At 38.6% G+C, this 141,825-nt stretch overlaps 12 protein-coding genes across 17 annotated transcripts in view; 5 read left to right on the plus strand and 7 right to left on the minus strand.

The window, feature by feature from the left end:
* Positions 1 to 998: 998 nt before the first annotated feature.
* cmip (c-Maf inducing protein) lies at positions 999 to 29,064 on the plus strand. The gene is made up of 21 exons (XM_057347502.1): positions 999 to 1,933; positions 11,326 to 11,451; positions 11,552 to 11,602; positions 13,440 to 13,601; positions 14,256 to 14,297; positions 14,560 to 14,622; positions 15,338 to 15,418; positions 15,509 to 15,612; positions 16,757 to 16,861; positions 18,396 to 18,767; positions 20,018 to 20,083; positions 20,942 to 20,968; positions 22,246 to 22,294; positions 22,444 to 22,551; positions 22,641 to 22,757; positions 22,865 to 23,005; positions 23,287 to 23,334; positions 24,205 to 24,351; positions 24,436 to 24,541; positions 24,764 to 24,834; positions 25,376 to 29,064. Exons 1-21 carry the CDS (start codon positions 1,601 to 1,603, stop codon positions 25,427 to 25,429), a joined length of 2,373 nt encoding a protein of 790 aa, XP_057203485.1. The 5' UTR covers positions 999 to 1,600; the 3' UTR covers positions 25,430 to 29,064.
* A 2,677-nt stretch (positions 29,065 to 31,741) lies between these two features.
* Positions 31,742 to 48,585, minus strand: plcg2 (phospholipase C, gamma 2). 2 transcript variants are annotated; one of them, XM_057347500.1, is made up of 34 exons: positions 47,967 to 48,585; positions 47,436 to 47,493; positions 46,014 to 46,216; positions 45,388 to 45,531; positions 45,006 to 45,099; positions 44,271 to 44,318; positions 44,084 to 44,168; positions 43,465 to 43,548; positions 43,272 to 43,315; positions 42,733 to 42,793; positions 42,492 to 42,593; positions 42,252 to 42,370; positions 42,066 to 42,151; positions 41,794 to 41,911; positions 40,565 to 40,733; positions 40,380 to 40,475; positions 40,195 to 40,278; positions 39,939 to 40,120; positions 38,723 to 38,923; positions 38,440 to 38,559; positions 37,820 to 38,000; positions 37,120 to 37,188; positions 36,705 to 36,814; positions 36,250 to 36,340; positions 35,872 to 35,938; positions 35,617 to 35,783; positions 34,635 to 34,737; positions 34,313 to 34,516; positions 34,022 to 34,161; positions 33,705 to 33,816; positions 33,263 to 33,442; positions 33,095 to 33,183; positions 32,836 to 33,002; positions 31,742 to 32,749 (listed from the first exon to the last, which is right to left on the minus strand). In XM_057347500.1, exons 3-34 carry the CDS (start codon positions 46,195 to 46,197, stop codon positions 32,701 to 32,703), a joined length of 3,750 nt encoding a protein of 1,249 aa, XP_057203483.1. In that variant the 5' UTR covers positions 46,198 to 46,216; positions 47,436 to 47,493; positions 47,967 to 48,585; the 3' UTR covers positions 31,742 to 32,700. The 2 variants fall into 2 exon arrangements, with proteins under 2 accessions (XP_057203483.1, XP_057203484.1); XM_057347501.1 differs by lacking the exon at positions 47,436 to 47,493.
* Positions 48,586 to 48,587: 2 nt separating this feature from the next.
* Positions 48,588 to 51,308, minus strand: meak7 (MTOR associated protein, eak-7 homolog). The gene is made up of 7 exons (XM_057347649.1): positions 51,153 to 51,308; positions 49,987 to 50,217; positions 49,754 to 49,898; positions 49,282 to 49,674; positions 49,074 to 49,192; positions 48,797 to 48,979; positions 48,588 to 48,707 (listed from the first exon to the last, which is right to left on the minus strand). The coding sequence occupies exons 1-7, from the start codon at positions 51,306 to 51,308 to the stop codon at positions 48,588 to 48,590; spliced, it is 1,347 nt and encodes a 448-aa protein (XP_057203632.1).
* A 7,162-nt stretch (positions 51,309 to 58,470) lies between these two features.
* cotl1 (coactosin-like F-actin binding protein 1) lies at positions 58,471 to 62,782 on the minus strand. Its single transcript, XM_057348696.1, has 4 exons — positions 62,475 to 62,782; positions 62,028 to 62,110; positions 59,564 to 59,721; positions 58,471 to 59,387 (listed from the first exon to the last, which is right to left on the minus strand). Exons 1-4 carry the CDS (start codon positions 62,549 to 62,551, stop codon positions 59,277 to 59,279), a joined length of 429 nt encoding a protein of 142 aa, XP_057204679.1. The 5' UTR covers positions 62,552 to 62,782; the 3' UTR covers positions 58,471 to 59,276.
* A 676-nt stretch (positions 62,783 to 63,458) lies between these two features.
* Positions 63,459 to 67,138, plus strand: klhl36 (kelch-like family member 36). Its single transcript, XM_057348647.1, has 5 exons — positions 63,459 to 63,557; positions 63,897 to 63,964; positions 64,541 to 65,614; positions 65,695 to 65,852; positions 66,248 to 67,138. The coding sequence occupies exons 2-5, from the start codon at positions 63,905 to 63,907 to the stop codon at positions 66,828 to 66,830; spliced, it is 1,875 nt and encodes a 624-aa protein (XP_057204630.1). The 5' UTR covers positions 63,459 to 63,557; positions 63,897 to 63,904; the 3' UTR covers positions 66,831 to 67,138.
* Positions 67,139 to 67,262: 124 nt separating this feature from the next.
* On the minus strand, positions 67,263 to 71,535 carry zgc:56622 (uncharacterized protein LOC326033 homolog). Of its 2 annotated transcripts, none has more exons than XM_057348648.1 (10): positions 71,293 to 71,535; positions 70,786 to 70,956; positions 70,564 to 70,680; positions 70,256 to 70,333; positions 69,834 to 69,950; positions 69,588 to 69,700; positions 68,581 to 68,668; positions 68,416 to 68,499; positions 68,144 to 68,226; positions 67,263 to 67,391 (listed from the first exon to the last, which is right to left on the minus strand). In XM_057348648.1, exons 1-10 carry the CDS (start codon positions 71,380 to 71,382, stop codon positions 67,358 to 67,360), a joined length of 975 nt encoding a protein of 324 aa, XP_057204631.1. In that variant the 5' UTR covers positions 71,383 to 71,535; the 3' UTR covers positions 67,263 to 67,357. The 2 variants fall into 2 exon arrangements, with proteins under 2 accessions (XP_057204631.1, XP_057204632.1); XM_057348649.1 differs by having other exon boundaries at positions 70,786 to 70,965.
* Positions 71,536 to 72,464: 929 nt separating this feature from the next.
* Positions 72,465 to 78,425, minus strand: tat (tyrosine aminotransferase). Its single transcript, XM_057348650.1, has 11 exons — positions 78,218 to 78,425; positions 77,713 to 77,817; positions 77,535 to 77,602; positions 76,734 to 76,892; positions 76,186 to 76,324; positions 76,035 to 76,087; positions 73,746 to 73,898; positions 73,353 to 73,481; positions 72,979 to 73,062; positions 72,709 to 72,807; positions 72,465 to 72,605 (listed from the first exon to the last, which is right to left on the minus strand). Exons 1-11 carry the CDS (start codon positions 78,423 to 78,425, stop codon positions 72,465 to 72,467), a joined length of 1,338 nt encoding a protein of 445 aa, XP_057204633.1.
* A 1,855-nt stretch (positions 78,426 to 80,280) lies between these two features.
* Positions 80,281 to 83,636, minus strand: LOC130562982 (uncharacterized). Its single transcript, XM_057348351.1, has 7 exons — positions 83,135 to 83,636; positions 82,708 to 82,931; positions 82,480 to 82,578; positions 82,199 to 82,300; positions 81,954 to 82,067; positions 81,760 to 81,868; positions 80,281 to 81,675 (listed from the first exon to the last, which is right to left on the minus strand). The coding sequence occupies exons 1-7, from the start codon at positions 83,349 to 83,351 to the stop codon at positions 80,552 to 80,554; spliced, it is 1,989 nt and encodes a 662-aa protein (XP_057204334.1). The 5' UTR covers positions 83,352 to 83,636; the 3' UTR covers positions 80,281 to 80,551.
* Positions 83,637 to 83,989: 353 nt separating this feature from the next.
* zgc:112052 (protein C19orf12 homolog) lies at positions 83,990 to 85,396 on the plus strand. 3 transcript variants are annotated; one of them, XM_057348520.1, is made up of 4 exons: positions 83,990 to 84,140; positions 84,390 to 84,568; positions 84,651 to 84,850; positions 85,270 to 85,396. In XM_057348520.1, exons 1-4 carry the CDS (start codon positions 84,133 to 84,135, stop codon positions 85,285 to 85,287), a joined length of 405 nt encoding a protein of 134 aa, XP_057204503.1. In that variant the 5' UTR covers positions 83,990 to 84,132; the 3' UTR covers positions 85,288 to 85,396. The 3 variants fall into 3 exon arrangements, with proteins under 3 accessions (XP_057204503.1, XP_057204501.1, XP_057204502.1); XM_057348518.1 differs by having other exon boundaries at positions 84,651 to 85,313; XM_057348519.1 differs by having other exon boundaries at positions 84,409 to 84,568; positions 84,651 to 85,313.
* Positions 85,311 to 86,305, minus strand: LOC130562571 (cytochrome b-c1 complex subunit Rieske, mitochondrial-like). The gene is made up of 2 exons (XM_057347651.1): positions 86,272 to 86,305; positions 85,311 to 85,921 (listed from the first exon to the last, which is right to left on the minus strand). The coding sequence occupies exons 1-2, from the start codon at positions 86,303 to 86,305 to the stop codon at positions 85,311 to 85,313; spliced, it is 645 nt and encodes a 214-aa protein (XP_057203634.1).
* On the plus strand, positions 85,930 to 90,123 carry rxylt1 (ribitol xylosyltransferase 1). Of its 2 annotated transcripts, none has more exons than XM_057348517.1 (6): positions 85,930 to 86,494; positions 87,180 to 87,347; positions 87,498 to 87,600; positions 87,741 to 88,055; positions 88,195 to 88,365; positions 88,484 to 90,123. In XM_057348517.1, exons 1-6 carry the CDS (start codon positions 86,383 to 86,385, stop codon positions 88,884 to 88,886), a joined length of 1,272 nt encoding a protein of 423 aa, XP_057204500.1. In that variant the 5' UTR covers positions 85,930 to 86,382; the 3' UTR covers positions 88,887 to 90,123. The 2 variants fall into 2 exon arrangements, with proteins under 2 accessions (XP_057204500.1, XP_057204499.1); XM_057348516.1 differs by lacking the exon at positions 85,930 to 86,494 and adding an exon at positions 86,565 to 87,027.
* A 496-nt stretch (positions 90,124 to 90,619) lies between these two features.
* The window catches only part of srgap1a (SLIT-ROBO Rho GTPase activating protein 1a), a 76,981-nt gene continuing 25,775 nt past the window's right edge, over positions 90,620 to 141,825 (plus strand). The window contains exons 1-8 of the mRNA XM_057347589.1: positions 90,620 to 91,166; positions 116,650 to 116,845; positions 122,270 to 122,432; positions 125,694 to 125,756; positions 128,362 to 128,541; positions 129,441 to 129,569; positions 131,283 to 131,504; positions 133,691 to 133,792. Coding sequence (XP_057203572.1) covers positions 91,100 to 91,166; positions 116,650 to 116,845; positions 122,270 to 122,432; positions 125,694 to 125,756; positions 128,362 to 128,541; positions 129,441 to 129,569; positions 131,283 to 131,504; positions 133,691 to 133,792 — 1,122 coding nt within the window. The 5' untranslated portion in view covers positions 90,620 to 91,099. The remainder of the gene's footprint in view (positions 91,167 to 116,649; positions 116,846 to 122,269; positions 122,433 to 125,693; positions 125,757 to 128,361; positions 128,542 to 129,440; positions 129,570 to 131,282; positions 131,505 to 133,690; positions 133,793 to 141,825) is intronic.

Genomic DNA, 141,825 nt, shown 5'->3' on the forward strand with positions numbered 1-141,825 from the left:
GAGAAATATCCAGGCTGAATAAATATATCTACCTCAAATGACCAAATGTGGGCCTATTTATTTTCAGACATTGCTGTTTAAGATAAACAAAAGCTGGACCAGGGTGTTTTAACTATAACACAATGCGTGGAATTTCAAACTTCTAATTTTATGAATACTTTTCCGTTCATTCACAGAAGTTAAAACTTTCAGCAGCCGTTTTAGCATATATGCTTCTCATGTGAATTTCATCATATTGAGAGCTGGTGTTTACCAGAGTTTACTGGTGGTTTACACAGTAAACCACTGTGGCATACATTAAGGCCAGATTCGATAATATTTTGATGGTAGACTTTAACCAAAAAGTTTAAAACATGTTCCCTGACTTTGTGTATAAACGTAAGGTTGGGGAGAGTTGTTTGTGCTTTACGTAATGCAATTTTGCACAATTAATAAATTATCATGTTCATGTTGCCAAAACAATGGTTTGATATCTTCTCTTATCACAAACGATAAGCATGTGTTTAATAAATTATATCTTTTCCCTTGGAAACCTTGGAAACAGTGTAAATGCTCAATATAGTTTTTGGACTAAAGACATGTGGCCATACAGAAAAGAATAATACCCTGAGGAACATGTACACTGAAGTTTTTTTCTTCAATTTTATTTATTTCTATTATTATGTTTTGTAGCACAAACAGTTGCCTACATGCAAAAAAGCTCAAATAAAAACCAGTAGAGAAAACACCTTTACATTTTAAAATTATTATGCATCTATAAACATTTCACATGCATGGATTATTCACCTCAAACACGTTTTTTTTTTACATTAAACACAGGTTATATATCACAAAAGTTTTTACGAAAGCTCGTGAATGAGAGGACACATGGCTCATCTTCAGCAACAAATGAGCCCTACAGAGCAAGAATGTGTTCATATTAACATGACTTCTTCACCATTTTGCGCGAGCAAGGGGAAGTGCACGCTCCCTATCAAGCAGAGACAGTAGCGACCACAGACGCTCGGCACGCATCCGTTCGCCTCCCCATTGACGTCACTCCGGTATCACATGAACGAGCCGGGACCAATCCACGCAGCCCTACCGAAGCGCACGGTTCCTCCACCGAGATAGGGAGGAAAAAAGACAGAAAAGGGAACCGAGCATCTGAAGAAAAATTAAAATACGGACTTGAGCAGAATACCGCGTGGATTCCGTTTCTGTCTAACGTTACCGTTTTATATTCTGGATATATACACTGGATTAATATGCAGCGGAGACGGGCGCAATGGATACGGCAATGGCCCGAACATATTGAGTAGCTCGCTGGAATAGAGGGGGGGAGCTCGCAACGCGAAAAGGAAAGACATTATTTGGGGATATAATAAGGAAACACAGGACTCCTTTAAACCTTGACATACCACCACGACGGGCATATTTAATGGCGTCCATTTCCACCGATCGTTGTCTTCTTAACACCGCTGATATTAAACGCATCGAGGTCGAATCACGGTGGATCGCCTATATATGAAAACCACAGGGACGACCATTATCCGGCCTCGAAATCAAAAGACATCCACCCGATCCGACCCCACGCCTTCGACTTTCGCCTAGGCTAAACATGGATTTTAACGGGAGCGGTGGAGGAAACGAACTGCATAACAATCAGTTTTATCCGTCCGAAGAGAGCAAGCCGCTGCTGGGGGAAATGTCCGCGCTACAGCCGCTGGCGCCGGAGGGAAATAATAACCATAAAGCGGGGCCCTGTAGCAAGAGGACCCTGCTTCACAACAGCAGCGGCATGAGATACAAACTGCTCCAGGAAGGAGACATCCAGGTGTGTGTGGTTAAACACCCGCGGACCTTCCTCAGTAAAATCCTCACCTCCAAGTTTTTACGGAGGTGGGAGCCGCACCATCTCACCTTGACGGACGGGAGTCTGCTGTCTGCCACGGTAAGATCCGGATCTGCTCGGCGGGGGTCGTTTAAGTTCCGCTTTGAAACGGTGTGTAACAGTTAGAAGTATCTTCTCGGATTCAATTCGAAACAGAGCTGGGAAACGCACAATTGACGTCACTAATAAATGCAACGTTACCCGTTATGATGTTTATTGCTTTTGGGAGTTCGTGTTTTTTTCCGCTGAAAAATAATAGACATTTTATTGGATTTAATGGTCATAATGGGAGTCTTATTGGTTTTAATTGAAATCGTAGTAGTCTCTGTGGGTATTTACTGGTTATGTGTTGGGTTCTGTTATGGGAACCGATAGAAGACAATTAAACCCTAGGCTACTGTAAGTAATAAGGCCAACACATGAATAATTATTGTAATGTTTTAATGATAAACGGTTAAATGATATTTGTAATGTACAAACTGTATCGTTTCAGCTGTGTTGCCAGACAGTTGGTGATGAAACTGTTGCAGTTGCCTCTGGTTGTTCATCATGACTTAACCACATCATTTTCAAAGGCTTTATTTTATTGCTCATCATTTATATAGCACTTTGTATTTTTCTCTCTCAGGCATCTTCAAAGCCACATAGTGTCACATTATAATTTGTTCCAAATCCAAAGATCAGGATCCAAAAAACTCTACTGGACTTTGAATCATAAACAAAGAAAAACTGGGCCTGCCAGATTTTTTCCTGAGAACAAAGATGTTCACTGGCCTCAATTTGATGAGTTTTTTGCGTCCACCGTATTGAATGTTTTGGGCCTAGTCCATTCTGCATGCAATAATGAGGGGCTATTTTTAGGCTGGCCGAGATACTAAAATAATGTGTGATTATTTTTCAGGTGCATGATCCACATTGAGAACGCATAATCTGTTCAAAAGTAGTTGTATGAATAACCGGTTATAGTGAGATGTGTCAGTGAAGTGGATATGATCGAATGTTGGAGTATTTCACATGTCCTGTTTCTCTTGTTACTATTGTTCTCTCAAGATTTGAAGCCTCATCGGATATTCACAAACATTAAGACATATGTTTTAATTGTTGCTCAAGAGGCCTGTCTATGGTCTATGGAAAAGCAGTGTCACAGTCACAATGGGTTTTTCCACCTGGGAGGCTTCCAGAGGCCTCAAGCATCTTAATGGTTGTTATTTCAAAAAAGCAAACATGTATGAAATTGTACAGGCAGTCCATCAAGATTATTCATAACTGTTAGTAGGGCTGTCACAATTATTAAATAATCCTCTCATCGCAATTATTTGACGTCATCGCAATTATTTAAGATAACTGCAATTATTGTGAATCCTTTGAAAACGAGGGTGATCAGCAACATATGCTGCATTTTACATCCACCATCCTTGATCTGCACTCACTGTTAGATTCAAATGATATTTCTCCATCGTTTGAGTTATATTAGCTTTGTATTTTTTTTGTTGATTTGTTTTGTTTCCAGACTTGCTGCATCTACACAGCAAGACCCTCATATCTAGTTTTAGTGCTCAAGACTCAAGTCTTCTCTGTTAAAGGGGTCATATGGCGCGAATACGTGTTTTTCTGTGTCTTTGGTGTGTTATAAGTTGCCCATGCATGTATTAGACACGTGAAATTGCAAAAAGTGTCGGAACAAAAGATTCATTCTATCTAAAAGCGAATGCTCATCCAGACCTGTCTAAAATGCCTCGTGTAACCACACCCCCACAAATCTACGTCAGTTCGTGGTATGATTTGACTAAGACCGCCCAAGTAAGGTGGCCTGTCAGTACAATCGCTTTGGAACCTGATGTTCCAAATATGGTAAGAGGCGTTACATTTCCGTCACACACTTGCCGTATTCGACCAATCACTATGCACTGGTTAACTGGCCAATCATAGCACACCTCGCTTTGCTTTGTAAAAAATCTGTACATTTCAGAGAGGCGGAGCAAAGAGGAGATACAAACATGCACTGTATGTGGAAAATACAGCGGTTTTGAACCTTAAATCGTGTATACACTTTGCATTACATTTAAAACAAACCATAATATTTGTTTTAGCCGTGTCATATGACTCCTTTAAGGTCACTCTACAGGAAATAATATTAATTATTTACAACATTTTCACATTTCTAAAGTATATATTTTCTTCATTGAATAAATTAATTGTCATTAATAGTTATATTGTCAAAGGCTTAAAACAGTCAATTAATCGCGATAATAGCAATTATTTATTAGACGATTAATCGTCAGCCAAATTTCATAATCGAGACAGCCCTAACTGTTAGACTCGATGTGAATGGTGCTGTCAGATTTGTCTGAAATCTTTCCTGTGGCTCAGTGGTTAGAGCATGGCGCTAACAACGCCAAGCTCATGGGTTCGATCCCAGGGGATTGCACATACTTAGAAACCAAATGTATAGTATAATGCAATGTAAGTCGCTTTGGATAAAAGCGTCTGCCAAATGCATAAATGTAAATGTAAATAATTTCTGAAGTGAGCCACTGAGCTCTTACTGATGTTGAGTCTCCCAGTGTAGGACATCCTGACAGACTGATCATGGAGCCATTACTGGCATCATCAAATGTCTGATTATATTAAAGGTTTAATTTTTCCAGCTATATTTCATCGTTCTGATATGATCGAATTAGTCGTTAACTTCTTCCCGAAATTAATGTTTCAAAACAAATTAGATTGCTTGTTTAACAATGGTCTGAATGTCAGATGAAGTCCAGCCTCTGAGACTAAGGAGCCCACAGGATTTGTGTGAGGTTAGCTGAGATTAGTCCAAGCCAAACACTGACCATATGTTTATGTTTGCTACTATATGTTGTCATTTTGGAAAGGTTTAAGAAGGCATTTACAGATAAGGAAGTTAGCGTACAATTGTTTTTATGCTCTGGCTGTACTGCCACTCTGTATCGGTTGTTTTGTAGTCGAAAGGTCTCTAATAGATGTTTAGCTAGTGACCCGTGTTCAGTTGACCATAGCTAATGGAAGTAGTTGTCTGTGGCTAATGTTCTCTTTTGGCAAAGACTTGCCTGTTTGTGATTCTATTGAGTGTTTCTCAATTGTGCTTTAGGAAGAACTCTATGATTTGAAGTACTTATAGATATTAGGAATCTGAACTTAGAATTTGAAATGGTTGGGTTTGAAGGTGAACATTTTGCTTCCCTGCTAGAAGTACAGTAGTAATCCGTAGTCACCTTGATATTGATATAAAATCATATTGAAAGGATTTGATAAAAAATATCTAGGGCAATATTAAAAAGTTGATGTAATTTTTTTGTTTAGTGTATAGTTATTTACAACTGTTCTAAATTGAAAGTTGGTTTTCTGTCAAAGAAATTCCCAATGCACTTCCTCACTTTAAGTAATCCGTACAACGTCTAAAGTAAGACACATTGTGCACTAATTTTTTAAAACTTTTTACACATTTATAACACTTAGTACACTTCCAAAAGTTTTAACTTTCTAAAAAATAGTATTTATTACTTCTATTCATGGTGTCCAAAAATAGCGCGGTACACTTAGATTTTCTTAAGTTTATCTAAAAAAGTACTAAAGACTAATTTTTGTTTATTAAGTACAACATTTCAGCATTAAAATAGAGCATTTTAAATACATTTAAGTGTATTTTAGTGCACCTTTTTACCTGGGGCAACTAAGTTATATAAAAAGTTATATATTAAAATTAATATACAAAAAGTTATATATTATAGTTATAATTGGTAATATGTTTTCCCCACATCTGCTTCTTGGTTGTCATTTATCTCTCTCCAATGTTCTTAAGAGAATCACCCTTGTTCACTTTATAAACATTGTACATGATGGTGATTCCTGTCAGATGCTAAAAGTAAAAATGCATTATTTTCCCCAGGCTGCCGGCTATTTTCCAGGTTTTTTTCTTAGGAACGTTTGTGCCGATAAAGACAAAACAGTTGGCATTTTCATTGCGCATTTTTGATAAGTGTAGTCAGCTTTGTGGAAAGTGATCTCCGCAGAAGATATGAAAGATGTGACTCACTCCATTTCTGAGCTCTCAGAGATGAAGTCATATTTGCGTAACAGCAGTCCATTATAAATACTTTCTGTCACTCTTTCGTTTAAAAAGACATCAGAAGTCCGGCCTCTGAAGGCACATTCATGCGAATGCCCCGCAGGCGTTGCTGCCGCCTATTGTTGACGTTCATGTCAGGTCCTGAAAACAGAAAATGGTACATAAAGATCGGAACACGTCTCTTGTGTAAACTTTACACGATGTGGTGAGAGCTGCATGTTTTGATTATCGTGAAGGTAGCAGGGTTTGAGATACTGAACACCTGGGTACATTGTGTTTGAGATATTCTGATCCACAGAACAGGATATTTACCTGGCTGTCTTACTTAAGCTTGAAGGCACACAGTCCGGTTTAGTCTGATAGTGATCGAATTTGAGGCAGTGCAGTTGACTAAAAGCTAAAGGGTTGCCCAAGTCTGTTCATCATGAGTACGACGGGGTCAGATAACGCCCCTATCAAACGATTCTTTGGTACTGTTGGGCTTTTGTAAACAAACAGCTCTACAATGAAGACTGGCCACATAAACTACTGTGACTCCCTGAGATCCTCGGCTACCTTCCAAATATGCGTTGTAATTGAGATGTAGGAGCTGGCATGGTTTTTGTACCACAGAAAAGCCATTAGGAGAGCATTTTTTAAATACTGGCAGGCTTTCACAACTGTTCGCATATACGTGGTGGTTTGATATTGTTGGGCGGTCATTATTGTGGTAGTAAGGATATATGGACAGAGAGATGGCGTATGAAATGTTAAGGCCCAATCCCAATTCTATTTTCTACCCCTTCGCCTACCCCTCGCCCCTTCCCCTTGCCCCTTGAAACAAAGTGGCAAGGGGAAGGGTTACACATTTTCCGCTAAGAAATGGGACACCAATACTACACTGATATACGTCATCATACGTCGTTGCTAGCTCTTAACGTTACGTCAGAGGACATGTGCCGATGCACCGGGTATATGGCATAAAAATATATTTTCTAATATCGTGCAATCAGTGCTGTCCGCTAGCAAACTTTAGCGATTTTTTTGCAAACGTTAAAAGAACATCACCGTAAATACAAACACAAGATTGAATGTAACATACATAAAATGAAAAATTGTCATAAAAATCCTTATTAATGGCAAAAATTACTTACATTTATGGGTCTGCTTGCTCGAGTGAGCAGCCATGTTGGAAATTTCTCTTAGCCCTTCGTTTGAAGTGAGGTCCCGAAAAATCTTCATTTGAAGGGCTATCTGGCCCTTACCCCTACCCCTCCAACCAAAAGAGGATTGAGACACCCCTACCCCTTCACGCGAACGCGCCAAACGGAGGGGTAGGGGAAAGTGTAGGGGTAAGGGGTAGAATTGGGATTGGGCCTAAATGTGTAGTAGAATGCATATTCATTGTTTATACTGGAAACGCATATATAAGTGAATCGCACAATGGAGCTGTGTTGATGAAAGATTCTGGAGATGTTTTGATAATAGAGAGCCAGTTGAGATGTATAGGGCTTTGTTTGTGGACATGATCACCTTGGGAGTGGTTTGGGGGCATCCTGGAATGAGATTCTCAGCATTTTTAGTGGGAAATAGTCCTTGATGAAGACTTTGGTCAAGTTTACTCAAAACAATATTTGATTATAAAGCAAGTCTGGATGAATGTTTATCATGTGCTGCATCCACCCTAACACGTTTCTGACAGTAATAAAGAAACTTTAACAATGGCATGCAAACATTTTTTTTCAATTTGTTTGAATCAATTTGCACAAAAATACGTTTTAAATAAAGATTGCATGGTTTAACTGCATTGCATTCATAGGTGGAGGTTCAGTTCAGACACCCTTCAGGTACAGTCAACCAGGTTGGGGGTTGGCTGTAATTCGTGTAGCTGTATTATTAAAATGACAGCTGTATCATATGATATCACATGTGCTTATTGTGTTTGAGCTTTTTAACCCGCTAGGCTGTAGGCTGTTGAGGTTTAGAAACAGAATTGACGTAGCCACATCCGTAATGCAGACACCTGCCACCCGATTTCCTATTGCAGTGTAAGGACATTACATTTGTGGTAAAGTTGACACATGAATACAGGTCGGCAGGCTGAAATTTAACCTGTTCAGCTCAAGGGATAGACTTATGAGTGAATTACATTTAGAAAAAGCAGAACCACATTTTGAAGTTGGTGCATTGGGGCTTTAAAGCTGTTTTTTGAAAACCAGTTTTAAAATAGATTTCTCACTTCGTTTTGGCTGCATCAGACTTTGCATGTCACATTTATTTGTATTATACGGAGAATTTCTTTGAACTAGATTTCACAAGTGATGCATTTTTGGTTTAATCTACAAGTGAGCGTGCAGGCCAAGTATCTTCAAATGTGTGTGCGTTGGATTTGTTCGTATCTGTTATATTTTGATAGAAATAGTATGTTAATTAAAACCAGATGACTTTGGAATTTTTTGTTGTTGTGTAGACTATGTGGTTCTACCTGTTTGTACAGTAACTGAGCTCTGAGTTCTTCTGTAGCTTATCGTGTTCTACTTCTTTTGTTTGGTTGACTGGTTGGAGACTTCCTTCTTCTGGCTTGTCCTGGATCTCCTCCTCTGGTTTGCTGTTGATAAATTGTGCCTAAAGCATTTAGCTGGAAGAAGCCGTGTTTACCTTGGAAGAGAGCGTATTGTTGAAAATGTTGCATACCCGTGCGGTCAGTTTTTGCACTGTCTACACAAAATTTGCATGTGCTTGAACAATTATGCAAAATGGTGATGTGAAATGTGAAGCTTTAAAGAGAGTGGCTTTGTTTTTGCTGACTTGAACATTAACTGGGCAATGCGTTTTTTATGCATTTGCAGGCTCAATGCTTTGTCAGTGTAGAAAAGAACTTAAGTATAGCCTGACTGATTCATTGGTCCACTGTCCACAGTATATATATTTATAATTTTACAATCCATCTTTGTATGTATTAAGTGTGTTTAAAGCATCTCAGATTCAAACTGAAACTGCCTGTTTCAATAAAAATTATTTAAAAGTTATTAGTTTGCTTTATCACAAAAACCATCTCGATGTCGCATTTATTAAAATATCTTTGTGAAAAAATGTACGTGTAGTTACATACTCCCAACTGGATGTATTACTAATGTTAATGCATACGTAATTTAAAAAAAATGTTTAAATGCATTTATTTTTTATTTTTATTTTAGATGCTAAAACATCTTATTTTACTTCTTCCACTTAAACGTCCAATGTGTAATTTTTTTGAGACTATATTGCGGAATTGCAATATAATATATATAACTATGTCTTCAGAGGTGTATAAAGACCTTACACAATGAAGCGCCATGTTGTATCTACAGTAGCCCTAAACAGACAAACTGCTCTACAGAGCGCTTCGTAAATACGTTATCTCCTTTTGCAAAGAAGCGGAAACGTGACGACATCTTAGTCCTGTGTCGGCCACCGTTGTGCTTCAAAAGGGAGGGGTGGAATGAGCCATTGGTTGCAATTCGCAACCTCACTGCTAGATGCCGCTAAATTTTTTATACACTGGACCTTTAAACATTTTGGTCTAATTGGCCACAATATCAGTTTGGTTGAAATAATGGTACTTTTGAAACATTCAAATCATGTTTTAAAGCCAATTTCAGAAGAATATTTTTAGCTTTTGAAAAACTCATTGCTTTACACTTACTCTTGGTTCTTCACGGTTTGATAGGCAGACCACTGTTGAGATCCCTCTCTACATCAGCTTGTCAGTTATAGAGACGCACCTGAACACACTGATGTTTTTCTCCACATCCTTTTCCATCTGGATCTCCTTGGTAACAAAAAAAAACATATGTCTCTATTTCATCTCTTTGTTTCCATGGCAACATAGCAATGGTGAGAGGAGAGCTATTCAACTCCTCCTTAAGGAAGAATTGCACCATGAAAAACAGCCTCAATGAGATGAAGGAAGAAAGAAACGAGGGACTTCTTGGAACGGAGAAGTGGAAAGAAACGCAGATAGATAGAGAGAGGGGGTAAGGACAGGACAGCGAGTAACACAAAGATAAGCGCAGACAACGTCGAGCTCGGCACAGGTTCTCCTGATATTGTAGCTATGACAACCTTTAAAAAAAAGGTTTGCATCTTTTCTGTATATAAACCCAGTTGGTGACACATTTACTTTTGGTGCTCTGTCGCTCGACTGTAGTCAAGCACTCGTGTGATTGATGACTTTAAAAATGAGATCGTAGAATAGATACTTATCACCCCGACCCGTCATAAGGAAGACGCATCAAGCCTCTGCAAGCTGTGCATATTGAACCTTTGCAGGAGGGGGGAGGCCAGCCGACAGAAATCAGCCCAGTTGGTCTATCACCAATGACTGGGGGATGTAAATAAAAGACAGGCCTGTTGTATTCCGTCAGACGGGGACGAGTCGCATGCTTGTTCGAAAAAGCGAGAGACGCAGAGAATGAGTCAAAGAAAGGAACAGCTTGTTTGCTCTACTGAGCTGGGTGGCTGACACAAATACAGGAACTGTGGTTAGGTTTGAGTCTAGAGGGAGAGCAACGCAAAAAGCAATAGCCTGTTTGCGCAAAGGCGGAGGGAGGGGGACGCTAATAACGGAAGAGCCCGTTGCCGGGCTGCAGAAGAGGGAGGGAGGCTAATAAAGCAACAGCCGCTGTGTGCTATTGTAGAGGGAAGGAGACCGGGAACAGCCTGTTGACATTTGAGGTCACGTGACCACCAGCACTTCAGTCAGAAGTGGAACTGCGAAATGAGCCACAGCGGGCTGCATGACAAATAATGCAAATAATGAAGCTAACGTTGTCATTTGTAGCCTAGTTGGACGTAACAAGCAATCTTAAAGGGATAGTTCACTCAAAAATGAAAATTGTGTCATCATTTGCTCACCCTCTTGTCATTTCAAACCTGTGTGGTCATTTTAAAACGAACTACAGCGGTACCCATTCACTTGCATTGGTTTTGTGTCCGTACAATAGAAGTCAATGGGTACCACCGTCGTTCGGTTACCGACATTCTTCAAAATATCTTCTGTTGTGTTCTGTGGAATAAAGAAAGTCATACAGTTTTAACTAAATGATGACACAATTTTCATTTTGGGGTGAACTATCCCTTTAAATTCCTAGTAAATGTATGTCCCGTTTTATTCACCTGAAATCTTGTGAGGAACCTATTCAAGCACATAGGCCCAGATCTGAATCTGTTATCCTTTCAAGATTCTGTGCCATCCGCGAGTATTTTTTTCACGTTGAGGTCAAAGTTATTGACGTATGACTGAGAGGTGCATTGAGGCCACCAGTCATGTGAAAGGTCTTTAACAGCTGCGGTTTCAGAACGTTTACTGCAAATGTGAACGTACATCTTCCTGTTTCTGCAGCCCACCGGATATATGGAGGCGCCACTGTCTTACAGCACCATAGAAGACCTGCAGCTGTTGTCTTGGGACAATGCACCCAAATACTGTGTCCAGCTAAGCTTCCCTGGAGGGACAGTCCTCCTGCAGGTAACTTCAGGCCCTTCGATGTTTCATTACGCTTGGGTTGGGACAACTACTCTCGGTCTGACTCATTTTTTTGGTAATGTTTGTGTGCACTTGTTTGTAGGCTGCTAACAGCTATCTGCGGGACCAGTGGTTTCACTCTATACAGTGGAAGGTAAGGTCAGGAGTTTCTTGAAAACCTAGAATTGCAAAGGGCATCAAGTTAATGACACTTTGCATATTTTTTTTCTTCATGAGAGGGTGGCATTTTACAGGGCTCCAAAAAGCATAAATGATCGTCATTGCATTAGTTAAAGGGATAGTTCACCCCCCAAAAAATGATTTAATCAGTTTCATTCTCATGTCATTCCAAACTTGTCTCCAGGGTTTTTCCTGGCGCAAAATGAGGCGGAGGTGGTGCCATCCTGATCTTGTACACACACACACGTAGGCCTACCGTACCTTTAAGTGGCTTAACCAAAGTGACTTTCACATATTAAAAGTTCTAATAAAATTTGATGAAAATTACAATTATTAAGTTATATAAAACATTACTTTTATTCAACCAAACAGAAATATATATTTTAATCAAATAAAGCTTTTTTATCATTTTCAAACTAACTTTTCAGCCCACAATAGCCAACTGAATTAACCGTCTTTCTAATCTCTAACCGCATTCTCTGTGGTTCACTTTAAATGATTCAATGATCTCTTATATTCGCTAGTGACTGAAAAGTTCAATAGTTTAAATGAATCTGTTCAAATGAGTCATTCGTGTGCGAGTCGTTCTGAACGCAATGTGCGTTCATACTGGCGAACTCGCTGTGTACAGTATACGCTGATCCAACGATCCAGCTGCACAGCTAAAGACATTACAATGATGTACGTCATGTTAATTTAAGAAATTTCAAGAGATAGTACTTGGATGCAAAACAAACAGCCGTGAAACACAGCTAGCTCTTGTTCTGCAACTCTTTTTAGCGCCTCAGTGTGCTAATAACGAAACAGCGCTTCTGTGGCGTAATGCAGTCACAAATAACAGTCTGTTAAAGACACCCGACATAATTTTGCCGAGACTCGTGAGGCGGCACGACATTTGACGGAGGCAGCCGCCTCCAATTTCTCCATGCAGGAAAACCCCTGGTCTCTTCTGTATAACCCAAAAGAAGATATTTTAGGAAATGTTTTGTGTCCATACAATGGAAGTCAATGGCCAACGTTGTTTCGTTCTTCAAAATATCTTATTTTGTGTACGACTGAAGAAAGTCTTACAGGTTTGGAATGACATGACAGTGAGTAAATGATGACATCGTTTTAATTTTTGGGTGAACTATCCCTTTAAAGCAACAGTTCACCTAAAAACAAACATTTTGTCATCATTTAGATCATTTAGAGGGTGTCATGTTGTTGCAAGCTCATGGCTGACTATTCTTATGTTAAACTCAAAGGAGATGTGCAGAATTCACTTTTATTATCACTTATAATAACATTTAGCAGAATTTCTCCTTCGCACGGTCAAAAAAAAGTCATGCGGGGGTGGAATGACGTAACGGGGAGGAAATGATGACAAATGTAGTTTTTGTCTCTTTAACAAAATATGACGTGATCCAAGTGATTTTTTTCAGAATGATCATTTACATTTTTTATTAAAAAGTCAGTTTCCTGATGTTGAAAGGTGTGCGTAATAACCCCGGTTGCATCTTTAGAATCAGTCCCACTAGATTTGCCATAAAATGCAATGACATTCATACCTATTCAAGTGAAACTGAAATGTCCATATACCTCTGTATACATTAGGTAAACAAATCAACCTGAAATCACCGACCAACAACCACGAATCGTCTCTGTGTTCATTTACATACCATCTACCATAATGTACACAACAGCTGTTACTGCATTGATTTGGTGCATTATAGCATTGAAAGTGTGCGCATTTCATAACTGTGGGTCACATTGGTTAAAGAGCCAAGCGTGTAATCTGGGTTATCCATCTGCCGTTGACTCATTTGTAGAAAAAGATCTACAAGTACCGCAAAGTGCTGAACAACCCGAGCCGCTGGGACGTGGTGCTGAAGGAGATCAGAGCTCTGGTGGACATGGCCCTGACCTCACCTCTGCAGGATGACTCCATCCATCAGGCACCGCTGCACATCATCTCCACCCTGCTCGCTGAGGTACGTCACGCGCATTCACGCTTACCTCACTGTTGAAATGAAGAGGAACCGGAGGAATTAGCTATTTAGTTACTTAGTATCAGTATTGTTATCCGCTTATAAAGCAAAGCTAATTATTGATACTTGTTAAGGCAGTTATATTGTTATCAAATTGGTCTCCACCTGAATCTCTGTGTAACCTGTCCCGCTGCCTTTGTGCTGTCGATATAAATGATGCTTGAAATTAAGCAAAGAGGCAGATTATGAGAAGATGTGTGCTGTTTCTTTTCTGAATCAATGTGGTTTTTGCCTGATGGATGTAAAAGTAGTGGAAAAATCGTATAAATGGAGCAGAATACCATAGACCCATGAGAAAACATAGAGAAGGAACCACATAGCAAATTTCTAGAAATAACTCAAATCACTTTAGTAATGGCCTACAAAAAGTAGAAAAGTTGTTAGATATAAATTAAGTTCTTATTTTCAATCCCACATATACTATGTATACTAAGTATTTCAGCTCTTTAAAAGTTCTAAGAACAGATCACTCGAAGGCCTTTTGGTCAAGAAGCTTTAACATTTTAAAAGCGTGTCTTGCTAGTTGTTAAGTCACTCTGTTGTCAAACCGCTGGCCAATGAATTTTCAGCATTGCGTTTGTGTCATTTCCTTCCCAGAATACTAACCTCAGTGCACAGGACCATGAGAACATCATTGTGGTGAGTGAGTTTGCTTTTGTTGTTTTCACACAAGTGCTCATGAAACCCTATTGCTAACAAAGGCAGGGTTACATAATGTGTCTTAGGGCTCATTGAAAGATGCTCTGGAATAAAATTGATGTGAAAATGTACCACCGCAGAACTGGGATTTGTATGCACAGCTGTGGTGGATCTGCTTTTGATGCTTATGTATTCTCTAAAAATGTGCACGAAGACGTCATGTCTATTTGGAAGGTGACTAATGGTATGAATCTGTCTGTAGGCCATCGCACCCCTTCTGGAGAATAACCATCCTCCTCCTGACCTATGTGAATTCTTCTGCAAGGTAAACGTGGTTGTGTTTCTGGGAAGGAGACATAGATTTATTCGGTTTGGAAAAGATGAAAAAATATTTAAGGATGAAGCATGAAAATCACTTTCATCATTTACAAGCCTTAATGTTGTTCCACCATCCTTTGAGCTATCACTGTAATTCACAGCTTTAAAAATAAAATCTAAAAATAGGAAATTACCACATGGTTATTCATTCAACATAAAAGATTGTGATTTACTGTTTCCATGATACAAAATAGCTCATAATGTGACGTAAGAGCTTAGTCATAGCACACAATGTATATTTCCATTGTACTGTATAATAATCTGATATCATCACTATATTATCATTCTGTTGTTTAAAGTCGGTATGAAACGGTAGTTGCAATGGTGTTTTCTTCAGAACCGTGACGTATATCTTGAGGTATAATGTTGGGCGGGGCTTCGTCCTTCAGGAATGGATTGGGCTGTTTATAACCTGGCTTTTGGACAGTCAATAGGCAAAGAATAGATGTCGTTGTTTTTAATGAAAGATTACGAGGACAAATGAATTGAAAAAAAGGACCTCCACGGATAACTGACTAATACACTGTGCAATATTCCATAAAAAATTAATAATTGTAATTTTTGACTCCCCGGTGACTTTAAAGGGGTTAGCTTACTGTATATGGTTGTGATGAGTAATATATGCATTAATCAATATCTTTCTGTTGTGTTCCTGTATGCAGCACTGTAGGGAGCGTCCTCGCTCGATGGTGGTGATTGAAGTGTTCACTCCTGTGGTTCAGAGAATCCTCAAACACAACATGGTGAGTGTACACGCTACACCAGACACGACCTCTTCGCTTCACGTTGTTGCTTTCTAGTTCACCAACACTTGTTTGACCTTTTGGTTTTAGGACTTCGGGAAATGCCCCAGACTCCGTCTCTTTACTCAGGAGTATATTTTGGCTCTGAATGAACTGAACGCCGGCATGGAAGTAGTCAAAAAGTTCATTCACAGGTGAGGGACAGACGCGAGCGATAAAGCCTTTCTCTTCCAGGTTAATTTGGGTTGTTTTGACGTTTTCTATTCTATTTGCTTGGTTCAAATTTCTGCATGGTGTGCTGAGTAACCACACCAAAATTGGTGTTTATTAAGGAGAGATTGAAGGGATAGTTCACCCAAAAATGAGAATTCTGTCATGAATTACTTACTCTCTAGTTGTTCCAAAGCTGTATAAATTGTTTCTCTTTGTTTGGAGAGAAAGATATTTGGAGGAACGCTTGTAACCACGGTTCTTGGACCCTATTGACTACCATAGTAGGAAAAATGACAATGGTAGTCAAAAGTGCCCCAGAACTGTTTGCTTTCCTACATTCTTCAAAATATATATTTTTTGTGTTAATCAGAAGAACATTTGGAACAACTCGAAAGTGAGTCAATTATGACAGAATTTTTATTTTTGGGTGAACTATCCCTTTTAAAAAATTCTTAAAAGTTATAAAAAAACATATATTATTGCGGTGGGGTGGAAAATATCTCTATTTTTATTATTTTATTTATACAAACCATTACTAATAGATCATTCTTTATGTTTGTCTGATAGTATTGTTTGTATGATACATATGTCACCTATAAAACGTATTTATATTTAAAAAGTGTTTATACTGAGTTGAGTTTTAAAAATAGTGTTTTTCTCATTTCCTGAAAAGTAGCAGTTTTGGAGTGTCAGCGTCAAATCAAAGGAAAACCATCAAATGTTCGCTGCCTCAAGCATCAAGGAAAATATGAAGGATGCATGTTGCTGTTTAACTGTGCAGTGTGATGTGTGTGCAAAAGTGCACAAATCAGCATTTTCACTTTGAGTACAGATATTAAAATTGCACATCACTTGAAGGTTGTTGCTGTATTAACCGTGTCTGGTTAATACACGGTGTAAAGTTATCTAATCCTGGCTCCACCTAACTCGCGTACAAAAAACAGGCCTTCATACTGTATGCACTGTAATATCCCTTTCATCTGTCAGACTGTGTCATTTTAATGGTTTGTTTAGGACCGGACCCTGCAGTTACTTCCTGCAACAGCTTTGTTTTCCTTTAGCTGTCATTATGCGCATGTTTGGACAACAGAACCTGATTTTATTTCTGATGTGTTATGATTGCAGCATGCATGGTCCCACCGGACAATGCCCTCATCCTCGGGTGCTCCCCAATCTTGTGGCAGTGTGCCTGGCTGCCATCTATTCTTGCTATGAAGAGTTCATCAACAGGTACGTATGATTTACCGATGTCCCCGTCCCGTTAAGTTCACCCATGAGACTCCAGCACAAAACATTTCTCTGAATCAAATTTTCCCACAACGCCGTAGCCCATCCGCTGGCTCCTAAATAATCTTAAAATACACTCTGGTCTTTATTTCCAACTGCATTTGTTTTGTAACAAACAACGGTGACGTGGCCGCAATGACGTTTTTGGTCTCGCGTGTCCTGTTTGTGTCATCTCTCGAGCTTCCGGGCCGCGGTGATCTTACCTGAGAGAAATGAGGAACTTTTTTCAAAAGTTTCCATGATCCTCTCTGACCCAGGAGAGTCAACTCACTCCCCAGACTTTCGTTTGCTCTGTTGCATCGCTGTTTTTGTTTCAATCTGTTCCCTTGTTCACTCTCCCATGGCTGTTTGAATAATTTTCATAACTACAGCTACTTTTTGAGCAAATATGGTCTTAACCACTGTCAATCAGACATTAAAGTTAAATTAATGTTTTTTGCGTTAGTATATCTTTATTATAGATCGGACGCACGTATGTGGCCCAAAGTTAATTTCATAATACTGTATGTATATATATATATATATATATAACAATTTATTTTCTATTTAATTTATGTACAAATTGTATTGTATATTAATTGTATTAAATTAAATTAAAACTACTCAAACAGTTATTGATTCTTTGCAAAGGTCTACTAGACGTTTAGTTTGGGCCGCATAACTTTTGTTCAGGTTGTTGCTGCTGAAACTGTCTATAACTTAACTATATGGTTTTCCCTTAACTGTTGAAATAACTAATTTCACCAAAAAATATCTAAATTTCACAAAAATGTAAAAAAACGTTTTTTGCCTGTTTAACATTAGTGGCAACCCTTAGCAAAAAATCATTTAATATATATGTAAATATGTATGTATTAATAGTTGTTAATAAATTTACAATATATTGAACAATTTGTAAGGAATTGCAGCTTTTCAAATATTTAAAAATATAGGAACTTGGTTCCAATGTAATGGAAATGTATTATTTAATATATTGCATTATATTTCCATATGTCTTCGCTGTCCTCCGGAATCCTCGTATGTCCAAATTTACTGTTTTTAAGGGAATAGAATTACACACAGTGGTGTCAAAGTTGACAAGCAATTTTTAATACTTTTTATTGATTGGATATTTGCAAAACCTAATGACAAACATAAAAGAGTGACTAATAATAATGATTTATGGCAAAAAATTTAAATCACAAAATATGGAGATACAAGGTTTCAGATATGTTTGTTTTGTAAGGGAAATATTTGCCAAAGGTTCAACACATTGCTGTTTGTCAGTAGTGACAAACTTTCTATTGTTGCCAAAGTCTGCCATTGCTGCCAACCGCTGCAAACGTCTGAGACACATTTGAGCCATATTTGTTTTGTTTGTTGTTGTCTTTAACTGCAAGTTTGCCACAAAAATAAACTGTTGTTTTTGTGTAACAGCATGCAAATATCTTCTCTCTCTCTCTCTCTCTCTCTCTCTCTCTCTCTCTCTCTCTCTCAGTCGAGACAATTCTCCCAGTCTGAAGGAGATCCGGAACGGCTGCCAACAGCAGAGTGAGAGGAAACCTCCCATGCCCCTGCGCTTGCTGCGGCCCGAGCCTCCCACGCCACCCCCGACCACCGCTCTGTCTCCTCCTCCCGCCCTGCCGCTCTCACCTCCGCCTTCCATCGTCAACTCCAGCGAGATCCTCGTGGAGCTGGAGCGTAACAACAACAACACAAACATGTTGAAAAAAGCCCCGGCGGAGGGCGATAACGAACCCAACCTGATTGACTGTCTACTGGTCAGCCCCGCGCTCAACGCCCTGTCCATTCAGTTGCCTGCGCACGCCGACAGAGTGCTGGGCTGTTTCGCTCTTATTCTCAAGATGCTGTAAGTGGGTTTTGTTTGTTATGTTTGTCTTGTAGATGTTCCCCTTGAATTTCAGTGGTGGATACCTGTACATTTTCACGACTCTTGGTAACAAATCTGGTACCAGAGCAAAAACTTATATGCCATTAAAGGAACAGTTCACCCAAAACTGAAAATTCTGTCCTCATTTCCTCACCCTAAAGTTCTGTATACATTTCCCCAAATCTGTATACATTTCTTTGTTTTGTTGAACGCAAAGAAATATATTTGGAAGAATTTTTGCAAATGACAGTTCTGAGACATCATTGACTACCGAATTACAAAAAAATTATTGTATTTTCTTTTGTTCTGTTGAACACAAAAGAAGATATTTTGAAGAATGTATGAAAGCAAACAGTTCTGGGGCACCTTTGACTACCATTGTCATTTTTACTACTATGGTAGTCAATGATGTCCGAAAACTGTTGGTTGCTAACATTCTTCCAAATGTCTTTCTCTGTGTTCATCAGAACAAAGAAATGTATACAGATTTGGAACAACTTTAGGGTGAGAATTTTCATTTTTTGGGTGAACTGTTCCTTTAACACATACACCGTGTCTACAATGGGCGCGACGCACTGCATCCAGTGTGGACAAAATAAAAAATGAGTAACTAATGCGTTTCTAATGTCTTTTGTCGTGTCGCGTCCGGTGTAGACACGGTGATATTTTAAGCAATAGCCTAGTTTATGTTTAAAAATGCCTTTATAGCAAATATGTTAATATACATTTTTCTAGCTTGAAATGGAGTCAGTGACGATGTCTGTAACAATTTAGCAACATTGGCTAAACTTTAGTTTGAGACGGGACTATTTGTTCGACCGACCAATGTCATGTTATTGAAGCCAGTTTAAGACGTTGCATTTCATTTCCATTTGATAAAATGAATCGTAACTGAATATTATGTACATTGTTAGTACAGATTTGTGAAATCTGCCCACATGCCGGAGAGAAGTGCTGCCATCACAGAACAAAAATAAACATTGTTGAATGCTTATTTATGTTTTGGCAACATAGAAAGCTTCTGACTGGCCCAATATAAGAAAAAGGAAAAAAGAAAGATGCAGACATGTGGTAACTTCCAAGAGAGCTTAAATCAGCCCCCGTATTTATATCAGGCACTTGTCACATCATTAAATGCTATGTTGTTAACCATTTCGGTGGTTATTATTTTCCCTATTCTCACTCCTATCCGATTCTCTAATTTCTCCTCTGGGCCGTTCTCTCCACAGATCAGACTACGATGACTGGAGACCAGCACTGGCCAGCCTTCTTCAACCCATCCCCTTCCCAAAAGAGTAAGAGCATCTTCCGCCGAGGCTGATTTCCTAATTTGATTTAATTCTAGTTTGGATTCACATTCAGTTTGATTCAAGATTCCACTGATTATGGAATCGGATTTATTTGGATTTGAATCCGCATTGATTCATTTGGGAATGATGGAGTTACAATAGCAACAGGCTGTTGATATTGGCTGTTTTGTTTTTTCTGATGTCATTGCTTTCATTGAAATCTGTTGCTTTGCATCATCCTGATTTAGTAGAATATTGACTGTTTGTACCATCTGCATCACTGTACCATTGTGACTGTAGCTTTAGACCTACCTCATCTCTTTCTTGTTCTTCATCATTCCCTTGTGTAATGCACAGAAAGCCTGATATCATGGGCTCGGTGTACGTGGGGTGGTCTCTGGAGGGGTGGTGTGCGGGGGAGATTCTGACGTGGGCGAGCCGCGGCAGGGCACTGCAGTGGGATTGTGGGTATTGGGAGTGTTGTCTCGTGTCCTCTGTGGCTCCTGTAATTGGCCCTGCAGGACGGGCCGCATCCTTACAGGTCTCCTGCAGAGCCCTGCGGTTGCCACAGGCTGGGGGGCTCACCTGCGCTCGTACACCACACGGAGCTTCCAACCTTCATTAGGAAATGTTAATAACAGCCAGACGCATCCCAGAGCTCTTGTGACACACATGCAAAACACTTTTTGAAGTCCTCCCAGACATGCACACAACACTTCTGATTTGAAATTGTAACATCATGCGTGTCGAGGCAAGCACGTCTTCATACAGACTAATAAAGCAACACGCGTAATTATGTAAAAATGACGCCACTTTATTTTGTATGTGCCTGATTCAATGTTTTTCTCTCTGTCTCCTCTCTAGGGCCCTCGCGCATGCCAAATTTACAAAGTAAGTGACAACCGTAAGAGCTACTGTATACAGAACACTTCAAGGCCCGGTTTCACAGACAAGGCTTAAGGCTAGTCCCAGACTAAAATGAATGTGTGACCTGTCATAACTGACTTGCTCAGAAATGTCTTAAAATATTTCTGTGCCATTGTTTTGTTTCGAGATGCACACCAGTAATGTTTTCTTCTAAGGCATTTTTATAAAAGCGACATAAATATCTTAATTCAACTAAAGCATAGCCCTGTCTTAAGCCAAGCTGTGTCTGTGAAACCGGGCCCAAGAGTAGCAATTAAAGGATCGTCCACGGTTCCAAAATATTTCTGGGCATTTTTTGATATGTAATGAATGAGGATTAATTTCTAAATTAAATAAATACATAAATAAATATTATTATAAGAATACAGTACCATTATAAAGTTTGGAAATACGTGACTGAAATGTTTCTAATGATCTTAACAATCGTTTTAATCTCAAGGTGTGTGCTTAAATGTCTGAAATTACTTTTGTTGACAAAAACAAACATCAATTTCTTTCATTAGAAAACAAAAATGTTATTTAAAACTATTTTTGAAATGGATGACTTGGACCAAATAATGAAGAAAAAGTAGCCAATAAGAACCCTGCTTCTTTAAAATACGCTTGAAAAGCTTCCCAAAATGCCAAGAAAACAATTTTGCAAATTTTAGTCAAAGGATGGGTACTTTTAAGATGCTAAAATATAACATAGTTTTATTTTATTTTAGATGCTTTTTAGTCACAAAATAATTCCCTGTAGTAGTGTCCTACGCCATAGTTTTGTTAAGTTTCCAAACTTTTGACTGGTACTGTTGTTCTGACACTATATGTGCTATATTCATGCATAAGTCATGCAAAAACAGCCTACAATTCTTGTAAAGCCAGTATAACGTGGTCTTCTTTTAATCTGTATTATTTATTTCATTAAAATATTATATGTGGTTTTATTATTTATATATTTTTATTGAATATTTTTGTGGTGCTTTTGCATTTAAAGCCTCAGTCGCCATTTGTGATAAATGCATGGACAAAAATGACCAGTACAATTCTTCCAAACAACTTGGTCACATTTTTTTGTTTGTTTGTGAACTGTACCTTTAAATAAGGTATTCTAATATAAAGCATCAGTCAGTATCAGTCTTGCCGTACTGCAGTCAAATGATAAACATAAAAATGAAGTTATGCGAGTTGTATCCTTAGTGTTAGTTTAAGGTTACATGTTGTGTCATTTAACAAACCTCTTTTTGTTTTTGTTTTCACAGAGAGTTAAAATACGTCATTCAGAGGTTCGCCAAGGACCCCAGACAAGAGGTGAGACGAGGAAACTGCAGTTTGCAGAGAGGGTGTTGTTTGATTTACATTTCACATGGAATGCTTGCTTAATATTGTGACTGTAGACTTGGTAAACAATGGTTTGTTGAGCTTTTGTGACTGTGTATACATGTGTGTGTCTCTCACAGGTCCACTCCTGTTTGCTCAGTGTGCGCTCTGGAAAGGACGGGTGGTTCCAGCTGTACAGTCCAGGGGGCGTGGCTTGCGATGATGATGGAGAGTTGTTTGCCAGCATGGTATGACAGCGTTCGTATGAAATAATGTCTTGGGTTCATTTTAGTTTACTGTATTTGATTTTATGGCCCGATGTCTTTCATCTCCACAGGTCCACATCCTTATGGGCTCCTGCTACAAGACGAAGAAGTTTCTCTTGTCGCTGGCTGAAAACAAGCTGGGACCCTGCATGCTCTTGGCCCTGCGAGGGAACCAGACCATGGTGGAGGTGCATATGACTAACAGTGGCTTTGTTTTGAAATGCAGCGAGTTACCACACCTCGATGTAGGATGTCAATATATGGCAATCATAGCATGTGTTGTGTTTTCGCGCAGATCTTGTGTCTTATGCTGGAGTATAACATCATCGAGAACAAGGACACACAGCTACAGATCATCTCCACCCTGGAGAGCACCCAGGTCGGCCTGCGTATGTACGAGCAGCTGTGCGACAGGCAGAGGGAGCTTAAAGAACTGGTGAGCGCACAAACCGATTTCACACATCAACACGGATGTTTTCATTTCTGTGCACAGACCTCCATAATGGCTGGTCATTGCACAGTCATCACTGTGTTGTCATGGGGCAAGAGAAGCCTGTTGGTTTAACGCAGTGCTCCGGTTTTCACACAAAGACAGAACTGACCCATTTACAGACTTCCTGTGTATTGGGCATTAAATGTACCCACGCGTGCCACCTAGTGTGTGAAATAAAAACTGCAGAACAACTAGGAAATTATACAGTTTTTCTTTCTCTCTAGCAAAGAAAAGGAGGACCTACTCGACTCACTCTGCCATCTAAGTCTACAGTAAGTGTGGGTTTCTAAATGCATTCTCTCTTATATACAGCTGCGGAAATAATTAAGAGACCATTTCAAAATTATTTTCAGTTTTTCTGAATTCACAGGTATGTATCTGTGAATTGCTAATAATATTTCTCCAAATTTTCAAATAAAATTTTTGTTTCTATTTGCGTTTATTTGCAGAACATGCAAACTGGAGAAACGGGTCAAAAAAACAGAAAATGCTTTTTTCAGAGCTCAAATACTGCAAATAAAACAACTTCACATTCACTTTTTTTGGCAATACAACTGTAATATTTGTAAATGTATTTAGGAAACGTTCAAATAGTATTTTTTTTATGTGATAACCTCGTCATGCTGTCAGTCTTTCGCAGTGCTGGCTTGATTTTTTTGAAATTCAACAGACACTGGACTGAAATGACCACAATACATCTACAGAAAAGACACACGAAATTCACATGTGCAAAAAACACATGTGATCACATGTGAAATGTGTGTTTTTGGAACATTTTGGTGTGAATTCCCATGTGAAACCCATGGGATAACATGTAAAAACCCATGGGATAACGTGCGACATGTCTCCACATGTTCTTCACATGTTGCACATGTCATCCCATGGGTTTTTACATGTTATCCCGTGTGTTTCACATGGGAATTCACATGGAATTCACACCAAAATGTTACAAAAACACATTTCACATGTGTTTGTTTGCACGTGTTAAACGCATGTTGTATGCATGTGATCACATCATGTGACATTCATGTGTCTTTTCTGTAGAAATGTTGATTAAATGAAAATTTGGAATGGTCTCTTAATTTTTGGCGACTGTATGATTAAAACCTCTTTAACGTGTATTTTTGCCGGTTTCTCTTCAGGATGCAGACTTGGCTCGTCTCCTGAGCTCTGGTTCCTTTGGGAACCTGGAGAACCTTAGCCTGGCGTTCACCAACGTCACCAGTGCCTGCGCTGAACAGCTCATCAAGCTGCCGTCCCTCAAACAGCTCAACCTGTGGTCCACTCAGGTCTCGTCTTATTATTTCTTTAGGTTAGATACATTTATACTCTTTTATTTTTTATTAATTTTGTTTGCATTTTTTCTCTTTCAGTTTGGGGATGCCGGGCTTCGCTTACTGTCCGAGCATCTGGCCTGTCTGCAGGTTCTGAACTTATGTGAGACTCCGGTCACGGACGCTGGCCTGCTCTCTCTCAGCTGTAAGACTTGCATACATTTTATCTCCAGTCACCATATTTACCAGCTACATACAGTGTGAACTGTCAAATAAACTACTGCTAAAATGTATAGTCATTGGGGTTGTTGACTAGCTTCTTGGTCTATAATAAACGAATACGTTTGTTTATTATGTTTGCAAGTATCCAGCGCAAGTGACACACACTTTAGGTTACGTGTAGTATAAAATGTGTTTGTTCTTGCAGCTATGAAAAACCTGTGCAGTCTGAATATGAACAGTACCAAACTCACTGCGGACACGTATGAGGACCTGAAGGTAAGAGAGATGACTGTGTGTATGAATTGAAACTTAAAGGGATAGTTCACACAAAAATGCATATTCTGTCATCATTTACTCGCCCTCAAGCCTGTATACATTTTCTTGTTCAGCTGAATGCAAAAAAAAAAGATAGTTCTGGGGCACCATTGACTACCATAGTAGGAAAAACATCTACAATGGTAGTCAGTAGTGCCCCAGAACTCTTTTTCAAAATATCTTCTTTTGTGTTATACATAACAGAAAAATACAACTTGTGTGTAAGTACATGACAGAATTTTTATTTTGGAGTGAACTATTCCTTTAAATATAAAGCGGATGTGTGTAATGTTTAAAATCTCTTTCAGTCAATTGCACTGTCAATAGTTCAGCATAACAATATTCATTTAACCAACGGTGTGATTTTGAGACAGGGACTCACTGTCTGTTTGGCAAACTGTAGGCAGTAGAGCAGTTTTTCCGGGAACAACATGTTGATCCCGCTAGTGTAAATTACATTAAGCATCCTGGTATCTAAATGTCTGTTTCGCCCTACCCACAGGCCAAACTACCCAACCTAAAGGAAGTAGATGTTCGCTACACCGAGGCATGGTAAACACCTTCAGCATCAGCAAGACTCGAGGAGATGTGTAAACACAGGAAATCGCTGACACATCATCGGATCACAACATAATCACCAACACGGAAAACAATATTTATAGGAACATCATTCGAACACGAGGATCTTCTGATAATATCATAGAACTGACTAGTATCTCATCCAAACACAAGGACGCTCTTCACAGCGCCATCAAAGTGCAAGAATTGTCTCGTGATATCATCAGACAGCACAGGAACCTTTCTAATGACATCATAAAGGGGACTTTGGTTGTCTTGCCTTTATAATCACCCCTCAGAGGAACCGCGTCTTTTGTCCTCGCGTGTGTACGTCAGCTTAAACTATGGATTGAAATCCTAGTCCTTTTTCCCACAAGTTGATTTGTCCCGTTCTCCTTGAACCACCTGGAGCCATGTCCCCTGTGGTACCAGCATCTGATGAAGGCCTGAATATTCAGAGCCACATTCCAGGACAGTTTTGATATCACCTCCTGTGTGGAAAGCCAAGATTTCCACAAAACGGTTTGTTATGGTTTTGTGTGCTTTGTCGGTCATTTCACATCCGGAAATCTCGTCCACTGTAACAATGTCTACTTCTTCACACATTCATCTCTCCGTCGCTCTGAAACGTCCTTTTTTATCAACTTGAATAAGCATATTTCCCCATACACTGCTTTCACGTGTGTGTTTGTAAAGAAAAAACGACGTATCCCCATTTTTAAAGTAGACAATTAAGGTGCTTTGCTCTTCATCATTTCTTTTTCTCATTTTATAGTCACGTTGTACAGTGTAATTTTAAGTTTACACCCGTATGTAAGAGCACGTCGTCCAGGAAGTAGTCTGGGACTACTCTGTATTTATGAGCCCCATTTATTTGGTGTTTTTTCCTTCAATTCTTTTGTCAAGCATACTGAACCAAGATGGTGCCTAAAAACATTTCCTGTATAGACCTAGCAACTCTGAGGAAAGTTGTACATAGATGATGACTTTTAAACTGATTATTAGGCTTTATTATTCTCGGTAAACTTGCTCTAGTGGTCATTAGAAGTCCACCACGAGTGTCCTGCCATAACGGTTGACAAAAGATTCATCACATTTATATAAAAACGAAATTTCGAGCCAAGATTTGTGCTACGTCCAATATGACTCTGTTTTCTTGCTTTCGTGATTGTCTCTTTAAACGTGTAGTTCATCACCACTGTATGTTGACTAGTAGAGAGACGTGTTTTGAAGGAGACAGATCAAATTATTTGTCGAAAGAAATATCTCGTATAAAAAAAGCGGTCGGGACGGTCAGTTTAAGTTACAGTCACAACTTAAATCGGATGGTTTTCTTTAGAAACTCTTTTTCTGATCCGTGTTTACAAAGGAGTGTCTGTTTTTACTCCCACTTAAAAACTATAGATAGATAGATTGTGCTACGAGTTGCGGCACCGTCTGCGTGGCCGGTCTTGAACATAGCGGTTTTTGATAGGCGTGTGCTTTCACTTACACACCGATGTAGACGCCGTCCGGGGGAGTACAGCACCGGGTGCCATAACCGGCATCAACTTGTGTTCTGCCATGTTGCGTAGTTGCATACTGTATAATGTACATATGAGTGTATATAATTTCCCCTCTCTTATCAAATGTTTGTTTCTCCTCACGTTTGGAAGACTATTGTTGCCTTCATTTCTGCGATGAGTGCATACGGTCACCTGTTTTTCTTCACCCTCCTCCCACTGACCAAATGCACTGTCATTGTGTTCGATGAAAATTGCTTTTAATTATATTTTGGACTATGTGTTTCATCCATTTTTGTTGCTTGTCTTTTTGTCCGTTTAATCCCTGCATGTTGCATTTTTGTAATGTTATGACGATTTAAATATCAAGGGTAAAATCACTAGCTTTAAGACGTGCCCCTCGGCTACTTAGCATTTTATCAATGTGTTTCCAAAATTGAGAGATGGACCGAGTTTATCCGTCTGTGTGCACGGAACGATAAACCCGTGGGTTATTTACTTCACAAGGTGCATTTGGGAGTGTACTAACAGCATTGTTTGTGGGTGGAAGGAACTTGGGGGCTGGGTTCCTCCCTTCCATACCTTAAAATGAAAATGCCATCTCTCTTGTTCAGAAATCACAGTGGCTTGTCTAACCAGTGTGAATGGACCTTTTTTACGCAAGTAACTTGGCAAACTGTTTCCTCCACACCACTGTTTTGTTCATTACAACCTGTAGAGCTCTGCGCTGTATGTTTCCAATGTCTCTTTACCAACATATTATAAGGTCTCCATTTTCTTTCTTTTTATTCGTTTGCAATGTTAAATTGAGACTGAGTCTTAATGTGATGTTGGATGGGCTCCCTGTGGGCCCCGTGGCACAGCGGTGTACATACAAAAGTGAACTACATTTCCCATGACTCCTGGAATTTTTGCGGATAGAACTGCTGCCCTTATTTCTTATTTCTGTGTTTATCTGCTTCTATCTACAGCTGGGTTGACGCTGCTGCTCTGTGGCTTTTGTAACACACACCTTCGACAGGAAAATAAGCCTAATATGTGAACCAGTTTCAATCAAAATAAACTGTCTGTGAATATGTTTCAAATAGAAAGCTTTTAAAGCTTTTTTATTGATATGTTAATCTAGACGTTCATTCATTCAGACGTTTGCTGTAAAAGCCTTCTTATTCACGTTCTTCTGACAAGGAAGACAAAATATGACATAACCATGGCGAAACGTTTGTTTTTTTTGTCTCGGACAAAAAGTAAATTACCTTACTATATACCATTACATTTTTTCTGTCATGAGAATCACAAAAATCTAAATATAACTGTTATGTCCTAAGTTCTCGAGAAAAAATACAACAAAATGCTTTACCAGTAAAGTAAATGATCCAGAGGCAGGAGGCAAGAATAGTCGCAAATAAACAATTTCCAACGTTATGGATGTGACATTTTTAGTCAAAACATGAAATCTAAATTCTCAGAATATATTTATTACCAACATCTGTTTCTAATTTACTAAAACCCCTGATGATAGAGTCCAGACATCAGAAAAATATCAGTCTACGCACAAGTTATCTATTTTAAAAGAGGTATTTTAAAATGAATTCGTTATGGATGTTAAGAAAGGGCACACGTTTTTGAGAGACGGCATACTTTGTAGGATTTCTGTTCACTAAGATGTGTTCAAATGTGCAAACCATAACAAATTGAGAAGGGATGCCTCTTCATCTAACATAAAGTAGTTAATATAATAAATATTGACATCTGACGACCTATCAGTATGGTGGAAACCTTTGTTAAAAACTCGTTTTTGGTGAAAACTTTTTTCATCGTAAGGTTGACATTTGCATTGACTTGACCAAAGCACATGCTTCTTTTCACCACATGTGCATTGCCAGGACAATACTGCTGTTGTCAATTCTTGATGACTTTAATCCTTAAAAGAAAATAAATGGATCCATATTACTGTACATTTCCTTTTATTGCTAAATGGAATAGGAAAACCGGTATTAGTCAGTGTGTGTTTGTTTCGTACTTTCCCCTGTTTTACATCAACCTCCATCAGAAGTGAGGCAAGCTCCGGGTTTTCACAAAACCTGTTCTTCTAATAAAAACAGAAATTGAACAGATCTTTCTAAACTTGTCTGATTGGAGGAAGCTGTCATATTTTTCTGACACTTGTTAATATAATATTTTAATGATTTTATATTACATGTCTTTAGAGTAGTGCTGTAACAAAAATGACAAATTCAAGATTGTACTAACATAGCACTTCATTTAAAATAATAGTACTTACCTGAGTAATTGAGGGAACTATAAATCTTGAAAACCAGGAAAACTCCATTCAGATTTTACCATTGCTTGGTGTCAGTTATGATAGATTTGTTTAGTTTGCTTTTCCTTGGTTGGTTTAAGCACATAGCCTGTGCCGCCATTTAGAGTAAAGAGAGCGTTGTTCAGATGAATGTACTGATCTGAGGATCATTGCAAGGTCATTGAAAAAAGTGTTAAGCTTTATTAATCACATTAGAGTCCAGATCAAAGTCAAATTTCCATGATAAAAAGTAGTGCAAGGCAGTATAGTAGATATTCTGTTTAGTATAATCATTGCAGCTCACTGATAACATTACAACAGCTAGGCCTACACAAACAAGATATAACATATCTTTTATATTTATCAACTGTCACTGACGCACAATGGTGTGTGGATTACAAAACGGCAATCAAATAAATAAATAAATGTGAAGTTGAAATGAGAAAGCCACACTCTTTCCTCTGGATGTTTCTATCACTGAGCAAACGCTTCTAATCTGCTGTAGGACCCGCGTGGCACCCGCTGCTGATTTAAAAGAGCAGATTTTTAGCACAAATTATTAATAATTATACGTGTGTAGGTTTTCTATGTGCTAAGTTAAGAGCCACCATTTGGCAACCTAATTTCCATGAAAGACAAGGGTCGTGATTGGAGGAATCAACCCGCTGAGCAGCGGGTTACACATGGGTAAGAGCTGTGCGGTTATACTCCAGAAGCAGAGCGTTTCATTCCCCTCTTTTGGAATCATGTTATCCGGATGAGAGCGGACTTCTCTGTAGCTGTACTTTTCTGAGAGGTCTTCCAAAAAGAATGAAATAATGGTTAAATGTATGCTGAAGATATGTTTCTAGAACGTTTTGAATGTGGCGTAGAATTTAATTATTTTGCTTCATGATGTAAAAAAGAGAGCAGTTTGTTTCTTTTTTACCCTATTCATAGTAAAAAAGTCATTGTAAGGAAATTAAATTACCCACAGGCTTATTTTTGAAAGCCTGGCGGTATACCACCATGTCAGACATCTCAAGAGCTATTCTGGTTTTTAACTCCATTTCTGCTATTCTCTACATAAAGGAAGATATCACCATCCATACAGTCATTTCCAGTCACTTGACAGATGTGTTTGTCATATCCTATGACAGAAAGATAAACCGTGTTCTCCAGACTCTGCTCTCTTTGGATAATGCTCAGTGTCACCTGGTACCATTCGTCCACCTGCTCTGAGATCTCAAACTTTGAAGCTGATCGAGTTCACTTCTCTTTATGCAGTAGTGTCACTACTTTGGCATGTTTGGCTTTGAACGCTGAGGTGAATTCATTCAAATAATAAATTAAATTTAAATAATTTGCATTTTTATATGCCAACGAAACGCTATATTTTGCTTGGTGTGTGTGTGTGTGTAGGCTACTGTACAAAACCTTACCAACATTACACTTATCCATCACTCCTTTACACTGGTCTCCTAATGGATTATCTTTAGCAACCTGGAAGAACCATGAAACATATATCCGCTGACAATTATTTTGAGAAGAGTTGATTAAAAGTAATTGAAAAGAAGAGTATTTCGATATCTAATGCAATAAATGCCCAAATACGTTTTTCCCCCTTTACCTCCTCATATGGCTCACTATACCGTGTTGAGAGATCTTCCTGCTGAAAGGAAAATAAATCAATGGTTATTTTTTTCTTTATTTCATCCACATTCACTCTCCATTGCCCTCTCTCACCATACAGAATTCTCTTACCATGCAAAAGCGCGTCACTAATTCTGGTGTTGGGTAGCGAAGTTTGATGTTGAATTTGAAAGGCTTCTTGCGTAAAGTGCTGACTATCTCCTCGAGGCTAAAAAAATCATAATGTCCCAACACATTCTTGTTGTCATTCGTGTAAATCGGAAAATGCTCGATATGCCTCTCAACTCTGAGTTCCAAACACAAAAATAAACTGAAATGAAGGAAAACAGCTAAACACAAAGAATTTACAAAATAGGAATGCACTGTTAAAGACCTGATGTAGAGGGCAAAGGCTGAAAAAAATCAGTTTCCAAAATTTTCTTTTTTGTATGTGTGTGAGCGTATTAATAAAAGTATGCACACCTTTTACCCTACGTGGGGGTGTGGTAGAGAAGTAGGAACAAGGCACAAAAGCTGGGAAAACAGGTTGTCTTCCAAGAAGAAGGAACGGCAAGCATTTTCCAAGAAATAAAAGATTCTATAGTGGTAAATTCTCCACTTTGTCTTATATTCTACATATTTAAAGCAGTACAAACAGCTTATTTGTAAAATCTACAAAGACTTTACACTGCTGAATAGTCTAACAGCTTGAGAAAAATGACATCCTTTGACGTAAGCCCTTTTCACACAGTAATAGTGGTAAATGACACTACAATTACCAGAAAATGTGCTGTTCACACAAACACTGGCATTACGTCTTTTTACCGGTACTTTATCATTCCTACATATGTACCAAAATACCTTTAGAAGAATACAGTTTATTCAGAATAAAGTATTAACGATGCCACATATTTCAAAGACTTTATATGTGGAGTGAAAAATGACACTTAAATAGATTAATATAAAATACAGTTTCTTTATGGGTTGATTGTTTGTGACATCTGGCTTGAATGGGAGCTAGAATAAAGGCTTTTCTTGGAGAATGGACGGGATCCTACAAGGCCACAGAGAATAATGAAATCGCTTGTTGGCCAACATGTCTGCAAGCAGCAGAAGCAAATGTTTGCATGACAGATTAAGACATTTGATCATAAACAAAACAAAGACTGATATGTAAAGAATTCTTCTGTATTGGATAAGCAGACATCTGTAATAAACCCATTCTTTCACACTACAGAGAATCTATTGTAGGCAAGGACTATATTTTCTGATAAAAGTATGGCACATATTTAGCTTTGAAGCAATGCATGGTGACATATTACTAATTCAGAATTTGACACATTCATTTGTCATTATAGACTACTGAAAACAAACTTGAGAATGTTTATCCTATATCAATAAAACAAATAAAACAAATAAATAATGTCAATGTTAATGTTTAGGACAAGAAGTAAGAGTTCAGTACAGCTGCATAAACAGTATATGAAAAATTAAAAAACAACACAATCTGATTATTGTGACTGCTGATTATCAGTTTCACCTTGAACACAAAAATCCTTCATCCACTTTGCACTGAATTTAAAGTGATCGTTCACTCAAAAACGAAATTTCAGTATGCGAGTTTAATAAATGTACAGCGTCTTGGGGTCACAAAGATTCACAGAGAAATGACTAAAGAGCATTGCTTAACTTCTCTGTCCGTTTCGTTCCTATGTGAGCACACAAGTGAGATGGCTGCAACTTCCCGTCTCTGAGGCCTGTTAGAGAACCAGCAGTGATAGATCAGCAGAACCGAGTGAAACGGACCCTTTCAAAACAATAGAACCAGGAAGAAAGGGAACTAGACTTCTATTTTCCTCATGAGTAAAACTTGCTATTGTTTATCTTCTGCTGTTGTTTATTAAGCCTGTAGAAAGAGAGAAGGACAGATATGAATATCCTCACAGTAAGCGTCACGCATCTATAAATTCATGCAGGTTACTTCCAACACACCTCTTGTCAGAGTACATGACGAGCTCCGGCGAGGGTTCATCGCGGCGATGAGGTGCTGCTGTACGCTGAAGGCTTGTATGAGTGTCGTAGAGGCAGAATTCATTGCCTAAGTCTGTATGCTTCTTTTGCAATTGTTTTGAGGAGGAGTAGAGTTCCTCTTGTGCTTTCTGGAAAAAAACAGGAAAGTCAGATGTAGATATTCATTTCAGTTTCAATTTAAAACGATACACACAGTAAATAAGCAAATATATTGCTTTACCTCCACTTGTTGTATGTCAACATACACCAGGAGAGACGCAAGCTCCAGGCTCTCATTAAACCCATTCTTTAAAGGGACTGATCGATACCCTATGGAATTGAGAAGATTCGTTTTTTGTACCCGAATTTAAAAATCATTAATTGTGTTGTGTACATGCGATAGACATACCCGAGCGAACACCTTTCACAGGGAATGTAGCTTGGGCCAGAAAATTGGGGTCAGAGAACATGTCCTCCTCAAAGACCACAAAGCGTAGAAAGGTGAGGTCTGGTTCATACACGTTGAAAGTAACTGCCTCTGAAGGCTGATGGTGCGGCCCGAGCCATACAGGGTTTAGTCCATTATCATCTGTGGGACATATTAATTCACTAAGCATTTTGCTCAAGTTAAAAAAGTGAATCTATAAAAACATTACTATTCAATCATCTAATTCTAATATGACGGTATATAATAATAACATTTGTTAAAGTCAGTCATTTGCAATATTATAAATAGTCTTATTTCTAGAAATATATACAGTATTTCTAGATCTAGCTGATTTTTGTAGTCGAAATCTGATTCCTAACACTAAAACGTTTGAAAATAAAATCTGTCTTTTTCGTCGCCTTACGGCAAACAATCGTCTTGAATTTGCTGTCATCTGTTTGGCCACACAGTTCAATCTCCACAAAGGGGCTGGTGATGCTGCGACCAGGTTTGGGTAGATGCCGTGCTGCTATCACCTGAGCGACGGAAAATCATTCAAATCTGCTATAACATATACTGTATTTTCACTTATTTACAAATATAAATGCAAAAGCTAATTTTTAATTCAACCATGTTAAAATGCTACTAAAAGTTTAGCAAGCTATTAAGGTGTATTAAAATGTGATTTCCACTTCAGCCATTGTTCATTTCTCAAACTTAAATATAGGTCAGATGCTTTACCCTAATAGTGATGGTGTATTTGACATTCCTCTTCTCTTCATAAGGGTCGTAATGATCTGAACGCATCACTTCAGGCTGGAGCACATATCCTGTACCTCCATTCAGACTGAAGAGGGCGCTGTTCAACTGAGTGTACTTATCTAGAGAAATAAAACCATAGGTCATATTCTAGATTTCATTTCACAAGCACTATTTATTCATTCATTTATCCAGCATCAGTTTTTGTTCTTACACTAACCAAATTATGCCCATGTTAGGGTTTAAATGTATGGATTTTTGCATGTTTCTTACCAGCCGTTTGAAAGTTAAGTGCCACCATGTGGCAGCCGCACATCCATAGAGGATATGGGTCATAGTTGGAAGAATCCACTCTTTGACCCTTAGGATAGATGCGACTCAGTGCCTTGCGGTTGTATAACATAAATTGAGCTGACTTAATTCTGGCAGGTGTTTTATTCTCTACGAAGGATCTGACCTCTTTGTAGGTATAATTGTCTGGTAGGGAGAGAGAATCAGTCAAACACCACAGCGTTGCATGGAAAGATGCTGTTTACATTACATTTACATTATCTTATTTATACATATGTAAAAATTCATATTTGAGTGCCTGTACCAAAGCGGTCCTTATCTTTGCTGCGAGGCTGGCAATAAACAGCGAGCTCAGACATCTCATTTGCCACCTCCTCTCTGGTCTCAACCTCCTTCTGTTTCTTTTTCTGCAGTGGGAATTTTGTTTATTATAGTTTAGTAAATTTAAAACTATCAAAACATTAGTGTAATATGTAACAATATAATATAATAAAGTATAATATAATATAGTATAGTATAATATAATATAATATAGTATAGTATAGTATAGTATAATATAATGTAATATAATAAAGTATAATATAATATAATATAATATAATATAATAAACAAAATGAAAATGTGAAATGTTAGTTGAAACTGAAATAAGTACATTTTTGAGGCACTAAAAAAACGAAAACTGAAATAAAAAATAATATAGCAAGATAATAAAATAAAAAGTAAATAAATAAAAAAATTACAAAAGCACATAAAAATTGCTAAAAAATGTTACAATGTTTACTCGAAAATGTATAAAACTACAATAAACCGGAAAGCAAAACTATAACTCTGATGGGAATTTAGTGCAAACATTTATAAACTCCACATTTAGTAGACATTCATTTCACGAGAGAAATAAGTACAGAGTTCAGAATGGCAGTGGTCAAAACTTTTTCCTAGGCCCTGTCTACTCCCAGCATTTAAACACCCACTGAATTTCACCAGTTATAACCAAAAAATACTGTAGTTTTACAGAACATGTGAAGGACGCAGCAATGACCTAAAGTTATGGCGTCGGCACATGTAACTGTAGCTTTTAAAAACCTGATCATCAATGAGATGCTATTAAAAAGAGATTTCTTTCTTTTCAACAAAATAAAAACATTTCTTGCAGCAAAAAAATAATATTCTGGAGGGAAACGCAGATATCAATAAGGACTAGGTAGACAACACAGCGTACTGTAGTGTTTAGGAGAGAGCTACACTTCTCATTTAGATTAACGGAAGTAGATTCAGTGTAAGCGTACCTCAAACGCTCGGTTTTCCTCTCTCTGTGTGATGTCCCAGGCCACCTGATACCATTCGTACAGCTCCTCAGTGGTATCCGTGGCTAAATCAAACGGCAGCATATCCTCTCTGTTTTCTTTAAACTGTAAGGTCACCACCACAGGCTTGCAATGTTTGGCTGAGCGAACTGGAAACATGATCATGAAAACATCACTTTATCACATCATTATTGATCATTACTAAACAAAATCTGTAAAGATGATAAGTCAACTTACCTACACTACACTTTGAGATGTCCACTTCCCCTTTACATAAGTCACCTAATGGGTTTTCCTCATCAGCCTGAAGAAGATGAAGTAATAAAACACATTTGCATTCTGAATATACTGTATTGTTTGTTCCTAGCAATGCAAATGACAAGCGAGGCAAATTCAACCAAAAACAAAGGATACACTATATTCTAAAACATGTTGAGCTGCCTCGCTGCTATTAACATATAATCAACATCATCGCAAATTATGCTGGGATTGCTTTTTTTTGGCAAAAAACAACCTTTGTCCAAGGTTTTATGGCTGCTTTTTAGGTAAGACGCTAGGTTTTGGAACATAGTAATCATCTATCAAGTGTTTGTGAAACAAGTAAATGCGGTTTACCTGGTAGTTGGTCTCACATGAAGAGTTGGCCACTTCTACATAATTTGAAGGGAAATAGTGCTGCAGTTTTCCACCACAGTCTCCTTTCCACCTGCAGGGATCGGCCGACGGGCCGCAGAGAGAAATGCAATGTTGAAAAGATGATTACATTACATTTCTACATAAACAAATACATTAAAATTACCCTGCAGTTAAATTGGGGTGTCACTTTAATGTCAAGAAATATCAATATAAGGTTTATGTTCTGATATTCACCAAAAGTATTATAGAACTGCCATGGACCTTTGGACAGGGTAACTAACACCATGATTTTTTCGACATATACCACGGCAATACAATGCAAACCTTTGTAACTGTATCCTAGTAGCAAAACTTTAACCAGTGCATTTGACCCAAACCACCGCTATTAAGACCCTGGAATGTACATAATAAATGACTCTTGATAAAAAACTCACCATCCACTGGCTTCCTTGGTTACATTATGAATCAAAGCACCCTTAGAAAAGCTGAGTTCATCTGGTCGCATGGCCCTGTAGTCATAAAGGGCCTTCACTGTGCTTTGGGGCTAAAGAACAACAACACATCGACATGAGACATATGAAAACCACACAACCTTTCGACAGCTTCGACAGAGTCTGAAAGGCTTTAGTTTTCTGAAATAACGCGAATTTGTGAATTATGTTCGATTTAGAAACATGTGGCATAAACATGACATCGCTGTTTCAGTCAGTGTTCGTTTCCTCTTTAGAGAAGATTGGTTTCCTCTGTTAGAGAAAGAGATAGCCAGCACTTCCTCCTCAGCCCACAAAGATGACCTCCCATGCATGCTAACATACAGAAGCTGTCTGCTGTGAGAAATGCTTAACTTACCAGAGATGGCTCTATCTCATTGGCCTCCACATACTGTTTGGACTCATAAAGTGAAGCAGATATTTGTATCTGAAAGGACAAAAGCAGAACATTAGTTCTTGCTTATTAATAAACATGAGACTGTACGAAATCATAAGCTATAGTGTCAGTGAATCGACTGTGTTGGAATGCCGTGATAACAAAACTGTTCTTGCTCACAGTTTTTCAATATCGTCACGTTTCTGGGTGTCAAATTTTATTCTCTGGTGCTAAATCTATGATTTCTCAACTGCACATTTTTATATTCTTTTGTGCGATCTTATCCCAATTCTTTGTGCTAATTTTTCGTTTTTTTTACTCTGAATGTGATTTGTAAGAATAAATAGGAAAAAGTTTTATGTATATGAAACAAAACCTAAACTTTCAATTGGAAAGGAGATCAAGATTGCTACTTGTGATGACAACATGCGAGTGTAACATGCAAAGTGCGGCCCTAGCAAAGGAAGTGGTGTACAACTTTGTTCACAACTTTGAAGAATTTATTTTATGCTGTGTAAAAACAGAATGTTTTACAATCACTGCCTTTTGTTTCTTAGCTGTGCCCGCAGCTGTGTGAAAAGTAGTTCTGCTCAATTCCTCTGATGGTCAAAGCCTCAGTAGTGAAGATGTTTTGTGTGTTTTTGCCACATTTTTTTTTTTACAAAACAGCGCGTTTTCTTACCGAACTAAAGCGTTCCACTAGTTCAGGTGTCACAGGGTAGCGCAGCTTGATCTTCCGGTAAAGCGGCTTCTTGCGGAAATACTCGACCAATTCCACCAGGCTCTCAAACTCGCTGGAGGTGCCCAGCAAGTACATAGTGCCCTCTCTGAGTATCCGGCAGTGCTTCACCATCCCTTCACCTCTGCATTTTAGCATATAAAACCCACAAAAACACTTAGATCACTTTGCACCAGCCGTTTATAGAATAGTATGGAAGACGAAAATAACGCTGGTCCAACACTTGTCCAGAAGAACTTCCCGTTTCGGTTTAACACCACACAAATGTTTAAACAAAATCAAACCAACAGGGCATTTATAACCGAATCAAAATGTTAAAAGAATTTATGTAAGATTTTATTATAAATGTAAGTGAAAAAACTGAAACCAAAAGTGCTTCTGGACCAGTGTGTACATCTTGCAAAGTGGTCTATACCACATTAAGTTCAAGAGCATGGGTGTTTGCAGATAAAAACCACCAGCGTAAGCGGGATTTTCCAGCAGGGTGAACACCAGCGGACTTTATTTATGCTTATGGTGTTACCGTGGTTAGAGATGAGGAAGAAGAAGAAGAAGAGCAGAACCTGAAGGTGATGGCGTATGAGTCTGAATCTTCTCTCTGTCGGATGAGGAAGGCTCCATCTCGAGGGATTCTTATCAGATAGTCCTCTGCTTCACCTCGACTCAAGTTGCTATAAAACCACCTAAAGACGAGAGAGCCATAAACTCATGTCGATTGTGCACCTGCAGTTGTTTGTGAGTGCAAGAACAGAAGCTCAGAGCTTGACCACGTGGTCTCCTACGGCCCTGCTGGCCGGGATGTGGTGGGATGTGGTTGCGTTAATATAGAAGCGAGCATCTACAAACCCTTCATGCAGGTGCTGGTCTGGTCGAGGCACAAATTCAGTGAGACGCAGGTTAAAGTCCTGACAGCGGAGTAGGTTTTCTCTGTAATGATGGATGAGCTCATACACACTGGGGAAGTGAAGGTTTTCTGTCAGAAAATAAACCGTGTGACCTCCTTCTACGTTGGAGCGGATTCGGCAATGCTGAACACGTCCACTGCGCCTGAAAACAGCGTTCGGTGCATTCATTTACACAAATGTTTTGTGACCAAGGCATAAGAAACTTATTTTAGATGAATTTTGAACTCTCACTGTAAATATCAACATACTAAATATTTTCCAAACAAAGGTAATGAATTAACTTAAAAAATATTTATACTGCGATTAAAAAATATTTTAATCGCAGTAGTCAATGTATTGTTTTGTGTATTCTCAATAAGGTTAGTCTGAACATGTTTCTAATAAAGATTATTTCGTTAACTTGAGTTAACAAGTGTTTAATAATCAATCAATCCATATATATATATATACAGTATATATATATATATAAAATAACTATTTGACTATTTGAGAACTTATGTTTTTAATTTAATCTTTTGAATTGGTTGAGATTTTCTTACTATTTTAATTTTTTTGTGCCGTTTAATGGAATTTGAATGTAATAAATATGTTATAGGTATAATTACTATAACATTATTTACTATCTGAAATATAATATAAGCACCATACTTTCAGTTATGATCAGAAAATAGTTGGAAAATTAACAGGAGGGAAATCAGAAGCTATCGCAGGTTTTTTACTTTAAAAGCACCTTCAGACATAGCTTCATCCCCTTAACCCGGTAAAACTTATTTAAATTGTGACACATAATAAACTAAATAATATGATTTCGATATTAAAGGTTAATATTGAGATTAAAATGTTATCCAGTGTATGAAGACATACAGGACAGGGCCATGAAAATATGAAATGTATATCAATATTAAATGTATCTGCATTTATAGTTCTAAAAAAGACTTAATTACATAAAAGAATACATAAATGATCACATAAACAATACCAAAATCATATAAGTGAAAGTGAAAAAGTGAAAGTGACCTATTTGTCAGATATGGTGACCCATACCCGAAATGTGACTTCTGCATTTAACCCATCCAGTGAGTAGTGAACACACGTACACCCGGAACCATAATGAACAAATTAAATGATGTTCTGTAAAGTATACAGGTTCACATTACCAGAACGAGAGGGTGCAATCGTTGACGAAAGTGTCGCTCTCTCGCACCAGAAACGTTCCGTCAACTCCTCCCGATTCTGCGCAATATTCCTGCAGCAGTCTCTCGGCTGTCTGTCTGCCCTCTGACATCCTGCCGTGAAACCAAGGCTCTGACTGATGCCGTTCAGTGTCACCCTGTAATGACTGCGAACACATTTGAATTACACTCGGATTATCTATTTGATGTACTGCTCTGAAATAGACTCGCAGTGATTCACCTTTCCAATGTCGTCTTCTAGCTCATTCTCCTCAGCATAATATAACATCTTGTTCTCGATCACACAGTAATGCTTGTACCATTTCTGAACACAGACACATTGGCACAGAACATATAATAAATCGTCATGTGTGGCAATAACATAGACGGCATAGTATGGTGGACATGGTTAGCAGACTTTGGCACCTCATCTATTGGGTCCCAGATGGAAAGTTCACCCTGCTTATCCCCTTTACTTAGGTCCTTTTTGGCCAAGTTCTCACCAATGTTTAGTCTCTTGTGCTGTATGGAAAAGTGAGTAGCAAACCGGCTTATACAACATTGGATTACATTGAACAGATCTGTGGGTTATTCTGAACAGACTTTAAAACCTTGATGATGATCTTGCCCTTTAGTTGGGTTGGTGAGGGCAGCTGTTCAGCCTCTGGTTCCAATGGCTCAGTCAAAAGCTTGTCTTGGAAAACATCTTTAAACACCTGAGCCATCATTTTCTGTTGCTTGACGTCGCAGTGTTCCTCTATGGACAGCACAACAGGGTACCTAACAAACAAAGACCATGTTTATAAACACCACAATATGGCACACAAAAATGTGTTAATACTATATTATTAATATAATATATACTTAACACAGTCAAGTTATCCTTATGAAAATGTACTACTAGTTTACAAGTCTACTACTAGTTTTACAACAAATGAAAATAAAAGACATGTTTGCTATGGTTAAACCATGGAAACCACAAAATAACTGGTTTTGCTAAATTTACCAGCTTAACCACATGTTAGTAGTAGCAAACTACAAATGGTATCAATACACCAAAAACATGGTTACTACACTTGAATAAAATCATAAAATCATGGTTAATTTTCTTAAGCTTTAATGCTTTTGGAGAAAAACATTAAAGATTGTTCGCATTAGGACATTACTTTCATAACACATAATTACATTATGTTCAAAAGACATTATTGGAAGGATTCAAACCACCATAAATGAAAGAATACTACGCAGTTAATGAACTCGTTTTTCATATTTTCTTATTCTATGTTATTACACTGTTTTTAAAACTTTACCATCTAAACAATACACTGCGATTACTTGTTCGCATTACAGCAGTGGTTCTCAACAGGGGGGCCGTGGCCCACAAGGACGCCCCACTTCCAGGGTGGCCTCAGGATGACTAATAATTTAAAATGAGACAAAATGAGCATTGAAATACATTTCAACTATTTGTCAATTTTTGTATTGAATAAACACTTTTCCAGTTAATGTCAAGCTCTGAAATAGTTTATTGGGTGTAAATGTTGTGTTTTTGTGAGTGGAAGGGGGCCCTTTGTATATTGTTGAATACAGTGGGGGGCCTTGGAGTCGAAAAGGTTGAGAACCCATGCATTACAGCAATGTTTGGTTTTTTTGTATTACATTTCTAAAATAATTGCCAAGAAATGTAAAAAATCTTAACATAGAATAAGAAAATATGAAAAAAGGATGAATTTTCTCATAGCAAAATACATGCATAAACAGTATACAGCCTATATGTTTTTGACAGGTTTTGAAAGATTCGCCCATAAATGTATGAATGTGTATGTTTTTGAGGACTAACTCAGATGTTGCAAAAGCATGGTCATTGATGGCCTTCACCACATCTTTAAACTTGATCTTGGAGGTCATGGTTCGACCGTGGTATATGACGGGTTCATCCGGACCATTCCAGCAGTCCACTGCATTACACACACACACAAAAAATCATGGCAGTCATTAGTATTAGACTCTGCCTTTTTAAGAACCATTTTATTGGTCTAAAGAGAAATCCGATAAGTGCATGTATTAGTTTAACAATCTGAAAGCATATTGATGCAGAGATGGTTCACTAACACTCAATGCAGCGACAACCCAGCCTCAAACAGCGTACATAGGCTTCTGTTGATGACTCACTCCGCAGCTGATCTCCAGTTAAATATCTGTTACAAAAAAAACACGTGAAGTAACACAGGAAGACCATCATGAAAAGGAGGAGCTGCATGGGTGTCATGAGCAAGCATAAATAAAAACAGTACTTACGTGTTGTGAGAAGAGTTGATCCAGTAGTGAGACAGAGGGTTGTTCATATCCAGTGGACTTATCTCTGAGAACTTCTCATCCCAAATAGAGTTTTCTTTTGAGAAGAGAAAACAGAGGAACTACAAAGGAAGAAAGAGAGAAGGAAAGAAGGACAGGAAGGAAAGAAAAAAAAGAAGAGAGTTAACTTATCAACTGTAAATATAAATGAACGTACATGTAATAGTTCTCTATAACGTGTACCTCCTCAACAGTAAATGCAGGATCGTTGGTCTTCCTCATGGTGTCATCAATAAAGATGGTCATCAACTCCCGTACCTGATTCAGATTGTTGGCCCAAGTCTCCTACAAAATAAATGTACATAAAATAAACAATGTTTTTTTAAATCAGGGATTGGTTGAAATATAGATGGGTAAGTAGGGGCAAGTAGGTGTATAGATGGCTAGATGAATGAAAGTGTAAGTAGAAAGAAGTCAGTCTTACTCTCTGCTGATATAAAAGGAATCTTTGAAAATCACAGAGTTGAACAGGCTGGTCAGAGTTACTGCAAAGAGAAATACATACAAAACATTGTCAAACTCAAAAAGAATAAGAAGAAAATATGACACAAACTCACAACACCCATCCATGGTTCTTAACTAGTTTTGCTTCAGAAACCTACCCCATCCAAGCCTGTTTTTAGCTGTTTCGTTTTTGTATGTAACAAAGTTGTTTTTCACTTTCATAATTTTTTTATAGTTTTCAGAGATGATGGGATGTTACGCAACCTGTCCAACTTGGTATGCAAATGAAGAAATGAAATTTGTGCAAAAAGTTTCATGAGTCTTTATTTTAAACAACAACAAACTAATAACATAGAAAGCATTTTCTACTATTTAAAATGCTTGGTTAGTTTAAATGGTTAGTTAGTACTCAGGTTTTCCCTGCTGTCGGCATTTAGAACAGACCTGACATCTCACCAGTTGACAACCAGTGAACACTCATTCATTCTTATAATATCAAAACAAAGAACAGTTTCTCACCCCAGGATGAAAGCACATGACTCCTTTTTAAACTCATCTAGTATCTAACAAGAAGACAAACAACATGCAAAGGATGAAATTAGCACAACAGACCCTTATATTTCTAAACAAATCATAAACTTTGTATAACAATAAAATAGTACTGGTAAACAAATGACATCCAAATCAAATCGCTTCCTAAAACAGCACTCACCATCTTTTGGTTTTCAAATACCAACAGATTGTAGAATTTGTGAAACTGCTCAAAATCCAGAACGTCTTTCTTTGCTCCCACCCCCTGAAATGTTCAAACGTTAAAACATTACCTAAAGCCATTACATAAAGAAATGTTTTCCAAATTAAAAAAATATGTATACCATAGTTGCTTCTTTTAGTTTTATTTAGTTTTAAAATGTTGTACATTTAATTTTAGTAAAAATTTTAGCAATTTTGTGATATGCTTTTGCCATTTTATTATTTATTTGTTTGTTTTTTATGTTGCTACTGTATATAAGATGAATTGATTTTGTATTTTAGTTTTTGTCTATTATTATAATTTTGGTGCCTGTAATATATTTCAGTTTATTTCTGAGGCAACGTTTCAATTTTCTTTTAGTTTCCCAATCATTTCTAGGCCAATATTGTATTTGATTTCAATAAAGAGAAACGTTTTCAACGTTTTAATTTTAGTAAACTAAAATAACCTTTTTGTGTTGAATACGCAAAACTAGGAGAATTTGTTCACTCTTATCCCAGAGCATGCCAAAACATTGTCTATATACAGTGAGTGCACGTTTCACTGTGTCTGTCAACACACAATGCATTGTTCATACCGCAAATCTGTCCTTCAGAAAACGTCCACCTGGTGCTTTAAAGTTTATCTGGGGCAAAAGAGACTTGAGCTCTTTCAGAGAGATACTGTGAGAGACAAAGACAGCATGAAAGAGCAGAAATGGGGTGAGACAGGAACAATGATGCATGACTGTAGTTGAGAGGAAAGTGCAAATGAAAGAGGAGAACCTGTTCTTCTTCGTCTGATCAACAGAGTACATCTGCTTCCGCAGCCAGCTACGGTAAAGGGAAAACAGTAAATAAAGCAAACATACGGTATAATTTGTGTCATGGTTTACAGATACATTAGGTGTGTGTGCATCAGTGTTGGGTAAGTTACTCTGAAAAAGTAATTAATTACTAGTTACTAATTACATATTCAATAGTGACTTGATTAGTTAAAGCGGCAGTCCGCGAGATTGGCCTCTTTGTCGCCATCTCAGTTTGTAATTGCTACTGCAAGTGATGTGCAAATCCAGCAAGGGTAATGACACAGTTTTAAACACCGTTCTTTCATGTACTTGCTCAATAATTGGTTTTAGCAAATTTTTACTCAAAAAAAACTTGTGGACTGCCACTTTAAGTGATTCAAGGATAGGCATGAAACGGCTCTTTTAATTCATTCAAATAAATAATATTAAACTACATAAAGTACTCTTATTAACTGACCAAAGTATTACAAATGTGAGAATTATACATTAAAGCACGGATTTTAAAGTTAAAATTTTGATGTCAATTCCACTATTGCACACACATATATTACACAAAGTATTTAGTTTAATTACATAAAAAGTAACTGTAATTAAATTACAGAAAAAAATAAGAGTAATCCCTTACTTTACTTTTTCAAGGGGAAAGTAATTAGATTACAATAACTAATTACTTAGTAACTAGTTACACCCAACCCTGGTGCGCATACTGTACCTCTCTATAATCTCTGGTGTGTTAGTTGCCAGCGTCTCCTTTCTGAGTAACTCCAGTCCTATCAGCCATTTTTCTGCATCCTCCACCGAATCAGCTGTGTGGCAACAAACACAGTCACAGAACGAGAACAGTCAAAAAGAAGCTTTTAGTCATTTCTTAACCAGTTACAGTCAAAGACAAACACATAAGCAGAAGCATCATGTCTAACCAACCTCATGTCATTTAGCTTTGATTTATAAAAAAAAAAAACTTTTAATGGAATTTGAACCTGGATAACACCAGAATAATATTTTTTCTTTTCAGTTGGCTGACTGCAGACGTTGAGTATTACGTGTTTACATGTGTTTAGTACTGTACAATGCATATACTGTACTGTACATACCGCCCAGACTGAGAGTGTTCAGAACAAACTGAGATCCGTAGAATATAGTAAAGCATGTGTTCGGGTCTGTGTTTCTGTCCTTGAATCGATCAAAGTCCTTGGAGTTTTTTCCTGGTCGCACTTCCCGGATCTCGAAAATGTCCACTGCAAAGAGAGGTCGAACCAACAACAGCAGTTAACGGGCATTGCTTAACCACAATGTACATCAAAAAGTAAAGCGAGTTTTTACGAGAAGAACAAAGATGAGAAAAAAGGGACCGTTTGGCACTGACGATAAAAACCGCCAGTTGCCACGGTGAGAAATATTGGGTGTGATGGTGATGCAGACACCCAAAATGTACCAACAACACACTTCTCTGGTCACTCTACAGAAATACTCTATACTTGTCAGTATGCACAGGTGTTATATAGCCTAGTACTTCAAACAATTAACTTTTTAGCTCCTATAGTTCAATTGGTTGCATCTGGCAAAGTCAAGGCCCTACACAGGTTCAATCTCCAAGGAATGTTGATGCAGATAAAACGTAAAGCTTCAATGTCATGTAGGTTACACTTCATAAAATATCTTCCAAATAGATAATGCAAGTCATTAGTATCACGATTACGCTTGAGGATTCAACACTCACACACTCCCTCGGTTTTCTCAGCCGTCCGCGTCCAAGCCACCTGTCTGGTTTCCATGATGACTTGAACCGTCAGCCTCTCCATCTTCTGTCTGTACACTGTCATTACGATCCCCATCTCCAAATCTCGCTTTATCAGGCTCTTCTTGTACTCGGTCAGGTCTCCTTGCTGACCGCGACCCGCCATTGCTGCTTCTGGCCCCACACTGACAAATATAGGTAAGCACAAGTCAATTAAAGCAGTTCACATTAGGTACATGTCGAATAGTGTGTCGTGTGGACTTGCAAGCTGTGCTTTCTCTTGAAATACATTTTGATTGTAATTTGAATGTCCAAACACTGTAGACTTTTTTTATAGAAGATCAAGGATTATATGGTAGCTTGCAACAATAGGGATACTGTATGTAGGTTCTCCGTCATGCGTGCCTGCTCAGATGATACAGCTGAAGAAAAATACCTCCAGCAGTTATGTGTGATTAAACAGTGCACCTTTCATTGCTGTGTGAGAGATGTCATTTTTCCAAACTGTTGAACCATGTCAAGCAAAACAGAACGTTTCGTGTCCTGTTCCCTATAGCAGATACTATTTGCATTGCAAACGAGCAAGTAGTCGGCTACGCCGAAGCTGTCCCAGAGAGCTAAAGCGAGTCCCTCTTTAAAAGTAATACATTAACCTAGAAAACTTTGTGTGGGGTTTCTATCCAGAAACCTTTGTACACCATCCAACACCTACCTTTTCCCTTTAGAGCTCACTGTGCAAAAGAGATAATCTATCCTCCCTGACACAAGCACCAAGATAGATCTCACACTAAAAGTAAGGAAAATCAATGTAGTTCAAGTTCAATTTAGCACATTTAAAAACAACCATAGTTGACCAAAGTGCTTCACAATGTCCAAAAGCAATTACACACAAGCAACACCAATACAATAGGAAGAAAAAATTATAATAATAATATATATATATATATTCATAAATAAAAATAAAAACATCACAATGTCTCCACTCAGCCTGATATAAAAGCCAAAGAATACAGGTGTGTCTTAAGTAATGACTTAAAAAGTTCAACGTAGAAATAAAAATAGGACTAGGAAAAACGACAATAAATGTCTGCTATTCTACAATGTAAGATAAGGACCGCTTTGTCTTTAGTATTCAAGTAATTGTTATCATTACCAGCGGGAGACACCTGCTCGTGCATGATTTACATTTTTACAGACCACAGAACAAGTACTTGTACATCTTGTTTCGTACTTTTGTTAACGTTGCGAATTCTTCAAGTAACGGTTTGACTAGATTGAGGACAAATAAATACACAATTAAAAAAACTTGGAAAAAAATGTAACAAGAATGTAACCTTTCAAACGCACATATTTGGACTATTATATCACCCACATGATTTTAGCAATGTTATAAAAACAACTTACCCAAGTTTAGAGAATTAGATCAATGGACACTCCGAAAAGCCGCTGTAAACAAACTATCCTGCATTTTAACACATAAAAAGGTAATTCAGCATTGGCTAAATATATATGATCAGTCTAGTCACAATGTGGTCAGTTCCTCTATTCGCTAAACACAAGGAAGTGAAGAGTACATTATGAGAATAAAAAATCCGGAAGCAAAATGATCTATGCAAAATCCCCAGGGAAGAGAGGGCGATATGGTGCGCCACACTGTACAAACTATCGTCCACTTGCGCGGGTGTAAAAAAGGTGAAACGTGTTACATTTTGATGCGCGAGATACTTCTAAGCGAACTTTTGATTGATAGTTGACGCGCTGATCAAAGGCGCACGTTGCCATTGTTCTTGACGTCATCGTGACATCATTATTTCCTCGTTACAGTACATAACAATAAGTTAATGACTCTGTCAATTTAGATGAGGAAAATCAAAGCAGCTTTTACGGAATTATAAAACACAAGCAACGTTTCAGAACATACGAAAATGAAAGCACCTGTTGCTGTTGTTGGTAGCTGGGCGCCGGCTGTCACACGAAGAAACTGGTCTTCAGAAATAGCGAATTGTTGGCATTTCTTCAAAAATGCGAAAAGTAAAGATTCCGACGAATCCGCATGTAATGGTTTTAATTTCGCTTTTAATTCGTCTTGTTCATATCTAGTGTCACATTCCAATTGATTTGCATTCAGACTGCGGGAAAGTGCACCGACAAGAAGGGGCTGTCCGGTTAGCTACTGTGTAAGCAGAGATATCTGAGGAGATCTTGACGTGAGGATGAAAGGAGAAACCAAAGCCTACTCCCTCTTCTGTAACGTTTTGTAACTGTTAAGAATAAACAATTCATTCGATTTAATTTAATGTTTTAAGGTAACTCAATTTGTGTCAGTCCAACACAAAATACTGCATTTATATGGAAGTGCAGATATTGAATGAGAAATGTACACCCCAGTCACACTCACAGTCCACAGAATGTCTTTGTGTGCACGTTTTATTATTTCACAGAAGGCAGGAAACCAGCTCCTCGGTTTTGCATATTAACATTAAAACAGTAAAATAGGCAACAGTGCTGCTTTGCTGCCACTGACAAACATCCATCCTTCTATCCTCTCGTTCTTTCTCACTGTCCGTCATCCTCCTCTGGTTCTCTCAGGCCTTGGCTGTGCAGGGTCTTGCCTGTCATTTCCATCATGGCCTGAACTTCAGGATCTGCAACTAGTATGCTTTTCTTATTCTCACCCTGAAAAGGCAACCCAAGAAATACACATCAGGTAATATTTATAACTCGTGTCATATTGTGAATTAAAACGGTCATATATTGTCACTGACCTCCTCTTGTTCTTCCGGTGGCTTGCCAACTCCCCACACCTCCAGGGTGTCCAGTTTGAAGTCCTCCTCTCCTGAAAGCTGAGGACTGCCATATGTGGTACAGCGTGGTCGAGCCCTACTGTGGCCATGGCCGAAATCGCAGTCCAACCACAACCCGAAATAGCCGTGCTGACCACCCATGCCCTAAACCAGACAGTTATGTAGGAAACGCTCAAAATAGTAATTTAGTTTTTATGCAAAGCCATTTGCTGCTTTCAATAGAGTACATTGACCTTACCAAGCCATTAGGCATAGTCTGCTGGCCCTGGTTCAGGTACATGTAATGATTGTTATAGCCTGTGCAGGTGAACACTCGCATGAAAGGAAACACAGAAAAGAGGAAACATCTGGAATCACCTAGTGCAAATTGAAGAGAAACAGCGATTGTAAACAAAGTATTTCAACAGAAGCTGAAGAACATTTTTTACTTGTGTCCACCCTTTCACCTTGGAACTGAGGTTTGATCTCCCAGCTTTGAGAAGCAAAGCCCCCAAAGACATGGCCTTTAGTGTCCTTCATCAACAAGATGGTGGGACCCCGGCATTTACAGGTACCCACCAGTTGGGTGAAGCTTTCCCCATGTATGCTTGTGGAGAATAACAACCTCCAGGGGGAAATGTAACCATCAGGAAGCTGAGGTGACAGGAACATCAAAAGAGGTAGATTCAAGAGACAGCGGAGGTCACTCCAGGGCGCATACTGACACTGGGGCAACAGAGTCGGAGGAGGGCGAGAGGGCAGCCTAACCCCTAGCCCCTCACCAATTAGAAGCTCCAAGAACAGAGCCATTGTCGGGATCCGGAACAACCAGTCTTCCAGAACGTCACACGTATTCTGATCTAGAGATGCAGTAAGCATTATGGGATCACAGATGAACGCAGTGGAATGATTCAACTTTTAACATTAAATTCCACAAACCTGAAGGTTTCATTTCAGAGGTCAACTGTTCTGCCAGTGCCTTCACACCTTTAGGACCATCGCTCATGCGATCTGGTTGCCAGGCTCGTAGATGCCCCCTGTAGGCTAAAGTCTGCACTGCAGACGACACCAGGTCTTCCACAAACTGTTCAATAAACATTAAAATCAGCATCATAATAATTATCAATCTATGTGCAGCAAACCATGTCATATGTGAATTATTTAGTACTTACATCTCTGATCTGCTCAGCTGTGGCAGAAGCTGCTTTTTCACCCCCTGCCATTGCTAAAACCAAAGGTGCACGTTCCTCTGCAGTTCCCCTAAAGATGTCTGCCAGGAATATCACCAACTGCTCTCGACTTACCCCACCACCAGGGGGCAGTGCTACTCCAGGATCAACACTGTGCATTCCCTGGAACACTCTGTTTATCATTGATTCCGAAGCCACATCTCTCATTGTCATCTGCAACAAATAAAATAACAGAAACATTACATAGACTGTATATGTTGGCACGGATATATAATACGAAATGTAAAGGCCTGCGTCTGTTCACCAGATATAACGTTTACATTTATGTCTTTACTGATGCTTTTTTTCTGTAAATATATTAGAATACAGTGCACATTATGTACTGTGTCTTTAATCGCTATTAAGGCACTGGTTTCTATAAAGCTACTGTGGAACAAAAACATTTGAGACAAAGTTACTATACTGTATATGTGTGTATACATAACATATATACAGTATATATATATATATATATACAGAGAGAGAGACAGAGAGAGAGTGAGAGCGAGAACACAACTATAACACACTATAAAACAGAGAACACAAATAAAACAGTTTCTGAATCTCAGTTGGTAGAGCATTGTTATTAAATGATGGGTTCTATACTATAGATATTAATAAAAATGTCTAGATAAAATTGGCTAAAATCATCTGCAAAATGCATGGAAGAAAATGATCTCATTCAACAAAAGCAAAAACCAAAGCAAGATGGACAGCAAAATAAACTTTTGTTTTTACTTTTTTACTTCATTAATTAGATGAACTATTGTTTTTTAACTAATAATAACAGTGACAATATTAACATATAATATACATTTATTGGCAGAATTATATTTAGTGTGTAGGTGAAGCACACAGACAGCCCTGTTGAAAAAAACAGCATATGCTGGGTTAGGTATGTTTTGATGTTGGTTTGACCATCTTAAACCATCTGTGGACCAGCAGGTTACCAGCTTTAACCAGCACAAACCAGCATCAAAACATACCAAACCAGCATATGCTATTTTTTTCAACATACATTTACTGAAATAAACTATATTTATTGACATAATAAAGAATCACAACAGAGCACAACAGATGTTTTGTAGAATGTTTATATGACTGCTCACCAACAGCATGTCTAGGGATAAAATCGTCCCTGTTTTCCCAGATGAAACAGCAGCAGATCCATGAAGCCTGTCAAATATCCCCTCAATAACTGGCCTCTCATCAGGACGAAAATGAGCCAGACGTTTCTGCACTACAACGCTATCCGTGTTTCCCATCGCACTGTACACAAATTATTCAACGTGAATATTACAAATAACAGGAAGACAATAAAGTTAGTGGGATTGGAAACTGTATGGTTATGCGTTTAACATCAGCTTCCGTCTATAACAGACCCATGTGAGAAAAACAGATTAATGACAAAATCTCAAACACACTTCTATTATGAGAAACTGAAGTGAAAACCTTCAGACCTCAGCAACAGTTATGTTTGATATCCACGATGTAAACACACACAATCCAACTTCCGTGTTCGAAATGACGTCACAGTCAGTGGACCAATGGTTTCTGAGAAACATTAAACTGCGATGTGATTGGCTGGATCAGATGAGAGGAAGTTATTTCAATGTTATTTCAATGTAGCAACACAATTGTATTTTATCCCAGCATTTTGACTACAAAATATATAACAAATGTATACGTTTATTTATAAATTATATTATACAATTATTTAAATTATATTATGAAATAATGTTTGTCTATTTTACGTTTATGACAAAAAAAGGAGATAATGACACACCCGAGCCAGATTTTTTTATTTTTACATGAATCTTAACATTTATATAACTACTTACTGCAGAAAGTAAACAGGAAAAAAACGGAACACGATGAACAATTGGGGAAATAAAAGAAATGTATAATAACAATAGACAATAAACAATATAATATAATATAATATAATACTAGAATAGAATAGAATAGAATAATGACGTCACAGTCTTCTTCTAAACTACGCTCGAAAATAAAACACCACATCAAACATTCGTTCAATTAACGTTTCCTTTTTTGCTGAATTACATCGGTCTGTTAATAGTCAGGTTAGTATGACTGTCATCAATAATAATGCAGTACCTCTGTGTGATCAGGAGAGGGCACACACACACAGCCAGAACCCTTCGCTTTGCTCTGGGGTTTTTACTCATCTTTCTCAGCGGGCGATGAAAAACGCCTTTTAAGGGCATGATATTCATGTGAGAGCGGGGCGTGATGCCTGCTGACGTTCAGTCTTCGCCACAAGTTTTAAATGAAGCCGTTTAAGGGCATTTCCACGATTGAACACGTTGTTTTAAATAAGGGAAATGAAAATAGGCAAATAAAATGACCAACACTGAGGAATAGCATTCACTGCGATGCGACGGAAACAGAAAATGTAAAGTTGTGTGCAATGAATGAACCTCAAGATAGCGGAGATGACACGGCGCGTGCGCAGTAATCATGTGCCCAGCCAACAATTCTGTGCGAATGTTTATAGAGCTGAGATTGAATATTTTGACCTCTCTCAGATATCAGTCCATGCTGTCAGATCTTCACTTACCCCAGCTCTTTATGTTTCACCATATTAGTGAGGTAATTTCACAGAGTTCTATTATTTTATAATGATATTTTCTATAACTCTCCCTTTACATACTGGTCTGAAATCATACTGCTATGACCATATGCTATTACATCAGTGATCTTGAAATATTCCATTTCCAGACATTTTCCATGTGTTAAAGAGAATTATACAATGCAGAGTTCACAAGATAGGGTTTTAAAACCTTATTGTATTATTTATGACTGTATACAGTGCAGGTGTTAAGCCACAACAATGCAGCTATTGTGTTGGCTGCTGCAAACCAACCTGGTCACACTATGAACATGCATATACCTACTTTCACTTTTGTTGTTAATGTGGAAGTATTGTGCCCACTGTAGAATTCATAAAAGCTTACAGAGAGAAGTAAACTAATGCAGAGCACAACTCCTTTTCTGCTGATATATTGTGTATATTTATGTATCTTGTGATGTATGTTTATGATCACATAATACATAAAGAGAAAAACAATATATCAGCAGAAGTTGTGCTCTGCATACGTTTTTTATGTTTAGTAAAATTTGAATAAGCTGTGTTTGTGTGAATATATGTTCCCATTAATGACAATGGGTCAAATGTGAAATTCTCCCAATACATTCATTTACAATAAATGATCACCAGCTGTCTGTATCAATAAGGCATGTTTCTAACAGGCACAGACAAAGAGAAATGTGTTATAGTTCCAATCAGGTAAAGTGGAAAGGTACCTTTGGCATTAATACAGTCACTTTCTGTCAGCTCTAATCTGCAAGTTGAGACATGAGCTTTCTTTCTTTTTGCACTTCTGCTTCTCTTGACTGCCACTTTATTTCCACAGCCCTATATGGTAAGAGTCTTTAACGCAGTCATGGTACAGGAAGTTATGAAAACGTCAGCACCCAAACTTAAAAGCACACACAGTTTTCTCTCTCATTCTCTCATTTGTGTTTAGACATAACCATGTGACTGTAATCACAGAGACACATTGTCTAACAACATATTCAACCATTTGAACAACATGTATTGCTAAACATTTATTTCCATCTTTGTCTCTAATTTGTATATCACACAGACAGGAACACACACACTGTCATGCATGCAGGATGCATGACAACTCTATGTGGTTTAGAATCTCAGGGGCTCTGTGTGTAAAATCTGTGTGCCCGGTTTCACAGACAAGGTTTATGGCTAAACCCTAACTAAAATGCGTGTTTGAGCTGTCTGCACTGATATTGTCTTGTCTTGTCTTAAGATTCAGACCAGTAATACTTTTTCTAATGTAATAAGTTTATGGTAAGATGTGAAACCATGTCATAGTCTTGTTGTTACCTGTTATCTACATCTCTTTTCTAATGGAATTGTTTCAAATGATTTGGCTTTGATTCATTAGGTGTAACAGAACAAAGTCCAAACCTTCGTGATTAATTGCTAAAAAACAGACATTGCAAAGAGTTACAGAGCGGGGAGCATTTAAGTCAGAACTTCACAGAACAGCTGAGAAAGAACACGTGCGTTGATCAACTATTATTCAATTCTATTTCATTGAGTGTTTCTTGATTCATACGTAAGAGTCTTTGAGGTTGTAATTTTAAACTGAAATAGTAAACCGATTAGCAGACCTCTTGCACATTAATTCCAGTAGAACTACGGTATAAAATATGTACTGTAATACTTTTACATGGGTCCTATTTTCCAGTATGTTTGCAGCACTTTAAAATCTAAATAAATTAAGTCTTCATGAAATATGAGGTCAAGTGGGATAACATATTTTATTACAGAGGTATGCTTGAGACATTTTTAATTAAATAGTCATCATTAAACAGCCAAATTTGTTTAGGACTATAAAAGCTGACCTTTACATTTGTTGTGTGTGTGTGTGCGTGTGTGTGTGTGTGCGTGCGTGTGAGTGTGTGTGTGTGTGGGAAGGGTAAACCCTACGGTATGGGGACAACATGTCCCCACAAAGATGGCAATATCCAAAATCCTTGTCCTTGTGGGGATGTTTTTTTGTCCCCATGAGGAAACAAGCTTAAAAATCATACAGAATTAACTTTTTTGAAAATCTAAAAGAGCAGACAGTTGTGTGTGACTTTTAGGGTTAGGGGGTGGGTTAGGGGTAGGGAATATGATATACAGTTTGTACAGTGTAAAAACCATTGCGTCTATGGAATGTCCCCATAAAACATGGAAACCCAACATGTGTGTGCGTGCGTGCGTGCATGCGTGTGTGTGTGTGTGTGTGTGTGTGTGTGTTCATGTTTGTATATACCTGAATACACACCAACACATGGGGACTCGTGTCACCGTGGGGACCAAAATTGAGGTCCCCAGGGGCAAAAAAGCTAATAAATTGTACAGAACAATATTTTTTACAAATCTAAAAATGCAAAAAGTGTTCTATGATCTTTAGGTTTAGGGATAGGGTTAGGGGATAGAATATACAGTTTGTACAGTATAAAAACATTACGCCTATGGACTGTCCCCACGGGGATAGTCAACCAAAGCCTGTGTGTGTGTGTGTGTGTGTGCGTGTGTGTGTGTGTGTGTGTGTGTGTGTGTGTGTGTGTGTGTGTGTGTGTGTGTGTGTGTGTGTGTGTGTGTGTGTGTGTGTGTATGCTTGACCTTTTATTGCATTGCATGTGTCCCTGCATTTGGATTGCATGTTTTTCTAGTACCGTGCTTGATCAGTACATAAATAATTATGTTATTCATCTCATTGACCTATATACAGAGTTACAGCCCAATTAAACGGACATTTCTAGCGGAATAACATGAGGTAAATGGATTTGGTATTGAAACATTTTTTTCTCTCGCAGAATCAGACAAATAAGTTTCCATACAAAAAACTATGTTGAACCCTGCCAATTCTGTCTGTCACGCTTCATCATATTTTGCTGTTTGTTGTCACAGGCCTCAAGCATACAAATGTGTCAGGCCAGTGTTTTGTACCAGCTGTTTTTTTACTAATCTTACCTGCCGTTCATGGGCAAGTGCTTGACTGTCATCACCCATCTTGTGTTCCTTGTTAAACACAGATTTATGCTTGAAAACATTTGGTTTTCTGTGGTTCAGTAAACATTGTGCTTATTTAAATTAGTTGCCATGGTAACATTATCTTGCTGGCAGATGTTGATGAAGTTGGTGGGGCCAGTGAAAATATTGCAAAGGCAAAAACAAGTGAACCACTGGCCCATTTGTATTCAGCATGTCTACAAACCGAGCCTTTGTGTAGCTCTAGAATATTCAAGTGTGGGGCGGAATTCAACCCACAACTTTACATACAGTGAATGTTAGGAATGCATGGGCTCTTATTTGCCAACGTGTTGTTGTTTTCTTGTGCCGTCACATCAGTTGATATCTTGACCTGAACTTCTGCAGACGTGGTCTTCAAAATCCTCTAGAACGTTCAAGGCATTTAGTTGCTTAGACTTGTGTAGTTTTGAGAAAGACACTGAGTTGATTCGCCGGGAAATCCAGTGATGATGGGGACCCTACGATTGGCAGGTTAGTGACTAAGAGACCGCAGAGCCATGTTTGGCTAGTTGGGGTGCATCTTTGTTAGCTCATGACAATGGAAGCACTCTGGCAAAGCCTGAATGGTACACAGAAATACTGAGAAATATCCCATTCACTCGCTCTCAAAGGACCCCTCCTGAACGCCCCAGTTAAACCCGTGTTCCCCTGTGTCTCAAACCAAAGCTCACCCAAAACCACGCTAGCAGTCGCTTAAAAACCATAGTTCTCAACTCTGGTCCTTGGGACCTTCAGGATTTTGTGTGTCTCATTTAAAGGGAAAGTTCACCCAAAATAAAAACGACTCATCCTTATGTCATTCCAAACCCGTATGCCTTTCTACCTTCTGCAGAACACAAAAGAAGATATTTTGAAGAACATTGGTAACCAAACAACATTGGCCCCCATTGACTTCCATTGTATGGACACAAAACCACTGAGAGATTTCTCAAAATATCTTCTTTTGTGTTCCACAGAGGAAACAGTCATGCCTTTTTGGGGGTTTTGGTTGAACTATCCCTTCAGCTGGTTAGCAGAGAGAACTAAACCGAGTGTTTCAGATAAAAGAGACAGATAGAAAATGTGTAATGCTGTGGGTTCCCAGAACTAGAGTAGAATAGCATGTTCTAAATTGATGCTTACCATTGTCCCTAGACTTCCTCTTTCCTTTGGCTCTGTAGATGTAAATACAGGTGTTTGTATGTAAACAAATTTGACCAATTTCCCTTGACAAGTCCATCTAAGTCACTAAGCTAATACCACGCTTCCAAAGCCATAAGAGGGAAACTTGTGTGAACCCTGCCCTCAGTTTAGATCCTGTCATGAAATATTAACAGAACACTCTGTTTGTTCACCTTTCACATTGTGTCAAATAGACTTTATGTAAAACCGTCTTAAGCCACTTGCAAATTTATGTGATGTACGCCACTCTCTCATTTTGTGACAGAAGATGTGTGTACAAAAGATACACGTTTCACTTCTTTAATAATTATACACACACACACACGCACACACACAGTCATCACATGACTTCAGCAGTTTTTGTGTGGGCTAGGAAACACACTTAAACTGGGAGGTCTCTGGAATGCAGGAAGGATCCGAGCAGAATAGCTGGCCGTGACTTCCTTGTGAACTTCTAAAGAACAAGATGCCAAGGAGTCTTTTGAAACATGTCCACACACACGCACACATACTTCGGCATGACAGCGAATTGTAGAACAGCAAGCGTGCAACGCTATTGGCGGAAGTGGCGGAGTTGTCAGAACACGCACAGCTTCCAAAAGCCCCATAAACAGACGGGGAGATAAAGATAAGGAGTAGCCTGTCTGGCCGTGTGCTCGCATGGCTTAAAGCAGGCATTCTTGATGACAAGAGTCAATACAAAGCCAGTCTTCCTCTGTGAGACTAATTAACATTCACATGTCATTTATCTCATTAAAGCAGTCCCTAGTCACCTGTCTCACCCACACATGCTACTCAAGCCTGCTTAAAAACATGTTGTTGCTTTTTATATTTTATATACAGAATGTTAGGGGTGAGACAAAACTCACAGCCAATGCTAAGTTGTTCTGAGCATTTTTAGTGTGTTGCCATGGGGTTGCTAGGTGCCTACTTACTGGCCACCTAAATCATTCATGCAATTTGTCTGCATGGCACAAACTGTGTGAAATGAGTTACACAGCTAAATTCAATACTATTTTAGAGATTTAAAAAAACTGTAATGGCACAAAGTAATTTATGCATGTGGTAGGTAGATGCTTTTATCCAAAGATAGTGCATGCACTCTAAAAATGGTGTGACTCAACCCAGTGCTAAGCTCTACTGACCCAATTGAATCAGCCATCGAAAGAACAAGCACATAACAAGGCAGATCTTTCACGCGGCCAAATTTTGTGAGCGTTCCTTCAAATCCAGGTTGTTTTATAAAGTCTCTCTGCGCTAACAAAATTCAGCGTCACAGACAGCCTTGAAGAATCTTATAGATTATGGATTAAGCAATTATGCAGTTGGGTTCACATCTGTTGAACTAAACAGCAGACAGGGAGAGTCAGAGACGAGATGGGGGATGAGAGAACAGAAAGAAGAATGAGGGAGGGAAATTGGGGTTTTGTGGACAGAGGCCATTATTGACAGGCTTTAGAGCAGAGCAGCTTGGCTTCAGGAGGCCTGACCACAGCAGTGACCATGACAACCCCCATGACTCCCCTCTGGATTATTAACATTTGTGCAGAAGAGCCCTGGCCGGACAATCAGCTTGCATTACCCAAGCACAGTACTGTAAATAAAGCAAGAAACAATACACAAGGACAACCATCTTGGAAAAACAACAACTTTATTCTGAAATGATTGCTTTTGTGACCATCGTATTTCTTTTCTTGGCTCTTGGAGGCATTTCAATCCAAAGGAAGATCCGCATGTTATATTCCTTAACTAAACAAAACATATTTCAAAATAAGAGACATTTGGGGATTTTATTTCAAATGAAACTCCAAAAAGGCTACACTAGAGAAATGGCTGCTCCTTGATTGGGTGGAGAGACAGCGTGACAGTGATTCTAACAGTGGTTACAAGTTCATTTACGTCTCCACCCCCTGCATGAAAGCCAGTCACAGTGCAGTGTCTGCAAACAAACACACGCGCACGCACGCACGCACGCACACACACAAATGCACATTCCATGATGTCTCTCTCTCCATGGGAGATTAAGACAGTATACACAGTGGTCTGTATTAGAGGAGTCAGCAGAGAGATGAAGATTCATAAAAACCCCTAAATTAATGTCGCTGGACTCATATGCTCTCCATTTCTTCCACCAAGAATGTTATTGAATAGCGCATCACAGTGATGACAACTCTGAGCCAAGGGAGCATCCTCAAAACATCGAATTAGTTACAAAAATGCCCCTGAAGAAAAAGACAATCTCATAGCACTAGACAAAGTGAGATGATGCACAGTACAGTAGATAAATCAATCATGACCAGACTGGTGAGATGGATGAGGTATGTAAATCTGTGTTGATGTGTGCGTGTCTGCGGTTGTGTGTGGATGCATGTATGAGATGACGTTTTCCTCTTCCTTCTCATCCAGTTTGGATGGCCCAGCCCCATGGCAACCCCAAGTTCTATTCGGCTTGGGCATCGTAGTTGGCCCCGCCAGCTTTCTTCAGCTCATTACGAAGGTAGTCTTCCTCCAGCTCCCGCGGATCGCTGATCATAAACTCCTTGGCAAAGTTCTGTGTGTTAAAGAGAGAGAGTGCATGACAGCGCTGAATGCAGGAAAGGGATTTTTTGCATGAATGCACCAATTTGTTTACGGCGACGATGAATATTCCAATCATTGGGTGCGTCTTATTTTCGGAGAATTGGCATACAGTAGAAACTGGGATTAGTTAATGTAAAAGAAATGCACCTGAACGATGTCTTTGACCAGTGTCTTGTCCGTGCTAATCTTGGCTCGCTGTAGTCCACTGATGTTCTCACCTATCCAGGTGATGAGGGTGAACTTGACCCGCTTACTCATGGCGTCACCAGTCGTGATCCTCACAAAACCAAAGAGACGAGCGTCATCTGTGAATCAGAGAGAAGACTTTTAACTCGGTGTCTTGGAAGATTTCTCTTATGATAAGGCCTTCAGTTAGTGCATATTTTATCTATCAGTACTGAAAAAAATGTGACAGTTCTACATCAGAAAGCATAAGAGAGATGTCATGTAAAAAGTCTTTTCAGAGGCGGAGAAAATAACACTTCATGATGACAACGAAAGTGCAATGTGGCGATGTTTTTTTTGTTTTTATGTTTATGACTTTAAAGTCAACGTTACAACAGCTTAGCTGAACTTTGGCTGGTAAATGGCAGCGAGGATTTGAATAAACACTGTCTCTTTTGTCCCCTTGTTTTGAATCTACACTATTGCTTTGTTTTCATTCCCAGAGAAAGACGTCACGATAAGAAATGCAATCTGAGTGGACAAGGCAGAGAAACTGAGCCTCTATGACATCATAATGCATGTGAAAATCAAGCCTGGGAAAGTGGGCGAGTACGGGAGTTGTTCTACTTAATACTGTACTGATAAGGATAATGTAAGGTGCAATATTTTCTCTAACACTCCCAAACTGCCCTCTGTATTACACGCACATAACAACTAGCCACTCGATTTCCAAATATGCTACAACTGCATTGCAGAGGCACTGGGATGTGGTTCAATGATAACATCAATTCCACTTTATGGCATAAATCTCCATGAGCTGCTTAGACACTGATAGTATTATGCGGGGTTTATTATTACAGCCAGGTTCAATTATTAGTAACAATCAGTATATTTCTTTGCACTTTGACCCCCTTTACACATTTGTGAAGCTTCTTAGTTCTAAATACAAACACACACACCCATAGTGCTCTTGTTTCTGACTTTGCATTGTGTATGAAGTCCAGTATTTGAATAAGATCTTAGCTGAAGACCTTCCTGAAAAATTATCTGCCTTCTGTTGTTGATTAACTGGGTGTAAGGTTTAAGACGGTCTGTCGAGAAGCCATGGGCTATATTGTCAATAGTTTTATAAACCACTTCATTCAAAGGCTGTGAAAACATCACGAGCAAAGTGCATCACTGATCTACATATCTTTAGGATCTCTGCTGTATTTGAACAATAATTACGTTTAAAAAGCCAAATTTGGTTAAAAAAAGTTATTTATGCTCAGCGCATCAACCCATCTAATGAACAATGAATAAGCATGAACTGAAAAAAAAAAAAAAGAACGGAAGGTGGTTTTATTGGCATTTGCTCAATGTGGGGGACACAATCTTCCACTTCCTCTTGTGTGTACTCGTCACATTTCTGAAGGACTCACTTCCAGTCACTGTCTTTTTGTGCTGACTACTTACATTTTCTACCTTCTAGGAGTCACACTATGTTGATGCAGCAAAAACGAATAAAAACATTAAACCACTTGGATATCTCTAGAGGTATGTTACTTGCAACAAATTGCAACACTGTAAAAACGTTCCATTCAACAGGCTCATTTCATCAACATCACAAATCAAAGTTAATAAAATTCAAAATGTTTATATATTTTTACAAGCAAGAAGTGTTAACTAATGTCTTTATTCTGATTTGGCCCTATTGCGTTTCAAACAGTGGATGGCAACTATACCCACATCCTCCAAGAGCTCAGGAACCCAAAAATCTTTAAGTTATTTTGAACTTAATTTAACCGGTGTCACAATTTTCTATTTATATATAAATAAACAAAAGCACATGACTTTGTCAGTAAACTTAAGATGACAGTATGTTACAAAGGCTTGTCCAGCAACAATTGAAACGTGTTATTATGATATACTGTTAAATACAGAATACATCATCTGTCAAAGCACAGTAACAAAGCCAAGGTATTACAACACTTCTGCAAGTTAACATCTGCTAGTGGCTGCACTTCAGTCTTTGGAGATTGAGCGCCACACCCAAATCAATCTTTCTTTTAGGATGACAGAACCAGAAGTGAGAAATAAAACCACATTCAATGTCAGAGCAGAATTTGACTATCAGATCTTTTCTGTTACAAAATCACTGATATATTGGAGTATAATCTGAGGAAGGGATTACAAATGTGTTCACTATTTGTTTAATATTGATTAAACGTATCTTATTAAATTTACCACCTGTTAATGACCCTCTACTACCACTGCCATCTCATCTAAGACTAATATGAAACCATATATGGTATTGTCTAATGTCTACCTAGGAATATCAAATACTTCCGTGGTCAGCTGTGATGTGTAATGTTGCATTGAACACTTTTGATGAAGGCGTGAAATGTCCCTTTCTGTACATGCTCAACGATAATCAATGCAGGTGAACAGCAGAGAATAGGCTTACCTGTACACTGACTCTTAAATTCTTCGTAGTCGGTCCCGTGACCCGCTGGTACAATAGTAGATCCGTCATACTTAAAAGCAGCCCTTTAAACAACAACAAAATGCTAGTTAACTGTTGCCAAGCTCCTACTACGGCTGTGTTTTAAAACCTAACCAGCAGTCTATCTACACAGCAGTTCTGAGCATCGCAGACGAGCCTTTATTGTTACAAATGCTATCTAGGTAGGCAGTTCACTTGGTTTGGAACGCAGCCCGCATTCAAGCCTCATCCCTACGTGTTGCTACAGAGCCACAGAGTGACAGTAAAATAAAACAGAATTTTAAAGGCTTCGCTGTTACAATATATCAGAAAATGGATTCTATTTGTTGACACAATGTAACGAGTTCAGCAAAAACGCGCCAAAACAGCGCAGCCAAATCAAGTCATTCCACTGCAGGCGTCTCTTACCAGCATATGTCTGAGTTGTCGTCTCGCACTAGATTGTACGCGTCCCTGCAAGCCTCTTTGTCGATTCGCGTTGCCATTTCGACGATGCAAAGGGATAGACAATCAATCTAAAAGCAAACAAAGCTAGCGGGTTGAGAGAAGACGCAAAGAGTTTAAATCCCAAAGTGTGACAGAAGGGATGCGGATAGAGGTGGAGAAGCTGCTGGTGTGGCGGGGGAGTCTCTTCTCTCAGTGGTACAGAGAGACGACTAATTTCACGACTCGATTCATTTCCTATTGCCACTTAATGGGCGTTAGTGTCAGGTTGCCGCCGTTTTAGCGAACAGGGAGCTCTCGCCTGTCCTCCTAACGGCCAACCTAGGTATTGTGCTACATTAAATCCCAATCCTGTGTTATGTTTTTAACAGTTACCCTGCCATCTTGTGGATATTGGTTGATCTTGACGCTTAGCACGAGAACAATGCATTGTATTACATTACAATGTATGTAAAATGGATATTTCTCACGAAGCAATCGAATGTGACGTATCATATTTCTGCCTTAAACTATACTATAACGTAGTGAACGGTTCATATTCCTGCAGGGTTTAGAAACCACAAGGTTGAACAAGGCCGAGCGAATTTTGCAAAGGATCCATGTCATTTCCCATTAAACAAGCCATAGGCTGGATTTCCATAGGCAAATTTGAGCACAAAATGCGCCTTAACCATGGGCGTATGGTTATGTATTCATTAATATATTATGGATTGCACAGTATATGCGATTATCTTTGGCAGAAATTGTTTTTTAGATTACAGTAAAATTGTTGGGAATGTGAAAAGCACATAGGGAAAAGGTGATATGTGGGATGTGATTTTGTAATATTCTTTGTTCTAATATGTTCTTCTTATTATTGTTGCTATTATAATTATTATTATACCGTTTGAATGTCTTCAAAATAATTATGAGCACAAACTGTGACTCTTATTCTGAAATAATGCGCAAATCCAGCCCGGATGTGACAACTTTAGCTTCACTCTAACACGATCCAAATAACTTGTTTATAGTGATTAAAAGTAAACACGGACGAAGAATGGGAAAATGGTAAAAAACAATGCATTTTAGAGATCCGTTTATCACAGTTGCATTAATAAAACTAATTAAATTATATATTAGGGGCGGGTAATCTCGAATAATTTTGTTGAAGTGCCCCCTTCCTTTGTAACTAGCCTATCTCTGGTCTCTGTCTTGATGTGTTCCTATTTTGCACATGACTGTATTTTAAAGCGTTATTTCTGTAGGTTTCCTTTTCTTGTTGACAGTTATGGTCTTGGGGCGACTTTCTCTTTAATTGAGTTTAATGACACTATCAAATTAACGCGCATGGTGTCGAAACTATATAGGTTTGTCGTATGGTACCTCATTATGATCGCTTTATTACAGATGACATAATGGACAGGGGTAAGCAAAGTCGTCCTTCATGCCAACACAGAATAAGTGAATCATCAAAGGTATGCATGGACCCTGACATGGAATAATTCTAGTGATATTAATTGTATTGTCACATACCTAAAATGCATTATTATGGATAATTTTGTTTATTGTTATATCACACTGATTCTAAGTCGATACTGATTAGACTTTTGATAAGGTATGTCTATTATCAAATATAATTAATGTAATAATACATATGAACGTGATAAAAATATTTTTAATTTTGATTTATATTAAGAAATTATTTTGGATTATAACTAAACATTTGACTTATTAAGGAATTGTTTTGGATTTAATCTATTACACTTATGTATATATTTTTCATAAATATTTATAGCATACATTAATCTAGCATTTTTACATTTCTTGAGAATTTTTGGGACACACTCAACATTGCGATTGTGACTCAGAAAACGTAGGCAAAATTACTCTAAATAATTTATTTTTAAAACATATTCATCTCCATAGCCCATGAGTCGTGACTGTGCTAAACTCATAGAAGGTGAAATGTCGATAGTGAGTTCATAAAATGACTTACTAAGTCTATTTAAGTGTCTTCAAATTGTTAGCACTAACTAACTCCTGTACTACAGGTGTATCGCTGGGCAGACCAGGCTAACTACCTCCTTCAAGGTTTGAATGAGCAAAGGCAGCATGGCCAACTCTGTGACGTTGTTTTGGTCGCCGACAACCAACGGCTTCCTGCACATCGGGCTTTGCTTGCGGTGTCAAGCCCCTACTTCCAGGCTATGTTCACCTTGGGAATGCGAGAGAAACATGAAGCCGAGGTAGAGCTGGTGGGAGCCTCGTACGTTGGTGTGAAAGCAGTAGTAGATTTCCTGTATAGCAGCGAGTTACCTCTTGATGGTGGAAACATTGACTGTGTCTTGGAAACTGCCCACATGCTGCAGGTGTGGCAAGCTGTGGACTTCTGTTGCCAGTACATGGAAAAAGAAGTACGCGAGGACAATTACCTGTACCTGCAGGAGCTCGCTGTCCTCTATAGCCTGGATAGACTAGACGCTTTCTTAGACCGCTTCATTTTAGATAATTTCGCAACGCTCTCCGTCACACCTGACTTCCTGCAGGACGTACGGTTGCCCAAGCTTTGTGCCTACCTGGCAAATGAGCAGGTGCAGCATGAAAACGAGCAGGCTCTTTTAAAAGTTGCCTTGCAGTGGCTAAGCCAAAGCCCTGAACGTCTAGCGTTCACCGAACAGCTCCTCTCCAACATTCATTTTTCCCTCATCCCACCCGAAGAACTCATAGGCAGCGTACTGCCAGCCGTAGGTTCCCTGCTGCAGTCGGACAGATGCTGCGACGCTTTAGTGGAGGAGGCGCTGGGCTACCACGCGCGACTCAGCGCCCAACCTGTGCTGCAGACGGCATGCACGGGCCTCAGAGGAGGAGTGGAGCGTCTTCTGTTAGTGGGAGGGGAGGTGTCTGAACGTGGAGAGGAACTGAGTTCTGAGGTGTGTTGGCTGGATGAAGAAGCAGGAAAGTGGGTTGTTGAGACCGAGCTGCCGGCTCAGAGGAGTCACCACTGCGTTACAGTTCTGGGGGGATTCATCTTCACCGCAGGAGGGAGCTCCTCACGAGACAATGGGGGAGATTCTGCAAGTAACTTGCTTTATCGATATGACCCCCGAAGCAACCTGTGGGTTAAGGTAATTTACTTTAACAGTGAGCTAACAAACATATTTGAAGAAATCAAGACGTCAATTTTTGACCCTTTTTATTTCTCTAGGGGGCTCCTATGAACCAGCGACGTGTGGATTTCTTTCTTGGAACCATGGGCGACTGTCTTATAGCTGTTGGAGGACGCAATGAGAATGGTGCGGTGTCATCTGTAGAGATGTACCATCCTGCGGAGGACTACTGGACCTATGTATCAGGATTGCCCAGGTCATTTGTTTCATCTGCTGGTTTATTGGACTGGACTGTATCTTGTATTTTTATTTTTATCATGAATAAAGATCATTCTTCACTAAATGAACAAATGAGGCCATTTACTCACCTATATTATTCCAAACCCGTATGATGTCTGACTTTAGAAGACTTTACTTTATTTTATAGACATCATTTAGAAGACATTTGGGAGAAGATGCTTCATTTTAATTTTTGGAGCTAACAGCTCCAGTCTCCATTATCCCAAAATATTTCATTGGTAATACACAGGGTTTGGAACAGTTTAAGGCTGAGGAAATGACAATATTTTTCACTTCTGATTGAACAAACCTTTTAAATTCACAAAAAAATCACAAATGCAATAAATTAAAATGTTTTTGAATGTTGTGTAGATTCACATATGGTCATGCCGGCACCATTCACAAGGGTGTAGTCTACATCTCAGGAGGCCATGATTACCAGATTGGCCCGTACAGACGTGACATGCTAAGTTACGATCCAAAAATCGGGGACACGTGGACAGAGAGACAGGCGATGGTCTTGGCACGTGGTTGGCACTGCATGGCATCTCTGGAGGACAAGATCTATGTCATTGGGGGCAGTGATGATCACGAAGACAGCATGGAGCGTTTTGACGTGTTAGGGGTGGAAGCTTTCGACCCACAGACTGATCAGTGGACCAAAATCGCCCCTATCTTGTACCCTAACAGTGAGGCAGGCGTAGCGGTCTTAGATGGGAAGATCTATGTACTGGGAGGGTACACCTGGGAGGCCATGGACTTTTCTGAGGGAACTCAAGTTTATGTTCCAGACAAGGGCCAGTGGGTGTTGGGTCCGAACCTGCCGAAACACATTGCTGGAGCTTCGGCGTGTGTGTGCCTTGTGAGATCACAGCAGATTAACAGCATTGAAGAGAAGACATCAGGACACAGAGAAAGAGACAAACATAATTCCAGCCAAGTGCAAAGAAGGTGATTTGATTTTCATCTTGTTTTTAACATGATTGAAGGCCCTGAAGATTCAAAACAGTTTTTTCAAACAGTTTTGTGCGCAGCATGAATTGTTCTAGACAGTTATTGAATCTGTTGGCATAATCTTGATGCTATTGGCTGCTTCTGTTTCAAAAAGTGGACATCTATTGTTGTGATAGGTCAGCTGACAGTACTAACCTTGTATTTTAGTTGCATTTTGTTACCTTTCAGGAGCTCCTCCTGTGCTAAAATAAAACATCCTGAGGTGACCGTTTTACTGTACCTGACCGTGTCCTGTGTGTTTGCTGACTAATTCAGTCTTAATGTCTTGTTTAATCTTTATGAACTAACAACTGTGTTTGTTTGTTTATAATAAATTTTATTTATTGAAAATTTCAGTGGCTAAAAAAATCACATTTCAGCAATTCACACACGAAGAGGTGAACAAGCAGGGTTGTCTCTTGTATCTTCAGATGTGCTTGATCATTGTTCTGGATGGGAAGAGTTCTGCCATTTAAGACCAGCAGCTATTCACTTGAAGGGGTAGAACGGATGTGATTCCAGACTGAGACAAAAAACAACCCAGTTAGCTGCTAGCTAAGCTTTGAGTTTTGTCATGCCTCTTTCTGTGTTTCTATTTACCTGTAAACCTTTGTTTGGAGATGTACATGTGTACATTTGGCAGACATGTGTTCTTTTATCCAAAGCAACTTACAGGAAATTTAAGCTATACATCTTTTTTTCGCATGGGTGTATATGTGTATGCTATGGGAATCAAACCCATGACCTTAGCATTGCCAGGAACTTATTTTACCAGTTGAGCTTCTGGAAACAGATCTGCCTTAAATTGACATTTTAGATTTATTTCTGTAGCTCAACTGGTACTCCCAGGGAACACTTGTTCAATAAAAGGTATAAGGTCTTGAATGCACTGGAGGTCGCTCTGGATAAAAACATTTACTAAAAATTAAAATGTTAAATGAGAAAATTATAAAGCATTAACAGTCAATGTCCCTTTCACATGACTTTGGTTGAGAGTATTTTAGAGCCTGTCTCCATCCCGTCCCTCATTTTTCTCTAAACGTCCTTATATTTTTCAACATTGTGTCGTAGAACTTGCTCTAAATGTGCACCAGTCTCCCATCTTTTTTGGTTTGTACTGTTCAGTAAAGCTTTGCCTATGTGCAAATTATTGCTGTAGCTTAGAGTTGGAAAACATTGACAAGAATCACGTGAAAGTCTGGTTAAACTAAGGATAAGTAGATCTTTATAACATCAGTATTGAGCTCTAGATGACAGCATGTACAGTTCTCTTACTTTGGTATGACACAAGCCTTCCAGCCACGATTTAGAGATCTGAGAGTCTTCATGTCCTCTTCATCCAAAGTAAAATCAAAGATCTGCACCCAGGCGCACAACAGTTATGCACTGTGTTAATGTTGTATGATTATTCTTTTTATATTGTTTGAGGTGAAACCAAAAGGTAGCAATTGGCATCATGCAGAATACTTTTAATAACTATATTGTGTATAGAAATGCAGATAAAAATGGGATGAGAGTTCCCATTTTTGTTCCAAAAGGGAAGTTACTTTTGTGTTCTCCAAAATGTGGTGAGCTTTTGTACTCTTTGGGATGACTGCTATGCCCTGCTCGATGTGATACCTCAACAAAACCTGCAGTACAAACAAATGAACATTAATCCCAGAAAACAGAATAGTGGATGAACAACATGTACTACTGGTATCCACATCGACCTGTGCAGGAGTTCGTCTGTGTTTCTTGGCCACATCCCCGACAACCGGATCCTCCAGTAACTTTTGGGGGTCTGTGTCTCCTCTTTGGCTGCAGGGGTAATGAAATAAAAGGAAAGTATTTGTTTCTATAATAGAAGAATAGCAGTAAATGGCATATTTGGCATTTTAATAAAACGAACTGCACTCAAAAAAATGATTTGTTGAAGTTACTTAAAAAAGCTGCGTCAAGTGGTTCCACGCAACAATATTAAGTAATTTGAACAAATAACACTTTAGTTGTATGAACAAAATAAATTAAGTAATGTTGACAAAACGTTTTTGAGTAAATCCAAACCATTCCGATTGTACCAGTAATTTTAAGTTAATTAAACTCAATATTTATCCTTCTCAATGGTACTTTTTGTTGTCATACATAAAATATATACAGACTTACTGCATGTAGGTCAAAACACAATGCGCAAATCAGATGAGAGGCATCTCAGTACTGGCATTAGCACAGTTAAAGCTCATTGAATGACGCAACAGACATCATGGGCGCGCATAAACCTCTCACAGCCTAAGCATATGTACCACTCTTCAAAACAATGGCAAGCCTAAAACTAAAAAATACAACAAACTCTTTTAAACCTCAAAGATAAATGAACATTAAGCTCAAACAAGTCTTTTTTCTTTACTGAAAAACACTTAAAATAACACTAAACTTCGAAATTTACTCCCTAAATGCACGCAAAGCATGCTGGGAACTGAAAATCCCCCTCAACCAGTCATGTTGAATTAACTTGTTTATATTAAGTACAACAGGTCCAGTATTAGCGTTCTACTCAACAATGTTAAGTTGACCAGTCAAACACTTGTTAAGTAAAGCTGACAGATCTCAATTTTTAGTATAACATAGTTAACTTACGTTAATTCAGTTACTTGCATTCTTTATGTACTGTGAACAAGGATGGGTTAAGTAAAACTAACAGCAGCGACAGTTCATTTTTTCGAGCGTGGTTTGAGCTTACTATTGTGGAGGTCTCCCAGGTGAACCGAATGGACTGTATGCCGTGAGAGCAATGTTCTTGGACTTGCAGAAGTCGATCAGATCAGATTGAAGCAGGTATGGATGAAGCTCCACCTGTGGAGAATTATCTCTTGATGTACCTTCAAGCATGTTTCCCATGTTAAATATGCACTACTTTTTCTGTGTCTAGCAGGTTCAACAGGATTATCTCTGTGCGTTTTTTTTCTTGACGTGAGTCACAATATACCTGATTGACAGCAGGTGGGATTTTGGCCACGGACAGCAATCTCTCAAGCTGCTCAATTGTGAAGTTAGACACACCGAGACTTTTCACCTTTCCTGTGGCTTTTAAAGCCTCCATTCCCTACAGAAGGTATCGATATACTGTAAAAATCCTAAGGAAGCACTGTACTTACATATTTTAAGGCCCGGTTTCACAGACAAGGCCTAGCTTAAGCCAGGACTAGACCTTTGTTAAATTAGGATATTTAGGGCACTTTTATAAAAATGACTGGTGCATCTAAGGTAAGACAATGGCACTGACTTATTTTAAGATATGTCAGGGCAAGTTATTTTCAGTTAAGACTGGTCAAACATTCATTTTAGTCTGGGACTAGTCTTAAACCTAGTCTGTGAAACCAGGCGTAAGTGTTTTTAGCTTTGTATTACCTTCCACACATCTACGTAGTCAATGTCATTTGTGAGTATCTGTCCATTCTTTGCTGGAAAAAGCTCATCGCCCATTTTCTGTAGGTTATTGTAAAAACAGTCTTCATTTGGATAGCATTTATGCAATAAAGATAATAGGCTAGTGTAAAATTTACGCTTGGACTAAAAAAGCTTATTTTATAAAAAACTCAAGAAACAAAACTATTTTTGAAGCCACGGCTATTCAAAATATTAGATTCCTAAAGCTGCAATCTGTAACTTTTTTTGATAAAAACATTTTTAGCAACCCCTCCATATTCTTGTACTACCTTTAATCCTACAGGAAAGTGCATTAGATACAGGTCCAAGTACTCCAGCTGAAGGTCATTTAGAGATCTGTTTAGGCACTGAGGAATGTCCTCAGGTGCATGATGGGTACACCACAGCTGCAAAAGACAATCAGCGTTATTGTGCTTATGATGTTAAGTTTTTGCTGTCTTTAATGTTGCCCCAATGAACTTTATGACAACCTCACATACAGACTCACTCACTTTACTGACTATGAACATGTCCTGGCGTCTGATGATGCCCTGCTGTATCATGGAGCGGATGGCTTTGCCCAGTTCTGCTTCATTCCCATAGCTGTATGCTGTATCTATGTGGCGATATCCAGCAGCAATCGCTGCCTCTGCTGCCCGCTGACACATGTCTGCACCAGAGCCCTGTTAATACTGTAAATGTTATAATATCTAAGGGATATTTTATTAATAAATAAGCAACATAAAATTCATGGATTTGTTGAGCAATTATCTTCAAAAACAATGTACTGTATGTAGTCATTCAATAACCACTATTGTTACATTCACTTCATTTACTATCTGACTGCAGAAATATAGGGTGTTTAAATATGTAATATAGGGTAAATTCAGGGTAATTGAACTTGAATATCAATGTCAAAATGAGGCCCATGTTTTTCTGAATTTCCCCTATATACTGAATACGTACTGTATATGTGTGTGTGCGTATCTGAAGTTCGTAAAGCCATTGTGTAATGCTACCTCTGACTTCCATGTTCCAAGTCCAAGCAGTGGCATGTATGTGTCATCATTCAGTTCGATCTTCTTAGGTTGTGTAGAAGTGTCCTCCATGTGAGTGAGTTGTGTGGCGTTTGAAATGAGCAAACAGACTGTCCTTATTGTCTTATTCTTAAGCCTCTATACATTTCTTGCTTGTCTTTGCAATATAAGCGGGATTTTAGTCTTGTAATCTTTGCAGTTAATCATTGAACTTGACAAGCAGTCTCTCTCTCTCTCTGTGTGAGTGTGAAGATAACCTTTAGAACTGAGCTCATGTGACCCAGTGCAACTTCCTTGATATCTGTGTGGAAATCAGGAAGTAGAGCCAATACTCAAACACCCACATTAAACTCCTGCAATTCAATTATCCATATGGTTATATCCTGTATGGTTATATCCATTTCATTTTAGTTGAGTATTCGTAGAGTGTACACAATAACACATTTACGTTTTGCCTCATAGGAAACATCTTTTGAGATACAAATTTATTTAAATAGCTTAAATGCAATCATTGAAAACGAAAATGAATAAAACCTTAAAAGTCATATATGCTGCATACACGTGACCCCCCGGCTGTTAATTTTTTGTGATTTACTGTTTTCTACATAAATTCATAAAGAACATTCTGTGAAAATATAATCTTGATATCTTTGTCATTCACTGAGTAAAGCCATGTCAAACATTGAAATCATAGTAAAATTACTGCTTGAAATCAATCTTATCAATCAATGCCTATCTCAGAATTTGATTGAGGTTTTCACAGGCAGGGTCACATGTCAGTTAGCAATGCAAACTTAACAGATTCACTACAAAATGTTCTATACATATAAGATAAGTATATAGTGAAGGCTAGAGATTAAATGTGCTCCAGACTTGCCACAATGTCTTTTATAGTGTAAGAAAACAATCAATATACTATACAATACACTAAAACATTCACATTCATGCAATCCCCCCCTTTCCCCATATAATACTGACCCATACAAAAACATAAATATAAAGTCAGAACTGTCAGTTTCCTGAAAGGAAGAACATTTGATCTACATTTTGACCTTTGTCACATGTGATGCACATAAGTGGACTTTTATTTTACAGCCATGTGCACTACATTACGCCTGACCTCTGACCTCTTCTCCCCATGTCTGTCTTTGTTTTTATTGGTCTAGATCATTGCTGTCTTGACTGTGAGGTCGGTAATGACGTGCGCAGAATTCTCTAATTCGAACGCATGCCTCCACCATCATCTCCTCGGGAACTGTTACCACGATTCGGAAAAAGTTGGGATACTCAAATGCCTTCAGAAAGGACAGAAACATGGACGTCAGACTGGAGGTAACAAATAATATATTAACCAATAAAGAGAAATCAAGTAAAGGTAGAGAGAGATAAATAATTCACCGTAGCGGGTAAACAGAACACAGATTGCTCTGTGACCAGTCGTTCAGTGAACTCGACATCATTCTGGAATTCTGGGAATTGTTCCATCTCGATTCCCACCTGAGGATCAACCCACACAAAATACATTTAATTGATTTAACTTGCAACTTCGCTCTTTTGGAAAACATACAGCACAAATTCCTCATTATGTGACAAAGTTTTACCATAATTTGTCTTTGAAAATCACTGTTTGAATAAAAACCTCACAAAAAAATCTATAAATACGCTTACCATAATGTACATGGCTCCAGATGGCATCACTGGGTTCAGGCCGGGGACAGTTGATAACTCTGAGAAACATATCTCTGAGTTTGACTTTAGAGCAACATAAGAGAATGTGTTATTTTCAATGTAACAGTGTCACAGTATCTCTATATCTTATGAAAAAATTCAATAATCCATGTGTACCATAATACCATGTATTCTATATATTTCATAATTTCCCCCTTCTTATGGTTATTTCATTATTTCAGCAGCTGCCTGTACTAATATATACAGCATTTACTATAAAGTTGCTTTGCGACAATTCTAAAAAGCACTATAGAATAAAATTGAACATAAAGTTCTGCCGACAAATCCTCCATCCATTGTGAAACTCTTCTTACCTTGAGGAAACTGACAGTGCTTTGGTAGAATTCCATGGGTGTGTTGTTTAAAATGCTCTCTAATGCGCCCTGGACAACAGTGCAAGGTCCCAAAATGCGCTGACTCAGTTTTACAAGACCCTCTCGTATCTAAAACGAATATTAGAGTTGTTAGATTAAAATTCAGTCAAGTCAGGTGCATTTTCAAACCCTTACAAAGAAATACGTTGGTGGCACCAAATGTTAATATCATTCATACTTGGATTTGAATCAGATAATGAATGATTCCATGACACCTTACAAGAAGAAGATTGTTTTTTTTCATATAGAGAAATGTATTTACTGTATTACTTTGTTTTGTGTTTTTTGTTTTGTTTACCTCAGATTACACAGGTGAGAGGCTATAATACTTACTTCATTTCCAAAGATGTTGTTAGAATCATAGATTAGGATCCAGCCCATCCTCCAGCCTGGAACCAGCCAGCGCTTGGCCAGACCACCACAGGACAGGATGGGCACGTCACTACTGAGATGTGCCATAGGATAAAAGTCACGTCCAGGGAATACCTGCAGAATGCAAACATAAAACAATACAGAACACAACAATATAGTTTTGAAAACATATTATAAATGTTATGTTATGTTATGTTATGTTATGTATGTATGTTATGTTATGTTATGTTATGTTATGTATGTTATGTTATGTTATGTATGTTATGTTATGTTATGTTATGTATGTTATGTTATGTTATGTTATGTTATGTTATGTTATGTTATGTTATGTTATGTTATGTTAAATAACATTATGTTACGTTACGTTACGTTACATGTTACATGTTATATGTTATATGTTATATGTTATGTGTTATGTGTTATGTGTTATATGTTATGTTATATAGAATCTGTTACCAATTCTGAAGGGAGATGCCAGTAAAACATTATGGAAGTTTAGGAAGTGGGAATTGAGAAAGTTACAGGGGTAATAAGAGAATGTGAGCGCGAGAGAGAGTTTCTATCGTATCGTTTTTTGCGGGGAACCGTCTGGGTCTAATTATGCTTATGGCTTGATGTTTGGTATGGATCCGCCCCATCTCCTATTGGCTAAAATACTAGTTTGCGATGCTCGCCTGTTTCTTTTCCCCAGTATTTGTCAGAGTTTTTGTTGTTGTTTTTAACAGGGTCCAGACAGCAGGGTAACCAGAGACTGTACCAGATGGAGCACAAAGACATATGTCTAGCCTCTGAATGCTTCACCTGCACATAAGTGGTCGATCTCCTTACCCCTCTTTCATGCTTCTAATACGTCAGCCTCACGCACATGCTAATCACAAACACATGCGATGAAAAGTGCATAGTCACTGCTGCCCATGGATAAACATCAGGCGCAAGGCTCCAACTGATTTATTGGTCTACAAACACCTCAGCCACACACAAGCTGAGCAGAAACCAGTTCCACATAGCAACAGTTCTTGCCTGTGCTGATGAACTCAGCTCTACCTACACCCCAGAATTCTTTTTGGCTTCAATTCAGTGTACAAGGCTCTAATCCATTCATTGCTAATGTGGCCAAGTAGTTGATGTCGTCAGGGCAACATATTTTGTTGACCTAAGGACAACATTTTTATAAATAAAACCCACACCAAACCCCAACCCTAACCATAACCTACCCCTAAAATCAGAGGGAAATGATGAGTGAAAAACAATGGTCTAGAAGCACCTAATCCTGGTTGGAAGAGTAAATTTAAAATGAACTGTAAACTTATTTCTGAAATCTGATTGGTTGATTTAAATGTTGTCCCAGGGTCAACATGATGTTGCCCTAAGGACATCAACCACTTGGCAAAAACAGGAGAAACAAACAATGAAACTGGGACATTTCTCAAAATATCTTCTATTGTATTCTCCAGAAGAAAGAGTCATATACAGGTTTTCAACAACATGAGGGTAAATAATGGATTTTTATTTTGGGGTGAATTATCCTTTTAAAGTTAAGACGAAATGGTTAAGCATTTTTAACACAAAGCATTTCAACAGGGGGCCCTACTGTAACCGCATGGTTGCTCCAGGCCAGGGGATCTGTCCCTACAATTATTGTACTGTAATGCTGTTTCTATGTACTTGGAAATTATCCATTTCTGTTGCAATGCCAAAATCTAAATAGCTATGTTATTTTCAAGTGTAATGATATCAAACGATTTAATCGCAAAATACGTTTACGTTCTGACATGAAGCAAACACAGTAGTTGTTACGGTCAGTCTGCTAGTGATTGTCAGGCATCTTTGCTTAACTCATGATAGAAATGCACCTAAATATTAAAGTTTTGATGTGTTAACGGCAATGCCGTTCGACATAACAAAAATTTTGCATCTGTAATGTCTCGGCATCAAGTGTGAACTCTGTGAGAGGACCTGTGGTCTGCTTTCAAAGACGTTTGAATGTAAAAAAAATAAGAAAATAAAGCAAGAGGGAGTATTTTTAATGTATTTGCATTCATATGTTACAACGCTTTCCTGTAGCTCAGTGGTTAGAGCATGGTGTTAGCAACGCCAAGGTCATGGGTTCGATCTCAGGGATTGCACATACTTAGAAATAAATGTGTAGTACAATGCAATGTAAGTCGCTTTGGATAAAAGCGTCTGCCAAATGCATAAATGTAAATGTAAATATGTGTATACGTAGTTCTTTACTGAACGTGAGCTTACCATGTCGCCATAGATCTCATCAGCAAGGATAGGGACACAGTTTCTTGAAGCAACTACAGCAAACAGAACATTAGTGAATTAAAATCCTTTCAGAGGATGTAAAAAAGCACATTATTTTTCATGAAGAGAGTAGATCAATCAGTAGATTCACCGGAAATGATCTTTTGAAGGTGATCCTTGGTGAACACAGAACCGCATGGATTGGATGGGTTGTTGACGATCACGCAGGCGGTTTTCTCATCTATTAGACTCTCCAGATGCTGAAGATCAATCTCCCAGGATTTCTCTGGCTAAAAGATAAAAAGTAGAAAAACATTTTAGGATGACCTCATTTGACAAGCTTGTATCCAGAGTATTTACATTTTTTACATTAACTCAACCACTTGCACACAATTTAAAATAGTGTCAACTGTTCAAATCACAAGATATGTTCATCATGGTCCATGTCTTCAGATTGAATTGTAAATGAAAGACAACTGTGTGTTTTTGTGCCATGTCATTCTGTGTTATTTACATGTGTGTTCGTGTGCACATGTGGTGAGTGGGGGGAGGCATTAAATGTGATTTATCGGTCCCAGATGTGCACCATTGCACAAAGACTCCAAGACCAGTCACCCCCAAAAAACAGTTCCATCCCACAAATATATTAAATGTCTGATTTACATATGTATTAATTTCAGTAATGTGTGATTTACTCACCAGAAGATTGTAGAGCTTGACCTGGATGCCCATAGACACTGCTAGAGTCTTGTAAAGAGAGAATCCAGGACACGGGACTAAGATATTGTCCCCTGGGTTACACAACACGCTGATAGCCAATTCAATAGCCTGACTGCAACCACTGGCCAAGATCACATCCTAGATGAACACAATGATGTGAAGTAAACTTTTTGGTTTATTTTTTGCATTTCGTCCTGTGTAAATCATATAAAATATAACCAGTGTTGGGTAAGTTACTCTGAAAAAGTAATTAATTACTAGTTACTAATTACATATTCAATAGTGTAATTAGATTACTGCACAAATTACTCTCTCCAAAAAGTATTTAATTACTTATTACTAATTACTTTCTATATCCTACATCAACCTTGATTAGTTGAGTGATTCAAGGACAGACATGAAACGGCTCTTTTAATTCAGTCAAATAAATCAAATAAAACTACAAAAAGTAATATTATTAACAGTAGTATTATTAACTGACCAAAGTATTACAAATGTGAGAATTATACATTAAAGCACGGATTTTAAAGTTAGACTTTGAATTTTGATGTCAATTCCATTATTGCACACACATATTACACAAAGTATTTAGTTTAATTACATCAGAAGTAACTGTAATTAAATTACAGGAAAATAAGAGTAATCAATTACTTTACTTTTTCAAGGGGAAAGTAATTAAATTACAGTAACTAATTACTTGGTAACTAGTTACACCCAACACTGAATATAACTACGAAATTCGTACAGTTGAGTAAACTGTAAATGACAGAAATGATGCACCTTGGATTCCAGTGGAGCTTCTGCTCGACTATAGAAATTTGCAACAGCTTCTCTACTTTTCTGGTAACCTGATTGTGTTATAAAACACGAAGAAAGAAACATGTAGTACGTTTTTTTTATTTTATCTAAAAAAATCTACAGTAAATGAACACTTATATCTTATGCAAAAATATCTTACCTACTGAGGGAGCGTAGCCATTGTATTTGTATGAGTCAATGGCCTCCTTCATTGCTTGCAGAACAGTGTCATCTGTTGGCAAGTTCCCAAACACAGTGGGGTCACCTGGTGACATATCATGTGTAAAACATTTACATTTAATAATATAGCAGACACATTTATTGAAAGTGACCTGAAAAATAGTTAAAAATAAAAAGAGTACAAGAAAGACATGTTAACCATGATGTATCACAACATTATGAAAACCAGACCACTTCAAAACAATTGACACTTGTGCTTAATATAAAAGTACAAATACTGTATATATACATATATACACACATATATATTTACACAAAATAAATATAAAAATCTACATATTTCATCTAAAAATAATAACATTGAAATATCTGTTAACTTTGTATGGCATAACAGTATTATTACTATGCATTGTTATTTCTGTCTAATATAATTATCGCTAAATGAATGCATAACGTGTCGAAATATTATTACACTATTAACTTACCAATGGACAAGGCGATCATGGGTTTCTCAGGGTTGGGAGTCAGTTTCATCCCATCCACTATAGCTCGGATGGGATTGAGTGTGTTTTTGGACATTTCTGAGGCTCTGACGGTCCACCTGGGCTTGTTGCTCTTCATTTTGTCTGGGTTGACATGAGTCTTCACACTGACGTGATGCACAGCATTTCCGTTCATCGACTTTCCATTCATCCCATTGTTGTGGTTGCTGCTGCTCTGAGATTTATTCATTTTCACCACAAAAGACATCTCCTGATATTGAGTCTTAACCATGCATAGGGATGAGAAAGCATTCGATTAGAGGAAATACCTGCAAATCATTTATTGTCTATATTGTATTTATAAGCTACATTTTCTGTCATCATGATATACTAATAATTTAATAAAGTTGGAAAGTTAAATATTTTAGAACATATCGAAAATAACCAGCATTGTGAATGAAAAAGGAGCAAAACTATTCTAAATAATGTTTTGCAATGTTAAAAATGCAGTCAAAATAATTATTTTCAAACCAAATTATGATGTGCCTTACCTATAGTTGTTTTTTGTATATAAAAATCACGTTCCAGTGGTTGAAAGAATGAATTTACATGCATTGAATCTTTAAGTCAGATCACACCGGCTTTATAAAGAATAGCCCAAAATGGGTGTTGAACCCTGCCCAAATTTTCATTGGTGCAAGCTGAGGGCAGTCCAAAACTCCCCTGTTACATTACATCACACGAGTAAAATTCTATAGTTTGGGGGTTGAACCTCATAAAACTCTTTCTAGAAACTCCTGTGATGCGTAGCCCTGCACGAAGCAAAGCTATGAACCATCAGCTGTTCACCATTAAGACCATGTCAAAATGTCTTTATGTAGTATGTTTTTCGACCTTATTCCAGTTGGATTTACCTGTTAACATCCCACCGATAAAACCCAACACATTCCCAGTAGACCCACAGAGACCAGCATAGTTCTTTAGGTCTCTGGTTTGATACTGTTTCCACCGGTTATCATCAAACATCCTTTGGTGAGTACTCATTGATTTTGTAGTTGCGTCCTCTAGTTCAAATAAAGGGGGCTGGTTGCCACCACATCTGTCTTACATAAGTCACACTCACGTTTTTAGGAGGCTGTAGTCGTTTCTTCATTGCAAGCTTCGACTATTGGTTCATTCCGCAATGTTATGTAATGGAGTAATTTAGTCTGGGCAAAGCCAACTATTCCAAACAGAGAGTCAAGGGTCTCAAATTGGTGGGTTTAAGGTTTTAAAATGCATCATAATGCAGATTCTAGCAACAATATTTGGCCCAACACTATTGTTTAAGCATTGATTTCTATAAATGTGGCCTTAGTAACAGCGTATTTGCATATCAGTGTGATAAACCCATAAATATTGCGGGAAAATGTGCTACAGATGCTTAAAAGTAGAATTAAGATTAATGCAAAAAATCTTTGTACAAGGCTCAGATAGTTGACTTGCTAAACTCCTAATATGTCTGGCGTTTTCCATTACCTTGAATGCCCATTGCAATGAAAAAATATCTTCATATCTGATGCAATAATGACGAAGTGTTTGCAATAACACCAGATAGAAGTTTACACACAAGTCAGGTAAACATACGTCAGACAGGAGAGTTTTGGATGCCATTACCCTTGAACTTTAAACTCTCTCATCGCTTTTTTTAAACCTGCCATAACACGCTATTTCAACGCAAAACACTGAATTAGTGAAGCCCTGACTAACTTTAAAACACTCAGCGCTCCCGATTTGACGTTTGAACTGAAGGTAGGGTCAATGCAACTTGGACAAGGTATGCAAATATAGGGTGTGCTTGACTTTGTTGTCTCACTTAAAAAAAAATAATAATAATAATGCCCGTCCTCACATAACCCAGGTCAATCGAATGAAGAATGTCAACACTGATTTAGAAACTTCCCAGGTCATACAAACAGCACAGAGTGTTCCATAATCGTTCATTTGTTTTCAGATATACTCTTCATACTGTCAAAGCTTCAGGACATTAAACGCAAGCAATAAACGACACCAATATTTTATTCTTCATGATACCACCAAGAGATTTATTTAAGATAAGCATTCAGGAAAACCTCCATGAACAGATGAGGTAAAAACACAATATGGTATTTTTATTCAAACATAATGTAACTGCCAATATAAATAACAGGACAGTTTTCAGTACCGATGCACCCGCGAACGTGCTACCCACCACGTTCCCGAAAGCCGAATGGGTCATAAACCCACATTAATAAACAGTCTGAATCGATATCAAACAAATTATACAAATACACCGTTCTGGTGTAGGCTAATCTGCATTCACCTTCCGCTAGGGTTATAATCAGGGTCATCTGAGTCTGTCGAGTCTGATTCCGAGTATGTATCAGAGTACAACGTATTTGCATCGAAAAAAGCATACTTTATTCCCTCAGACTCATGTTCTTCCTCTAAAACGTCGCCGCATGAATCCCTGCATTCTTCCATGTTCAGTCTATGAAGACACACCTGAGGCTGAAGCAATCTAGACTGCATGAGGAAGCTCTGGCTCTCTAAAGAAAGTTTCACATTGTGTCCACTGAGATCAACAGTCGCCGAAACCTGCTCTGTAGCGTCTCTCGTCTCACCTGCATTGATTCTCAGTGTGTTACGTTGCTTTGATATAGATTTTAAGGATGAGGAGGATTGAAGGAGGGAGGAAGACGGTGGAGCAGTGAGGACCGAAGGAGTTGGTGAAGGTGTAACGTGGTTCTCTGAAGACTTTGATGCTGAAACAGACTTATGATTTGACGACACTTCCTGAATGTAGGACAATGAAATGTTCGTAGAGGAGGAATCCTGGTGCGATGACGCAGATGTGTTAGTGGCTAAGGAGTGCTGGTGTGGAGACGCTGATGATTGCGAGTGTGTGAGCCGAGATGGAGTGCTTTTGGGTGAGGTAGGAGTGCATTCTGCCTGTACGGTCTCTCCGTCAAGCTCTTCGGAACATTCCTGAAGGATGCTCCTCATTTTTTTGCCATGTCTGGAGCACATCTGCTCCGTACGTTCTCGGTTTCTTTCTGCTTCTGATTCAGCCTCTGTCTGTTGCCCCCTCCCTACCGTCTCCTCCTCCTCCTCCAGCAGAGATGGACTACAGCCAGTGTGATAGAGCTCATGCTCAACCGACATCTGCGTGCATGTGATCTCCCGTCCATCTCCACACACCACTGCTGAACTTTCCTGAGGAACAGTTTGACTTCTCTGCCACAAGCCCTGGGAAACAAATAACTCCTTTAAGCTGGTTTGTGAGAGATTGTCTTCCTTCGTGCTGTCTTGAGATGGTCTGGAAACAACATGCAGGGTTCCATGAAGCTGTTTATAAACATCAGCTTCTCTCGGTTCCTCACATGCGTTGGAATTCAGTGATGGCGAGACGCTGTCATCCAAGCTCAAATTTGTCGTTAAAGCTGAAAGACAGAAAAAATGCCGATCAAAATAACATCTTTGCGAAGCTAATGTGATGCGTTCTGAGCTCAAAGCGTATTTCTAACCGCAGTTTAGAAGTCTTTTCAGAATGTTGGCTAGAGAAGCATTATCCCGTGCGAGTAATTTCTTCAGAATCTTCTCTCCTGCCCCCTGTGGTGGTGAGTGCGTCAGTACCTGGACATGTTCACAGAAATTCGATAAGTGGAAATCAAAAACACAAATCACGTAGACTACATACGAAGTGTGCACACGCACACACCTGTTCAATATGTGTCGGATGTGGCAAAGCTTTTTTCAGCTCTTCCAGATAGTGTGATAGTCTCTCTTCCAGTTTCTGTGCATAACGTTCACCATACTGCTCCTCTATCAAATCCTGCAAAAGTGAATCAATTGCTGATATCAAGATTTTTGATTGACAGCTTATACAAATTGTATTTTAAACAATAACTATATACTGTATATATATAAAAATAAGGAGTGTTTCAAAGACAAAGTTTCATTTACCCGAATGTAAGCCTCACGCATGCTCCTGTGTCCTGCGAGCCCACGAGCAAAGGACTTGAAATCGTCGATGTTTTTCTGCATCAGCTCCAGGTGCCTACGGCTCTGTGAAGGAGCGCCATTTAATAAAAAAAAAATTAAGACATTACTTGTGTAAAGTGCTTTGTGTAATAAAGACTCATGATTTCACCAAGCACCAGGCATGTATAGAATCAAACACAGCAAATCTGTTCTTCATCTTCACTGCATCGTGGTGCTCCCTAGTGGGATGAGCTTGTACTTACACATTTGTAATACTGAGGCAAGTTGTTAGGGAACAAAGTCTCAATCTTGTCATTGATGTTAGCGGTGCTCTCGTCGTTCCACAGCATCCACATTATAACCTAAACATGCACACATACAAAAATGATTGGGAACCATTTTTTCATTACAGTCTTGAAAAATATATTCTGGTGGATTAGCATGCAGGCTCTCATCAAACTGTCATCATCAGTCAAAAAACAAGGTCTCACCAGCGTCTGCAGGCCAAACACGATCTTCATGTGTCTGATGGAGGTCAAAAGTCGTGGCACAAGCAGGTAAGTAACATCCAAAAACTTGATGACTCTCTCAAAGTGCTTGATGTCTCTGGCTTGCACGATCCTCCAGACTTCTGCGGACACCACACGGATCCTGCAGGGCTCTTCAAGAGTCAGAAGACACATATCACCCTCCAGCCATAACGGAGGACCTAGAACTGGAAAATAAATGGGATATTCCATTCATTCAAATGTGGTAACTTGAATTTGAATAAAGTTCAGTTGAAATCCACATCTTGACCACCCACTCAAGGTAACTTACAGATAAAATAACCACACTTATAACTGTATAATTACAAGCAAATGCATGAATTCGAGTGCAGGTTTGAAAGTTTTTGTTATTACAAAAAAGATAACTCACCTATTAGGACCTCCATCATCTGTTTACTCCATGCGTATTCAATAATCCATAAAGGTAATTCGGGAATCAGGTTAGAGCATGCTTTCTCCAACCACAATTTTTCATTCATCCCGGACAAAGCGGGAGATTCGGTCTTCAGCACTGTCATGTTATCCAAGCATCGGCTGTTGTCAGTGTAAATAAAGCCTGATGTGAGCTTGGTGGTCGCTGGAAACATCCAATGAATGGCACTGGGGAGATGAACTCTATTTAAAAGTCACATCTGTCAGGCATGTCCGGGCAAGCTTAACTGCTAAGTGACGGAAGTGTAAAAAACCCTCGATTAAGTATCTGTTTAATGTAACGTTAGTATCTAAGTTCTATAGATATTAAAATCGATGGCATTAACATTAAAACGACAGCCAGCAGATTCGGTCTCGATCAACAAAAGATAGTTGACTTTTTTAAAAAACGCTCAGCTGAAGGAACTTTGCAAAATAAAAGGACTTTTCGTAAAAGCGTAAAATACTTTCTAACACAGGGGGTAAATCGACATTTAATATAAGTATACATTTTGTATATTATTAAAGTACATAAGATTTGTTAATTTAAAATTCCAATAGCAAAAATGTGAGAAATGTGAGTTTTTCAGAGGCCATTGTTCATTATGCAATATAAAACCCACACCGCTTTAAAACTCAAGAACCTGCATCAATGCTTATTTCTGACAGCTGCTGGTGCCGTATTAAATTATTAAACAAGTTAAAAGGTCGTTGTAAATCATCTTAACGACATGTGTATTCTAACTAGATCAAACCCATTTATTATGAGCTGGGGTCTTTTATTTTGAAAATTATATTTCATGCTTCACACAGAGAATCATGACACAGCGCTTGCTGGCGTGATGTTTTGACTTTTGGTGGTTTGATTGTTTTGGTGTGAGCAGCACATTTCCAAATTTCGACATGTCTGATGCCACAATTTTGATATTCTTCTATTAATAGGAAATCTCGAAGTTAATGTTAAGGTAAGATAACAACTCGTTAATTCATTTGTCCTTGCAAGGTCTTCCGTTATAAAAATGTTTCTCTTGTACATTCATTTAAATATGTTTTACTTATATTTTGTTATATATTTATATTACGCTTTTTTATAGAAATGTTTTTGATATCTTAAAAATGCACAAGCCAAGCAATGCACTCATATGTTAAAAGTAGTCAAGCGATTTATAGATCAAATTATGGCATGTGCGCAAATTACTTTTGACATTTTTCAGGGTACATTGTATTTCAAAGATGCCGCCACGCGTTGATGACGTAATGAAGCTTTGTTGCGAACTGTCCACAAATCAACAAGTGAAGGCAACAGTGAAGCAGTCTGGGAAGGGAGCAGTGGCAGCCGGTGGTCTAGCTTTCGCTGGAGGTTTAATAGGTGGTCCTCTAGGAATTGCAGTAGGTAAGTTTTAATTGCTTTAACATGTTTTTGCAGTACAACACTGTTGCTGTGATTTTTACTTATGTGCAATACTGTTTTTAAGGTGGTGCTGTTGGTGGACTTCTTGGATGTTGGTTGACAAGCGGACAGTTTAAACCTCTCCCCCACGTTATCATGGAACTGACACCAAACCAGCAGCAGAGACTTTATGAAGATATTGTAGCCATCCTAGGCTCAATAACATGGACTGATGTTGCACAACTTACTGCCCTTGTAATGGGAAATGCCACACTTCAGCAGCAGGTGACAGCTGCCCTTTTGAGTTATATTCATAGGGAGCTTCAAGCTGAAGTGCACTATGTAGACTAACACAAATATTTTCTCACTGGCATTTCATGCCAGTCAACCATGTGTCATACAGGCTGTTGGTTGGATGCTTGATTACTGTAGTTAGAAAATGTTTACATGGTACACTTGAATCTAAGATACACTGTTTTATTTCCGGGATCATGTGTGATTTAATATTAGGGCATATGGGGTGTAGCTATTTATCAATTATGAAGTTTAATACTTCAGAACATGTGACATTGCTATTGTTGAATGCTGGTTTAATTTGATCTGATAATTAAATATATTTTTGTGCTGTGTAAGAACTGTTTTTACCAAGTCAAATGCCTTAAAACAAAAATTGTTGCTTGCTTTAAAATATGTATTTATTACAGATATTGTCAGACAAATAAAAGCATTTCGAGGAAATGTCCATTCATCCAACAACTACAGTATCCTCATCAGGAAATTCATAATAAGGCACCTCCAGGTTGAGGGGTGCAGGTCCTTTTCTGATCCTCCCTGAGGCATCATAATGCGACCCGTGGCAGGGGCAGTAGTACCCACCATAGTCGCCAGCATTTGCGATTGGGACACAACCAAGGTGAGTGCACACACCAATGAAGATAACCCATGTGGGGTTGGAGACACGATCTTTGTCATGTTGGGGATCCCGAAGCACTGAAAGGTCTACGCTCTCCTCAGCTGTGATCTCCTTCTCTGTTCTGTGGCGGACAAAGAGAGGCTTACCTCTCCACTTGAACGTCATGTTTTTCCCTTCTGGAATATCGGACAACTTGATCTCGATTTTTGACAAGGCCAGGACGTCAGCAGATGCACTCATTGAAGAAATGAACTGGGTCACCACAGTTTTGGCAGTGTAGACGCCCACCACAGCGGTGGATCCAGTCACCAGGTAAGAAAAGGCCTTCCGAGCATCACCACTGTCCTGGGAGGACCTCTTTGGATCCATCACCTCAACACGGCGATAATCAGAGAAGTCAGGAATTTGGATGTCAGTATGAGCAAGGCGTGCTCCAAAATGGCCTACCAAAAAGACAAACATAGCACATTATTTAAGCAAGTACAGGTAAAGTGTTTTAGTGTTATGGATATTTGCTCTAGTTCAGAAAGAATACCCTGACAAACCACCAAGAAGCATTCCTTATGAAAGTTACCACGGTTTTATCATTGTGTAGTAAGTAACCATGTTTATATTGATTGATTATCATCATTACTACCATAATTTTACTATAAATATCATATGGTAAAACTATTAATACTATAATGAATTAATAGTTCATTTTTGGTTGCTACGTCATGGTTAAAGAATGGTCAATTTTCGTAAGGGATACCAGGCTAATGTCTCTCTTTGCAAAAAAAAGAAACTAACTTACCACGTTCAATCCTGTGGTTTGGGTTTGATGCCATTTACCAACATATAACAGGCATTAACACTTGAGGGATCAGTGTGAGATGTCAAGAGCCTGACCAGCCGGTCAACTATCATGCGGACGTTACGATCACCTTACCGTTCAGAGAAGCCGGACGAGCAGACTTCTTCAACACGTCTCCAGCGTTTACTGCTGCGGGGAGTAAAGCTTTCATCGGAGCCTGCAGGTAAGGGGACAAAGCCCCCGAACGAGCGGCTATGGACAACATTTAAAGCGCTTTAAAATCCTTACAGCCCGATCGGTCACTCCGACCTTTGAAGAGAGAGCTTGTGCCTTTAAAACTCCTCCCAGTGAGTATAGCTGACCGAGCACTGCCTGAACGGACAGCGCACAATAAAAAAGAAATAACAACGAAATTTCCTTCAATAGACTATTCAAATGGTAAATAACATATACTTGTTAATCATTACCTCAACTTTATTTTTTAAAAGCGTTATATATTACCGTGTTTTTTGTGTTTTTGAAGAGGCACCGAAAAGCGCATTTCTGAGCGATGTAAACAGTTGTCGGGATCAGTGGTCGGGACGCGCAGGATGGTCACCTGAAAATTAAACATGAGATTTTTCATGCGTAAAATAGTGATCATAGTTGTTCTAGCTTATGCGATATTTTCACTCTATGCAGCATATAACGTGTTCTTTAATAAAAGGGTTGTTTCTCGTGTGCATCGAGTAGTCAAAAAGGGCTCTGCGACTTTAGGTAAGAGAATGAATGATAGTGATTACGAAGAAAAACCCCGAACGTGTTAATCTTATGATGAAATATATCGTGCAATTAAATATTTGCTTAATTAATAAGCATGACTATGTAACTATTACAGCTTGCGCATTGATAAATCTCCATGTTTGTAGATAATGGGAAAGCAGGTGAGGAAGAGTGGAACCCATGGGAGGAAGACGAGCGTGCGCACTCCATCGTAGTTCAGAAAAGCCGAGATGCTTTCAGATCATACCAAGATCGCATTGCCAAGAACAGGCCAAAAAGATATAAAGTTCAGATCTGGGGAAAAGCTGCCATAGGTAAGTTGAAATGTGTTGATTCCAGAAGTCATTGCATTGTCTTTTCTAAATGACATGATTGCATGATTTTTTTTGGGATGTATGATTGATGACTAAATATGAAAAGAACATACATAAGACCACACATCTTCCATGTTTCCATGTTCCTAGGTCTTTATCTGTGGGAACATATTTTGGAGGGGCCTCTTAACCCACCTGACAGATCTAGTCAATGGAGAGAGGGAGAGATTCAGTCGGGGAAGATCAATTTTAGGTGAGTTTTCACCAGTACAAGAAAAGCTAAAACTTACATTTCGATGACTTGGTTTATGATCATGCATCCTCAGCTGTTATATTCTACTTGTGGAAACAACAATATTTGTTGTAATATTTGTTACAATAATATGTGCTCAGTTTCTACACAGGGCCGGCAGTGGTCCAAGGACACGTATCTCTTGACGCAGACAGTGGGGTGTTGGTGTTGAATGGCCGTGTTCAGCAAAAAATTTCCTACTCCATCCAGTGGCTTCAGTATGTCCAGGGACTGGTTCAGGCTCACTCTATGTCCCGGGTAGCTGTGGTCCTTTTGGGCAATGAGCAGTGCAATAATGACTGGATCAGTCCTTACCTGAAGAGGAATGGAGGTTTTGTGGACCTGCTCTTTCTTGTGTATGACAGTCCTTGGGTCAACGATAAAGACATCTTTCAGTGGCCTCTTGGTGTTGCCACGTAAGATATTATTTCTTCAAATATATTTAACAATAATAATAGTATCATAAATACTTTTTAGAAATGGTGTTCACAACGTATAAATCAGTGTTTTCCTGTACGGATCAGTTTCTCTGAATATTTTTTTCTTTCTCTGCAGATACAGGAATTTTCCTGTCGTCACACTTAGCAGTCAGATGGTGAACTCTGCCAGGCCATACCTCTGCAACTTCCTCGGGACTGTCTATAAAAATTCCTCTAGGGAAACTCTGATGAGCATCCTTAAGCAGAAGGGAATGGAGAAAGAGTGTTTAATGCTTGCTAGAGAGAAGTATGAATTTCTAAAAGCAATGTCTGTTATCTAATCTGTTTTTAGTTACCTTCAAAAAATGTAGGATTGTGCAAGTATAATTTTGTTTTACAACACTTCTTGCATGCTGTGTCAACAGGTGGCTTCCACAGGAAACGACAGACACTTCCAGAAAGTACCAGATGGCACTAGCGCAAAGTGACCTCACTCTTTGTCCAGTTGGAATAAACACAGAGTGCTATCGCATCTATGAAGCCTGCGCCTATGGCTCTGTGCCTGTGGTGGAGGACGTCCTGACTCCAGGTGCCTGTTCAGCCAGCACCCGGTCCCCACTCCGACTACTTAAGGATGCAGGAGCACCCTTCATCTTTCTCAAGGACTGGAGGGAGCTGTCTGCTATCCTGGAGAAAGAGAGAGGCATGAGCCAAAAAGAGAAAGTAGAGAGGAGGATGAGACTGTTAGAGTGGTACAATGGCTTCCGTCAGCAGATGAAGGACAAATTCACAGAGGTCCTGGAAGATGCCTTTTTCAAAGTCAGTTAGGATGAACTTGGGGAAAGTCAATCAGAATTAAGAAAGTGAAATGTGATTTATAGAGATGCTATGCATTGATATCACCTTTTTTTAGAGACGTGTTTAGTTTGCATTCAGTGATGTTTTACTTGTGATTGTGCTCATTTGTAATTTAACATTTTAATTGGATAGTTCGCTCCAAAATGTATTCTTTCATCATTTACTCACCTTCATGTCATTCCAAATCTGGACTTTTTTCTTCTCAACACATAACAAGACTTTTTGAAGAATGTTGCAAACAACATCGGCCGCCTTTTGACTGTCATTGTATGGACACAAAACCACTTGAGACATTTATCAAAATATCGCCTTTTGAATTCCACAGAAGAATGAGTCATATACAAGTCTCGAATAGCATGAGGGTCAATAAATTATGACAATTTTCTTTTTTTTGGGTGAACTATCCCTTTAAATAGGTGTTAATGCTGTGGATTAATGCTCTCCATGTTTACTAAGTATTAAGTTATTATAAATTATGACATGTAATGAAGAAACTACAAAATACCTTCATGTGGTAAAGTGTATGTTGTTATCTAAGCTGGGCTTTCTTTAGTTACTTGGACAGTAACCACATTTCATTTCATGAATTTACAATACTAAATTTAGTAAATTTACATTACTTTATTTAATGCTAAACTTACATCACATGACAGCAGTTTGAAGATATAGCTGCACTGTTACATTATGCCATTACTATTTTCCCTGCTTATAACATTCCTCTGTTGTCTAATATCGGTCAAAAAATTAGACCTAAACTGTTTCAACAACTTAGATTTCCTAAATCACAACTAATAAGCTCAACATACTTTTCATAAACATTTACTCAGTAACTTCTAATCAAAGTCACTGAGTGCAGCTGTGACACGTCAGAGGGGACCTAGCCCTCCTGACTGAGACTGGTTTCTCCCGAGTTTTTTTCCCCTCCTTTTATTTATCATTGGAGATTGGGTTCCTCGCCAAAGGGCCTTGTAGGCTTGCTCACCGGGTGACTGCTTTTATTAGATATTATTTATTAGAGTGGTCTTGCTTGTTCTATGAACACCATGCGCTGTGTTGATACCTTTTCTGTTTTTCTTATTTTCTCCTGTAAAGCTGCTTTGGAACAATGCACACTGTGAAAAGCGCAATCTAAATCGAATTGAATTGAATCACACATGTAAAGTTGTTTTCCGTTTAGTGCCATGTAATAATAAAACCATGGCTTTACTTTGAAACTTGTTTATCTTTATTTTTTACACGTGTATACCACCATGTACAGTTCTTCTACTTAAATTACAAAAATACAGTTTTAATTCTAGTGCATTATGGTCAAACATAGAGAGCACTGTAATACTAAAAACCTACCACTAGAGGGCAAACATGCACTACAAGTAAGGTAAGCTGTTAAAAAAGCTGAAATATACCTAATGCATACTAGTAAAACCTAAAACGTCAGTAATTATATTGAGGTTTTAGGATTCAGACTGCAGAGTAATCATTTTACTATTCCTGGTATATTCAATCTCAAAACACTATTCTTTAAGCAAGTTTTTTTAAACTTCTTTTGATTATTTAAATAGAGCTAAAGTTACAATATAGCATCGCATCGATTAATTCCTTAAACGATTTCAGAGGACAGCTGCTCAGAAAAGTTGTCAATCCCGTACACATTTCCGCTACTTGCACCCCCTCCCCCTCACACACCTCAAATCCCTCCCATTTCCAACCACTTGCTTATCCAGCTGCCTTGAGGTCAGTCAAAATCCGCGAAACTGTCTGGCGATCAGTCACTCGGACGCGCGGAACGGTGCCGAAAGTCACGCCGGTCCATTATAGCATGTCATTATGCTGCCCTGTGTATCCAGATCTGTCGGCGGTTGAATAAAGACAGAAAGGTTGGATATATTGGACATTCGCCCGAGGAGGAAGGGGTTAACGTTACTTGGGAACGACTACAGGAAACTCTTCCCGTGCTTCATCTGTATGCCCTAACGGCGCAATTTCATGCGGGATCGTTTGTAACTCGTTCGGGAAAACGATGAACATTTGCGGTGGTGTTTGTGTTGGATTTTCAGCCTGAACAACTTGGCAAATACTTGGGATGCGCTGGGCGTCGTAAGGAAAAATAACACCAACAAACACATCGGTTTACAAACATCATCCTGATAACTTATTCATTGGTCGCCAGGTCGGACGATTAAAACATGTCGAATTCTGGAAAGTTCAAGAAGGACAAAGAAATCATCGTGGACTACGAGAGTCAAGTCAAAGGTACGAGTCTCTGTATTCAAGAGCATTTAAATGCTGGAGTGAGTGAGTGAATGACTGGCCGAGGCAGTGGTGCAGTGAAAGTATTTAATCGTCCCAACACATCCCAGTTTGGGCAATCGTGCAGATAATGTAATGCACAGATAGAGCGTTATGAGTAAAAATGCAAACAACAGGTTTGGATGAAGCTTATCGTACGTAGGTCCCGTACTTTCAACCTTTCTGTCCACATTGTAAACAATGCCACAGCTGTAATAGTGTTAAATGGACTCGCTCTGTTTTGAGTTCTTGTAAAGTCTCGACTCTAATGTGACTGAGTTTTGTATTTGCTTTTTTACCACGCGTTAAATATTTTATAATTTCCTTATATAATTTCTTTTTTCTATACTGGTTTTGCTCTTATGTCTATATTACAATGAGGACATATGTGATCTGATATTTACCCCCTAAAACGTGCACCTTGTCTTGGGTCACTGTAGTTGAAACTTTTTCAAAAACTTTCCCCTTACTTTCATGCAAAAACAAGGCTTTGGTCTCCCGAGCATCATTGCAGGAAAGAGGCAGTTCAGCTGCATTGTAGTAACCATGGGGATGTGGCATCACGCCAAGGGCTGAGTCCTCCAGGACTGTTTGCAGAGAGAAATGTCTGTTATTTATGTAGAGAATGATAGGTACACACTGGTATCATGACATGGTATGTTTGTCGGAGCAGCAGTGCTCATTTGGTAGGAATGTTCAGCGTCTTGGTCATATGATGACTAAGACTGTTAATAGCACTGTGATGCACGGGATTCGTGCAGAGCGACTCATTAGCTTTGCGCTGGCAGCCAAATGGGGTTGTAATAACATGAAGACACTCTTCACCCAGCCATCTCTTTTTTCCACAACTGGCAGAGGATGACTTCTTAAAGCACTTACCCTAAACTAACCCATGTGGGGTGTTGACCATTGCGTTAAGGCTGTGGAATTGTGTTAATCCTCATATCGGATGTAGAAGAATGAAACATTTTGTACGCGTGACCATTTTTGTAAACTTTATAATTTGCATGTAGTGTGCATTTTAAATACTAAATGCTATTCTGTCATGTGCTTTTCAATGACGTGTACTGTCACGTTGTTACTAGTTTAGCTTTTTATCGTACTGCCAAACTGTTTTCCCTAACCCGACTTTTTAGGATCGACTACTATCACTGCAAAACTGCAGCCGTAGTTGTAAAAATGATAGTGGTTGAGGTAAAGCATAGCAGTAACAACAAAAATGTCATTTTTAATATGTAATGGGATGTTTTGGAGAGTAAACCAGAATTTTGGGAACTTGGTTTTATCAAAAAAACTGAAAAATTGTGGGTTAACTACTGTGGTTGGTTGGGAGAGATTGAAAAGTTCGACTAGTAAAGAAATATGTTTGAGAGGCGGAGAAAGTTGTTAAATTTTGAGGAAAGACAAACATTTTCCTCCGGAATAACAATGAATCATACACTATGAAACCCCAAACGTGTATTAATATAGTAAATGGGGTTTAAGTTTGCTTTGATGTTTACAGGGACTTTTTTTACCTTTGTTTACTATCAGCAGTACTCAATACGTAGTCTTGTCATCTTGTCTGGTTCCCACGTGCTGCTTCACTGTTTCTGAACTATAAACTTGGCAATGTTTGATCTACTTCAGTTTTAACTCTGACTCATTTAGTTTGCTTTCGTAGCATCATGAGTCACATAAAGCTTGTTTTCGAGTTATCAGGTTAGTTCAGCCAGCTCGAAATGAAAGGCGCGGAAATCGCACTGGCGCTTTATTTCTTCTCCCTTCACCTTGAGCTGTAGCATATAGCATCTTATAGACACGCAAACCTGTCTAGAAACTTTCTAGTAACCATTGACTACCATAGTAGGAAAAAATGCCTTTTTTAATTTCTTTGTTCCGTTAAACACAATGGAAGATATTTAGAAGAATGTAGGAAAGCAAACAATTCTGGGGCACTTTTGACTACCGTTGTAATTTTTCCTACTATGGTAGGTAGGGATGTAACAATTCACTCAGCTCACGATGCGATGCGAGTCACGATTCTGATCTCACGATGCGATTTATTCACGATTTACTCACGATTTATTTTTACAAAATGAGTTGAAACAAATTAGAAATGAACAACTTCCCTTGCATTATTTCTTAAATGCTTCACGTTTCTTTGTATAATAAAATAATGTTTTATTTCAAATAACAAAACTAAACTGCAATTTTATGACAAATTAATAATAGAAAAAGTCTCTTTAATATAAACAAACTAATACTGTCTGAGCTTTTCTTGGATTTTTTTGCATTTAAGAAATATCAGCATGTCCACGTTTAGATTTGCAGTGAAAATATGCTGCTGTTCAAAAAATGTATTGCGATTCAGTTCACACCTCAACCGATTTGAATCGTCACTCATTATAACCGATATTCAACCGGCTCACGGTGAATCGTTACATCCCTAATGGTAGGCAATGATGGCCAAGAAGAACTGTTTGGTTAAGCATTCTTCCAAATATATTTCTCTGTGTTCATCGGAACAAAAAAACTCGAAGGTGAGTATTTTTGGGTGAACTGTCCCTTTAAATTAGCATGGTTGTATTACTTAAGTGCAGCGAAGAGTAAATTTATAATCTGTTCTCGTGGGCTGCTGGCAAACACAATAGCATTGTTTACTTTGGCCAGATTGTTCGTTTGATGTTGCACAGTTGGCAATCTGCTCGTGGCACCAGGTCACGACTCACTGGCCTGCTCCTGTTGCCTGCTGGCAGGGGTGCTGTCCACAACCTGTCATGCAAGAATATTTCCCCCCATAAATGTTATAGCCTCTAATGCAGCATCTCAATAACACGCATACCTTCTTATGCACTGCCGAATTATGCATCACTTGACAAGACTTTATTTGTTTTTATTACACGGCTCGTTGGAATGCTTGATTCTGATTGGCCAGTCGCGACATTTGCAGGTTGGTTATTCCCAGATAACAACCTCTCAAAAATCATTTTGACAGGTTTTTTTGACAAATTAAATATAAACATCTAATAATAACATATATGAAATTATATTTACAAATGATTAAACCAATTTGCCTGTTCGTGACATTTGAACGTCGTTTCTTACTTTAAAACAGAAACTAAATGGCTTTTCCTTGCGGAAGGTCTGCATTCGGTAAAAATGAGCTAAAAATATTTAAAATTCACATTTTTATGTCCAGTTTTTTTCTCATGTGGCAAGTAGCCATGTAATAAGCGGGATAATGTACAAGGAGCCGGCTGTTATCCCGAAATAAGCCCCTTCAGTGTGATACAAGACCCCCCACTTCGCGTCGGGTCCTGATCACACTGTCAGGGCTTATTTCTGCGATAACAACTGGCTGCCTGTACATTATCCCTTACACAATGTGTTGGGTGTGACTTAGCAATAGCTTTCGAGCTGCAGGAAATAAGTGCTAGTTGTTAGCTCTTATGTTATGTCACCAAGCTTTAAGTAGTGTCAGTTTTATTTTGTCACTGTGGCATCAGTCTTCATAAATGATAAAAGATGCGGGAGTTCATTGTCAAAAACTTGATGGAGTGATGCTCAATGTGGCAGAAGTGATCTTGTAGGCTTTCAGTCACCTTTAGGGCAATCCTAAGGGTTGTGTCATCTTCAATGCTAGAATATATATTAATAATATAATTTGATTATGCAATATATCAAATGTTAGATAACAGATCATATGAAATAATCATGGGGCGTTTTGTTCATTTTCAGTGGCATTTAAACTCTTTTACCTCAGTTTTTCTGAAACTGTTGTTCTTACTATGTTAAAGGGTAAGTTCACCCAAAAATTAAAAAAATTCTGTCATCATTTACTCACCCTCAAGTTGTTCCAAACCTGTGTAAATTTTGTTATTCTGCTGAACAAAAAGAAAGATATTTGAAAGAAAACAAATATCTTCTTTTGTGTTCAACAGAACAAAGATGTTTATACAGTTTTGAAACTATGAGTGTGAGTAAATGATGACGTTCATTTTCATTTATGGGTGAACTATCCCTTTAAACACAACCCCAATTCCTGTTTAAAAGTTTGTTGCTTTTCATTTTATATAACGAACAATATCAAAAAAGTACCCTAAATTCAGTATAAAATAATAAAAAGCCAATGCCTCCGCCAGACAGCCATGTCATCACGATTAACTGCAGTCATTTATTGTTTATGAAGTGTCTTTTTTTCTGTAGAATTCCCACACTTCCTGCTTGAGTCATCCTGTACTACCGCTTCCCGCAGGTCCACAAATACCCACCATCTGCTCCGGCCGGGCCATCAGCCTTTGTGCTAAAGTGTGGTGGTCCAACAGTAGATGTTCACCGTTGGTGGTGGAAGGGATAGTGGGGGTTATTGATGGCACCATCTGTGTCCACTCTCCCTCTGTCTTGTTTGATAGACTAAGCCTATCTTCTGCTTAGTCTTTCCATGCATGCTGGGCTTTCACCCCACCCAATAAAATCTACCTCTCTCCACCCACACGTCACGCCCTCTTGTCCACCGTCCTGAACATGAACAATAGTTAGTCAAGGGGTATTGTGGGTGTTTAGCAAAAAGAAACCAGCTTTAAGTAACTCGAGCTACTGGATCTAGAATTGAAGTGGCAAATTTTTGTTTTATTTTTTTCAATGGTTTCATTTTTAGTTAAGGCTGGTTATACAAAACCCTTTGTGATATGTGAATAGTTTGGTTTAGTGCTTTATTGCAATGACTTTGGAGTTAAAGCGGAGGTAAAGCACGCAGTTTCGGCCAATCTCATGTTAATCTACTATAGACTAGTATTACATGCTTCATATCTCTGAAGAGCCGTTTTATCACATTTATAAAAAACAGATACAGCTGTAAAATTATTTCCTAAAACAGTCGAGCTCCTGGAGGCGTGCAGTGGGCGGACCCAAAGCACGAGAACACAATACATCATCGCATTATCTCTGCTTAACTGTTGATTCACTATATGTTTGTAAAAGACCGGCATCTTTTAGCGCTGGGACCGCTACATTTATCAGTTTCAAACAATCTGCAAATCCAGTGTTAAATCCACCATTTATATAACATTCATCTCTGAAATGCAGTGAACAAACAAACACACTTGTACAGCTGAAGGAAGCTCATTGATGGGCGTGCTTTTCCTCTCGCTCTCCGTCTGGTTCATGTGTGCACGTGCACTGTTCTGGGGGAAATTGCCCATAAAGGAAATTAAGGAGTCGGGTCCTCTGTTTCGTCACGGTAATCCATGGTTTAAAAAAACTTTGCGAAACTTGTACGAAAGCTGAGGGAGTAAATATTCTATAGAAATACTATGTTATACTTTCAACTCGTTTTCTGACACTTTGCTCATGTTTAGCATGAGAATCCAACACCTGTAACGGTGTAAATAAGTCAGAATGCGTGAAATAGCTTTGCACCTTCCCCCTTTAAAGAACCTACTTTATCATTATTTCAACTATAGGTAATGGTAATCATGCAGTAGTGTGAGACGAATTGTGATATATCAATATATAATTCTACAGCCATGTTTTAGGCAACATGTTTTGTTGCCTCTCGCGGTCTTTGATCCATCTCTGGGAGAAAAAATTCTCTGAAAAACTTTTCAATAAAAGCAATCCAAGGCATGATAACAGAACAAGCAGAGAAACCTTCCCTTGGGGCCCTGTCATGGTCTGCCACAGAGAACTTTCCCATCAGCCTCCTGTTAAAATTGTAAAGACTAACCAGTCTAAAAAGACAAGAATTGCACAAGGCCATACCAAAGCTTGTCAACTATTTTTACAGAGTACAGCTGTGTCATAGGATGAAGATGTCAAGAAATTTCTAGCTACAGTCCTGGCTACAGTTTAATTTTATTTAATTTAATTTTTGTGCAATGCTCTTACTTTTTTTTATTTGTTTCCTGGCTCTTCAGATCGTGACTGTTGTGTAAAACTGGTGGCTTTGCTGTCCTTGAGTGCTCAGTGTGTCCAAAAGACCGTTTATCGACCGCTACTGATTTCGGTTGATCCTCTGAGTAAAGTGCACCATTGCTTCTATATTTATTGGGATTGTAAAAAGCATCATATTAGCAAGGCCTTATGTTAATGGTGTTGATTTGATTTTTCAAATTAGATTGCATCAACATGATGCACCCTTTATGAGAGCTGATCTGAAATCAGCTTGGAGTTGCTTCTGCAAGCCAATTATTGGCCATTAAGATAAACGGCGGAGAGTTAAAACCACTCCAAATATTCTTGCCAGACAGAATTATAAAGGTGCATGTGTTTGGCAAGGTTGTAGTAATAAAGTTGCATTTGCTGTAATACTTTGATTCAGTTTTTTTCCGTTTTAGCCATACATGAATATAAAATGCATCTGCGTCTCACTCTCTCTCGATCTTTCCCAACAGATCAAAAGGCTCTGATGCTTGTGTATGTGTTCCCATAGCAACCGTGCGGATCACTCTGTCATTGTTTATCGTCTGTTGCTCAAAGCAACCAAAGATGCCTCCTCACAACACCTGCATTCCCTCCCCAAGGCCTCCCACTAAAGCTCTTGTCATCCCTTGGGTTGTTGTGGGTCTTGCCATCTTGTACACACATTATAATATAACGTTGTGATATTTTCTTTTGATGTTTATTTGTTGTATAACCCTGCTGCGGTTCTTTGCACAGCCCATAATGCTACTCGATGTGTAAGGTTGGATTGGTCTACTGACTTGGCTGTTCTTTCTGTACAAATGCTACTGGCTCATAGCCCAGCATGTCTTTGTTTTTATCCTGCTTAAATTAATGCAATCCCAAACAATCAAATGTTTGGCGGCTTGCACGTATGAGCAGATTTTGTCATGCTGACCAGGCAGGTCATGATTATGCTCATCAAATACGTGGTCAAGGAATAATGATTGAGTTAAAGAGGGAAAATTGAAGAGAGATGATGGTGTCTTTCGGATGAGCAGTGAAAGCTTGGCAGGAGATTGCTTTAATATTAAAATGGCAGGACATCTCAAGCTGGCACTGACACATTTAAATGTGGCTCTGTTGTTAATTTTCAAGGACGGTTGATGGTTTGAGGGCACATGAAGATATAAAAGCTTTGGTAGATTCAGTGAGTTTCATGAAGAATTAATGATTTTTTTATTGGATTAGAAAACAGAAAATGTTTCTTTTGTTTTCATTTCAGACAAGCTTAAGCCCTGTTCACACTAATACATTTTCACTTGAAACTTTCGCTTGAAAGTTTTTCTCAGTTTTGTGAACAAAAACAAACCCTTTTGGAAACGCTCTCCAAACTGTATAAATTTGAAAACACAATTTTCGTGTCGTAGTGTGGACTATACTTTCGTTTTTTTTTTTTTCATGTGATGCAGTTGTTTTGGCTGTTTACCTGTTTGATAGCGTTAATGTCAGTTCATAAATACATCAGATTGCATTTCTGTAATGTTTACTCTTTATTCACTCGCTTTTGCAATTTTATAGTCACAAAAAGCACAGCGCCTTTGTTCTACATTATAATGAAGTGGAATGTAAATAAATGCATGAAAGAAATGACACATGTTGAAGCGTCTTACTCATGCACAGTACACAAGTATAAGCGTTTTCAGGAGTGTTTTAGTGTGAACGAAGTGTCAAACGAAAATGCATTATAAGGTCTCAGCCTGTGGGTTGTCTTGTTTGCCAATTCCCTGAACGAAATCTATCTACTCTACTGCCACAGTTAAGTGCGATTTTTACTTCTGCGTCAGACCTACGCCGTACCCTACACCGTAGCCTGATGCGCACCTCTCCAAAGATGTAACAGCGCGTCAATGCGACGTGGACCGCAAGCGCTGTGATTGGTCAGCTTGAACCCCCTCCCTTCAAGTCAAAAAGCTCAGTGATAGCGTCGGGTTACTCATACGCATTTCCGAATAAATTATATAAATAATTTACGTGTTCTTCTGTATGTAACAACTCAAGCTGCAAAAGTCACCTGCTAAATGCTTCAGACAGTGTACACCAGTGGTTCTCAAACTGGGGGCCGTGGACCCCTGGGAGGCCCCAAGATGGATCCAGGGGGGCCACAGATTTTGTGGCATTATATGAAATATAGACATATATCATACATTTTATATAATCAAACATCAGAAAAATAAGACAACCAACCAAAAGTATTAATGACCCAGGATTGTAAAACAGAATTAGTTTTTGGTTTAATTAAAATGATAAGTTTAAGATAATTCGTTTTTATAAGGGGGGCCGCAAAACAATGCACTCTACACAAAGGGGGCCGCACAACGGAAACGTTTGAGAACCACTGGTGTACAATACGAACCGCTTCTTCAGCTCTTGTCTTGGTTACACAAGCAACTAGCCTGTGGACACTGACGCCTAGTGGCCATTGCCTGTCGACGTGGACAACGACGCACAAGTATAAACAAAAACCGGAAAGCGTAGAAGGAAAAATCCGCCTTTAGTCTTCACCCTTCAACCCCCTTTCATTTCTCCTGCTTTCACCTTTTGAACTTTAAAGGTGGGTGGGGGGGGTTGGTGGAGGGCCAGCTCGGTCTAATCAATAGCCAAAGGCCATTCTTTCAATAAACCCTCCTTAAAAAGATGTCTGGGGCCACTGGCACTGAATCATTGGGGGTGGCGCTCTTTTGGGAGGCAGTGGTCAGGCATGAATTGTCACAGAAAGGCTTTCCCCAGTCTTTGTCTTCTTTAAACCTGATCGATTATCACTTGTTGCAAAGGCACATCTCTGTCCTTTATTTATGCAAGTCATACAATGCCTTGAAGCAACCAGAACGTCCTTCCTCTCAGTTTTTAATGTGGCTGATTTTGGCTTGGTTAAGTCTGTTTTTAGAGCTGATGTTGGGAACTTGTTTGCTGTGGCTTGCCTGTTTCTCCCATATGATAAAGTCTCTTTGGGGTCAGGGTGTGAGCTGCTGTCAGAAAGATTCAAGAGAATTCATGCCCTGGTTTGGACTGAGAGAGAGAAACTATAGACGGGGCTGTGGTTTCAGCCGCCGACTGAAGAAAAGCCCATTTATTGATACAAATCTGAGAACTGTAGTTCTTTTTTGAGTCTTCCACCCGCAGAGCCTATTATTCTGTCCCTTTTATGAAATGTAAGAAATCCTCTTTAAATCATCCCTGTGTTACATTTCAGTGACCTTGAGCCCTCATGCATAACTACTAAGGCCACACTTGTGTTTTATTGTATAATAAACTGAAGTTTATAGGAGTTTATATACAGTTTTAATGATTGAAATGATCTATCGCAGAGGGTTTTACCATTGCAGAGCACTAATGCACTAATTTCTTTCAGTCATATGACTAAAGACGTTCAGAGAGATAATGGTTGTAGAGATCAGATATTTGATCTACATTAATCTTCATGAACATTACAACATAATAGTTTTTTAAAAGATTTTGATATACGTAATATTTAGTGTATATGTTGTTTTGTGGCTGTCCTGCTGAGCAGTGAGCAGGGTTGTGGGAGACGTCTCTTATTGCATACATCCTTTAGCATATGGAGAAAGATAATGGAGCTAGTTATCTTCTTGTATAGCTCTATTATGGGCAGACGTTTCTCACTAGAGCTGCATTTTTTACAGTAAATCTCTTCCATTCAGAGTTGCAACATGTACCTCCTGCAGCTAGCTACAGATGGTCTATACAGCTCTTTCTCTTTAAATCTTAAATCTTTATCCTACATGTTTGGTGAACACTTTCCCCAAAGTTTTTTGAAGCAGTCATTTTTTTACGAGTTTGATATCTGTATTTGAACAACAAACACCATTTGTGAAGTGAACCAGTAAGGAAAACAAAGCAATGCAAATATCATCGGTACGATCTTTACTCATAAATCTTTAATGTTTGCTATTTGTCTTTATTTTGTTCTAATGGTCTGGTGTAGATATGGCTTGGGACCATTCTTCCATGCAAGACTAGGATTTATTCCTCCAAACGAAATTGCAAGTTTGATATATAAATGTAGCACAGCTCCTCTAAACAAGCCTTACAAGCTGAGGTATCAGTTGTGTCTGTATGCCCTATATAAGAAACAATGTTAGTTGATGTCTAGTAGTTTGTACAGTCCACCATTGAATTTGTCCCTCATCGATCTCCTTGCTCACTGGTGTAGTTTTGCCTCCGGCACTGACAGCTGTCGACATCCTGCGGTCGTCCTTTTGAGTTATTCGTCCATTTATTTTTTACGTCCGTTTTATCTCGCGTGTAAGAAAAACGTCCTTTCAAATGCAAGTGAGGAGTTTTCTGAGGTCATGGAGATGTCGGTCCCCATTGCGTTCTGCTGATTTCCAACACTAGGATTCAATGAAGAAGTGTGGATTGCGCTGAAAAACATTCAGTTTTTGCACAGCTGGGCTTTTATGTAGGTCTTTGTTTTCAGGTTGGGTAAAAAAGGAGCATGCTCGCTTTGACGTGTGTCCCAGAAGACCTGGTTCAGTTTTATGATGGCTTAAAGTAATAGGGCTGACAGCCGCGTGGAGCGCCGCTCTGTTTAAGAGAACAGTAACTCAAGGACACAGAACATCGAGTGCCGAAAATAGACCGGACTTGACACGAAAGTGTTTCTGCACATTGAAGTGCTGCTTCTTTTATCCAGAAGTGAAGCTCTTGAGCTTGTGTGTTTGCACGAGATGCTGCGACGTTGCCAAGAGAGAAGTGGTTCATTCTGGGAATGCAGTTCGTGATAAACCTTCATGGGTTTAATTACAAAATACACCGCCTCAAACAAATTACAACTAGAAGAGTTACAAAGCTTAGATGAGAGTTTTAATTGCCCTAGGAAGAGTTAGAAGTGCTTATTGTTGTTAGAGGAAATTGTGTTTGTTTGGTTTATTGAAACTCAGAAGGCTGCTTAGTGCCTTCGAACATCTTTTCTTTTTTAAAACCTAGTGAGATGCCTTGCGGCGACATCCGAATGTACTGAGGACAAAAATAAGAAGCAACATAAATATATTATTTAAGTGTCATAAGATGGCAAGAGTTTGGAATTCTGGAAATATCATTTTAGTGGTTTTCAGCATAAGTTGTAAGGGGACTTGAAAACAGAATCAAAATTCGCTCATGAATAACCCTTAAGTTGTTCCAAACCTCTATACATTTCTTTGTTCTCTTGAACACAAAGCAAGATATTTGGAAGAATGTTAGCAACTGACAATAGTTGTCATAGTTTGGTAAACCTCTATAGCGGTGAATGGGAGACTACCACAAATATATTTTTTGCATTCTCATTTGCTCAAATAGCAAGAGAAAAACTCAACGATAGTGTTTTAACTACTTTCAACAAAATGAAAAAATAGAGAGAGTCTGATAAGGGCAGACAAGAGAGAGAATGAAGTCAAATTTACAGTGACTTCCATAGACGCTGCATAAGAAACGCTGGCATTAGCGTTTTTTCGTAATTGAATGAGAAGTTAATATAATACAAAGTATAGTGTTATAAACGTACATGCATAAAAAAATGAAAATATCAAAACTTTGGAGCATTGACAAAGCTGATGACCGTTGACTACGGCGTCATCACAGTCTTGTGAAAAAGGTCCATTCTGGGGCACCATCGACCACCATAGTAGAAAAAATGATTGAATATATTTTTTGGTTCTGTTGAACATAAAAGAAGATATTTTGAGGAATTTAGGAAAGCGAACAGTTCGTTTTTGGGTATCCCTTTAAAGCTGCAGTTTGTAACTTTTTGGGTAAAGATAAATAGTTGTTTACGGCAAGCTTAAAATAATGATAAAATAATTCCTGCTGTCGTGAAAGATTTTGCAGGAAATCTCCGTTTGACGTCAATCCACATGCAATTTTACATTACATCACATTTAGTCATTTAGCAGACGCTTTTATCCAAAGCGACTTACAGATGAGGGAAACAATACGCCCTTTTCACGTCATGCATCTTCCGGTCTGCCGCGAAGCAGTGTATCATTACTTCCGCTAGCACTCCAGTTCATAAGGTGGCGGTAATGCACCTATAAGCTGGTTTGCCAACCGCCAGTAAAACTCAAGAAGAAGAAATTACTTCCGCTAGCGCCTCAGAATTGAGTTTACCAAGTGGCTTGCACATCTGCCACAAATACGTCTAGATGATGTACGACGTCTTGCAGACAAATTTTCGCTAACGACAAGATCAAAGCTAGAGAAAGGATACAAATTCTTCGTTGAACAGTACCTGTTTGATTATGAAGGTAAGTGTTTTGTTTTCTTTTTGTGTTAGCGAAGGTGCTAGGATAAGTACTTGAATACATGTTCTGTCAGTTTTTTTTCTCACTGTTGTTAAATGCCAGCGCGACGGCAAAACGGAAGTTCTTCTTCTTCTTCTTCTTGTTTGTTGCAAGACGGATGTTATGATACACTGCTTTGCAAAAAGGTGGAAGTTAAGTGACGTCATTGTGAAAAGGGCGTATTGGAACAACATAAGAACAACAAGAAGCATAAGTGCAATAAAAACTGGTCTCATATAGCCTACCACAGTATACAGAGCTACGTGTTTATGTTTCAAACAGAGGTGGCGATAATTTTATATAATAATATCATTTTTTTATTATCATATTTTGTTGTGGCCAGCTACATGTATTGTCTTGTGTTGAATAAAAAAAGTTTTTCACTGTAAAAAATATTGTAACGTATACCTGTTTTGGAGTAAAATTTCATATAATGTAAATACATTTTTCTTAGGTGTTTTTAATAGATGTTTTTTGTGTTTTATATTCTTTTCCTGTTTATCCGTTAAAATGATAAGCATTTGTTACAGTATAAACAACATTACGCACGTCCTCCTCAGGTGGAACTGGCTTGATTTTAGTAGTGAAGACAAAAATCCAGAAGCAGTGGTTTGCCTGTAACACGCAGAAGTAATGTTTCTACACTTGGTGTTTTCTTACTGTATATTGTGCTTCTCCGCTATGCAAAGGGCCTGCTACAGAGCCAACACTCCAAACCATTTTAATCAGCGTGACCCGTGGAAGCGTTGTCTTCTCCCTGGAGGAAGAGTGATTTGTTGTCTTTAATGCCGTGTCGTTGGGGTGATGAACGATCATCTGGCCCAGATGCGCATGCATGACCGTTGAGGGCAGGTTTTGGCACACTGGGGAGACAGCAGCACTCCTGATAAATGACCCTCTTAGGGTCTCACCTGCGATTTGAGAGACACAATCATCAGGGAATATGACAAGCGGCTCTGTCTCAATTCTTTTGTATGTAGTAGGATATATGCAAACCAATAGCAGAGCTTAAAGGTGTATGAAAATTATCGGCATCTAGCGGTGAGGTTGCGAATTGCAACCAACGGCTCACTCTACCCCTCCCGTTTGAAGTACTACGGTGGCTGATACAGGGCTAAGATGTCGTTACGTTTTCGCTTCTTTGCCAAAGGAGATAACGTATTTTCAAAACACATGAATTCCATGTAAGGGGACCCGTGGTGTATAGATGGAAATAGCTCATTCTAAAGTAATAAAAACATAACGCTTCATTATGGATGGTCTTTATACACCTCTGAAGACATTGTTTTGTATATATTATTCAATAGATCCGCATTAGACCACATTGATTCTGTTTTTAGGAAATAATAATATTTTAATGTTTTTTTAATCTGCCATTCATGCCAGGCAATTAGACGTAGTAATGTTTCTTATGGGTAGTGTTTTTTGCACAACGTATGTTTTTTTTTTTTCTGTAATTTTGAGTTAACTTTCAATAAAGACCACAATTCAAGGACAAGAATAAGAAAGAAAGACATTCATGAAGAGTGTTTTGAAGCATAACAGCAGTGGTTTTGTTTATAGCATGTCTCTTACGGATCCTTTTACACGCTTGTGTGTGTGTGTGTGTGTGTGTGTGTGTGTTTGTTTAGGAGAGACCTGCTGCTTTGTGGATCATATCTGTTGTCTCATTGTCCAGCAGATATGTGTATGTGGTCCCAGCTGTTCTTTTGAGATAAGAAGCTTCATTCACAGTTACCCAGGCCTTAATTCAAAGCCCTGTCCCGTAACCCTTACCTCACACAAACTTTCCTCTTCACAAGACATTTCCGTGTGAAACTGTGCATTTGGTTGTGCATTTATATCTTGTTTGTGTGTGTGTGGGTAATTTTGACTTTATAAATAATTTTGCAGTTTTTTTACATTATCTGAATTGTTTTGACACTCATATGGTTGTCAATTTGTGGCTTAATTAAGATCAACTAGCTTTGCCTTTTGACCTCCTGTCCTTCGTGGAAATAATTGACGTTTTGTGTAAAATGTACACTGTTGTGCCAAACCAAATATTAGCCATTACCCTAGAAATATCTCTTACTTTTATTATGCATTACAATATTTAATTTTGTTTAAACACATTTGAATATATAAAAGAAACAAACATCCTATAATGTTCCCGGAATCGCTCATCTCCATATTTCATTATACTTTGTTAGTGACGCACCTGATTTCCTTTCAGTCTTTGTAAAAACTTCTATTGAAATTAAACGAGCTGATGTGTACGTTGTAGCTGTTGTGTACAGCCCAGAGAAGATCCCATCTTTGACATAAAAGCGAGGACAATAGAAACAGACGTGACGTAATGTTAAGTGGCGAACTCAACATAATGCGTGGCATGTCAATAGTACATCTGCCAGCTCTCAGGGTGAAAAAAGATCAGTTAGTCAAAACACTGCTTTAACTTGTCATTGCATGTAGGATTTGTTTAACTAGGCAGGTGTGACCAATTTCTTGTTTTATTGAATAGTAGTTTTTGGAACGCAGCGGCTGCTTTCTTCATTACAACAATGGGTTGATTTGGGTATCAAATGTGAAACTTGTTCCATTTTGACTGACTGTCATAAAGGGTGATGAAGTTAAAACTTGTGCAAATGTTTGGCAAATTCAGACTGGTTTTTCCATCCCACGAGCTTCCAGCGTCACCTCGGCTCTACAATTAGAGTCCCTGGCTTGACAGAGGCTACTATCTGTTGCCCTGAGGGGTTGAGACTCTCTCATTTTACCTCTAATTACGTCTTTGTTACGGTGAATCCATCTCCCCCAAAGCAAACATACCATGATAGATATACTAGCACAACAGGCTTGGACTTGAATGCAAACGCTGTCCTTCTAGGGTTTCCCACCTTGGACTTCTGTTGAAAAGACCCGCACATTGTTGTTTTTTTCGGAGGGCTGGGAGGTGGTGGGGAATAAGATGATCGCAGGCATGTCTTTAAACAACACTGTTTGGAAGATTTAGGACGCGAACAAGCACTAAACTCTGCCATGTGGCTCTTTGGTATTTAAATTATATTTTCTTTCTGAAGTTGGTCACGATGGGCCTCATTGTGGGCCACATGTGTTGTCCTGCTGTCTCTCATGGACAATAATATTTTTCAAATCTGTCATGGTTTATCTTCCTTTGTTGTGCTGTATGCTAAATTGAATTACAATTGTAACAATGGACACCATAAGTGAACCGCCACAGTAAGGAATCACAGTCATAGTTTAATTTTCAGGCCTTTATCCAGATTGCAAAGACTCATCAAAAATCTCTTGAATAAACATTATGATTCGTAACTGAGGCACATACAAGTATATTAGTTGAATGTTTAAAGGAACACTCCACTTTTTTTGGAAATAGGCTCATTCTCCAACTCCCCCTGAGTTAATAAGTTGAGTTTTACCGTTTTGGAATCTATTCAGCCGATCTGGCGATAGCGCTTTTAGCATAGCTTAGCATAGATCATTGAATCCAATTAGACCAGTAGCATCGCATTCAAAAATGACTAACGAGTTTTGATATTTTTCCTATTTAAAACTTGACTCTTCTGTACTTATATTGTATGCTAAGAACGGCGGAAAATGAAAAGTTGCGATTTTCTAGGCTGATATGATTAGGAACTATACTCTCATTCCGGCGTAATAATCAAGGAAGTTTGCTGCCGTAACATGGCCGCAGCAGGCGCAGTGATATCACGCAGCGCATGTGGGAATAGGCTAACTTCCGTCAACATATCCAACATGACCAACTGCTTGCACAAGGAGCTTGATATCACATTTATTACATTAAATGTCATGGCTGTGTCCGATGGGAGCAGTTATAACAGAGAGGATAAGCTTCTTATAGCACTTATATTGTGCAGATTGGGTTAAGTAATATATAACATGTGTGAGGTTGCTTGACCTGGTTAAAGGGATTATCCAGAAAACTGCAGCTCCACCATTCACACGTATGTCTTTGTAGTTGGCTTTTGCCCTCACCAATATGGCGGCGGCATTGACGTACGATCCGTCGGACGTCAATAATATATATGTCAATGGTATGCAACAAGCCGCGTCTTCTTTGGCGCTTGCCTTGATACTGCCAGCAACATGCCCGTGGACACTACCTACTAGCAGTCGGCATGTGTAATTGCACGTTGGCACGGACAACAACGCACAAGTATAAATAAAAAGGTCTGACACAATAAATCACCCTAAAGGAGTCAGTGAGGGGAGCCAGGCATGGACTCAACAGTTCAGTCCAAAACAGTGACCATATTTTTTTCTTTTAAAGACAAAGGTTTATAGTTCCCATGCACACAAAATTAGGTACATTTATTTCTCAAAATAATCCCAATAAACTCCCGTGCAGAATTACTTTGCAGTTATGTTTCTGTACTCATGTACGATTGCACAATCTGCGCCTTAGCCAAGCAGTTAAATGACTTCAATTAAAAGTAACACGAGCAAGTTCTCTTGCGAAGCCAAATGTTGCATTTGGACGTGCCACTGTGCCAAACAATTATCGTATTCATATATATATACCATGATATTTGCATAGTACGGCAAGGCAACTCTAAGAATAACACGCAGCCATATTTCTGCCCATCATCTTTACTGTCCTCTGGTGTCAGTGTCAGGGCTGTCGGGTTGACCCGAGCAACTTTGGCCTGAGTGCTTTCTGGACCCCTCACAGTGAGCAGTCAGACATGAGACTGAGCTCCCACAGGGTAATGCTAATGCTTTCCGACGGAAAGCCCCACGTCCAGTGTACGGCGTGGCAGTCTCTAAACCAACACTGTCTTGACCGCACGTCACTCTTAGCACATCTTGCTGTCTAGATTAAAGATCACACCAGCCGTTTGGAGATGCCGGCTTGCTTTATTGGCAGAACATGGGCGTAGCTTGCCCTTAAAAGTATTCACTGGTGAAAGACGAGCTGTAAGCGACTGCATGCTTTATTGTAGAGTCTTTGTCAGTGGCCTGTTAATGGGGTGGCATATTTTAGCTGTTGAGGGATTGCGTTCTGCAGGTGTCTCTGAATAGACCCTTACAGTTGGATGTTGAATATTAGACTGTGTGGATGTGTGTATGGATTGAACTAGTGCAGGTGTCCTTGTGTGCTGTTGAGTCGCCGCACGTGTGGTCCGCAGGGCCCTCCTGGACAGTTTCTGGAATTGAGTTTTCACTTCACACACCGCACTGCAGGGCATTTGGAGCCACCGGTGCATTTTTGCAGCGCTCACTGAAGTGGTGTTTTCAGAATCATTTTTCATTCTTTACGCGAGCAGTTCGTTTGATCTCTGGTTGCGATAAGGCAAAAGCCTCTGTGAGTTAAACATTAGGTTGTGTTTGTGATGCTTATTGATCTCTCTGGAAAACCCCCCACCTAATTACAGGAGAAGATCTGTCAGCGTTATAAACATTTCTGAGTATTTTACTCCAAATGTGGCCCTTCAGAAGGCAAGTCCTGGCAGCTCCCTCGAACAGTTTGGCTACTAAACGTAGTTTACGAGGTGAAACGTTATCCCAGGCCTCTTTTCCAGCCTCGTCACGCTGGCATTTTCCAAACAATAGAACAAAGCAAGTCCAAGGAGCACACAGTGTCACCTTGCTACATTGTACTTTATTCTGAAAATATGTGACTCCTTTTGCAGTATGAAACTGAAGTCTGAGTGCTTAGATTTAGTTACTTTTCATACCCCCCTACACACATACATTTCCCTGAAAGTAGGCATGGGCTGGAATGAGATTTTGGCGGTATGATAACCTTAAGCAAAAATACCATGGTTACACGATATTGCGGTATTACCATTACAACACTAAAATGCGTACTTTTAAAACGTCTGCGTTTACAAACAACAACTTTTCAACTGGACACAATATATTTTGTTTTTAAGCAACATATAGAGCACGTATGGCAGGTAAAAATGAAGCCTTTAAATTATAATATTCTTTCAAGAAAATTGATTTTTGTAATATATATTAAACGTACACATCAAATCAATAACACGACTTAATGATTTAATTAATTTTGTGTAAGCACAGCTTATTGTGTTTAGTGGTGTTTAGTGGAAACTTGTAGTGGTTGACTCTTTAAAATAGGGATGCACCGAATCTAACATTCTTGGCCGAAGCCGAACATGATGTGAAACACTTGGCCGAAGGCCGAATAATACCGAACACCGAATATGGTTTTTGCATTTCTTCTATTTATTAAGCTATTTTTTCACTATTGCACAAACTGAATAGTCAAAATTTGCTTTTAAAAATTTGTCTTGCTTTTCAATAAAATACAATACAACTTAATATAAAATTGAGCAAAACAAAATACATTAAAACAAAACATTTAATAGCCTATATTAATTAGGCCTATAACTGACTGCTAAAAGAATGTAATGTAAGTTACTCTGTACCCCTACAACAAAACAGTTCATTAAAAAGTGTCATTCCACATTAGGCCTATAAACTAAAAATACAAATAAACTAAAACTGTTGGATTATTATAGGCTACGTTGCAAAATGATTTTAAGAAAAAAAAACATCGAACGCAAGCAATTCTGACTGATGCTGACTGACAACCATATCAGTTCACGTCTCTCTTCCAAACTCCGCCCACAGAAGCTGACTGTTCTCTGGTGCACTCGTGGCCGGGATGCACAGAACATACTTTGACAAGTTGTTTAGTACAGGGGACTGTGTGCGCGCGACCACTGTATGATGTCAAAGGATGTCGCGAGCGGCGGGGCTACTGTCAGACAGCCCGCTCCCGTCTGAAGTACACAAGTTACCGACCGGTAAAGACGCTTTCATTCGGAAATTTACTTCCGTGCGGCAAGTCCCGTGCTGTGTCTTTCTCTGACACCTTAAAATGCTCCACACACACACTGCCAAAATGTTTGCGGCATTAATAAAGCGCACGTCTCTCTCTCTCTCTCTCTCTCTCTCTCTCTCTGCGCTGGTTGCTAGTTGATCGTTTCTCGAGTCATGTTCGGTAAAATTTATTCGGCCATTTCACATATTCGGCCGAATACCGAACATGTGTTTTTTGCTATTTTCGGCCGAATATATTCGGTGGCCGAACATTCGGTGCATCCCTACTTTAAAACCTTGAAACCGGTAACCGGCCCAACCTGAAAGGTTTGGATGGCAGGTCAGGTCATAAATCAACTTTTTGTCTAATATGGAATGGGTCCTTCATTTTCACTATATTTGGTTTGGATCTTATTTTTTACTTCTGTTTAGTGTACATGTTATAAGTTTTTCTCTGTTGCTATTGCTTACACACAACACTGTTGAAAAAACCAGCATATGCTGGGTTAGGTATGTTTTTATGCTGGTTTAAGATGGTCATGTGCTGGTTTAAGCTGGTCATGTGCTGGTTTAAACTGGTCATGTGCTGGTTTAAGTTGGTCATGTGCTGGTTTAAACTGGTCATGTGCTGGTCCTTAGCTGGTTTAAGTTGGTCATGTACTGGTTCCTCACCAGCTTAAACCAGCCCAGGACCAGCTTAAACCAGCTAAGTACCAGCACATGACCAGCTAAGGACCAGCACATGGCCAGCACAAACCAGCACATGGCCAGCACAAACCAGAAAACCAGCATCAAAACATACCTAACCCAGCATATGATGTTTTTTCAACAGGGAAGGTTAGCAGGTTTTCAGAATAGACATGAATAATAGCTCAGTTTATTTTAGTGGATGGGAAACCCTTTTGGAAACATTGTTGTGGTGTAAAAATACCCATGTATGTTTCCAAAAGGTAAAGCTTTGTATGCATCCATCTAGTTTATAATAGTTTAATTTGTCATTTATATTCTGCTTTTCCCCTGAATCTCATTGGATCTCAATTATTTTTCCTTTGTGTAAACATTGACTTTTTTGTTCACAGTTTTCAGAGTTTCTACAAAAAAATATCTATGTAGTTAAATAATCCAAAACCGCTTTACTTGTATACAAAATTAATATTTGATTTTTCTCACTTCCCCTTTATTTTATTATCAATATGTCTAAAAGATTCATGACACTTTTTAAGCCGTATAACCAGCATCTGCACTTGGCGTCTGTCTAAAAAAACACAAGTCTACAAACATTGGATTGGTTTCCATGCGTCTGCTATTGATACATGTGTAAAATTTGAGCAGGGCAGCTGTAAGCGGAGGAGTTAGTTGAAGTTCAGAGGAGTTCAGGCAGTAAAGGTGTCATTTGGTCTTATTGAAGCCCTGAACAGGAAGGAACTGCTTCTCTGTAGGTCAGTAGACCACAGTCAGACCAGACTCAAAGGACTGATGCATATAGACAAAGTTAGCCTTAGGGCCAGACTTTCCCTTTTATGTGTGTGCGTGTGTTTGCAGGCCTACAGACGTCTCGGGAAATGGTAATGAGCTAATAGCTGGACACAGACCTCTGAGGTTCAGACTTCCTGCTGGAGCTGAAGAAGACCTGCACTTCGATAAAACAACACATGTGCCCCATGTTCAAGTTGTCACCACATGAAATAGCTTTATAGAGTCTGTGTTGTGACTCTTGTGCATACGTTTCACATTTTTCTTGGTCAAGCCACGAATAGACTGTTTTTTATTGCTGGAATGGCTGGCGTTAAAATCAAACATTTCATCATTTTCTTTGATTCGTTCTTTTTTCAGTAAAGTTATTTAAAGGCATAGTTCACCCAAAAATGAAGATTATTTTATCATTTACTGACGCTTCTGTCATTCCAAACATGTATGACTTTGTTTCTTATGCAGAACACACAAAAATATATTTTGGAAACAACTTGGGACCCCATTGACTTTCATTATATATGCACAATACCACGGAGACATTTCTCAAAATATCTTATGTGTTTTACAGAATAAAGAAAATCATACAGGTATGGAATGAATTAAGGTGGGTATATATTTTTATTTTTGGGTGAAATTTCGCTTTAAATTAAAATCATTACAGAAAAAGTCTGTGTTTCATACAAAATGCTGTTTTAAACAGAGGTGCAGGAAACCGTTTTGGTTACATTGGTAATGATGATGTCTAAATTGCTCTCCGCTCCCTGTTACACCATAGATGGTTGATGTATTACGTCAAGCGTGTTTTCTGCTACCGGGCTAAATTACACGAGATACGGGATATCTGATTTTCCCCTTGAGGATCAATAAAGTTGTCTTGCCATAACATTGTGCTATGACATTATGCCCGAATCTATAATGTCAAACGGATGATAAATGCTAGTATCGCACTGCAAACACAGAAATCATTCCGGCTGTCTTGTTAGATTCGATTTGTGGTATCATCACTGAACATCACTGGACACAGGACATCACTGAAACGCTTGAATTTTAGTCCTATTTAGGGCTGTCACGATTATGAAATTTGGCTTACGATTAATTGTCTAATAAATCATTGCGATTACGACGATTGTCTGTTTTAGAGCTTTGACTTTTAATTCTCATACATTTTTTATTAAGCTTTGAAACGACCATATTGTTCTGAATATAAAGACCACGTTCTTTTTCTTGGAAATACATAGGAAAAAATTGGGTCATCATACTTAAGGTTTAGGCTTTTACCTGTCAATAATACAACCGCCAAATACTTGTAAATGAAGTAAATTGATCAGGAGTGAATTGAAGCCATTAAAATGCTATCAGTCATAGAAAAGCTTCTAGTCTGTTCTTTTTTTCTCACTTGCAAGACTACAATAAAAGTTTACTTCTATGTTAATGAGATTTTGGTAGACTGGTTTTCACACTGAAATAATATTAAATTGTACTGCAGGTTATTTTTATGGTATATGCTTTAGTTTAAAAAGTAATTAGTTTAAAGTAATTGTGTTGTGGTGGTACATTTTACAAGTATTACCATGCTTTGGTTACAATATATACAATAAAATATGCAATATGCAGATGCACTACAGCTCCCCCTAGTGTCTTCTATAGAGATGTGCAATAATTGCGATGATCTGAAACCATCGCGATGAGGTCAAACAATCGCAACGAGACGAATATTTAATTATCGTGACAGCCCTAGTCCTGTTTGAAATTGACTTTCTTTTGGATTTTTCTTTGTGACGCTCAATTAGTTTTTTCAGTCATGCTACTCATGCATAATAATCACATTCACTGTCGTATTTGCTTGGGATATAGCCTAGCTAACTCAAACCTCGGATGTGTCATTGAGTTTAAGTTATGCGGTAACATGTTTTCCGATGGAAGACATCTGGAACCTCAGAGTGGCCTAAAAAGGAGGTTTGGATTAAGTTTAGCTCACTTTCTATTTATTTTTCACGTCCCTGGAACGATGAAACTAAATTTGGGCTGTGGTTTAGGTCCCGCGTCGACTCGCAGTAGTTTCTCAAACAAGACGGCTTATTAGAGCTAAAATGTGTCCTAAACTGCTCTTTGAACTGTCAGAAGTGAGTAGACTCTCCCTGATGGACTGCAGTTGGTAAAAATCAATCTAGCCAGGGGCGATCACGTGTCCTTGCCTTTGAGCCCTGGAGTAAAGCGGTGGACTGACGGATGTCTGCGAGCTGTGGATATTCCCCGGCCACTGCCCACCTGTCTACCTGTGTTCTAAAATTATCATTTTAATTAGCTTTTTTTGCCATGCAGTGTCTCTATTTATAGTTTTAATAGTTAATAGTTGTAGTACATGTCTAAGACTGAAATGTGCAGTTTTCCCTGTTTTGAAGAGTTAAGCGAATGGCTGAATAATGCTGTACGTGAACACAGGTCTCCTGACAAATGCTGCTATTTCAGGAACAGGTGATGAGTCGCTCTGCATGCACAATTCTGGTACAATATGTCCCACATGGCTTTTGGCACAAGCACTTTGAAGCGGAACAGAAGACGAGCGCCCGAAATATTGAATCAGTCAGTTTAATGGCTTCAGCTACACAATGTTATTGATTTAATATATTACTTTAGTGCTCATTTGCTTACCTGAATAACTTTTTTAGTCTTTCATAGTGTTGTTTTTGACGTATGACGTCTGCTCTGACTGAAATCAGTTCTTCCTGGTCTGTCACAGAAGTCATTTTTCTTTTCCCGAAGGTCTAATGTTGCTCATAAAGCGTTCCCATTTATCTCTAAATGGAGCTTGGCTCTGATGTTTGCTCGCATAGTTTCCAGCTCTTTAAAGAATAGCCTGCAATCTCAGATAAATGCTCATCCCATCCATTAGCTATCTTGGGAACCCATCTGTGGGCACGGAAATATTGAAGCTAACTGTTGAGACAGACAGTGGAGAGCCGATTAGATTCTTGTTTGTGTAGTATCAAACGGCGCACAGGTGCTCGCATCCATCTCTCTGTTTGAAGTGGATCACAGGGGCTTTGATCAGACACACGGTCTCACACATGCTTGAGCACACCGGCTCCATGCAGATGTTTACCATACATATGACCTCACGGGATGAGGAATGTTCTTTGTAATCATGGAGGGTCACTTGAAACCGCCGATGAGGGACGCTGAGCTCATACCGTTTAGAGTTACTCCTGGAATCTCTTTGAATGAGGTAATGGTGTAGATTATGTAAACGAGAATCTACAGTCAGACGGTCATTAGTGCAAAATTAACCACGTCGGGGGCTCAGGCATCCTGATACAAGAATAGTGATACTGAGGTAGTCAAAGAAAAGCAGTTGACCTTAAAATGCAGTGATGGACCAATCAAGATGAAGTATTCCAGAATAAAGACAAGGATGATATTTTAAGGTGTGTCATTTGCAACACTTTTATGTGAGGTGGCGAATTCGTACAGTCTTATTCGCACGTTATCGTACTATTTACTTTCGTGCCAGCGACGTTAGATTTAGGGGTAGAGTTGGGGGAGGGGCCTCAGTATTGCTTTTTTTAATAATCGCATGTTTTTGTGCGATTCGCATCGTACAAATTCATTCAAATTAGCCACCTCGTAAAATCGTTACGAATTCCTGTGAGATCTGTATGTATATTTGTGTGTTAGATAATATTATATAATAAATAAATGTATTGTCTAATATAATATAAATATATAATAAATATTTTAATAAAACTTTTAAGAGTATTAGTTATGGCTCTTAAGTCATGCAGCGTTTTTCTAGAAAAATATACGGTTAGCCTGTTGTCCCCTCACTAAAATTAACCATGGTTTTACTCCAGTAACCCAAATGTTTTGCCTTTATATGTAGTAAAACCATAGTACCCACAAATTTACCATGGTCTCACTATAGTATTTATAGTTTAACCATGATATTTGTAGTAAAATTCTCAAATTAAAAACATGGTTACTAAACTTTTAATATAATGAAACCATGTTTAGTTTTTCCAAGTGGCCTTTAAGCCGATTTTAAAAGTATGTAGTTTTGCACGTCCCTAAAATTTTAGCAGCGTGGGAATAAATATTTGCCTGACAAGATTCGACCAAATCTAATTATTGTACTATCAAATACTTTGAGTTCAGTGAGTTTCATTGACTTTTAGCGAATCCAGATTTCTTCTTTTTTGTTGTTGTTCGCTTCCTTGCGCCGTTGTCGTCCCATTGATACTTTTTTGCTTGTTATTTATGCTTGTTATTTATGTTCTCTTGCTTACTCGTGCTTTTCTTTTTCTGTAATAAGCTTGCACAGCTGTTATATCGTATCACACTTCTCCCCATGTGATTAATTTCCACCTTCTCTTCTGTTGAAATAGTTGTTTTAAAGCACCCTGGCATTGTGTTATAGCCTGTCAAGGTGGACTTGTGGTTCAGAAAACCCACATTATGAGAAATACATTAAACATGTTGGGTCCCTCGGGGCCACGTGAGGAAGTCTAACGTATATTATGGTATGGAGCTGGAGAGCTTCCACAATGTGCTGCAAATTTAATGGGCTCCATTCCCTATGACAAGGGGGCAATCGCACGAGGAAACCGGAGGTAATTTGGCCCAAAAATGCTTGTTAAATGAAGTGGAGTGCCTCCGTGACTGTTCGAGCTGTACGCGGAGTAGATTTAGAGAATCAATAGGTTTGTTCTGGGACCATTTCTCATTCAGGCTGTAATGAATCGCAGGGAACGGCCGGAACATGCTCCATCTGATGATTTTAGATTACCGTCACATTGCTGATAATGCAAAATGGAACTAATGCTGGCAGTAAAGCATTTTTTAAGCCAAGCAATGCAACTAAAATGATTTGTGTCCAGTCGTGTTTTCTGATTTGTGTTTTGATGCTTAATGTTGCGACAAATGTGTGTTCTGACAGACTGTGTCTGAATGTGTTTGTTTAGAGATCCGAGCGCAGCTGGTGGAGCAGCAGAAATGTCTGGAGCAGCAGACGGACATGAGGGTGCAGCTTCTTCAGGACCTCCAGGACTTCTTCCGCAAGAAGTCCGAGATCGAAATGGAGTACTCGCGCAACCTGGAAAAGCTGGCCGAGCGCTTCATGGCCAAGACCAGGAGCACCAAAGACCACCAGCAATATAAGTGAGTGTGTATGAGCGTTTGTGTGCTTGCTTGTATTTATTGTACTTTGCTTCGTATTTATTGCCATCGGTTGAGGTAAGTGCACTTGAAATTGTTGTGCTTTAGTTAGTATCATGGTCCTGCATAAAGAGTACATAAATTTAAGTTATTAAATGCACCCTACGTGTATTGTATATTTATATGAACTATGTTGTTTGTCGTGCCTAACAATATTCTTTCCTTATTGTCAGTTTTGTAACCGCTGTAATGCACAACCTTTATTTCCAGCTAAATTTGGATAATTCGTCTGTTGTTATTTTTACTGATTTATTTTCAGTGTGTTTCCAGACAGTGTTGACATGATGAAATGTAAATGTGCTCTCATTATTCCAGTCGAGTTGCTTTCTGGAAAATGTAGCTCTACATTTACATAACGTTGGTACAGAAACTGCTGGTGCAATATGAAATGAAGTGTGTTTGACTTTCACTTCTGTAAATAGACCAAATGCAGTTTGAGAGCCCCAAATGAGTCCAGCAGCTGAGTACAACTGATGACGGTGGAGAATCTTTACAGCGCTTGTGGTTGATGTCGTCTGCCTCCTTCAATGTGATATTTATGCATTTGGCAGATTATTTTATGCAAAGCGATATACTTTGCATTACAAAGTACGCTTTTTTAAAATCATTTTTCCATGACCTTTGCACTGCTAACACAATACCCTGCCAGTTGAGCTACAAAAACACAGTTTTGAAAGTCAAGATGCCAAACTCGCCAATTCATAATGCTTCAGCGTGACGCACAAATACAGAAGGGAAACGAGTTTCTACATTTTTGAGAGATTTGGAAAAACCTGTTGTGCTGTGAGGTTGGCTGGCCATTTCTAAATCCAGCTTGGCTCAGCAGTGCGTTGAATAAATGAACATCAAAATGTGCCTGAATGTGATGTATTTAGTTGGGATATCCGCATCCCGGAGCTGTTCAGCAAAGTGGCTCGAAGAGTGGTTTAAAACTTTTTAAGAGTTTTTTTTCTGCTAAACTTGGAAGCATCTTTTGTAACCACAGAGCTTCGGTAGAGAGGCCAAGACTGTGGTTTTTGCATTGTATTCCAGTTTGCTCCGTAGTCCGAAGGTCTGGCCTGGTTTCTCACCGATGGCGTCAGGACGAGGCCAGCCGAGCGTGCGCTGTACCCCAATGTTGAAGTTGGCTGGTGTACAGGCTCAGCAGAAATCCATAGCGAAAGGGAAGATTAAGCGATTGTTTGTCAAGAAACGCAGTGTTTCCCCTACCTGTGGGATTATAGCCACAGTTCATAGCAGAAAACAGAATCAATCTTCTCAACGGCACTAGAAGCCTCTCTGGTGACTCGCAGAGTAAAGTGTGATGGATTGAATACTCTGTTTTTATTTTTTGTGAAACTCTGTTGCTTGAGCTACTGTATGTAGGAGTTTGGCTAGGATTAATATTGACCATTCACATCGGTCATTTGGCACTTAAGGCAAAATGTTAAATGCTCAATTATTTGCAAGTCACTTTGGATAAAAGCATCTGATGAATGCAAATGTAAACCATTAGTAAATGCACACAAATGTCCAATGGATCTCACAAATATAGATTCATTGATTTGTGCATTACAATGTGTGGTTCAGTTGGGTATAGGAATAGGTTACTTTAAAATAGTTTGTTGCAAATATATTGTATTTTATTACGTATAAAAATACATCGATATACAGTTTTGTAGTTATTTTTGTGTCTTATGTAACTATAAGAGCAGTGGTTAACCAGTTTTCAATCATGAACCCAATACCATCTAAGAAACATTTCTCCAATGTATGTTCTGTCCACATGCATACACGCACACACACCCTTAAAAGCCAACTAAACCGGCAGTATTTTTGTCAGTGTGTGGTTAGCTTTTCCCCCAGAGTACACTGTCGTCGTGGCGACACGGTGGCTGGTGCCTAGTATATTGCATGTGTTTATTGAGCTAACAAGCATTGTATGCTATTTGCCCAGGGAGGGATGCTCGGGTCAGACTCGGGATGGAAATTATTACAGCAAGATCACACGAGCGGTAGTGAGTTACGGTCTAATAGCGCCCTTTATATAGGTCACACACCATGCGTTCTACATTTCAAAGTTTGAACCTTTGAATCTGGGGTTTCCAGCTTAGATCTTCCACTTTTGTACTTCTCTGTGAAGCATGCATGTAAGGCATTGGAGAAGTTTTGTGTGTTCTGCCCTTAAAGTTAAAGGTTTGTAATACATTATGTCTGTTCGGCTGCATGGTTGTGCTTTCTTGCACATTTATTTGAGGACCATGTTAAAGGTTTTCAAACTCTCCGGTGTAGTCAACACAAATGCATGTTTACACAAATACTAAATTAAGTTCCTCCGGCTGCAGTGTTGATGTAGTTGGATTGCTTATTTATATCACCGCTGACCTGTTTGTCTGGTGATCCTAATCTCATCAGGCTGGGGTGTAATGACTTTTATTTGTTTACATAACACACATTTTTTTTTTAAATAATGCACTACGGAGAAGGCGTATTGAAAGGATGCTCAATAAATGACTTTGTAATGACTGGTTATTTTTGTAATAGTCAAACTTATTTTTACTAACTTAAAGGCAGAGTTCACCTGAAATTAACATTCTGTCATCAACCTGTATGACTTTCTTATGCAAAACACAAAAGAAGATATTTAGAAAAACGTAGGTAAACAAAAACCTTTGGTCCCTAGTCACTTCAATTGTATGAACACTCAACCAATGCAAGTCAATGGGGACCAACAGTTTTCTGTTACCAACATTCTTCAAAATAACTTATTTTGTGTTTTCCAGAGAAAAGAAATCCATACAGCTCTGATATTACATTTGGTTGAGTAATTGATGACAGAATTTTCATTTTGAGGTGAACGATCCCTTTAAACAATTTATTAATTTGACTTTTTTAAAATCCTACATTTAAGGTTTGTTGATTCTGTTTAATGTATACGTTTAAATTTGCAGTCCTTTAGATTTATCTTATTTTCCACTGTCTTTACTTCCTGGGGTGTTTTTCAAAGTTGCTCTTCTTTTCAACTTTCCTCGCTGTTTGGTTTCTTTTTTCACCAATCTTTGCAGATTTGTAATCGAGCTCTGTGCAAGGATTCGAGAGTACCCCAAAATGTAAGCTGTGCATCTGAGCATGGTGATGACATGACCGCTGTTGCCCTTCGGAGGGACAGGCCTGCTGGAAGCCAATGGTTATTTAATCCTGTCTAATCACTAACGCTGGTGTACTAAGTCCTTGAATGGTGCGACCACAGTTCTGTTGCGTTCATGTCACATGATTCTATAATGATCTCATCATGGCTTTCGATTACCCAGGATAACATCAACTACAGTGGAGTTGGTGCCTGTTTTACATGATACATGTTGTAAGGCAGTTCTTGGGCCGCCCATGAACTTCCTGCATTGATCCACACAAGGACATCATGTCCCGTTTCCTTTTCCACTTCCTGGTGTGTTACCTCTGCCCTCTTTCTGTTTCCTGTCACCTTCAGACTTGTTAGGAAGTCCCTGAAGTACTTTACTATTTCAGTAATGTGTCCCGTTTCACATCACATCAGTCTCAAATACTTTGAAATATGAAGTCATGTGCATTTTAGAAATGTTATTGTGCAGTTATTTCCTTTATGTGGGTTTGTGGTGTACTATTCACATTAAAGGTATATTAAATTCTCTCCTCTTTTACTCACCATCAAGTTGCAAATCTTTAATATCACTACATTTTCATCCCATGCAATGGTCAAGGTTTGGTCCAGTAAGCCTCTGCTGATGTCGTATCACCATATTTTTCTATTTTTATCACTGTTATTTAAAAGTAGCTTCACATTGTAATGCAGTTTTATGGGCCTTACATGCATTTTGCCAACTTTTTTCCCAGGTTTTGTAACACACTCATGGTTTATTCATGCGTTTTAGCACCGCTGTTTTTTGCTGCTTCATGAATCGAAATCACGTGTACACTTCAGCTTCCGTCACGTTCTCGACATACTGCACACATGCAGAAAGAACAGAGTGCATTCTCAAGAGGCCGAGGCAGTCTCATGAAAGGGTTTTACAGTAATTACAGACTGACAGAAAACGCACAGGCTCCCATAATTCTCCCTGCAATCTGAATCCCCCTCCTGCGAGCCGAGCGTTTATATTGCGACCATGCATCGCTGGGCTTTTAGCTCAATTAGATTATCCATTTGATCCAGTCTGGCACAGAGGACTTGATCTTTCAACCCTGACTCTTTACACATGTCAGTTATTCAGGCGCTTGTCGTCTTGTTTTCTTTTGCAGAACTGATAAAGCATGATGCTGACAACAAGGTCATAGGTTCGGTTGCCATATCACACATTAAAAATAGATGCATGAATTAGCGGTCGACCGATATGGGTTTTTTAATGGCCGATACCGATATTAAGAAAGCACTGTTGCCGATTGGCCGATACGAGGCCGATATAACAAAAGCAATTAAATGAGAGACATACAGAAAATTGGTGAAACTAAATGAATAATTGTTGTATATTACGTGCCTAGTTAGTAACATACTTGAACACATGAAGAGGTCCACACATGACATTATATTAATTGTGGGCAGCTAAACATGGCTTATTATAAATAAAGTATAGCAATTTAAACATACTGTTTATACATACCATACAATTTTTGTATCTCATCCACTTTACACGTACATTAAGTGGCAAATGCCTGCTTTACATCTTAGTGGCATTTTTCTGAATAAAATGCTAATGTGCTGTACGGCGGCCAAACAGATAAAATATTGTCCATTTGTAAAAATATATTGGCAGATGCCGATAATTAAAACCTTCCAAAAATCGGCCTATATATCGGCTTCGGCAGTATATTGGTCTGTCACTAGCACGAATGTAAATGTCAAAAGTTATTTCCTGTTTTTATAAAATACTCTCTTAAAGTAAATATTTCAGCTCAGCTTGAGCGGATGCGGTTTTTATGTACTTGGATGTTTATATCATCATGGTTTGCGTCATAAACATGTTGGGAGGCCGCAGACCTTCACCTGCAGCGTTGACATGCAAAACTAACAAGGGAAACGGAGCTGAAAACTACTTCATTGCATTTTTCTTGCCCACCAAAACTCCATCTCCCTGATAAATACCATTGTTCCGTTCTCTTATTCTTTTGTGATTGGTTGTTATACTTGGTTACATATGCGTATGGATACATATAGCTCACGTATTCCCTCTAGAAGTTATGTAAGGGATGTTAACGCTTCTAAGATCGCACAGCATCCTAACGGTGGAGGCCAGACAGAAAGATGGATCTGTCTGTGTTCTCCTCCAGGTTGTGAGCGAAGCGCACAGATGGTGCTGACAGCTCGCAGAGAGAAGCCGTTCATTATTTTGATCAGTCTCTCTCTCATTTATGCAGGAAAGACCAGAACCTCTTGTCACCGGTGAACTGCTGGTACCTGTTGTTGAACCAGGTTCGAAGGGAGAGCAAAGATCACGCCACGCTGAGCGACATTTATCTCAACAACGTCATCATGCGCTTCATGCAGATCAGTGAAGACTCCACACGCCTTCTGAAAAAGGTCAGAAATATTTGTATTTTACAATTTACAAGTTTTATTTTTACCACAATATTTCACAATTTACAAGTTTCTACTCGGTTATATAATGGCAAAAAAGATTTTCCTTGTAGCTTTTATCCTAGCATGGCTTTTCTTTTTTAGTAATTCTCCCTTTGTTTTTTTGTTTTAAAGGAATTAAATTATTCATTTCATGCACTTCCTCCTTGGAAAGCAGGAAACATAAGAGGAAAACACATTCCAAGAGATATCAAGACAATGCTCTCCACTTTTAACACATACCTGCCTGCAGTTAAAGGCATACGTGGGATATGTAATTTTTTTGCATACTATGAGGTTGTTTTGTGCATTCGCTCTTCAGATTTATGATGTGGGTCCGGCCATAGGACATTTGCTTCTGTGTTGTGGTTCTATACTGTATAGTTCCTAAAGCTAAGCTCTAATCGTGGCCTTCTGCCTCTCGTTTGATGTCCGTGGTCCCGTGACCAGAACTACGTGGCGGACCCTACAGCACAGGCCACAGAAGGGGGAGACTCCCAAATAGATTACATGCTGCCATGCACGCGAGTCATGTGAGTCGACCACAGCAGCAAATTACTAGGCTGGAATGCAGGAGGTAAAAGTTTTGGTCTCAAACATGGGTTACTCAAAGGGCTTGACCGGCAGATCTGACCTCAGATGACACACCCATGGACCGCCCACAATTTGTTTGCTAACCATCTGATGCATATTGATCAGAAAACTTGAAATAACTAGCTAACACTGATTTGATTGGCTTTTGTAAGTTCTGTGAGTAAAGCAAGTACGTTTTTACTTAACATTACTGTAGGAGTTTTCTGTTATTGTTTTTAACGTTTTTGTGTACCATTGTTTGTTGAAAGTACTGTTCTTGGGCAGTTGAAGCTGTATAAAGCACCAGAATTTTACAAGACAAGATCACTTGATTTTTATAAAACCAGAGACAGAGGTGGTTTCATCTTAGTCTAATTGTTGTATTCTCCTGACGTTGTTGCATGCTTACACATAGTGCCCATTACAGTAAGGAACGTCTATAATTACAAAAAAACAGGTGCTCCTCACAGCTGTTTTTATCCGGATGAATACCTTGTTACTTACCAGGCAAATAAATATATCTACATCACAACTTCAAAGGCCTCATGAGTCATAAGATGAGCTTGTGTTGAAGGAAACCTGAAAACAAAGCTGTCAGTTTCCAGGCGAGTTGATATACACAACTTTTTAATCCACATAAAGACACTGTAGGCACTCAAATAAGTTCATGTGGCTAGTTGTATAACAAGGTGACCCTTATTCATGCTGGGTAAATAGGTTTATTTTGATTTGCCTAAAATATTGAAAAAAGGCTTGTCTTTCTCCTTATGTAGTTTAAACACTACTATAAGACTAGTAAGACTTGATCACCTTTTAATTAATAAAAGAAAAGTAAAAGCGTCTTTCATTAAAAAAATTGACTCATGGTGCATGTGGGGGGTGGTCATGCACCCAAGGCGCTAAAACTGCTCTTTCCTGTCATCATTGCACCCTGCTTGCTTTGATCACTACAAGATTTCAATAATAAGTCCCACACACAGCAGATCACATCTATACATATATACATATATATATATATATATATATATATATATATATACATATATATACACACATACATATATATACATATACATATATATACACACATACATACATACATACATATATCACACACGCGCACACACACACACACACACACATATATATATATATATATATATATATACATGTATGAAGAGTTTATTTCCAAAATGAGAACTCAGTTTTACATTTTTTCTAAAATCATATTTTTTATTGTGCATTCCAATTAATATCAGTCAAACTGCTGTTGGTTTGTTTTGATTTAAGCCATAATAACTAAAAAAATACAGCTAACTAACACAATAAAACACAATAAAAACGAGTTATCTCATTTTGGAAACAAACTCTTCATATATATATATATATATATATATATGTATATGTATATGTATATATATATAAATATATATATATGTATACGTATATGTACAGTATATATTACCTATGCAGTACTTATGAATCATTCCATGCATTCTAGGTTATGAATTTGTTTTTTTATTATTTATATTTGTTTTCATTATTTATTTCATAATTTGGCGTTGAGATGAATGTCAAAGACAGAACAAAATGGTTCTTATATGAATTTTGGAGTGAATTGTTATTTGGGGAACCAAAAAATGGTCCTTCAGTAGCATCGCTGTGACAAAACATTTGTAGCCCCTTTTTCCTCTGTAACAATTTAAAATGATAGAAATTGAAAATTCTTTTAATCCATTGATCAACTATAAAAGTCAAAGAAATTCCCAAAGATAGAGAGTATAAAGTATACACTGTAAATGCTAACACAAGCTTAAAATACCCACCCAACAGTTTGTACCACTTCATTTTTAGGGCATGGATAATGCTGCCTTCTGTTATAAAGTGCACAACCATTGACACCTTACTGTTCTTGACTTGTTCTTGTTATAGGCTCTGAACATGGTCATGTCATGTTCATGCCTTTGAAGGTTGTCCATTTTTTATAGCTAGATTCATTTTAATGGGATAATACTACTCTAATATTACTTGGTTTGGCTATATATGGAGTTAGGAAATAAGCTCCGTTGGCATGCACAAGCCTGGCCTGTCATACAAAAAATTCACCCATGCTCTGCATCTATGCGATTGGATCATACCATATGTGACTTTCATTTTTGCATTTACATACATCTATTTAGTAGAAGCTTTGGCTGCTGTTAGTATGGGAGGAAGCGTGATTAAACGCATAAAAGAGGCATGATGCTCTCATGTCCGGACACTGCCTGTACTGTACGATGAGTCACTGGCGGTGAGCTTAGTAATTAGAGTTTACTTATGCCTTGAGATCCTGCGGGAGTGTTGAAGTGCACACATGCCAAACACAGCTGTTTACTCTTGAGTGTGTTAAAGGGCTGTCAAAACGTGTGTTTGAAGGTGCTAGTTGTGTTAGGATTAGGACCTCCACAGGACATGTGCGACCTGTTAGTCTTGCATTCCACATGCAGCTGAGCTGAATTAGTTGAGTTTAGCAAAACAAGTCCAGGAATAAAAGTCATGTTTTTATTTAAAAAATATATATTTGATCATTTTTAGCTTTTTGACAAATATTTTGTCACTTTTTGATAATGTGACCTGATTACTGACGGCTTGTATCTCTCCTTCTCTCTTCAGAGTAAAGATATCACTTTTCAGCTGCAGGAGGATTTAATGAAAGTTCTCAACGAGCTCTACACGGTAAGTGCAGTAAACACGGATCTCGTTGACATCAGTGGACTAAGTTGAACCATGAACTGTGACAGCAGCTCTCTTGTGTGCTCTTCAGAACAGAAAAATATTAGGGTTTCTTGGTGACGTCAACATCCAGGAGTCCACTGTATACCATGGTAAAAGATCTGTGAAACTGAATGCACTTCACGCATAAATTCTACATCTCTGACCTTGTTGGATTACGGTGTTCACACCGGTAATCAATAGTTAATTCCCGCACTTTAATTGTAGCTGTCAGGTCCACTGCAATAGCTCTGAAGATGAATGTATCCCCTGGGGTCTTCATAAGATGCTAATGTATTCCCACTTATATAAACACCTGCAATCTTATCCTGCGGATTTGTTGAACACTCTTTTTTGTGTTTTTCCTCTGAATATCTATTCTTTTTTTTTACTTGACATGTTGCACTTAGTAAGTACAAGCTACAAAACATGTTGTTCATACAGAAATAAAAATCGTGTTTTTATTTATTTTCCCTCATGTGGTTCAAAACCCGTATATGACCGTGTATGATTCTTCTGTGGAACACAAAAGAAGATTTGGAGAAATGTTTTGGTGGTTTTGTGCCCATACAATGGAAGTCAGTGGGGTCCAGGGTTGTTTGGTTATCAACTTGTATCAAAATATCTTCTTTTGTGCTCTGCAGAAGAAAAAAATCATAGTTTTGGAATGACATGAGGTTGAATAAATGATTGAAAATATATAGTTTTTGGTGAACGATGATATATTCAGTATTTTCAGGCACTTTTTTGCATTCCATCACCAAAATCGATCGAGAAACCTCTGCCCCAGACACTGTTCTGTAAATCATATGAAGCTTTGACACTTGTTTTTATTTGCACAATGTTTGTTCTTGTAAGAAAGTTACACACTACAGCTTATTTTGATCAGTGTAGAAATAGATTTTCACTTTTGACCTGATTTAGCCTTCTCGAGGAAAACACTGCTCCGTGTCCGTTGCATCAGAAAGCCTCCACGCGACCACAGCCGGTGAAATAACAGGTCTGGTGCGATTTTAAAATGGGTCCTTCTAAAACAAGCAGAAATGTAAACAGAGTTCCAGACCAGTAAACGGAGAGCCGGCACATGGTTTTCTCTGCTATCCTGGCCACGTGTGTAATTATACAGGCCTGGACAACAGAGCACTGTGCTGCTTACACTGTAGATATTTATGAACAATATTTAGTTTGGTTAGGCTCTCTTTTGTGGCTTTACTGTACCAGGAATTATAATTCCAAGTGGCTGCTGCAGTGATTATGGCCTGGACTGACCCAGTGTTCATGTCTTATTGTGAATGGCTCCTTGTTATCAATTTGGTCATTTGGATGGAGATGGAATTTTTCCACGAGAGTTCAAGCTGATGAGGAAAGTCTCGCTGTCATGTTTCACAGAGGCTTACAGTGCATAAGACACAAAAAAACATTAAAATCATTGCCTGCAAAAAACCTTGTTTTTCAATATCAAAAAATTCCTTTGTGTAGATGTGTGCATTTCTTCAGAAGAATTTTGTTGACTTCTCGGCAATATAATAAATAAAACATGGGTTTATGCTTAAAATAAATATCTTATAAACTTTTTTTTTTGGTACCCTATTGGCAGATTTTTTTGCTTGTTTTAAGCATAAACACATTTTTATATTTTCTTTCAGGATATCAGTTATCTTGGGGCATTTTGCTTCTCAAGTAAATGTATTTTAATGTTTAGGTTTTTTAGATATTTGTAACGGAAAACAAGACAAAAATACTAAGATTCATTTTTGCAGGCAATGATTTTAATGTATTTTGTGTCTTATGCTCTGTAAGCCTCTTGTGAAGACAAAAATACTAAACAAAGAAACTTACTTTTGTTGTGTTGGGTTTCATTTCTTGCTGCCTGACTGCACTATTCATATTTTCTTAAATGGTAGTAACTGTACTGCAAAAAGTAAATTACTTACTTAGTATTTTTGTCTTGTTTTCCACTTCAAAAAATTGAAATGTTTTCTTAATAAAACAAGACTTAGTATCTTCATTTTGCTTCTGAAGAAGATGTGTCTTTATTGTCGAATTTTACTAGAAAACAGAAAATATTAAGAAATTCTTTTTTTGCAGTGTATCCTCATGTGCTCATGTGTATATATTGTATATTATATTATGCCAACATGGTTATACAGTGTCGAATTGACACATTTTGATGAAAGAAGTGGACTAAAGAAACAATATAAGGGTTCAGAATCCAGTCGATTTTAAGATAACCGCAAATTCCAGCGGCCATCAAACACAAAGTTCTTGACAATGTAATTAGGACTAGAGTAAGAGTAAAATATGGCTTCCATCATGGACCATTGAGAAGCTGATGTTTCAAAAAGAAAAAAGCATTTCAAACAGTTTCTCTTTGGAACTCTAGTTAATCGTTGTGGCTAAAAGAGTTTCAACATTCATTTGATTTTTGCACTTATACTCAAAACAGGAATAGAAGAAGCTGTTTCTCTCGATTGATTTGGGTCAAGTAGTTGGAATAAATAGATTTGGCCCAGGCAGGCAGCTGCTGACTGTTGTTGAACTTTTGACCTCTGACCTCTGGATCCCGCAGGTGATGAAAACCTACCACATGTATCACACGGAGAGCATCAGTGCTGAAAGCAAGCTGAAAGAAGCAGAGAAGCAGGAGGAGAAACAGATCGGACGGACGGACCCCGTCTTTTACATCCGCATGGAGGACAAACACCAGAGGAGGAGCTCGGTGAAGAAGATCGAGAAGATGAAAGAGAAGGTAAACGGGATAAAGTCTTTAATGGCTTATAGCAGTTGAGTCAAGGTAAACCATGAAAAATTGAGAGATAACTGCTTTGAAAAGACCCAAAGCATCAAGGTTTGTTTTTTTCCTAAAGGTTTGTTAGATTTGCTCCTCGTGAGATTTTTTTTATCTCATTAATTTTGTATATTAAGGTAAAGAAAGAAATGTTTGGCTCACAAATTGTCAGAAGCCATAATGTAAAAAAATATTTAAACTGTGAAGTATATTTTCCTTGTGATCTTTAGGGAAATTGATAAAATTGTTGTTGAAACACTCATATTAATTGTGCTTTGTCTTGCTTGATTTATTATGAAGTAAGTTTGACCTAGACCTGCGTGTTATAACGCATCAGTCGTGTCGTTTAATGGAAGCCATCCCTGAGCCCAGCTGTCACAGAAACAGCCTCGTTTTATGCTCTCGCTTTATCTGTTTTCTGTTAAAGCCCGTGACAAATGATTTAACAGCTTTGGGATTGTTTTTCATTGACGCTTCCTGGAATGAGGCATTGTGGGATGGTTTAAATATGGAAGTTGCCGTGAGTCACTGCCTGTTGGTCAGTCAGTCAAGTGTTAGTAATAAGGAACTGATGCGGGAAATTAACTAAACTTATACTGTAAGCCTTTTTAACCCCAAAGATGTGCCCTGCTATGCAAGTGTGTGTACTTCCCTAACATTTACATGCAACTTTTTATCCCAGTGGTTTAATTTTAGAAGCGTTTGTTCTCAATCATTTCCAATGAAATCTTCAAGGAACACATTGTGTGCAGAAATAAAGCATGCTTGAATGTTAAAAATGTTTTGCTTGTTATATTTCGATCTGTCTTCTTATATTCTGTCTGTTTTGTTTCTTTCTTTTTCTCTCTCTCTCTCATCAGAGGCAGGCCAAGTATTCCGAGAACAAGCTGAAGTCGATCAAAGCTCGGAACGAATACTTGCTGACGCTCGAAGCCTCTAATGCTTCAATCTTCAAGTATTACATTCACGACTTGTCCGATTTAATAGATGTAAGTAACTGGGGAGAGAAAAGTAGGTTCGGTGATTCTTTTGCAGACTAAAAAACTTTGCATGACAAGTAGGACGGTTATAAATAGAACTTCAGACTGACCTCAGATCTGCCGGGAGAGCTCAATATGATAAACTTGCTGCCAGTTTCAACCTTTCGAGTGTGTGATTGTGTCTACACGCCTGTTTTAGTCTGCTTTAAATACTCTGTCAACATTGGATTTAAATTTAAGCTCTTAGATTTTAAATGCAGGTGTGCAGCACCTTCGTTTACAAAATACGGTTAAATCACATTCAGGATTTTTTGTGCCCTAGTGTCTCCACACGCAAACTTGTTAGTTTAAGATGTTTTATAAAGCCTTGATTGTTGGATACGTTTTTCTGAAAGAGAACGTTAACCAAGCATGTGGTATAAAATTGCACGTATTTGCAAACTATGCAAATCTGACCTTTGTCAGTTCCTTCTCAAAACCTAGATTTTTTTAATGTGGTCTAAGACTTTTTGTTCTACTAGTTTTATATCGAGGTAGGTGCCCTAGTCTGTTAATGTGGCAATGTATTTATTTTTACTGTGAAAATAGTGGAAGGGACTCTGGCCCTAAAACCTACTTTTCGGTGAATCGGGCCGCCTGAGAGTCTGGAAGATGAACAAGATGTTAAATACTTTTTTTACATTTCACCCTGCTGAGCACTCTGTTCACTCTCTTGCAGTCCGAAATCATTGTCAAATCCTGTCAGCATCATTTATTTATAAACTGAACATCCAGCAAAATATTACTTTCATGTAGGAAACAAAAGCCTCTCTGCAGGAGGCTGACAGGAGTGTGTGTGTGCACAGTCAGTTATTCAGCTATTTCATTGGAGGAGAAATAACTTGACCTTGTCTCAGTAAAATGTTCTTCATGGTGGCTCTTCATGGTGTGAGACGGTGTTACTTCTCTGCAGTGAGGCAGTGAGACAGACATGAGCCGGAATGATGTTTACTTCACCTTTTCCTGTTTTATGCCGTCTCACCAGAATGAGAGAGAGAGAGAGAGAAACAAGAGCCAAAGAGATAGTCAGACGAAGAGGATGAGAGAGGGAAAAAGTATTAAATTTACTGTCCAACATGGACTGAAAGCTGGATCCATTTGATTCCGTTATCATCCTCGGCATCAAAACTCGTAAAACGATCAGAAAGCAGACGGACTGACCAACATGATTATTAAATAAGATGGAAAGCAGTTGGCTTTACGCCTTGGGAGCCTAGCAGCTCTTCCTATGACAAGCACATCTTAAATAACCTCTTCAAGGACGACCTATTTCTCCCCCATATTTTATTATCCAGGACACCTCATTTTATTCTCTGCTCCGAGTCAGAATCAGAATGTGAAAATACCAGCCTGTCTGCTCACGATTAGCCTGTAACAACTGGGCTACCGGGCTGTTTGGCACAGGCTTTGAAGATCGAGGCCATATAAAGCCAGCTCATAGACCACAGCGCCGTCATTATGTATAAGGTCATCTTAGAGACAAATATTCTCAGAGTCACAGTTGTTGAAAATGTGAGGAGTCATGCTGTGCTGTTTGTGTTCATGTGTTTGGAATGTCAGATATTAGCTGTAAGACTCGATCCTGATGGTTGAGCTGTTAACCAGCAGGTAGTAGGTTTACGAAATAGTTCTCTGGTACAGTAGGTATCGAACACGTAACACTGTGTGTCATTTTCTGTGTAGTGTTGTGATCTGGGATATCATGCCTCTCTGAATCGGGCTTTGCGGACGTACCTCTCAGCTGAATATAACCTGGAGACATCTCGACACGAGGGCCTGGACATCATCGAGAATGCAGTGGACAGTCTGGACCCCCGGAGTGACCGCCAGCGCTTCATGGAAATGTACCCTACTGCCTTCTGCCCACCCGTCAAATTTGAGTTCCAGCCACATATGGGAGATGAGGTCAGATTTGAACAAAGCCCAGTGTATATGTATTTACACACACACACGCACACGCACACACACACACACACACACACAGCTTTGGTTGACTATCCCCGTGGGGACAGTCCATAGGCGTAATGTTTTTTATACTGTACAAACTGTATATTCTATCCCCTATCTCTAACCCTATCCCTAAACCTAAAGATCATAGAACACTTTTTGCATTTTTAGATTTGTAAAAAATATTGCTCTGTACAATTTATTAGCTTTTTTGCCCATGAGGACCTCAATTTTGGTCCCCACGGTGACACGAGTCCCCATGTGTTGGTGTGCATTCAGGTTTAGGTCCCCACCGGGATATACAAACATGAACACACACACACACAATAGCAACCATATTGACACCCTGAGTTTATTTTTTTAAAAGGATTATTCCTTTTATACAGTACCTTTAACCTTTATTGATATTACATTCCCATAGATTATTTCCATATTTCTATTACATAATTATTTGCGTTAAAGGTTGTTCCAGACTTTTGTAAATATACTCTTCTTTAGGTATTTGCATTTTTAAACAGGATTGAAATAGAGCTAATGTAAAGTTACTGCAGCTTTTGTTCATCGAGTTAGCTTACAAGGTGTCAACTGTGACAAAAATAAAAATTCTGTTTTTTTTACTCGCCATCTTGGCATTTCAAACCTGCGTGACCTTCTTCCACAGAAACAAAAGAGCATATTTTGAAGAAAGTTGGTAACCGAACAGCGCTGGCACTCATTCACTTCTATTGTATGGACACAAAACGCAAGTTAATGTGTGCCAGTTAACAACATTCTTCAAAATATCTTCTTTTGTGTTCTGCGCTGTGTTGGGTAAGTTACTCTCAAAAAGTAATTAATTACTAGTTACTAATTACATATTCAATGGTGTAATTAGATTACTGTACAAATTACTCTCTCCAAAAAGTATTTAGTTACTAATTACTTTCTATATCCTATATCAACCTTGATTAGTTAAGTGATTCAAGGACAGACATGAAAGGGCTCTTTTAATTCATTTAAATAAATAATTTTAAACTACATAAAGTACTCTTATTAACTGACCAAAGTATTACAAATGTGAGAATTATACATTAAAGCAAGGATTTTAAAGTTAGACTTTGAATTTTGATGCCAATTCCACTATTGCACACGCATATATTACACAAAGTATTTAGTTTAATTACATCAAAAGTAACTGTAATTAAATTACAGAAAAAACAAGAGTAATCCATTACTTTACTTTTTCAAGGGAAAGTAATTAAATTACAGTAACTAATTACTTAGTAACTAGTTACACCCAACACTGGTTCTGCGGAAGAAAGTCAAACAGGTTTGAAATGACACGTGTGTGTGTAAACAATGACAGAATTTTAGTTTTTGGATGAACTATCACTATAAAGTTATTATGATATGTACATTTGTTAATATTTGATGTTTTTAGCCCTATTTCTGTATATTTTTAAAATAAGATCAAAAGTGAAGGAATTTGAGATAGACAAACCAACTAATATCACAGTAGTTTAAAAAATCTTTCCAATAATTTTGCTGTCGTTTTCCCTTATAACCAATTTAATTTTTATCTTGAAAATAGGTCCTACAATCCTAAATGCAACATTCCAGATAACTCGGAGGTTGAGGTTACATTTAATTTAAACACAAAGAGTGATGGGCACATGTACCGGCTATGGCCCGTCCATTACCCTCAACGTTAATCTTGTCTCACCGTGAAATGCATGAGGTCATACTGGGCATGGAGTGTAAAAGCGTTTTAATGATATTTGGAATTCAGTGTGGTGTATCTCAGTTGCCAGACTGTTGCTTGTGCCGAGCGCTGGGAACAAATCATATTGCATTTCTCACCCTCAAGCTTTATTTTACAGTCTTTATTGGATTTATGCTCCCTAATTGGCCATTTCGCCACTGATATCACGTCTGCGCATGGTTTACAACCTGTTGTTTTGTGGTCGTGCCTTTGTGCTCTGTCAGTAAAACAACTGGAGCATTGCTTTATAAAGGGCACTTGTAATATTTCATTTGGAATCAAGATTCCATCCTTAAAATTTTCCAATGATGCCCGTCATCTACCCAAATAGATGTTTATTAAGCTCTCAAAGGGACTGATGGGGCTGCGGAGGAGAATAATCGGAAGTTGCTTTGTTTTTCAGGTGTGTCAGATCACAGCACAGCCTCCCATGCAGGCTGAGCTCCTGCTGAGGTTCCAGCAGCTTCAATCTCGCCTGGCCACGCTAAAGATCGAGAATGAAGAGGTAAGGCGACCTTAGCCAGACTTTTGACTTTGGAAGTCTGGTCAACATTAATCTTCTGTCTTTTTAAATCCAAGGACCACCCACTTATACAGGAAGAGCTATTAGACTAACATAAAGGGAGCACAGGTTTTGATTTTGTGTGTTATCAGAGATATATTGAGAGTTACTGTATATGTTTACGTAGCTCACTTTGTATGGCATTGTGTTAGCAATGCAAAGGTTGTGGGTATTTTAAAGATAAAAAAATGTAAATGCACTCCCACTTTGGATAAAAGCGTCTACCAAATGTAACTATATATTATATATATACCATAATGCCATAGTAGACCATGAATGTATTACATTGGACTCTGATATTTAAAAAAGTTTTACGCAATGATTCATAAAGCACAGTGCATTAAAAATGACTTCAGACAATGGCTTCTTTAGTACCAGAAGGTTTCTCAGAACTCTCACCTATACTGTTGTTCCTTTCAAATCATTTAAAGACACAAAACTAAAGTTGAGATTTTCCCAGAAATTAGTAAATAATTATTTTAGACAAAACACTCCTGCTCTATAGCAATAGCATCATACGGCAAGCCACGGGCAAAATACCGTCAGCTGATTTTAGAACATTGAGCTGCGTAATTGAATTTGAAAATCTTCTTTAACAAGTTAGACAAATCCAGGAATACACATCCCATATCTTCCTGTTGCATTAGTGCGAAGAAGCTTTGCGCTGTGTTTGCTTAATGGAGTTGGCAGGAGCTGATGGTAAAGAGGCTTTCGGAGGACTTACAAGAAATAGTTTTTCCTCCCTGCAGAATTTTGCTGTCCTCCAGATAACCCCAGTGACGCACAGAGAGGCATCTCTCCAAAACACCATCTCCTTTTTCCGTCTTTCACGTCTGTCTTTTTCACATTTTATTATCTCTGCCTTGTCCAAGGCTGCAACATTTTAATCAGCCTGTAAGCCAAATGCCCGGGTAAAAAACGCTCTGTCAGGAAGATGGAGAAATCTGCCTTGACTCCTTGGCGTTATCTTGTCTATCCTAGACAAACGAGTGTCTTACATCTGCCCTCGTCTCTTATCTGCTTCCTGTTACGTTATTGTAGTGTGTGATTCGTTTTCTCCTTTTAATAGAGGGCAGAGAGAGGAGGTTTTTCGATGCACACACAAAATCAGATATGGCACTGAATGACAGTAGATGATATCTCTCTGTCTCTTTAAATCTTTGTTTTAGAGTTTAGGATGAAAACATTAAATCACTCGATGATCTTTCTGTGGAAATAATTCATCTTTGTATAATTGTTGTTTTTTTAATGCAATGTATGTCAAAAAATTTCGAGTAAGAAAAAGTGATTACTCGTTATATTTCATCCTTTATTAGTTTTTGAATTTCTTTTCTATTTCTGTATATATATATTGTTTTGGTTCAACATTTTCAAGAAGCTTATGATGCATCTTTCTCCTAAAAAACAATGCATTTTAATGATGGCATCTACACATAGCTCCTGTAAATAAACTGACATTTCTTTTACACTGTTTGATAAAACAATGCATGCTCAACATTTTTTGAAAACGGAAACATTTTTGTTTCCCTTGGCAGTACATTTTTGGAACTAAAAATATCTATAATGAAGCAGTGGCAACTTTCAGCTTGTTGACCAAATGACACTTTGTTCAGCTAGTGAGGACATTTAAAAGATAAGCCAAATATTAGCTATTTAATTAGCACAGCTTGTCACTTAGACTGTACATACTGTAGTTGTGAATGGAATGCTGAAAGGAAGTTGAAGCACATGGCAGGAGGAAATGAGGTCATGGCACTTCCTGCTTTCTCCAGATGGCTTAAAACATCCAACATCACCCTCAAGGTCTGTGAGAAGCATTACAGGATACAGAACATACTGTAGTGTTGCACAAACCTAACAGTCGTGGCAGTCGTTTCCTAGAACCTTCACTGCATTCGATGAAAAGGAAAGAAATGGAGTGATGAATACTTTATGCATTATCCTAAAATCCACTCATCCTGCCAGGCTTTGCCTTGGGCCTCAAACACACCTTTGCTGCGCACAAAGGAAGAAGAAGTCTTTCGTTTCAAGCGTCCTGTCTCATCGTCTCATTTTTCATGAGTAATTATCCAGCTGTCAACCCTTCCATTTCCATCGCTCCTCCACAGCTCATAATTGAATAATGTAAAAAGTGTTTGCTGTAGAGATTAGAACGAGATTGAAGCTCTCAGAGCAGATCTGACAAGTGTTATCTCTCTCTCGCTTTTCCTTTACATCTCTCTGTCCTTTTCTACCTCGTTCTTTCGCCCTCCTTTCCTGATCCAGTACTTATTCTGTTCACATCACACACTGAAACCCCACTAAAGAAAGGTGCCGTTCTCTGTAGGAAGTGATGGTTTGTTTTGCTGGCGATAAACCTCGGCGAGAAACATCAAAAACTTCAGTCGTGCTTCAACTGCTTTGTGAATCACTGATTGTCTGGACTCTCTCTGCTGCTTTTGTGCTGGTTGTCAGTCCCTCGGTTGATGTTAATACTGATTGCCAAAGTGCTATAAATGTGCCAAACATCTTTAACTAGTGCCAGCTTATTACCTTAGTCTGTTTACTCGAGCATACTGATCACATGGTAAAAACACTACCAGGTGTAATAGAAATAAACGGCAAATTGGTGTTGAATTGATACATTTAAAGGCGGGGTGTCCGATTTCTCTGAGCCGTTGTTGATGTTCAAATCACCAAAACAGACACACCCATACCCCCATCTTTCGCTTTCGTCAGCGCTCGCTCGACTAATGTCCGTACTATGCACTGTACACCTTACTGCTGATTGGCTACAAGGTTGTTTTGGTACTCGGCCCGACTTTGTCCAAACAAGCGTAATTCGGAAATCGAACACCCCGCCTTTAAAGGAGCAATATTCGGATTTTAGCGGCATCTAGTGGTGAGGGTGTGAATTGCAACTATGGGCTCACTCCACCCTACCCCCCTCCCTTCCGAAGCACTACAGCGGCTCTCATAGGACAAAAATGTTGTCGCATTATTGCTTCTTTGCCAAAAGAGATAAAGTATTTACGATTAATCGAATTCGAATCGTGATAACGATTTATGCTTCCCACAATTAATTGAGCATAATCGTTGTGATATTAATGTTTTAAAAGCAAGCTCCCGATAAGGTCAGAAAATCATAGTAAAGCTTGTATCTTTTAAACTGCCACTTAACAGGAAATAAAAAAGCACATTTCTGTACTGCATTTGTACTATTTTGATACTTTTTTGTAAAACCCACAGGCAAACATTAAGGGTGACCGATAGTATCAATCAAAAATGGAGTTGCAAGGTTTCATTCCGAAGGTCACAAAATGTTCATTTTTTGTGGTGAAGTGTTTACATGATTGATCGCGTGTTTTGGAAATATGGTGTTTAACTTTAATGGCAGCAGATTATAACATATTCATTGGCTGTAAACTATAGGCCTAATAAACATGCTGAAGCGAAATGAAAAACAAAAGTTCTGAACCGACAAAATAACCGTGTTTATCAAGCGTGATAAAAATTTTGAGCAAAATAACCATGATTATCATTTTACCCATGATCGCGTGGCCCTATTATGTAAGGTCTTTATATACCTCTGAAGACATAGTGGTGTACAGTATATATATATATATATTGCATTTCTGTCGAAAGATCCTCCCAAAAATGACGCACTGGACCTTAAATAAAGCATCTTATAGTGTTATTAAAGCAACAGGGTTAATAAGTGCGGTTTAATTAAAGAAACAGTTTACCCCAAAAATTCATTTGTCCATGAAACACCAATGTACTTAAAATCATGTCTTCATGTCTTTGATCCTGTAAGGTTTTAAAAAATCACTTCAAGCTGTATTGAAGTTATAAAAAATTACGTTTATTTTTATTGAGTCATCTCATTTGTCTTCCTCCTCTTACCTCAGTGAAACCTGTCCGCTTTTGTAAAGGCACAGCTAATGTTCACTTTCCCAGCAAATCACATCCGACAGACAGGTGCGGTACATCCTCTATAAAACCAAACCACAGAGACTGTAAAGACGGGAGACAAGCTTAAACCTGTCATTCGCTTTGTGTATCGAAGCCCACGACAGGCCGATAAATCACAGATGTGAACAGGACCTGGAGGTGTGGCTCATGGTTTCCATACACTGGAATGTCATCTTCCATTGATTTGAGAGATGATTCAGCTTGAACCAGTGGACAATGACATATGAGCTCAGTGTTTGTAATGAGACACGATTATGATACTGTGTGTAATGGTGTGAAATTGTGTTTGTGCGTTTTAGTTTTTCCTCGAGGGCAAGATTGCAGTGTTTGTGCAAACAAAAATAAGTGCTCTGACATTTGTGATCTGCACTGAGTTTGTTCTCTCAGCAGGTGAACACACACTGCCACCGAGCTATTGCACACGATTTCAACATCCTTTTTTTTTTAATGTCACCATGACCTTGTCAGTTTTTGTGCTGCTAAATCATCATGTGTTGCCTGTTTGAATTGATTAATTGAATGGATATTTTATAAAAATAATGTGTATATAATATATAAAAATAATAAAAAATAATATATNTATTTTTAAACTCACCTTTTGTAATACACATAACTATGTTATAGAAATATAGTTTGGTCATCCTCCCATTCTGAGCTAATGCACATTATCACATCACACAGATAAAGGCATATATTAATCTGCAACCATTAATGCATAATCTTATCTACCATCTCCATCACGTTGCTTCAATGCATTTAGGGGTGTGGTCCTGGTCAAGACAATCTCCTGACTCCAAACTGAATGTCAGAATGGGAAAGAAAGGTGATTTAAGCAATTTTGAGCGTGGCATGGTTGTTGGTGCCAGACGGGCCGGTCTGAGTATTTCACAATCTGCTCAGTTACTGGGATTTTCACGCACAACCATTTCTAGGGTTTACAAAGAATGGTGTGAAAAGGGAAAAACATCCAGTATGCGGCAGTCCTGTGGGCGAAAATGCCTTGTTGATGCTAGAGGTCAGAGGAGAATGGGCCGACTGATTCAAGCTGATAGAAGAGCAACTTTGACTGAAATAACCACTCGTTACAACCGAGGTATGCAGCAAAGCATTTGTGAAGCCACAACACGCACAACCTTGAGGCAGATGGGCTACAACAGCAGAAGACCCCACCGGGTACCACTCATCTCCACTACAAATAGGAAAAAGAGGCTACAATTTGCACGAGCTCACCAAAATTGGACAGTTGAAGACTGGAAAAATGTTGCCTGGTCTGATGAGTCTCGATTTCTGTTGAGACATTCAAATGGTAGAGTCAGAATTTGGCGTAAACAGAATGAGAACATGGATCCATCATGCCTTGTTACCACTGTGCAGGCTGGTGGTGGTGGTGTAATGGTGTGGGGGATGTTTTCTTGGCACACTTTAGGCCCCTTAGTGCCAATTGGGCATCGTTTAAATGCCACGGCCTACCTGAGCATTGTTTCTGACCATGTCCATCCCTTTATGACCACCATGTACCCATCCTCTAATGGCTACTTCCAGCAGGATAATGCACCATGTCACAAAGCTCGAATCATTTCAAATTGGTTTCTTGAACATGACAATGAGTTCACTGTACTAGAATGGCCCCCACAGTCACCAGATCTCAACCCGATAGAACATCTTTGGGATGTGGTGGAACGGGAGCTTCGTGCCCTGGATGTGCATCCCACAAATCTCCATCAACTGCAAGATGCTATCCTATCAATATGGGCCAACATTTCTAAAGAATGCTTTCAGCACCTTGTTGAATCAATGCCACGTAGAATTAAGGCAGTTCTGAAGGCGAAAGGGGGTCAAACACCGTATTAGTATGGTGTTCCTAATAATCCTTTAGGTGAGTGTAATCATGCATGTCTGACACAGAAAAGCGACATAAATTAATCTGCGAGACCATTAAATGAATGGCGTTTCCTCCAGTCGTCCTCCACTCCCCTCGCTGTGAATTGATTTCTTTGGTCTGATGTCGTTCTCAAGGTCTGCTATTATTCACAGTTCGTATGTCAGGTAGTGAAGGTCAGAGGGGAAGTTTCTTCCGGTATTTCCTAAAAGGTGATTTATGTGTTTTCTAACATTTTTGTGTGTATCTGGACTGCAAGAAAGGTTGAATGTTTTTGATCCCAGGTGATGCATTGCGCCGTCGAGCAAAGCACTTAATCTCTTAGAGATTGTTTCTGTGATACGTAAACTGTTAGTCAGGAGCAGGTGTGTTAATCCTAAGTAAGTGTTTACATTTATGCAGTTGACAGACACTTATCTAAACATGCCTGAACTGGATTCAATGTACATTGTATCAGTTTGTGTGTCCTGGAGATCATACATTTAACCTTCTTCTACCAGATGAGCTACAGGAACTTGTTTTAATTTATGCATTTGACGGACGCTTGACCTACGGATGCTTGAAGAAACTTACTGACCATGGCCTTGTCCCATTCCAGATCAAGAAGACGTCAGAAGCCACTCTCACTACCGTCCAGGACATGGTGACCATCGAAGACTACGACGTGTCGGATTGTTTCCATCACAGCCGTTCCACTGAATCGGTCAAGTCCACCGTGTCAGAGACCTACCTCAGCAAGCCGAGCATTGCCAAAAGACGTGCCAACCAGCAGGAGACAGAGCAGTTCTATTTTATGGTGAATTCATGAATTAGTCACTTATATTTAACTTTTATTTCTATATATATATTGCATTTCTGTCGAAAGATCCTCCCAAAAATGACGCACTGGACCTTAAATAAAGCATCTTATAGTGTTATTAAAGCAACAGGGTTAATAAGTGCGGTTTAATTAAAGAAACAGTTTACCCCAAAAATTCATTTGTCCATGAAACACCAATGTACTTAAAATCATGTCTTCATGTCTTTGATCCTGTAAGGTTTTAAAAAATCACTTCAAGCTGTATTGAAGTTATAAAAAATTACGTTTATTTTTATTGAGTCATCTCATTTGTCTTCCTCCTCTTACCTCAGTGAAACCTGTCCGCTTTTGTAAAGGCACAGCTAATGTTCACTTTCCCAGCAAATCACATCCGACAGACAGGTGCGGTACATCCTCTATAAAACCAAACCACAGAGACAGTAAAGACGGGAGACAAGCTTAAACCTGTCATTCGCTTTGTGTATCGAAGCCCACGACAGGCCGATAAATCACAGATGTGAACTGGACCTGGAGGTGTGGCTCATGGTTTCCATACACTGGAATGTCATCTTCCATTGATTTGAGAGATGATTCAGCTTGAACCAGTGGACAATGACATATGAGCTCAGTGTTTGTAATGAGACACGATTATGATACTGTGTGTAATGGTGTGAAATTGTGTTTGTGCGTTTTAGTTTTTCCTCGAGGGCAAGATTGCAGTGTTTGTGCAAACAAAAATAAGTGCTCTGACATTTGTGTTCTGCACTGAGTTTGTTCTCTCAGCAGGTGAACACACACTGCCACCGAGCTATTGCACACGATTTCAACATCCTTTTTTTTAAATGTCACCATGACCTTGTCAGTTTTTGTGCTGCTAAATCATCATGTGTTGCCTGTTTGAATTGATTAATTGAATGGATATTTTATAAAAATAATGTGTATATAATATATAAAAATAATAAAAAATAATATATTATTTTTAAACTCACCTTTTGTAATACACATAACTATGTTATAGAAATATAGTTTGGTCATCCTCCCATTCTGAGCTAATGCACATATATCATGCATGTCTGACACAGAAAAGCGACATAAATTAATCTGCGAGACCATTAAATGAATGGCGTTTCCTCCAGTCGTCCTCCACTCCCCTCGCTGTGAATTGATTTCTTTGGTCTGATGTCGTACTCAAGGTCTGCTATTATTCACAGTTCGTATGTCAGGTAGTGAAGGTCAGAGGGGAAGTTTCTTCCGGTATTTCCAAAAAGGTGATTTATGTGTTTTCTAACATTTTTGTGTGTATCTGGACTGCAAGAAAGGTTGAATGTTTTAGATCCCAGGTGA

The sequence above is a fragment of the Triplophysa rosa genome, linkage group LG12 (assembly GCF_024868665.1).
Source record: "Triplophysa rosa linkage group LG12, Trosa_1v2, whole genome shotgun sequence".
NCBI lineage: Eukaryota > Metazoa > Chordata > Actinopteri > Cypriniformes > Nemacheilidae > Triplophysa > Triplophysa rosa.

Excerpts from the sequence above, each read along its gene's own strand:
- tat (XM_057348650.1), bottom strand. The coding sequence starts at position 78,425 with ATGAATGGAAAGTCGATGAACGGAAATGCTGTGCATCACGTCAGTGTG. Across the intron at positions 77,818-78,217 it reads CATGATCGCCTTGTCCATTG|GTGACCCCACTGTGTTTGGG; the intron begins GTAAGTTAATAG and ends ATATGTCACCAG. Across the intron at positions 73,482-73,745 it reads ACAACATCTTTGGAAATGAA|ATACGAGAGGGTCTTGTAAA; the intron begins GTAAGTATTATA and ends TATTCGTTTTAG.
- klhl36 (XM_057348647.1), top strand. The coding sequence starts at position 63,905 with ATGGACAGGGGTAAGCAAAGTCGTCCTTCATGCCAACACAGAATAAGT. Across the intron at positions 63,965-64,540 it reads GAATAAGTGAATCATCAAAG|GTGTATCGCTGGGCAGACCA; the intron begins GTATGCATGGAC and ends CCTGTACTACAG. Across the intron at positions 65,853-66,247 it reads TATGTATCAGGATTGCCCAG|ATTCACATATGGTCATGCCG; the intron begins GTCATTTGTTTC and ends AATGTTGTGTAG.
- cotl1 (XM_057348696.1), bottom strand. The coding sequence starts at position 62,551 with ATGGCAACGCGAATCGACAAAGAGGCTTGCAGGGACGCGTACAATCTA. Across the intron at positions 62,111-62,474 it reads GACAACTCAGACATATGCTG|GGCTGCTTTTAAGTATGACG; the intron begins GTAAGAGACGCC and ends TGTTGTTTAAAG. Across the intron at positions 59,388-59,563 it reads TGGTCAAAGACATCGTTCAG|AACTTTGCCAAGGAGTTTAT; the intron begins GTGCATTTCTTT and ends TTTAACACACAG.
- zgc:56622 (XM_057348648.1), bottom strand. The coding sequence starts at position 71,382 with ATGGAGGACACTTCTACACAACCTAAGAAGATCGAACTGAATGATGAC. Across the intron at positions 70,334-70,563 it reads ACTTTCCTGTAGGATTAAAG|AAAATGGGCGATGAGCTTTT; the intron begins GTAGTACAAGAA and ends AATAACCTACAG. Across the intron at positions 69,951-70,255 it reads ACTACGTAGATGTGTGGAAG|GGAATGGAGGCTTTAAAAGC; the intron begins GTAATACAAAGC and ends TACCTTCTGTAG.
- meak7 (XM_057347649.1), bottom strand. The coding sequence starts at position 51,308 with ATGGGAAACACGGATAGCGTTGTAGTGCAGAAACGTCTGGCTCATTTT. Across the intron at positions 49,675-49,753 it reads CTCTGAAATGAAACCTTCAG|ATCAGAATACGTGTGACGTT; the intron begins GTTTGTGGAATT and ends CTGCATCTCTAG. Across the intron at positions 49,193-49,281 it reads GATCAAACCTCAGTTCCAAG|GTGATTCCAGATGTTTCCTC; the intron begins GTGAAAGGGTGG and ends AATTTGCACTAG.
- cmip (XM_057347502.1), top strand. The coding sequence starts at position 1,601 with ATGGATTTTAACGGGAGCGGTGGAGGAAACGAACTGCATAACAATCAG. Across the intron at positions 1,934-11,325 it reads GGAGTCTGCTGTCTGCCACG|CCCACCGGATATATGGAGGC; the intron begins GTAAGATCCGGA and ends CTGTTTCTGCAG. Across the intron at positions 22,758-22,864 it reads GGAACCAGACCATGGTGGAG|ATCTTGTGTCTTATGCTGGA; the intron begins GTGCATATGACT and ends GTTTTCGCGCAG.
- rxylt1 (XM_057348516.1), top strand. The coding sequence starts at position 86,883 with ATGAGATTTTTCATGCGTAAAATAGTGATCATAGTTGTTCTAGCTTAT. Across the intron at positions 88,056-88,194 it reads TGGCCTCTTGGTGTTGCCAC|ATACAGGAATTTTCCTGTCG; the intron begins GTAAGATATTAT and ends CTTTCTCTGCAG. Across the intron at positions 88,366-88,483 it reads TTAATGCTTGCTAGAGAGAA|GTGGCTTCCACAGGAAACGA; the intron begins GTATGAATTTCT and ends CTGTGTCAACAG.
- LOC130562571 (XM_057347651.1), bottom strand. The coding sequence starts at position 86,305 with ATGGCATCAAACCCAAACCACAGGATTGAACGTG. Across the intron at positions 85,922-86,271 it reads AAACCACAGGATTGAACGTG|GCCATTTTGGAGCACGCCTT; the intron begins GTAAGTTAGTTT and ends TCTTTTTGGTAG.
- zgc:112052 (XM_057348518.1), top strand. Across the intron at positions 84,569-84,650 it reads TCCTCTAGGAATTGCAGTAG|GTGGTGCTGTTGGTGGACTT; the intron begins GTAAGTTTTAAT and ends ACTGTTTTTAAG.
- LOC130562982 (XM_057348351.1), bottom strand. The coding sequence starts at position 83,351 with ATGTTTCCAGCGACCACCAAGCTCACATCAGGCTTTATTTACACTGAC. Across the intron at positions 82,579-82,707 it reads TGTTTGGCCTGCAGACGCTG|GTTATAATGTGGATGCTGTG; the intron begins GTGAGACCTTGT and ends GTGCATGTTTAG. Across the intron at positions 82,301-82,479 it reads TGCCTCAGTATTACAAATGT|AGCCGTAGGCACCTGGAGCT; the intron begins GTAAGTACAAGC and ends GCTCCTTCACAG.
- plcg2 (XM_057347501.1), bottom strand. The coding sequence starts at position 46,197 with ATGGCGGGTCGCGGTCAGCAAGGAGACCTGACCGAGTACAAGAAGAGC. Across the intron at positions 43,549-44,083 it reads TTCTGAAGGACAGATTTGCG|GGGGTGGGAGCAAAGAAAGA; the intron begins GTATGAACAATG and ends TGAACATTTCAG. Across the intron at positions 36,815-37,119 it reads ATGAGATAGAGCCATCTCTG|CCCCAAAGCACAGTGAAGGC; the intron begins GTAAGTTAAGCA and ends GTTGTTCTTTAG.